The 144,179-nt window shown below is 38.5% G+C and overlaps 1 protein-coding gene across 5 annotated transcripts; it reads left to right on the forward strand.

Annotated features, from left to right (window-relative positions):
* Positions 1 to 3,675: 3,675 nt before the first annotated feature.
* On the forward strand, positions 3,676 to 97,193 carry DTWD2 (DTW domain containing 2). Of its 5 annotated transcripts, none has more exons than XM_030470958.1 (7): positions 24,305 to 25,431; positions 26,738 to 26,741; positions 30,459 to 30,549; positions 35,710 to 35,804; positions 54,438 to 54,627; positions 90,209 to 90,337; positions 94,203 to 97,193. In XM_030470958.1, exons 1-7 carry the CDS (start codon positions 25,314 to 25,316, stop codon positions 94,371 to 94,373), a joined length of 798 nt encoding a protein of 265 aa, XP_030326818.1. In that variant the 5' UTR covers positions 24,305 to 25,313; the 3' UTR covers positions 94,374 to 97,193. The 5 variants fall into 5 exon arrangements, with proteins under 5 accessions (XP_030326817.1, XP_030326819.1, XP_030326820.1 ...); XM_030470961.1 differs by lacking the exons at positions 24,305 to 25,431; positions 26,738 to 26,741 and adding exons at positions 28,249 to 28,598; positions 28,783 to 28,784; XM_030470957.1 differs by lacking the exons at positions 24,305 to 25,431; positions 26,738 to 26,741 and adding an exon at positions 3,676 to 3,873.
* Positions 97,194 to 144,179: the final 46,986 nt, after the last annotated feature.

The raw sequence follows: 144,179 nt of genomic DNA on the forward strand, positions 1-144,179 counted from the left end.
TTCCCTCTTATCTGCAATCCTTAGCTGCCCAGGCAAATAAGCAAGCTAGGATGTTTTACTCTCAGCTTTTGTGCTGTAAATCAATTATAGCATGGCATCTTCTAGAACAGAGACAGTCAAAGACAGTTTTTGCCCTTACAGCATCAATGTGCATGTGGAAAAATACAACACCTCTAGCAGGGTCTTGGTGGGAGGCTGGACCATTTGTATTATTTTGGCCAGATTCCCCAAACTCAGCATTCCTGGTTTTGAGTTCAGACACCCCCAAACTTGACCTCCACCGTGCTCTATTGCCACCCATAGTGGTACCAACATTACCCCCCTTATCTAACATACTGGCTACTATATGTGCACATAGGCTTCTGCTGACACACATCACCAGCTTAGAAGATGCTTTGTTAATACCATTTTTCCATACAAATAGCAAGTTGTCTGTCTTCTGTTTTGAGGAATTGAGGCAGAAATACAGGAAAACAAAGCAACCCATCATCTCTTCTTTTTTCACTGCAGCCTTTGTATGAGCATCTCCTAGCTCACCTGCCACCAACCTTGTTTCCCATCCGCTCACAGTCCTCAGTGCTAGTCAGCAATCCAGGCTCACTTGTGGTGTGCTGATACAGCAGCTCAGCCTCTTGTGACTTAGAAGCTTCCAGGTCTGATTCCACTTCCACAGCCTACACCTCACGATGACACCAGTGAGCCCATTCAGGCAGTTCATCCAGCTTAACTCCTGGCTTTTGGATCAACCCCCTGAATGTATGGCCAAGTATGTGGGTGAACAGGAAAGAATCACAACTGGCCTGAATTCAACATTTGTGAGCTGCCATGAAAGCACATTCTGTATGAGGACATCACCTTTGCAAAAAAAAAAAAAAAAAAATCATATATCCATCAGGATTTTTAATTACTTAGTTGGTATTTGAAATCATGAGTCAAGCCAAGGTCTAGAAACACGGCACTTTGAATTAAACTGGCTAAAGCTGCTGGGGAACTACAGCTGCCATTTGGGTATGCTTGTTTGAGAACTGCCATCCTGACAGCTTCCTCACATGTCTTAAAACAAACATATACTAAATTTGAATTTCTCAGAGTGGGGACACACGTGACTTTTCTGGATATACCACTCGTAACAGCAAGAAATGAAACTTGTTCTTACTTAACATGGGCTCACCTGAGAATAAAGGAGAAATAGTTTATGTGAAGATGCCGAAAAAAATGAATTTGCAGAGGAATGGTACTTTCCATAAAATTTTATGGACTTTCCATACTATAGTAGTCACTAAACATGTGATCATTCACGATCCCAAAAAAGGGAAGTGCAGTACGTCAAAGGATATTAAGTGCAAGTGAGAAGCTCCCAGTCACATCATCATTTAAGTCTGTAAATTTACAAACTGAAAACACTGGTCCAAAGAGATAGTGCAAGTGCCTATTAGCCAACAAAAGACTGATTATCAAGATCTGCCATAAAAACTATTTTATTTTTTGCCTCAATCTTCAATATTCAGGCTTTTCTTCTCTTATGCTTGTCCTGTTGTTCAAGGCTTCCTGGCCCAGAAATCAGGCTTCCAGATTTTTTTAAATGAATACTTAGTGCTAGATTTGTACTTTACTGGCCTGTAGTGAAAGAAGTTGCTGGTCTGCTAAGCTCTGAATCAACATGTACACAGCAAACACTACTTCTGCTCCGAGAAACTCCAGGGTTGAGCTGGCTTTTAATCCCTCTCTGCTTTTGTTGTTAGCAGTGTTCTGATAACAGGAACCCTCTATTTTCAAGCCTGCATTTTAGTTATGGGCAGTTTATCCTAAGCTGATGTCATGCTAACATTTTCCTTCAGCTTAACTGCTCACTTTACTCTTCAGGTGTGTTTAGAGAAGAGCTATAGTGTGCTCTCTTTGGGTAGCCTCTAGCTATTCCCTGCTACATTTGCCTATTCCCTGAAAACAAAATTACTTCATGTCATTACTACAATTATTTTAGACATCTATCTGCAGATCAGTCATCTTCTGTGTAGCCAGACCACAATGCTTTGCAATAGTTTACTTTTAAGCTTATGACTGAAGCTGATTATTTTTACCAGGCCAGGTAAAAACCTCACTTTTTGAGGACTCTCATGGGAAGCTGTGAAGGCACATCTGTGTTCCTGCCAGAGCATCCCCTGCCTGGGCACTCCTTTCAGTAAGGTGGAAGCAGGAAGGTGACCCTGGATTAAGTCATCAATACTCCTCCTGTCCACTACAACTGTGTTACTTCCAATAATCAGCCTAAATGAGCTCTTTGTCACTTATACCAATTTATCTCATGAAGGGATTTTCAGCTTAATAGAAAAGTCTTCCCACTCACTGTGCCCCCCATCCTAAGTTAGGTGACATACAATACTAGCAGTGAATAACTTTGTAATTTAAAATTTGCATAGCAGTATTTTCCTTTTCCTTATTTTTTGTTTTTGCACTTATACTGTGTAATTTTACCACCAGCTTCAGAATCATTGGTCTGTATTTTAATCTTGTGAGTAAAATGTATTCTAGTGGCTATATGAGAGAACAAATTCATTTGTAGCTTGAGCTACAAATACAAAACTACAGTGCAACAATACAAAACCTAAAACCAAGACCATCTTAATACTGTGCATGTAGCTAGTGCTGTTAGCAGGCCTAAACATCACCTGGCTCAGAAAATTTTAACTGTGTGAACACAATACATTTTATTTGGGATGCAGAACAAAAACCAGGAAATAACAGAACCGGCCAACTCATCTGCAGTTGCTAATTTCAGAAGAGAATCTCTTGTGCAGAGATTCCCTAGTTACTGTATTTCAGTACATTTCTAAAGTAAATTGCAACAAGCCTGGAGCTGCATTTCATTTTGCTGTGTAACAGACTCCAGTATATTGTTTATTACTGCATCCGGCCTAATGTATCTAAATCCTGGTGTGTATCTACAGTTCATTTCTTAAGAGCAGATTCTATTGAGGTTGAAGACGACCATCAGAGACGATGTTACCTTGCCGCCCTCCTGCCAGCATGGCTTGTGCTGCAGCCTCCCTCCTGGAACTGTGTGGACTCCAGTGTAAAGGATATCTATGAACATGGGAAGTTCCAAGCGTCTACTTAAACCCAAATAAGATAGCAATTAAAAGTCAGATATGTATGCAAAGACCAGCAGCGGGGTTTTTTTTGGGACCCTCTCTCTCCCGCACACACACGCCACGTAGCCGCCCGGAGCCCCCAGCACTCGGCTGGGTTTTCTCGCACCCTGTGGTCGGCCAAGCGGTTGACACCCACAGACCCGAACCAGGATCCAGCCGCTGCGGTGCAGCTCGCCCGCGGGCGGCGCGCGAGGCCGAGGCCTACTGTGAGGCGCTAGGCCCAGCCCCGCCGCTGTGACGGACGACGCGCTAGCACCGCTCCCGCCGTCTACAGCCGCCAGCACCCTTCCGGGTAAGGGCAGAGGCGGCCCCGCGCTCCCGGGGCCGGGGCGGCGGCCTGGGTCTGCGCCCAGGACGGCACCCCGGCGAAAGCGACGGTAGAGGCCCAAGAAGCAGAAGAACAATACACGGCAGAGACGTGAGCCAACAGCGCCCCCTATCGGCCACGCTGCTCCCCAACGGGCCGGATGTGCAGCTCCCCGCGCCCCGATTGGAGGAGCCCTGCGAAGGGGCGGGCTGCCTCACGTGAGCCGGGACGACGGGTTTTGATGCCTGCCCGCGCCCCCTGCTGGAGGCGGGCTGTTCCTGCCCCCAGCATGGAGTGGGGCAGCGCGGCGGTCCCGGCCACAGCCCCAGCCCCGGTCGATGAGGGAGAGGGCTGCGCGGGTCTGTGGGAGCTGCCGGTGGAGCGCTGCGAGAGGCGGCCGGAGTGCGGGCGCTGCAGGTGACAGGGGGAGAAGGGCCGCAGGGCTGCCAGGCCAGACAGCTCTCGCTCCGCCCCGGTGTGCGGGAGGCTGCGCTGAGGGCCCGGGGCGGTGCGTCGTGACGGCGGCGGGGCGGGGGGCGAACAGGGCTTGTTACTTAGCAACAGGCCAGGCAGGGGCCGGCGGCTAGTCAGGGAAGAAGCGGCCCTCATACACTGAGGTGGAGGGTCGAGTTTAGCCGGCATCTCGCATGCCTGTGTGTGAGGCAGGCTGTGATAGTGTGTGTCGTACATATGTCGAGATGTACACACACATCGGGATTTGTGTCCGTACTCGGGCGGCGGAGCTGGCGGGGGGTCAGAACTTCGGGCCCCCGTCGGCCGTTTCAGATCAGGAAGCCGCCGTCCCTGCGGCCGGGCGGGGAAACCGCTTCAGCGGGGCTCGGCCGCGAAGGTGTTGGGCAGCAGGAGAGTGGGGAGGGCTTGTGTGAGTGTGTGTGGCTTACAGAGGCTGGCAAGGAGCTGCTGTGAAGTCTGGGGGTTTTTATGTTGTTTTGGGTTTTGTGGTTTTGTTTTTTAAAGTCTGGGGTTGTCACTAGGAGTGTGAATGTGACCCCAGGCCTCCCTTTCCAAGCACAGCCTGCCGCTGTCATCCCTGTACAAGGTGGAAAATGTACCCGGGTGTCTGCGGGAGTGAGGTGGGGAGAGGAGGGTGTAGTGATAGTGACTTTTGATCTTACAGGAGTATCTTGTAACCTGATGATACCATATGCCCTATCCTGGTTGATGTAACCTGATTATATGCCCCATTCCTGGCAGTGCTCAAGGCCAGGCTGCACAGGGATTTGAGCAACCTGGTCTAGCGGAAGGTGTCCTTGCCCATGGCAGGGGGTCAGAACTAGATGATCTTTAAGACCCCTTCCAACCCAAACCATTCTATTATTCTGTGGTATGTCTGTGTATCTATGTCCTTTTCATGGAGTGAGTTGGCAGTATGTCAGTAGTTCCTGAACTGAAAAGTTTGTACAAAACTGCCAAAGATAAATTTCCAGTACCTATATTGTTTTCACCCATTTCTGTTAATTGTTAAAACAAGTAGAAGGCATGTGATTTTACTAACAATGTAGTTGTAGTCTCCGCAAAGGGTCAGAGTTCAGGAGCTTATTTTTGGTGAGGTCATCAAAAAACACATGTATCATGTCATAATGTCTGTGAATGTTACCTGTTGAAAAGAAATAGTCATGAGCAATAGTTGATGCCCAAAGATGAAAATCATGCAGATGCATGACGCCTCCCTTTTGCAGCTCTCTTTTTCTCTGGTGAGTTTTAGCTCAGGGGACTTCCTGAGTCAGATGTGGTTTTCTGTTAATTTAATATGCACCAGTAGATTTTTTTTTTTTTCTCCCCTTCTGGGAATTTCTCCACTCCCCCTTGATCCCATGTAAAGTTTAAGTATTTTGAACAAATGGCTGGCAAGATGACATGTCAGGCCTACAAACCCTGGGTAGAAAGCACTGCCTTTCATTTTACTTTGTTGTCATGGTTTAAGCCCAGCTGGTAACTCAGCACCACGCAGCCGCTCGCTCACTTCCCTCTTCCCCCCGCCACCAGTGGAATGGGGAGGAGAATTGAAGAATAAAACCCGCAGGTTAAGATAAAAACAGTTTAATAATTAAAGTGCAATATAGTGATAATAGAAAGAATACCAACAGTAAAGATAATGGTAGGAAACAACAAGAGAAGAAATGAAAGCTCAGAAGACAGCAGTGATGCGCAGTACAATTGTTCACTACCTGCTGACTGATACCGTGCCCGACTCGAGCAGCAATCAGTCCCTTCTGAGTTACTCCCCTCAGTTTATATACTGGGCACGATGTCCTGGGGTGTGGAATACCCCGTTGGCTAGTTTGGGTCAGGTGTCCTGCCTCTACTTCCTCCTGGCTTCTTGTGCCCCTTCTCACTGTCAGAGCATGAGACTGAAAAGTCCTTGATCAGGGTAAGCACTGCTCAACGACAGCTAAAACATTGGTGCGTTATCAGCACTGTTGTCAGACTAAAGCCAAAACACAGCCCTGTGCCAGCAACTAGGAAGAAAAATAACTGTTACAGCTGAAATAGGACATTTGGTTATGGCTTCTACCTTCCTCTTTCGCATATAGTATTCAAGTGACCAAGCCAGGGATTTATACCTTGGGTGGTGTGTTCCTGCTCATTCTCATAAGGACCCTTCCTCATGCCATGGTTGCTTAGTTTCCTAGTAATCTTTTGGTAAAGGAATTTTTTAAAAATCTTTTGGAAAATCCAAGTTGATTTTTGACAGCTACAGCACCTTCACTCCCATGTTTGTTGAATCTTTCAGAGATCTTAAATAGTTTTGAAAAGCAGGGTTTCCTCTTGCAAAAGCCATGCCAATTCTTCTCATGTAATTAATATATTTTTGTAAGTGTTCACTAACCATATTTTTCATTATAATTTCCGCTTACATTAACAGTTTTATTTGTTGCAGATTTTGATTTTTAAAAGTTGTTTCACGTTTGCCATTTGTAGTGCTCAGGTGCCAAGGAACTGCTGAATGAGAGCTAATCCACTGTCATTCCTTATTCAGCTATTACACCTTCAGTTCTTTTAAAATGCCCATAGGGTATTGCTGATTATTGTTGCTTATTTGTCAGTGTGTTTTGTAACCTCTGCTCTAGTTCCTTCAATTCTGGACAGATTCTCTGATGAGTCACTTACAAGAATGATTTCCAGATTAGGAAATCTGGAAATTTTTTCTTTCATATTAAAACCCAGTGGAAAGTATTTACTCAGCTTCTCATCACCATGTAGTATTAAAACGCCAGCTTCCTAAATGAATTACACTTGCTTTGAAGAGCACGAGTTCAATGAGCACAGACATGGGAAGAAATGTAGGGGCAGAGAAACCAAGGAGGATAAAAAGGCCACAGACCTGCTTACTTTTTAATAAACTAGGAAAGTGGCATTTTTTTAAAGCATTTGATGGAGATTATGATGCAAGACTGAATTGTGCACTTGGTCTATTTTTGCAGTATACCCTCTCTAACCTCTTCCTCAGGAATATAACTAAATTATGCTTGTCATTGAGCACAGCATTCTGTGGCATGACTTGGAGTAAAAATGAACAAGTCAGTGGTACTTAGAGGAATGTTATGTACTTAGGCAGGAATGTTATGAAACTTGATTATTACCCTGAACATTATTGTGATGGTGATGGTTTGGGGCAGTTATCTTTAACTGAATCCCTTGATTTTCTAAATTATGGAGTAGATTTTTATGGTAAGGCACCTTAATGAATGTGGAATCAATGTTTATAGTGGTGATGGCCTGGGTTCAGTACAGAAGCACAGAAAAATCGGTTCTCTTCAGCATCATCTGGTGATTCCTCATGGGGACCAACTTTAGGTTTCGGCTTTTTTTTTTTTAAAAAGGCAGGACAGCTGAATGACAGCATTGTGACAAGTACTCAATCAGTCAAGATGTAAACCAGAAATGTAGCAGCAAGGTAGATAAGTTTATTTTGGATAATGTGAATGACTTGAGTGTTCTGAAGGAACAGAATGTTCTGAGTATTACATGTTTGAGACTTTCTTTTGCCTGTGATGGTCATGAAGAAAATGCTACCATTTGCAATAGCTTATGGTGAAGTTTTTGAATGAAATGATTTACATTTTGAAGGTTTGTGTGTGTGTGTGCGTGTGTATGTATGGTTTAGTTTAAAAAGAAAGATTGTGGAAAACGATCCTAGTCATAGTTGGTGTTTGAGATGGCAAATGGCTGATGCAAATGAAGTATGTGCAGTTGACTTTATGCTATTTTATTCTTGAGGCTACAGTTTCATACATATTCTGTTTGTCTGCCAAAACCAAAAAGTCAGTGATGATAAACTTTGAGTCACCAGTGGTTGTTTGATCACTTCTTAAGGCTTTCTCAGATGACTTAAATGATGAACTTGCTTTCAGAAGTTAAAGCACCACACCCAAACATTTAAAATGGAGAGTAAGATCAATACAGTTTCCAAGTTGCTGTTAGCATGGAAAATAAAATAGGCAGGCCCCACAACTGAAGCCATGTAGGACAACAATTTAATTTTGTAGTGTGACACTCTGAAAGCAATGTAATATTTTTAAATTGTGTCCTTGTGTGAGTCAGAGTTCACTCTTTTCTAGATACTTGGTGTGCTGCTAGGGAAAAAGCTTTTTGGTACCACAAAAGCAATAAATGCACAATGACTTGTAACCACAGATCTTGACTGTGCATGTGCAGAATTTTACTGTAGTAGGAGAATTTCTGAGGAGTGTTTAAGAAGGAATAACTTTAATCCTTTAATACAAATACCTTTTTTGCCTGTATTTAAAATATTACAGATACTATACTTAATCTGGGTACTGTGTGAGTGCTCTTGATAACACTGATGGATTGATAGTGATGTGATGGCATAGTGCTGCATCATATTTTGAGGAGAAACACAGTGTTCTTACATAAGTGGCCCATACTTGTTAATAATCCTGTTAAGTCACGTAAAGGCTGAGTGTGAAGAAGCAGTGTGATCTGTCTTCAACACAGTAAATATATGCAGTTTCTTTATAGCACATTGATATGGTATTTAATTGTAAATGTGAGTTTTAAAGTTTAATTAACTATCAGAGAAAGTGAAATAAGCATGTATTAATTCCTTTAGCAAGGCTGGCTGCAAGAAAATAGCTTCATAGCCTTTGATTTCTTCGGTGTTCTTAAAAATGAACTCTAGGCATTTATTTTCACTAAATATATTGCAATTTTTCACTCGCTGAAAGTATTAAATCCTTATCACTGCTTGAATAAACTTCTTATGTAACTGAAACTCTAGATGTCCCCGTGGTTCATGACTTTTAAGAGGTGACTTACTATTCTGAAGGATATTTTTTGAGAAATTTCATGCATTTGCTATTACATTTGCATTTAAAAAAAGGAAAAAAAAAATGACACATGGTTAGGTGACAGGCTGGGACCTCTTGAGATCATCTAGTTTAAGGACCAAATCCAGACCCTGCTTCAGTCCAACCCCTCAAGCAGGATCAGCTAGAGTGGGTTGCCCAGGACCGTGACCAGTTGGGTTTTGAATATCTCCAATGATGGAGACTCCACAACCACTCTGGGAACATCTTCCAGTAAAAAAAGTGTTTTCCTGTTTTCAGATGGAGTTTCATGTGTTTTACTTGTGCCCATTGCCTCTTGCCGTGGTAGTTGACACTGCTGAGAAGAGTCCGGCTCCTGCATTTTCATTCCCTCTGATCAGGCATTATATACATGTGGACAAGATCCTCCTGAGCCTGCTTTTTTCAAGGCTGAAGAGGCCCAGGACTCAGGCTGTCCTCACGCAAAAAATCCTCCAATCCCTTAGTCATCTTTGGTTGTGTCCTGGACATGCTCCAATAAGTTTGGCTGGGAAGCCCAAAACCAGACCCAGTGCTCCAATGTGGCCTTGCCAGGGCTAAGCAGAGAGGAGCAATCACTTTCCTTGACCTCCAGGCAATGTTCTTAATGCAGCCCAGAATGCTATGGCTGCCTTTGTGGCAAGGACAAGGACACTTTACTGGTTCATGATTAGCTGCTTGTCTGCCAGGTCCTTCTCTACAGAGCTGCTTGCCAGCCATTTGATCCCAAAGCATGTACTGGTGCCTGGGATTATTCTTCCCATGTGCAGGACTTTGCATTTCCCTTTGTTGGTACTTCATGAGGTTCCTGTCAGCCCATTTCTCCAGCTTGTCAAGGTCCCTCTTGTCAGAGTCCAGTATTCCCTGGTGAGATTCTTCTAGATATTCCATATAGGGAAAGGTTGAAAGTTTAATAGCAAGTTTACTTATTTGAACATATCTGACATTACAATCAATCTGAATTTTGATTTAGGAGGATGGTACAGCAGTGTACTGAAATCGCAACAGAATCATGATATGGCAATTGTAATCTACTGTGAATATTGAATCACAATAGAAATGTGATTACTGGTAGTCACTAGCCATCACTATACTGCACCCTAATTTGCTGGGAAGGAATGCATGGGTTCAACCCAGCTCGAGCCCGTTGCTGGCTTCAAAGATCACTTGGTGTTTGTTCAGCCTTTATACTATGCTGAGTTGAGCCATGTAAATACTTCCTTCATGATGGCCTGGCTGGGTCAGGAAGATAATACTCTCTATTGGTTATCTCAGGGGAGGCCGTTTACACAAGCAGTTGACCCACTCAACTGATAGAGCAGTTTATCTAAAGCAAAGGCCATCTTCTAGTCCCCTTTGTGTTGAAATAAACCCAGCTTTTTTAATGATAGCTGAGATGACTTCTTACATTGTTTTCTGAGCCTTATTTTCTTGATAAGGTTCAGTTATCAGTTACACTTTTGGATGGCAGCACAGCTATGTACCTGCCACTCCCAGCGTATCACCTGTGAACTTGCTAAGGATGCACTCTGTCCCAGCATCTAGGTCACTAATGAAGAGGTTAAACAGTACTGGCCCCAGTATCAGCACCTGGAGTATTCTACTGGCGACTTGCCTCCAACTTGACGTTGTCCCACTGTTTGCAACCCTCTTCAGCTGCCTGTTCAGCCAGTTCTCACTTGGCCTCACTGTCAGCTTATCAGTTTATCTAGGGGGGATGTTATGGGAGGCTAAGACACTGTCAGAAGGCTTACTAAAGTTGAGATAAACAACACCCACCACTCTCCCCTCATCCACCAGGCTAGTTACATCACTGTAGAAGGCCATCAAGTTGGTCAAGCATGATTTCCCTTTTGTAGATTCATATGACTATTCCAAATCATCTTCGTATCCTTCATGTGTTTGGAAGTGGTTTTCATGAAGATTTTCTCTACTACCTTACCAGGGATTGAGGTGAAGTTGGCTGACCTGCAGTTTCCTGGATCTTGCCCTTCAGACAGGAGTAACATTGGCTTTCTTTTAGTCTTCAGCAACCTTTTTCACTATCCAAAGATAACAAAAATTGGCCTCACAAAGGCATCAGCCAGCAGATATCAGGATGGTTAATGCTGCCCATGAGGATCAAGGCCAGTATAGGCTTAAGAGCCTTCCCCATTAGATTGTTCTGCAGGCACCTCCTTCTTCACATGCCTGTCCTCACTTCACCTCTGTTTTTTTGGTTGCTATATCCTTTCTGTTTCCATCACTGTGAGGCTTGCCTACACAATTTCCTTGTTTGTTGAGGAATCACTACCCTTCCTGTAATTTCTACTTTAAAACTCTCCCTAACAATAGTTTAGCCAGCCTGTTTGCAAAGTTAGTTTTACCCCATTTAGGAAATGCATCCCATTTCTTTCAAGTAGCTTTTGAAGTCTTTGAGGGTCAACTCAGAGAGGATCCCATGGTTGTAAAAAACAAAACCTGCAGCTAACGCCAGCTGTACAACTAGTTGTTAACCTACATCAGGTCCTTCTGAGACCCTTGACCTCACCAGCAGTATGGAGAACATCACCCGTTTCCCAGACTGCCCCCGCTAGAGCTCTGTAGTCACACTTAATACTTCTCAGGTAACCCCAACAGAGTCATTACTGCCTACATGGAAGAGCAGCAGAGGGCATTAGTCAGAGTGCTGGATGTGCCTTGGTAGCTTTTCCACAATAACCCAAACATGAGACCCCAGCATGCAGCAAACTTCTCTAAAAGACATCATGGAGATCTTCATCCCCTGCAGCAGGGAGTCTTTTATCACTATCACTTCCTGCTTCCTTCTACTGGTCCTAAGTGGGTCATGCCAAGCCATCAGAGATGCTCCACAGGACGAGTGGGACAGCACTTGGGCTTCTCATGAGGTATGAAGACAGTGAACCTACTGTGCAACTGCAAGTCATTGGGTGGGGCAGGATCCTTCCTCCTGGTGTGAGCGCTCACCACCTTCCGGCCTTCATTATAATAGGAGTTCTGACTGATCAGCCTCATGGGCACAGGTTGTTTGTGCCCCTCTGCTGCAGCTTGAAGGTTCGGGGTCTCGGAAGAGGTCCAGCTGATCTCTTAAGTTTTTGGTGCTGTACAGGGTGACCTCCTCCCACAGCTCTTTCACAGTGTAGCATAGCTAGTGGACAACTGCACGCCTCCTGCAGGCCAGAAGACTAAACGCCCCAGTGATAGGCCCCAAGCACTCCCTGCAGCCTGAGACTTGCAGAGGTGTGTCCTCCTTGTGGGTCTTGGAGTCTAGTAGCAAAGGGATAGTTACTTCAGTGGTGGGTAAGAACTGGGCCCTGTGACCACCATCACTGAGAGCAATGTTCTATGCAACGCAGATTAATTATCATAGAATATCTCAAATTGAAAGGGAACCGTGAGGATCACTTGGTCTAACTCCCTGCTCCTCCCAGGACTACCTAAAACTAAACTATATGGCTGAGTGTTGTCTAGACACTCCTTGAACTGTGACAGGCTTGGTGCCATGACCACTTCCCTAGGGAGCCTGTTCTGGTGACCAACCACCCTCTCAATGAAGAAGCTTTTCCTGATATCCAGTCTGAACTTCTCCTGATGCAGCTCATTCCATTTCCTGTCACTGGTCACCAGAGAGAAGAGGAAATCAGCACCTTCTCCCTCCATGCCCCCCGTAAAGAAGTTGTAGACTGCCATAAGCCTTCACCCCTCAGCCTTCTCTTCTCCAAGCTGAACAAACAAATTGGCTGTTTTGCTGCGTGAGTGTTCTGCTGGACAGGCTGTTACCAGCTTCCTTCCTGCTGTGGGTGGGGTTATCAAACAAGGTAAAAGGTGGAACTTTGGAAGCTTGAGTTGAATAAGTTTAAACTGCTGTGAAAGATCATGGAGATAATTACTAAATCAAAAATATACCAAATCAGAATAAAATTAATTATATATGTCTTTCTTGGGAGATAGAGAAGATAGTAATGTAAGCACTGATAATGAGGTTATACTAATACTGTCATTCCTGGCTGTTTGACCAAAAGGTGGCAGAAAAAAGTAGTGGACAGAAGAACAGATGAGTTGGTCTTGGTGAAGTTATAGGATAATAATGAGACATTAGCAAATTGGAGATCTGCCAGAAGAGCACAAGTAGATGGTAATAAAATTTAACTCTGAGATGATATGAAAGCTTTTAGAAAGAACTGGAAAGTTCTTAGTTGCAGTCAAGGTTGCATTAGAAGATGCCACATATTGTAGTTTACATGACAATATCTCAAGACTCTTTGCAGCATCAGCATTTGCAATTTGCTGGTTGGTGGTAGTCAGTATTTTGCAGATATGTCTAACAGAGCATGTATGAAGAGTGATTATGTTGAAGAAATCAAATCTTAGGTCTGCAACTGGATTTGTGTGGAAGGGCTTTGTCAGTGACACAACTCCAGTTTGAGGCTGGGGAAGAGAGGAGTGCCTTGCAGGGAGACACTGGGGAGGGGAATTATGTTTTTAAAAGACTTGTGTTCAGCTGTTGCTGTTAATAGCAAAGTGACTGAATTGTTCTGTGTGTTGCCCTATAGCTGAAGGAATCAGAAATGATATATCTTTTCATGGATTTTTGCCCCATGGAACTGAGTTTTATTTCTTGTAGCTTTTAAAATTCATTTCTTTTCAAAAAACATGGTTCCTTTGAATTCTGTGTTCATTTGCAATTCTGTGTTCATTTGCAACACTGTGTTGGCCTAGTAACGGCATGCTTAGGTTTTTCAGACGTAGGGGCAGAGTTCCCTGAACTGGTGAATTTATGAGACTCTCATAAGCTGGTTTCAACACGGGTGAACCTGATAAAATTGTTAGAGGCCTTGTTACCTGTAAGTTTTATTTCTTTGCAAAAAATAAATAGAAGTACTGGCAGAGAGGTCTCATCTCCTTATTGTGAATGTAAAATAAGTGTTCATTCCTGATACTGACTGATTTTTATATAAATAATTTCACATATGCATGTAATTTAATACAGAAGGGTAGAGATGTAGATGTATTTCAGTTTCCATAAACATAGGAATATAGGCAGCTGTGAAGGTAAGAGAGACATTGGTGTCAACCAGATGTCTGACCCTGCTGTGGGACATTGTCAACTCCGTAGCAAGCACGAGTGGCATGAAGAAGAGCTCTGTTACGATGACTGTGTTCATTTTAATACTTTTGCATTCACAGCCAGCTTGGATATATTCACATAGAAGGATATATTCACTGAAGCAGTGATCTTAGAAACCTAGAAGATGAGTTAGGTTCTTAAGACAGGAGGTGCTATCAGTCTGCCTGCTCCCAGACTTGGAGTTAATTGTACTTCACTGGCCAGCAGAGAATCCAGCTGCAAGGCCACAGAAACATTACTGTTGTGAGTTTTACATTTAAACGCGTGAAATTATATACTTAATAGTAAAACAAATACAGAATTTACATACTACAGATGAAAGCTGTAACTTGTTTGACATTAATGAACTAAGATGTGTGTTATCTGTACCACATTTTATGAAGAGAAGCTAAAGGTAAGTGGAAAAATTACCAAGTGTTAGTTTTGAAGTTCACTGCCTCTTATTATATTAACACACTTTCGTTAATGTTGCGCTAAATAATTGTAGTCTACACACTAAAATCTGTGGTTTCTATTGCTTAGAATTATAAATATCAAGCTAAACATTGGTCAGTGGCTTTCAATTGATTTTTGCTGTGCATTTAGCAGTTACTATATCTGGAGTAGTTTCTCATGCTGTTGTTTCCTTGGCCTTTATTGGCAGTAATGAGTGGTGCCGGAACTGTTGATGAATTAAAATTGTTAGTGACTTGAATGTTACTTCTTTGTGCTGGGCTAAGTTTCAAAGGCATTTGTTCATTTTCTATTATATTGTGATCAGATTAATGAATAGTGACCTTTTTAGGCCACTTATTTTGTGCTTGGTTGACTTAGTTAGCATCTGGTTTGATCTGCTGGCATTAAAAAAAAAAAAAAGGTGTGTTTGTGTGTATGTCAAGCTGGCTACTTAACTGTGGGCTACTAGGAGCATGACCAGAGAAAAATAAGATAATCTTGTTAATTAAAGCAACTCTAGTACCTTAGGTCTGCTTCTTTTCTGTAATCACACCAAGTGCAACTTTGTGTTGGGGATTGTAGAGTATTGTAAGACAAGGCAAAGATGTTTCTACATTGGTCAAGCCTTCCCAACTTAATCAGAAGGAATACTAAAAATACTGATGTGGTTCCTTTACAAGATTTGCTGTTGATTTTTATAAACAAAAGGCAAATCAAAAACCTAAAAAAAAAAAAAAAATAAATTTTACATTTCATGCTGTGCAAAAGTAGGTGAGAACTGAAGACTGTTTTCCATATACCCAGAGAAGAATCACAGCCAAGTCCGTGATTTTTCTTACAATTTCTGAAGCTTGCATCTGAGGTTGGCATAAGTGAATTTCACCCGGAATGTGGGGCTATGGAACAGAACGGTATTTCCTTCTGAGGAAAGACAGCCCTGACATCTCCCAAAGTTATTTTTGACATAGAAGTACTGTAGAGCTTGTCTGAACATCCTGTGACTGATATGCTCTTACTTCACTCAGATTCTTCTTCAGTTACCCCATCTTCCCTCCCTGCCTTTTTTTGTTTTCCACACAGCCTAGTTTCATTTTTATAAAATCAATCTTTCCTGTCACTTTGCACCATTCCTGTCCGCTTCCTGTCAGATGCACCTCTCAAACCTCTTTCCCTTACAGAATCTGTATGCTTAGAATTTTTGGGGTTTTTTTTGTTTGTTTTTTAATAATTTCCCTAAAAGTGAATTATCGGAGTGATCTGACTTCTTCCACCCCTAGTTTTCTGGCTGCCTTTCATTTATGATCTCTTTGGTTTTTGGTTATTTGGTTTTTTGGGGTTTTTTTTTTTTGTCTTCCAATTAAGTTGTGGAAGGTGGTTGTTGAAGTCTTCTCTTCTCCTTTTAGTGACTGTATTTCATTCCACCATCTGATCTCCCATCCAGATTTATCCCTTGCAACGCACGTGTGCGTCACTTATTTAAGTCAAATCTGTCTTCTGAGCACTGGATTCAGTTTTCTCTTGGCTCTTTTATAGCTTTATGAAGATCATACTTTTGCTGTACAAGCTCTGCTGAAATGTTTTTTTTGTCAGTCTGTAATGCTTTCTTCTGCTTGGAACAAATAACCCAACTTCAAGCTCCTGGATATGTCAGCCTAGTAGTTAGTTGCATGCGTAGTTACTGGAAGCATAGCTCTCCTTTGGCTTCTAGGACACAGTCCTCAGCTATTTTATTTTTTTTTTTCTTCATCTTTCTACACACCATTTCTGAGTTACACCAATGATGCCTATCATTTCTTGTAAGAGTTTTGTTTTAAATTCTTTTCTCAGTTCCTAAAGCTATTAAACACCTATGTCTGTAAACAGGTGTTTTTTGTTTAATCTCAAGTTTGTCTTCATTTGAATGTCTAAGCTGTATCAGCTTAGTCATGTAAAGTAGAATATGTCCTTGCTGTACTTAATTTTTGTCTTGCTGGGCACTGTGTGAAGAAAACAGACAAAATGAGTCCTGGAGGCCTCATCCTATGGCTCTTCTGGCACAACAGTAGTAGATAGTACATGGTTAATGTTGTAAAGTGAACTGGAATTTTTCTTACCTAACGAGTATCTAAATAGATACTGTGGTTGATTAATTGTTTCTATATTAATGGGTTTTCTGAGTTGTTTTGTTTTGTTTTTTCCCTTTTTTAAGCAGTCAGTCAACTGTTATCCAAAAGGCTAGAGATCTTAAATAAAATTGAGAGTGCGTGCTCATTAAGTTTTGGAAGGAACACCTTGAAACGCCTTTTTTTTTTTTTTTTTTTTAAATTAATTGGTTATATCTGCTTATACAGCCTTACAGTGTTTATTATAAAATATTTTCATTTTCTTATGGTGCCATAGAGTAGGCGTTCTTCCCTATATTTCTGTTTAGTTCCAGCACTTCTATTTGTTTCAGAAGTCCGGTTAAATGAAATAGAAAATAGGTGAATCATGCACTAGGGAGGCAATAAATGGAGGAAATTGGAAGGAATGCAAAATGTTCAGGAATTATGTATTTTGGTGCTCACATCAGATAGTGGAAAGAAAATGTTCCTTACTTTAAATAAAGTACCTACAGTTTGTGGGTTTATTAAGGATGACAATGTGGAGAAATCCACTGCCAGAAAAGTTAATCAGAGGTAATGTCAGACTGTTATGAGGAGACAGTGACTAACCATGTCTAGTTTTGTTAATGCTGGTTTATATTCTTAACTGCTAGAAAACAGTAAACCAAGAGAGTTGTATTTTACAAAGAAGGATGCTCAAAAAGGGTGATTTGCAGGTTCCTATGATTTGTTACTTGTGTGAGACAACAGTAGTGTTTCATTCCAGTTTTATATGTGGAACTTGTTTTTCCAGTAGCTCTGAATTCAATATTACACTTATGAGAATAATCCCTTTAATTTTTCCTCAGTGCCTATTAGGATTTGATTCAGAAACATCATAATTTCTCTCTCATTTAATGCATCAGACTTCTAGCTTTCTTTTTTAATATGAAGGTATTACTGTGAGGTGTTTTTCCTAAGGAATGCTGCCTGCAAAGCATCTTGAGTGGTCATTAGGTTACAAATCAGTATGATTCTGGGGTTTGATGTGGTGACTGCTATACTGAGCATTTAAAAGCACTTGTGCTTAATTGGTTGTATACTTTAAATGCAGCAGCTTACAGTATCCCCCAAAACCTTTAGAATAACTTAATGAACTTGATGCCTGGTTAAATAAATAAAATATTCGGTATTCAGTAAAAATCAACACGCTTTAATAAAATAATAACTGTTTAATAACAGGTATACTATTTAAAAATACGTTATTTCTTTGCATTATACCATGAAACCGGCTGACTGCTTTTAATAAGATTGATGCTAGATCAAAATCAAAGTGTGTTCGTCAGAAGTGCCTGCTATTCAGTAAAAGGACGCTAGAGTGTAGTGTGGCATTTACAGTACTCTTGCAGCTGAGAGGAATCAGAAAGTCTGAACAGAAGATTGCTTGCATACTGCCTTTTTTCATATGGTGTTATAATGTTAAGTTATCCTGAAGTTCTCTGAATGCATAAACACAACTCCATTCTTGTACCATATAGAGCAGAAGAGCTGCATAGTAAACTAGAATACTTTAATTGAAGAGTCTGTTAAATCTTCAGCCATTTTCCTAACATTGATTATTCATCATATGAAGCTCTGTTAACTGTATTTTTTGCTTACAGTTAGTTGAAGATAAACAGCAGAGAATGGTAGATTCTCCTCTTAACGGGAGTATGTACTCTTTTCACTCTTTTCAAAAAAGTTTTGTCTGGTAAAAGGCATCCACTTTCATGTTAATGCTAAATATAGATTAGAATTGGCTTTGTATTACGTATTCATCTGTTTTACCAAAATATAGTAATACCTTCATTTCGTCGCATATTTCTTCCTTGTTGGGTTTTTTTTTTTTTTGTGTGTTTGGTTTTTTTTTGTTTTGTTTTGTTTTGTTTGTGTTATTTGTGAAAGGAAGAAAGTTTAAATTCATAGCTCTAAGTGAAAGGATGTATGTCATTGTTGCATGGATTGAGAGATACAAAAACCTAGCTCTACTTTTAACTTCTGAGAGATGTGTGGGTACTGAGCTTGCTTTCATTAAAAATCAGTGGCTGAATTTGGTTCTAACTTCATTTGGTGCAGAACTGAGCTTTTAATTTAAGTCCCCTTTCTTATCTGCTTGTTTCAAAGTAGCATTCAGACTTGTTTTTCTATTAGCAAATAAAGTATACATGCCAATAGGCTGTGTCTTTAAAATACTATATTAAATAAGGTAAAGTTGCATAGGTAGACCTAAATTTCAAATATTAAAAGACCTATTTACTTTTGTGGAGATAGAAAAGTCAGTTTTGTTGCTATTTGGTCTGTTTTTGGAACAAGAGAATGCTGTGAATGCAACTTTAACCTCAGAGCAAAACTGAAAAATATCATAAACATTTGACATGGAAAGTTAGTGTTACGAGTCTTTGTTCTTGCAAAGATTCTGGCAAGGTTACCCTTAATGACAAGTTGTAATTATCTTTTTTAATCAAGAAATCAACAATAACAAAATAACAATGCAGGAAGCTAGGTAGTTTAGCTTCAAATTTGTAGACTGCGTTTACACAGTCATAGTTGAACTAGTGGGTGCAGCTGAAATCTACTGTCACTAGCTCCAGCTAGCAGTGTCTTTATCCCTAGGCTTCTCAAGCTGCTTTTCCACTGGCTCACTGCAAAGTTCACTATGGCCCTTTATTCCGCGTGGGGTGCAAAAGAGCCTGTGTTCTGTCAAGCCAAGGTACCAGCTTGAGAAGGAGAGGGGGAGAAGGGCTAGTTAGCCACAATTTCTGAGAGCCCTCCACAGGGAGGCCCTTCGGGCAGGTATGCAGGGGGCTAGCAAGGCTACAGGACCTGAGGCTAGAGAGAGGGCCCTTGCAGATCGGAAGAGGTCATCTGCTGTACAGAAGTCCAGGTTCTATGTGTAATATATTTTTGGTCCTCTTCTGGATTATAATGAAAGCTTGGTGCCAGCAGAGAATCAGCACTGAACTCTATGTGTGGTGGCTTTTATTGCTTTGGAAGAACCCTATAATTCTGCTGAAAATAGGCTTAGTAGGAGGCAGAAGCAAACTTCCCTTAGGCTGTGCTAATGCGCTCTAAATTATCAGGTATGTATTTTCTTGTGTGTGGAGATAGAGATGTTACTAGTGCACTGGACTGATTTGACTTGCAAATACATATAAAAATGTAATAAGATTTGTGAGTAATGTGTACATACGCAGTTAAGACTTACATAATTTGTTGATAACCTAAACAGAAGATAGAATACTGTTAAAAATGCTAATTGCTGGTGAGTGTATTAAAGTTTGCTAAAATGCCATTCCACAATATTAAATAAAATGTAACATTGAATGGAATTTTTTATTTTGAAGCTTGCTGAAATCAGAGTGGCTGAGGAGCAGGTGCAGTGGTGGTGGACGGCTGGGTGCTGCCTGGTGAGGGCACCCACTGCCTGCAAAGAGCAGCCCTACTCCCATTTTGGCTTTGTGGCCCTTGCTAACACAACAGGTACCTTCTATCTAATGATCATTTTTGCTTCTCTAGACTGTTAGACTCTGCCCTGTTCCAGTCCATGCCTTAAGGTAGTTTTCAGCTTTTTATTTTTAGTTCTAGTCAAGAAAATAAGATAATGGAAATATTTGGGGCCAGGTTAGGACAGACCTTCCTAATACATGATATTGTTTCAGGTACATAAGCAACAACTCTAATTCTAGTCAAGTAACTGCTCACATATTTTCTCCTTCATAAGCCTTTATGAAAGGAGAATAGGTCAGATTGTATAACTGGAGTTCGTAAAATCCTGCCTACACAAAGTTCAGATTCTGTGTCTCTTCAATTAAAATTGATGGAGAGACATAAATTAAGGAAGGGTTAGAAATGAAAACTTTCTTTAAGAGAGTCTCTTTGACAGTCTTTATGTTGGAAATTATTTGGTGCAGCATTTTCAGATGTAGGCACTTCTTAACCATCTTTTAAACAAGCTGCATATCAACTTAAATAAACCATAGATGGACTGAACTTTATCATATAAAGCCAATGGCACAGTTTCTCATTCTGTAATTATTATTTCAAAGGCTAAAATAGTAACAAGCATTTGGGCAAACACAGCTCTGCAGTTTGAAGCAAACATTCAAAGAAATGTACTTCTGTAGCGTTGAAAAAAATTATCTTCAGCCAATGATGTCCACAGACCTCATCAAGTTAAAAAGCATTAATTTAGTAACTTCATATGCTCTTTAAAAAATATGCTTCTGTTTTTACTTTATGCTGTTAACTGGAGTGTTTTCTCCACATATACAAATGGATGAAAGAATCAAGATGCTGAGTCTGTATTATTGGATTCTTTTTTTTTAATTTATTTTTCTTTCTTGGATTGGGGGTGGGGGGAGTCTTCTGTTCCCTGGGAAATTCTGAGCTTTTCCACAATACTTGTTTTGTTACAGATTTTTCCTGGTTAGTCTTTTCTTGTGACAGCCTCAAAACTTCTGAGACACATGGGGTATTATAAAGCTGGCAATGTAAAACTTCATTTTAACTTCTTAATCTTAATGTCTCAATGGCCTGCTTTTTAAATGCCATTACCAATTCACCTTTTTCAACAAATTTAAAGCTTCGCTAACTGTCTGGCATCAAGCTTGTCAGAGTGCCAGCTACTTTGCCAGACTGTAGAGCCAAGATGCATGAAAACGTCAACAATTTCAGGCTTGTTAGTTTTTGGCTTTCCTGGCCCTCCTGTAATGACTGCAGTGCTGCATAAGCTAAATGATATGTATTTTTTTATTTACTTCTATTAGTTACAGTGGAAACCACAGCCAACTTTAATGTAAACAGTTGAAACAGTTGAAAGAATGTTCTCCTATTGATTTGTTAATTCAAGTTATTTGCAAGAAAAGTTGCTTGTGAAGGTCTGCTTCCAGATAAGAAATTAAGAAAATATACAGTGTGGATATTTTATTCTTCTTCATATCTTTTCTATAGCACTGAAAGATATTTGTTGTTTTTAATATGTTCAGGTTAGCCTTGTAAAGCTGCCATGAGTATTCCAGGCAAAAAAATCTCCTTACTTGTTTGTCCTTTATTTATGATTCAATTGGTAAGGCAAAAAGGTTATTTGCCTTGGAAAATGGTCACATGAGAACACTGGACAACTCAGAGCCTGTAATAAAGGCAGCATGGACCTTGTCTGCATTTCTGAATTATATTAATTTTTGTCTGTATACCTTCAGCGTGATAATATGTAAAAGAACACTGCTTGAGGACACTTACACTTAACATAAAGGATTCATACAGATTCTGTACTAATGAATCTACTAATTTTGTTGGGTAACCTGTTGCCATCTGTTGAAAGTTAAAGTTTAAAGAAAACGTCAAAATTAAATTAAAATACTTCTAACATAAGAGCCTGTTACTGTAGCATTAGAAACTTCTCCATAAAAGCCACCTTACCCTTAAGTGGTACTTCTCTAAATACAACTGTATCTTCAATAAATAATAATATCTCTTGTACTGTTTATTTAGCATTCAACACCACTGTGAAAAATGTGACAATGAATAGAAGGGAAGTTTGGAATCACATATAAACTCCCAAATACTTGAAGGGAAAGGTTTTTTCTTTACTAATTTTAGGTATTTTTACAGATACATGTTTTCCGGAGGGGGAAAAAAAAAAAAAAAGTATGTTTACTTATTTGCCTAAGTTTTTGAGGAACACACGAGCTGATGTAGTTTTCAAAATGACAAGAATATTGTCGTCAATGACAGCTCTGAGCTTGTCATGAAATACATGACTGCTTCCATCCCTTACCTCCAGAGAGTTGCATTTTGTCCAGTTTTAGTCTTAAATCTAGGAAGAATGACATCTTGTAATCTCTGTAAGGAAGGCTTTTCAGATGTTTTGCTGCAGTTGTTGAAATCCAGACCAGCTGAGCTTTGACGGAAAATCATTACAAACTGTTAGCTCTTTGGTGCTGAAAAAGAAATTAGTTGGTGATGAAAATGCCATTTCCAGTGGCTGGGTGTCAACAATAGAAAACTCCAGGCTTAAAATCAGGACTGACACAACAGCTTCTTTAAGACTTGCATTGAGGATAGTTTTCATGCTTTTTGAGTTACATTTTGTCACTTTTTTCAGTAAGAGCTCAGGCCATAGTTCCTGAAATGTTTTGGGTTATTTTGAAAGTAAGTGTTAAAATAGGGCGACATGTAGTCTGTGCTCGTTCCAAACACTTGTTTTGCTGAACTTTATTTTCTTTTTTTTTTTGAGATCTGTGGCTCAACATTTTATTTGTATTGTTCAGTAACAGTAAACCATGCACTCACGCTTAGTGTGCTAATGAAGACTGAAAGACCTGAGAGCTGCTTGTATATGGTCTTACAGCTGTATTCTTTTAGGTAGTGATTTGTGCCGGTAAACTCTACTCAGAACAAATGGGTCAGACCCGAGGTTTGTGTGGTAGAGATTGAGCGGTGGTGAACAATAGGTGCCTTGGGATCAGCATAAATAGAGGGTAACTCCTGAGTGATATTTTGTATTTTGTGGATTTCTGAACCAAAAAGCATACCTTCATTCTTTAGTAGTTCGTGATGATAGATAGTTTTTTTCCTGCTGTGAGTTTTTGTTCCCATGATAATAAGATGTACAATGTAGCTGTTCATGAAACAGATGCAAATATGTGTTTTCTTTTGAACTTAACTCTCTGCTGATATTGCTTAATGCCTTTATCAATTAACAGCCTTATTCTATGTTTGGATTTTCTGAAGTCTGTTGCTCTGGGCAGTGGCCCAGGATTGTTTCACATTTGCAGGAGAGCAGTAATTTTCAAATTGATGGAGAAGTCGTGATTATAGATGATGGAAAATGTAATTGGGGTGTTGATCAGGAGGGTTGTAAGCCATATTGTTGGCTTACAATATGAGTTGAGTGGAAAATGGAATGAATGGCAAGGGATGTATCTTCTCACCATAGCGCGCAGAAGCAGGAGAACTGCTGAGAGCTGGTGCCGAGGGAATCTAAATGCTAGGAAATAGTGCTGTGATCTCTTAGCTGCTCACTAGTAGTGCATGCCTTGTTGAGAGGCGGGGAGATGACTCTCTCCTTGTCCTCCTTTCTGAACCTCTTTCTGTACCTCTTTACACCTAAAGGCAGTTTGCAAAGTAGTTCATGCATGTTGATGGATAACATAGAAATTAGGTTTTCCTGTTGTGTGTGATCTTTTCTTTGGGCAGAATATCTTTTCTGTGTACGTTTTTACAGAGGAGGTTAGCAGAATCATTAGTCTTGTGCTCTTTAAATGCTTCTAGAGCTGATGAAGAGGTTGAGCAGCTGGTAATGAGAAGGAGTATTTGTGTGATTTGTCCAGGAATGCAGGTTCACTAATCAGTAGGTATCATCATCAGTTTTGGAAGTTGTGTTTTAATTAATATACATATATAATTAACCACCCTTTAGGTTATAAATTTGAAATGCAAAATGCACAAATAATTTTCACTATGATTTGTATTAGATACCTCTCCATTCAAATGTTATCATTATACTCTGGGAATGAAGGTATGTTCCATTAAATTCAGCAGCTGCACCATTTAAAACAAAACAAAACAAAACAAAATCATAAAATTGTATGCCTGTTTTATTTATTTTTAACTTCTTGTGGGAAGTAAAACTTCAGCAATATGCCTCTTTTTTTTTTTTTTAATTTATTTTTTTCTCTCTCTTTTCTTTTTTCTTGCCAGGAAGCTAGTGCTATACAGGTTACTGAGTAGAAAAGGAAGTGCTCTGTTCATTGTTCTTGCTACCTCTCCACATGTATTTCTGATACTGTGGTTTTAATTTATGTGGCTATTGACTCTTAATGAAGTTTGTAAGAATTTAAGTTTAATTTTTTATGCCTTGTGACCAGGAAGTTCCAAAGTCTTTTGAAAGAGGCTGGAGGAAAGAATGGGAGCTGGAACACAACGGAGTCAGAATAATCTTCTATGCATGACTTTTTCCAGGAAACACCATTGAACTAAGGCTTGGAAATTTTGTTTGACTAAAGAATGTTCAAAATAAGCCTAGAAGAAACTGGTGCTGGTGGCTCCTTGAGTTCCTCTGCATTTTGTGAGAGTTGTAGCACTTTTCCAGAAAGATGGCTTTCCAAAACTTACTTTAAAGAGAAATTGAAGAGTTGGTGGGCATGTAATTAGAGAACTGAGGCTAAAAAAGGAGATGAGCTTCTATCGCGTTTTCCTCCTGGGAAGTTTTTGTTTCTTGGTCTAATCTGTGGGAGTCGGTCTTCTGTAGGCTAGTTGATTCAGTGGTTCTGAGGATAGTAGTAGGCACCTTAAAAGTACAGTAGTGCAAGCATGAGAGTTGAAACAACAAAATACTATGACCATAAATTTCATAATTAAATCTGAAGGGTGGCAAAGATAATATTTTGTTATTTCTGTGTTACTGGGTAGCTGAGCATGAGACTAAAGGACTTCTAGCACTACAATGGTGACAAATACTTACATACTCATCTTGTAGTGCCTTAAAATTGCCCAGCCATATGGCTTACAAACTGCCTCCTACTGAGAAAATAAGGCCAGCTCATAATAATTGAAGCAATGCTAAGGGTTGAATTGGCTCATCCTGTCCAATTTTAAAACAAAAGATGTGGGAGAACTCCAAGTAATTTCTTCATTTGTTATTTCAGTATTATAGCTCACAGTTTGCCTCTCACTAGTTTAATAGAATGTGTGAGTTTCAGTTAAAGCAGATCAGCAAAGCTTGTATATGTGGGACAGCAGTGATGGTGTTCCTAGTTTAAATTTGATTCATAATTATTAGGATCGAAGCATGCGCAACTTTTTAGAAATCTAAAGTTTTCTGAGTAGACTTAGCTAGAGTGAACTTTAGGCCTGTCTTTAATGTACAGTTCGGCTGGTGACCATGGCAGTTTGGCTCTTCTTGCAGTATCTTTGCTCATCAGCAGAACTACAGGGAATACTAAATCCTCCTCATGGCTGCACCGGCCCTGGGTTTGTAGTCGACGAGGTAATCCATTATTTCACTTCTGTTCAGTGCAAGAGAGAGTGGTTTTCACTTAACAGGGCCGGCTTCATATCTTCCTTGAAAGTTGTGGCAATGGCATCAGGTCACATTATTTGTAGCCATAAACTGGGAGAAAGCTGAAACATAGTATACTCAGCAAATTCTTTTTAAGATGGCAGTAAAGCCTGTCAGTTACAGAAGGCTACCCCAAAGGAGCTGTAAGATTTTGCCCAGGGAAATGCAGAAGTACATACAGACAAATTTCAGAGCTAAAATACAAAAAAAGTAAAAAATTACAGCTAGGTAATCTCAAGGCAGTGCAACTGGCATTATACACATTCATTTTAAATTGTGCAGCATGACTGAGAGTAGAAAAATGGCTATACTAGAGCATATCAAAAGTTCATTTCCACAGCAAAGGGTAAGCACACGCTGATACTTCTCTGCCTTTAGCTCGGGGGACTTCACATGTTGACTGTGGCTTCGTACCTTCAGTAGTGGTGCTTCCCTATCTGATGGATTCTTATTTCACAAATTTTCCCAATTTCCCTTGAAACCATGTAAAGTTAGAAAGGTCTTTTATCCACAACACAGTCATCAAGCAGATCTGTGGGCCTTGGCATGAGGAATTACTCCCTGTGTTTTATTTTTTGACCTGGCTTCTCCAACCTTTTTTGCACTAAAAATGCAAACCAAAGGTTTATGTAGTGGCATAGTAATGTTCCCTTTTTAATTCTTTCATCCTTTCCTAGTAACACTTAATTTCTGATCTGCATTTTTGAGAACTGCCAGGCATTAAACTGCCATTTTCACAGAACTGCTTATCATAAGGTCTTACTCCTGAATGTCATGCCACATTAACCTCAGACTGTGGGGTTTTCTTGAGTCAGGATTGTTTCCTCCTAAGTGCATAATTTTATGTTTATCTATGTTAATCCATTCATTCTTTTAAGGTCCTTCTGCAGCTGTAGTGGCTAAGGTGGAGGATGCAAAATTTAATCTTAAAACCATTTTTAATTTGTGTTTGTCCTTAACATAAATAATGTTAGAGGACATTGTTAACATGTTAATAATGTTAGAGAACATATTTCGATAACATTTATCGAAAATAAAATTTATTCTTAAATTTTATAAACTATATAGGCTTATGCCTTTAAACTTCCAACACAGCTTTGTAAAACTCCTGAATGTTGTTTTAATGCATGTGTGTAATGGACCTGTGTTAGTATAAAACCTATATTAAAACATCAGTATAAAACAAACATATGGCAACTTTGTGGCTTTACTCCAGACTTCTCAGGTGGGTTTTGACCTTGAAACCCTTGGTGTTTTGACCTAAACAATAGAGGAATCTAATTTATTTGAAGCAGCCATTTCTGTTTGGGCAGGCATGTTTCTTTGAACATACAGTGTCTGGGGCCTGACCTTGGCAATATGTGTTGGAACATGAAAATGTTGCCACAAGTGATAGTAGTTTAAAAACATCAGCTTCCTCTTTATTTTAATATTCCAAACATTGTTTCTAGAACATCTGCTTGACACGCTTAACCTTTTTATACCTTTCCCTAGAAACATCTACAAATGCTGAGTATAAAATTGTGACATTGTTATTCTTTGCTTACTCTGTGTTTAAATCCTCAAATTACCTGCCTTTAGTTCTCCGAATATGGGTGAAAGAGTACACTCATTTGCATTCCCCAAATGGTGCCTGTTTTTGGAAACCCTTCGGACATGTCGTAACAAGGTAAAAGTCCTGAAACAAATGAGGATGTTTATATTTGCAGGAAAATCATACAGAGACTTGGAAAGAGTTTCAGAATTAGCTCACTACTTTCCAGGCTGCTGTATATTCATTTTCAGAGTATCTTTGCCCAGAAACTAGTAAATACACTGCACCTGACACCACAGTACAGCACAGTCCACTGTCCAATTTTGCTGGGAGAATAGACTAAATGTTATTCTGAATCTGAATATCATTAATTTAAGTGTGAATAACGGAAAGAAAACCATGAGAAGTCTGTGCATGGCTGTCTTTTGCATATGGAGCACTTTTTCATAAGTTTTTAAACTAGAAGTGCTGTATTGAGAAACAGGTAAGAACCCACTGGGTAGCTTTGAGCATTAGTGAAATTGCATAAAGGTGAATACTGCAAAAGTTATCCTCCTTCAAACCCTAATTCCCACTTGCAAACCTTTTCCTTAATATTCTGAATACTACTGTTGCTGCCTGGAGCAGATTGCTGCTTTTGTTCTAGAAATGGGAGAAAATGATGTTCATCATGAAATAAGTTTTCTGGTGCTGCCCCTACTCTTCTGTAACATCAGATGTGTATGTAGGGCAAGACTGTAGCAGAATCTTAAAAGAAAAACAAAAATCCTTTTGGGCCTGTGTAGTCTTTCTCAGAGTAAAGGTGGATTTTGTGGTGGTGAAACAGAACTTCTGTTGTTCTGCAGTGCTTCCTATCTGACTGATGTAGGCTGGTAATGTCAGTTTCATGTAGGAATATTTTTTTTGTTGGGGCACAGTAACTCCAAAGTGGAAGTACAGAAATAAGTTTTGTGCCCCCAGGATGGGGTGGTAAAAGTACGTGTTCAGCATAATTAGATACCTAATTGGGTGCTTAAAGTTAAGTTAATGTATGTACATGTGTAAGTAATTAAATTATATTGGAAAGTATTTTATTTGCCATAGTTTGTGCTCTGCTCCCCACAAATCAAATTATAGGTAGATTATTTGAAAATGCTTGCTTTCTGGGTAATTCCCTTGTTTGGTTTGGGCTTTGTGTTTTTTTTTTTTTGGGTGACTTTAACATAGCTTAAAAAACTACCCATGAAAAATCTAAGCTGGAAAATACACAAAGCATATGCAAAAGGGAGAGTTGAAAATAAGTAAGTTATGTCTAGCCAGCTTTGTTATAGTTAAACACCCTGAGGTCAGAAATCGCCAGAAACTGTTTCCGTCTGCTTATAAAAGCTAGTGAACAATGCAGCTCTTTGGATTTCAGTCACCAGCTAACTGTTTCGGAACAGCTTTGTGTAGTAGATTTTCATGCCTTAATCTCTCCTCGGTAGAAAATGCTGTAATGGGGAAAACTTCAACAACTTCTCTTGTTAGTGAAACCGGCCATTTAATAACAGGGGAATTTAAGGAATCACACTTAGTGCAAAATTGTGTTTCGACTAAATCTGATGATCAAAAAGAGTATGAACTTCTACTTAAAAATTGGGGCGTGGGCAACAAACAGTCTCTGGGGGTATTTGCTGCTTCCAGGTTGTTAACAAAACTGTTATCAGAAACTTCAGTTTAAATTGATTAAATGTGAGAAAATTTTGGAAAAAGGGCAGTGGTACTGCAGTGGAAAACCAGACCTGGAAGTGAGGTTGGTTTCTGTTTGTTCACGGTAAAGGTCCCCAGAATAGCCTGCCTGATAGTGAAATTAATGAATACCTAATTTTAGGCTAAAACCTGTCCATTAGACAGCAGAATGTGCCAAATTTCTGCAGGATTAGCAACAGGAAAATGCCAGCTCTAGAAGGGCAAAGGAAAGACAGACAGCAGGCTGTGGGAACAGCCTAGCAGAAGAGTTTGAGAGAAAAATTTCCATTTTGTCATTAGGCTAATTTCTTGGCCATGGGCCTTTTATTCTAAATATTTTAAAATACTTTTTCCAGTGCTTATTTTTGAACAGTACCAATTCCTGTCCTTGCATCAACACTGCTTTGGATTTAGACTGTTGTTGAGTAACCTTTAACTATACAACTTATGGAGAGGGGAATAGTCTTTGTGTCTCAGTAGCTGGGGCTAGAATTAGGGGGTTCAAATTAACACAACCTGTCAGCTGTTAAAGAGGAGCTTATCTGTTGTTATCGCCTTTTTATAATGCTGCCATTTACTGGTAAGTACTAATGTTTGATGACAGAACAGCTATGCTGGCTTGGATTACTGTAACATTATTTCATACATATGGGTGGATGAATGCTCTTGTGGACGAGCAAGTGCGGTGTCAGTTGAGCTCATCATGGACTTGATCTGGGCCTGTCTTCAGAATTCGCTTCTATAAATCACAATGATTGCTTACTGTCTGTCATGTGTGATCAACATATAAACTGTTAACGATAAAGATTATAAGGAGGATGCAGGTGAAGTTATGCTCTGAATCCCTAGCATTCTGCTGAAAATCCTAACTTTATTTTTTTTCAAAGTCAGAGAACTTTTCAGGAGCAGAATGATTTTAAGTGGTAATAGCTTTACTGTTAAGGAAATCCTTTGTTTTTCTGAGTTGCTGAATAAAATAGATGAGTAGCTATAGTGACTCAAATACGCCAAGCAATATTTTAGATAATTTTTTTAGGTACAGTTCTTCTGCTAGTAATTTTAACAGCTACATGCAGTATGCCAAAGAATTTTAAATATTTTTTTTTCAGATTCAAATTAGAAGTTTCTGATAACAATTTTTTTTTGTTTTCATGCTATATGTCTACTGCATATTTCAGACTAGATAGTATTATAAAAAATGAGCCCAATCATAAAGCATGATGGGGTTTCATGCTTTATATGAAGTATATATGTGTATACTTCTAAAATTATCTATTGTAATTAATCTATTATAAATATATTAATTATAAATATTATAAATTCTATTATATTTTTGTCAAATTGTTGAAACACTAACTTGATATAAAAAGCAGTAACACTTCTCTGATTGGGGTATGGATACTAGCAAGTTGCTCCTCTTGAAGATGATGAAAGGATTTTTGGAGTGCATTAATCCTAACCAGATCACAGGAGGGGTCTGGACACTTTTCTCAAAACTCCATTTCAATGAAAATCTTGCTTCTTTATTTTTAGAAATAGAGGAGTTTCAAACAGAAAATTACATTGGGTTTAATACACTGTGTCATAAGGGGAAGTTCTTAGTGTGTCTCCTGGGTTGCAGTGTGTGTTTATGCAATGTATTTATCCCATCTTTCATAAATTGCTGATTGCTTTTATTGTTCTCTCACTCCCCTTTGTAATGTAGCCGTCCTCAGAAGGTGTGTTTATGTCCATTCCTGCCAATACATCCGCTGAAGGTCTCCACCTGCTTGTATATAATTCAGCATCCAGCAGAGGTGAGTAAGGCTGTGGTAATTGTTGGAGTTCAGCTAGAATCTTAATGCAACAAAAAGTAGGCAAGAGGAAGCAGCTGTGCTGTTAGCATCGTGTAGTGAATTTTCTTTTTAAACTTGATGATTGAAATGCCAGTTCACCTATTGTATCTTTTATTAAGTTAATCTGAATTATTGTACTTTCTGAAATCATAACTTCTTTCTGCACCTTCATGCATGCAAGACATCTTTTCTTATATGAATAGTCCTGCTAGGATCTGAAGTCTGCCTGCCTTGGTACAAGTTGCAAGATTTAATCTTGATATGGTGTCTCATTCAGGTGCTCAGAGTTGATCCATGGAGGAATGTGTTTTGATTATAGCAGTGGTCTTTTATTGATATTACTGTTCTGTTAAAAATACGAATTAAGCAGTGCATCTTAGTGATGACCTTAGCTGTTTAGCCATTGAAAAATTACAGTTAAGCTTCAAAACTGTATATTTTGGTTTACCTAGTAGGAGAATTTATGTTGATGTTTCCTTGTTTGTTAATAATGGAGTATGGTAGTGGATCAAAAGGGCTTTAGAAGTTGGACTGCGGTTACACAGATCTGGATAATGGTGGGTCTACAAATTAGACTGTGAAGTTCAGAAACCTGTACTCTTTTGATCCAGCTGTTTACAGTAGCTCCATCAGCATGCAGAAGGGCTTTGCCTCAAGAAAATTCAGCAAAATGTAAAAGAGCAAGTTACAGTGTTCTTTTGCAGGGAAGCAGAACAGAAGCCATGACATATGTGGTCCCTGAATGGGAAAGCTGTGATTTTTAGTTGGCTACTTATAATAAGAATACTGTTTTGTGTTACTTTGTAATTCAAAAGTACTTGAGTATACGCCTAAATCACTTGCTGGAAAAAAGATTTAAGAGTATGCCAGGGAACTGGTATTTAAACTGGCATTTGAATTGTGTTGAATTTCTTGTTCATAATTGAAGGTATTAGAAAAGGTTTTCAGATTCTTTTTAGATTTCATACACCATTCCTGTGTCCTTCTGATATCTACACTTTTTATTAATCAGCAATCACAAAAGCTGTCTGTTATAATGGGATGCCACTTTTCCACAAGTGTTTGTCTTAGGTGGTCATAGGTGGTGCTTTCGACTCCAGAACAGCTGAGGCATACATGACAAAAGATAGGTTCCCTTTGCTGTAGCTGCTCATACTCAAAATACAATCAGTCTTGAAGGCAGATAAGCCTTCTGGACTGTATCTCATCCTTCAGTCTGCCATTTCATTATAGATAGACTCTAAGAGTCCATTTCAAAGGTATCTCATTAAACTAACCAGATAGTAAATATCTTTCCCTTACTGTACATCAGTACTGACTGTCATCCTACATGTGTTTTGTTATTTATTGTCTTTGGAAGTCCACAGTGCAGTGAAGTAAGCTACCAACTATGGTCAAATGGTGCTACTGAGACCTGTATTCAGCTGAGATAGTAATGTAGGAAGTCTCTGTGCTATGATTAATGTGACAGTTTCTCCACATTCTTACTATCCAGAGGCCATGCTGCCAGATAGACCTGTGCAGGTATCAGGTACTATGAAAGAGAGAGCAATCACTCATTGCAGAGCAGTGGATCCCAGGTGAGGAATCCTGCCATTTAGCTTCTATTTTACATCCCAAACCCAGTATCAGGAATAGTGGAAGGGTGAAGAAGTTATTTGCTGAGCCTAATCTCTTTTTCTTCTTTGCGTATAGTTATATGTATAAAATGACAAGATTATTTTACTTTTCTCCTTCTCATACATACTGTTATGAACCTCATGTCAGGTCAGTGGTATACCTAGATGTACAAACCCCTGTACACATTTGTCTTACCTTTGCCTTTTATGGTCCTTGGAGTTATTGCCAGCAGAGTGTAGGCCATTATGTGCTTTTAAAAACCTGAATGATAGCTATAACTGAGGCCTGAACCTTTAAAGCATATGAGAGAGTATCTGTTTAGGTTTTTCTGCTTCCCTGCCTTCTTTCTATAAATGTAAGAATTTTCAGTGTTAAGCATCTGAGAAGAAAACTTAGATTGTGTGTATTTAATGAATTTATATATTGATCTAATGCAAGTAATTAGCTTTGAATTGCTCATTATAGTATTTCTTCTGTATAGTATACCTTTTTGAACAGTAAGAATCAAATATAAGGGGAAAAGTTTTGCTAATTATCCTAACAATTCATAAATAAAAATGGAGAGAGTATATCTGCTGGATTTAATAAATATTTTTATTAATTAGAACTGTCTGGTTAATTGTAGGTGGATATTGCTATGGTAACAAAAAGTACCACTAATTCCCAGATAAGGAAAAAAAAAAAGCCAGAAGTTGTGTTGGGTCGGGCTGGGGTGGAGTTAACTTTCCCCACAGCAGCCCTCATAGTGCTGTGCTTTGTATTTGTAGCTAGAACAATGTTAATAACACACCAATATTTTGGCTACTGCGGAGTGGTGCTGTCAGGGCTTTCCCTCCAAACCCTTCCTCCAAAGTCCGATGTGCTGTGGGTGGCTGAGAGACTAGGAAGGGACATAGACAGAACAGCTGATCCAAGCTGACCAAAGGAATATTCTGTACTATATGATGCAATAAAAGCTGGAGGAAGAAGGGGGAAGAGAGGGCAGCTTTAATTATTATGGCATATGTTTTCTGGAGCAACTGCTACATGTGTTGAGGCCTTACTTCCCAGGAAGTGGCTGGACATTGCCTGCTGATGGAAAGTGGAGAATACGGTCTCTTTGTTTTCCTTTGCTTCGCATATGGCCTTTGCTTTTCTTTATTAAACTGCCTTTATCTTGACCTATGAGTTCATTTGCATGGTATTTCCACCCCCCACCTGCCCCCATCATGCTTAGGAGGGGCAGTGATAATGTGGCTTGGTGGGCACCTGGAGGCCAACCAAGGTGAGCCTACAACATAAATCCTCCAGTGCTATTTCTATTTATGTACTTCAATGGCCAAATAATAAATAAACAAAGAATTGCAGATCACTATTAGAACACTGAGAAGAACAAAGGAGAGAGAAAGTGCTCCAGTAAATGCAAAATAGCTGATATGGTAACAAACAGGTTATATGTAGTCTAGTTAAGTACAAATGGTTTTTGATGAAGAAAATTATAAAGACATGAAACCTTTTTTAATGTTAGTTTGACTTAGCTATTCCTAAGCTTCTGTTCTCAAGCAATTCCTTTCAGCTTTGAATTTTATGTTTTATCTTCCTATAAACATGGATTGTTTTTTAGGTTGGGAAACTCAATTTTCCCTGTTGGAAGAGAATGTATTTATTTGATATGAAAGGTAATTCTGAAGTAATGATATGACATTGGAGGGAACAGTTGAATGACTTTCCTTGACTGATGATAGCTCTTTTGGTTTTGCTTATCAGAGACAAGTAATTGGTTTTCTTCCAGTTCCTTTATTGCGACTTCTTATGCAGAAGGGAGTCTTCTGACTAGTGAATTGAAGTGTTATTTAATTAGGATAAAATAAAGACAAATAATGCTGTACCACCGTTGATGGCTTATTCCACTTTGCTGAGATAGAAGAAATTAATGGTAGTTTGAAGGATATTTCTCCCTTCCCGTTGCTAACACTTCACTCCCCAGGTACTTTGATCTTCATCTGTCCCTAGGAGACATCATGATGCTTCTGCCGTGCAAAGAGGTGGTGAATGTAGCAGGACAACTTACTCCTTCAACTCCATGATGTTTTATTTATAGAGGAGCAGTACTTGTATCAATATTTATGTGCATCAGAAAAAGCAATATTAGTAAAGCTTTAAGGCAACAGTGATAAAAGTCTTCACAGAACTAATTTAACAGCAGTTTGTTAGCAAGACAACATGAGAACCCCAAACAGCTGCACATTGTACTCGTGGAAGGTAACAGCCACCCATGGAGAAGTGTGAGAGCTAATTAAGGCCTTGTGTGTTCACAAATACTGAATTATTTATATATATGGCTCATAAATCCAAAGATGGACCTCTCTCCTCTCCCTCCCTCTGCCTTGGTTTTCATTAATTAATCCTGTGGTTTAGGAACTGATCTTTGGATTTTCATTGTCTGAATCATGAGACATTCATGTTGAGAATAATGGAAGAACTAATTTCTAACTGGGTTTAGGGCTTTCATAATCCTCGGCTGACCTCTAGTGTCCTTCCTCCTGCTGGATTCAGATAATAACTTTCCTTTATTCCTCTTGTGATAAGTAAATAAACAGAAGCTTTCACTCAGTTTTCTGTTTTGGCTTGCTGTCTTCATTAAATGCAAGATAAAACTGTCATCCCTCTTCCCTGACGGAAAAACAGAAATTGACATCCTAAATATTCAAGCTCAGTTTGCAATATTTCTTGTCTAGACAAAAACTAGTATGTTCCCAGCCATGTTAAACGAAGGACAGAAGCAAATTTCCTTTTGGTAAGTAGGTGGTTTGCTTTAGCTGGCAGTACTTCCCTCTTCCTCCACTTTCTGAAGCTCTGCTCCAACACAGCTCTTTTTAATGCTCTTTTTGATCTGAAGAGCCCCTGCTCCTCACCCAGGCCTTATAGTCACCTTCCTCATCAGTGGCACAAAGGTGTAGGCAGGTGTCTGGTGAACACAGCCTGTATAGCGCAAGATAGAGTACTCGTGGCAGTGTTGCTGCTGTTATCCTGGTTACTGTGAAGTGACAGCGGAGCAGATATATTTATATTTCATGCTGTCTTTTGTGATGCACCCAGAGCTTTTATTTTAGCACCTGTTCAAGGAAATTAAGCTGTCCCCTCATTTTCCAATATAGAGACATTAGGTCCTCAACCTATTACATTAATAGGTTAACGTAGTAATGCTAATGCTGTTTTTTGCCTACAATTTATTATTCTGTGAAGTTTCATTGTTGTTTTTGATACCGATAGCCCAGGTGAAATTTATGCTGATGATCATAGGCTGGTTAAGACCAAGTTCAATATTGTCAATCAAAACAATAGGATTTGAATGCATCAAAATTGGGTATTTTTTTCTTGTAGAATTTTTTTTTTTTTTGGTGTTATCTGGTAAGTTTTTTCTGCCTCCACGGTCAAAAGAACTTGAAAGTGGATGGAAACATTAACAATTCATAGAAGCCCTCCTTGATTTTATTCAAAAGTAACTTTTCTTTTTTACAGGAAAGTCGAGTGTTAAGGACAGTGCCTTTGCTAGCAGCTTGTCTCCCTCCAGACAAGTGTAAAATTTTGGTTGGTCGACGTTTTAGTGAAGACAGGTGAGTGAGATTGCTTAGGCATTTTCGTGTCTTCTGTAAATTATGGAGATATTTTTTCCAGTTTCTTTAGTAATAGACAACAGTGTTCTAAATTTTTATGTTAAGTGCGCACATTCGCTCGATACAAGCTTTTGGTTTCCAGCAAAGATAAATTAGATATAATAGTCAGAAACACTTCATATGTCTTCCTCTAAGTTGTAGCTTTTACTGTCTCAATTTTGCGTTCTTGGAAAGTTTAGTTGCTCTACATCTCTTAGCTTTTTGCAGTTCTGTTCTAACCTAGTATTAGGTTTGTCTTGGTGTCCTCTTGGTTCCTTTTGTATTCGCCTTATCTGGCAAACCATTTGGTATTACTGAAATACAAGTAATAGTTTTTACTTGAGTGTAGGAGATTGTCCTTGAGAAGGGAGTCCAGTGGTGAAAAACTCTTAGATAATGTGTAATTTTTAAATCCTTTCCTTTTAAAATTAATTATAAAAAAGCACAGCTTCCAGAATTTCTTTTCTTATTCTGAGGCCTTGTACAGTATTGGTCTCCCACATAGTATCTTTAGTCTTCATTAGATGAAGCTAAGTCTTAGAAATCAGTTCTTGGTAGAAATGCTAATGACATTACTACACAGATTTTCAATAAAAGCAAATAAAAATCATGAATACTGATGAAAGAAATTAATTCTAAAATTGAGTTTAATCTTTAGAGAAAACTTTTTGTAGAGCTCAGTGAACAAAAATGTCATAAGGTGATTCAGAACAGTGCTCCCACACCTTTGTGCTGCCTGTAATAGTAGCTAGAGCACATTAGAAATATATTGCTTTTCTATTAGTATTCTATGGTAATAACTGTAATAATTAAGAAGTTCCAGGCTACAGGGAAATTGTACTATCTTCCCATTAAACCTGAAAATGAAGCAACTTTTCACACTGATGTGCACAGGGTGGAACACTGTCAATACAAGAAGCAGAATACTATTCTGCTTCTAGTAAATTTCCTTAGAATTTTTTTTTTTTAGAAGTGATGATTACAGTATTAAAGCTTCTTTAAGTTTCAATCCAGAGGCATTTCTCTAACCTAAAGGGAGTCATTTCTCTAACATAAAGCATCCTCTTTAAGTCAAAACCAGTTGTGGAACATCTCTGCCTCAAAATAGTTTAAATAGAGTCATAATTACCTAGTTGCTGTGAGGTTTTTTTGCCATAAAACATATTGGAGATGGTGAAAGAAATGGTAGTTTTCCTTAGGTTAAGATGAATTTTGGTGATCTGACTTATCCAGATGCAGGGCCAAAAGTAGTTAGGTGGTAGTCATACATTACAAACTAACTGGGATGATTGGAAAGCTTAGCACTTAACCTCTGATGTTTATGACAGTGAGACTGAAAAAGGATTATTATTTTTTCTAAACCTGTGTTTGGATGACAGAGTGAACATAAAACACTTTTTTTTTTTTTTTTTTTTTTTAGCATTTCCTCCTCCCAGTTCTACCTTCTCAGGTCACCATTTCTTGTGATTGAAATCTGATAGAGAAATTATGTAGATTATCTTACTCTTAATTGGCCTATATTGCAGAACAGCTAAAGAACCAACTTCTGTAAGTCTTTCCAGAAGTAAACAGCTAATCAAAGCTTTCTGAAGTTGGTATCTTGAACATATAATTTTCACAGTAATAGTAAAGATGAGAAGTGATTAATCCAATTGTTTTGAAGTGCTAACTTCAGATTTTTCCCAATCATGTCCGTTCTTCCTGCAATCTGTCATTTTCATTCTACTGAAAGTATGTAATGCTTGCAAAGTGACTTAGCTCAACAGATGGCATTTCTGAATTAAAAGACCAGGTCTGAGGTTTGGTATTTTTTTTTTTTTTTTTTTCCCCTCCAACTACTCAAAGACTTTAACTTTTTTAGTATTGATTAGATTATTTTTGGATATTAGGGTTAATCTTTGATGTGCTAAAATGATTAAAAGTGAACAGCTTGGCATGAGTACTTGCTGAATGTTGGTGTTGTAAAAACAGCACTTTTGTGAGCTGTTAATATTTTGTGTTCAGTTCTTTTTATAGATTTACAATGAACCCAGTATCACAGTAGTATGGCAGGCAGGGGTATGGGAGAGTGGGGTTAGCATCACTGCCAGATTGAAGATTAAATTTTATGTAAAAGTGTAAAGTACTTTGTGTGTCTGACATATCTTACTCATATAGATGTTAAATATAGGTAAAATAGGTAAATATAGGTAAATATAGGTAGCTTTTAGACTTTGGCTAGAAGAACAGCATAAGCAAGCAGAGGACTCAAATCACTTGTACTAAAATTTTCAACACTTTTATGTGAAATAAGTTTCCTTACTTGCACAAGGTCAGGCTGATTCCGTGGTAACTGGAGTTTTCACTTCTGACTTCATGAAATGACCATGTATCATGCAATGAACACTGAAAAATTTATAGTGAGGATTAGCCAGACCTATCTAAACAGTGGTAGGATCTGGTTAATTTCTAAATTGGCAGTAGTTTCAGTTATTTCTGTTAATTTTATTTATAAAGCTGTTGGTTTTGTGGTGTTGATGCTGCAAAACACAGGAGTATATAGAATGATTACAACCTTGACAAAATACGTTCTACCAGTAAATTTGACTAGAGGTTCTTCTAACAGCCTGTGCTGTACGTTTTTGAACCTTCTAGAAAAGAAAATGTGAAAGTTGTTTTATATTGATATCTCAGAATATTTTTATCCTGTATTCATGAAACAGATGGATTTTGTAACTGGTTGTAATAATTGTAATGTGTGTAATAATTGTAATGTGTGTAACTTAATCACCTTCATTAGGAATGCTAGGAAAATGTTTATATACATTTTTTTACCATTGTAGTAATTTTATTTTGTTCCTCTCTCACTTAGAAACACTGCTTTTCTCATGGCTGCAGTTGCTGTTTGCTTCACGTCTTTTCTTTTTCTTAATTCTGTTTTTTGTACTGACAGCTCGTGCCATTCATATTGGTCCTTTTCTGCCTGTCAGCATTCAGATGTGCGTAATTTGTGCATAATTTTCTTTCCCTTTTCCCCTGACTTCTTTGGTACATTCACATTTTAGAAATTACAGATGTATTTTGTCTTTTTTCCATTCTTTAAGTCTTCAGCAGCACAAATCCAGATAGTATTTCCTAATTTTTTGCCTCTTACACTGTTACTTAATATGATTATTTTACAAATCCCTTACTGTTTGCATTGGCTACCACCTATCCAAGCCCTTTGTGTTTGACTTAAGACTTCTAGGTCTTCCTTAGTTGACGGTATCTCAAATTCTCAAATTGGGATAACTTCTGCTTAATAGTTCTTGATCAAGAGCTGTTTTTATTAAATCAGTATCTCTGATTCAGTGCTTCTGCTTATCAAAGACAAATATAATTCTTCAAATCTAGTGGTCTCTTAGATTTAGAGATTCTAAATACTCTCACCTCCTTTTGAGTAATTTCCAGCACCTTCATCCTTTCTGCTCTTACTCAGTCATCAGATGGCTTCCAGTTTGACAGTGTTCACTGCCAAGATTATCAGTCCCAAATAACGCTTCCTGATCTCCACTGGTATGTCAAAACTTATTTTCTGTGCCCACATTATTCTCTCCTTCATCAGTTCTGCTATCTTTGCAGCTAAACAATACTAAATTTTCATGTAAGTTAACCCAGTGTATTTTACAACCTACACTGCCACCCATCATGATTTAATTACTTGAAACATGCAGATCTTCATCCAACTGTTTTGCTGTCTTTCCTCAATATTGATGATTTTTCTAGGATAGTATTGTCAGAACATAGTAATGTGGTTTTTGTTCTTGTCTCATTGACTTTCCTTTATTCTGTTCTGCACTGGCAAAAAATTATATTTCTCTCATCCCTTTCTTTCTTCTATGTTATGTATTTCTTCTATTGACACTTTATCTTCTGATTTCTCTTGGCCTAGTTTCCTCTCCTCTATTACCCATCTTTCAAAACCTTATTTTAATGGTGGGATATCTTCTACATTTTTGCATTCTATTACTGTTTTGTTTCTGTCCCTTTATCACAATTTTGGCTTCAGAATGATGTTCTTTTCTGGTTCAGTTGTGTGTATTGATTTCATAGAGGTCTGCTTCTTTTCTCTGCGTTTGATTTTTGCTGATTATCTACAGACGTGGTCATATCTTGCCCAAATAATGAAAACTTGAATATTTATGCTCTTCTGGAGTAGAAGAGGTCCTAATTCTCTAACATGTTCTGGTAACTGTTAAGCTTGAGCTTACAGTTCTTGTCTTGACTCTCATCTGTTTCAAATAGTCTAGCATTCTTTTCTTTGGGCTTGGTAAGAGTCGTTTCCCATGGAGGTCTGTCCAAAATCCTGCCGAACAATTGTTTTCTCAGCTTTGTCTGAGATTTGAGCTGCTTTGTCCTGATTGTTTGACAAGTTAAGATGCTATTTCTTTTTGTCAGACTGCGAAGAAATATGTTGTTTTCAGAGCTTTTCTTTGCCTGGTGTCCCATCATACCACTCACTCTTGATATGTGTACTTTTACCTCCTATCACTCAAAGATGCCTGTTTGGTTTTGATTGTTGGTTGAACTTTTTCCTATGGATCTGTTGGGCCCTGGTTGGTTGGTTGTCCTGGAAACGGTTGTAGAGGTAGTTAGTCTCTGCTTTACCTGTCCAAACCCATCACTTTGCCATAGATTTTAATGTGCATGCAGAATCATAAGTCAGGCTTCCCATATACTGAAAATACTTGAGGTTTGTGCTTGCCATTATTTTTATTATAGGTTTCTTAGTCTTTTACTTCATCTGTTTTAGATTTAGTTTATTAATTAGTTTGATAGGGACTAGATATTTTTGGTTTTACAACTCCTCAGTGAACTGATGTCTGGTCTCACAAAGTAAGGGTCTTCAGTGCTTGAATAATGCAAATTAATTCATTAGAATTTCTACCTCCAATTTGCATATGCAGTTGTAATATTATGTATGCTAGTGTGGCAGGTAGTATTTTTGGTATATCACATGTTTGAGGCTTTCTAAGCACATTACTGTGTGATTACATATGCAAGAACAGACATAGCTTAAATCAAATTTGCTCGCGAACATACATGTTGGTGTTGGAACACTGAATGCCTGTTCTTTTCCTCCTCCTGCTATTCCACCAGATAAATTTGTGCTTTTTTTGAGAACTATTTAATAATGAATTGCATTCAAGTGATGACACTTAGAAAATACTTCACTGAACGTTTTGTTAAATATCCTACAAGGGTGGGCTGACTTCTACATTAAATGTTTGAAGTTCTGACTCTGGGCATTGTCACCAGTAAATTTAAGTGTATGCAACCCATTTTAGCAGAGCGTGTTTCCTGTGCATTACCTTTGCACTGAGACTACTCCAGGAAAAGAAGTTTGTTGAACTCCTATTGGATTATGAAGTTTGCACAGTAGCAATGATTAAGGTGATAAAGGGGAACCAAGATGCCCATTTGGCACACTGGAAAGGAAAATCAAATCCAAAAGTCTGCCCAGTGAATATGTTCAACAATAAGTTTGCTTTTTACGATCTAAATTTCAAGGCATACATGAAAATGGAATGTTATTGTTAGTACACATGACACAATGAGGAAGAGCAATTAAAAAGTGTGGAGGAGGACAGCAGGGTAGCTAGGGCATCTATTGTCTCGATTTGCCTAGGTAATTATTCTTTCCTGAATGTAGAGGTAAGGTGTATATAAGTTTGTATAGCTGAACATACAGTGTGCAGTATGGTTTTCTGAAACTGCAGTTACAGAAACATTTACATTTTAAGGACGTTTATTAAGATACTCTTTATAGAGAGATGATACTTTGAATACATTCTTTGAGCAGTAGATTTGATATTCACTGTGAACATATTAGGGGAAAAACAACTATAGTCTCATATTAATGAATAAAATATAACTTTGGGAATTTGTGTTCTTTTTAGGCTACTAATAAACTTTTTGCAGGCAATTGTTTCTGAATAATAATTCTGTTTGTTCTGCTCAGCAGGCATTTCTGGCATATATTGAACAGAGATAGCAACTATATCTGAAGTCTAACATGTCAAAAATTTGAATTATTTAAATTTGATCTCATAGTTATATATATGTAATATATATGTAATGAATTATCACTAACAGGAAAACGGATGCAAATTGCAAATTTATTTGCATTGCTGTCTGAAATCAAGCTATCCAAATCTCCAATACATTCTGAACAGTATAGTAGCTAGCTCTGCTCCAGTTAAGTAGTTTAAATCAGAAATTAATTGGGGTACTTGAGAAAATTTGTAACTTCAACCAGTTTTGAAATAATAAAATGCAACATTTCTTTTAATTTTAATAAAGCTGTTTGTGGTAATTACATACTGTAATTATGGTACTTTTCTACTGCTTGTTCATGAATAAAAATATTCTTACTGTATCAAATATCAACTAATTGAGTTTTACCACTTACCAAATAATTTAAAACTATTTGCAAGGAATGGCTCCGTATTCAGTCAACTTTCTTGTAAGTCTTTTTTGTGTGTGCTTTGGTGTCATTATGTTTATTAAACTAAATATGCACCTTTTTACTCATTGTCTCAATCCACAACAAGTAAATGCACCCAGAGATCAGCCTGTTACAGCAGCAGGGGATTGAAACTAGATGATCTTTAAGGTCCCCTCCAACCCAAACCATTCTATAATTCAATGAACTAGTGCCAAAATTTGTACTCATTTTTTTTCTGTTTTTCCCATTGAGTACAAAGTAGCAATTATCTGGTATTAGTAATTTCTTCTCTGTTTCACTTAGAAATAATTTGTTGTGGATACTTCATGTTAATAGTAAAATTAGTTGCATTAGCCCAAGTTACAGATGAGAAACAGATGTGTTACTTTCTTGAGGCAGAACTTGGACCTGTTTTAAATAAACACTAATGGATGTCATTTATTTTAAAGGAATGTGGCATTTTTAGATATACTAATTGCTGCTGCTATTTTGAATATGTGCTTTATTTCCTGTGCTTCAGTTTCTAATTTTCTTGAATATTTTTGCTGTATTTAGAGGTTTTGTTTTGAAGTTTTCTCTGTACAGTTCTCTGCTTTGTTTTCTTGATATACCTGGTGTAGAATTAAGGTATGGTATGATCTTTTCCTAGTATTCTGGGAATGTAGCTTTAGAAATTCCTTCCCCTCCCTTCCTGCTCCTGGCTGGGCTTAGGTTGCATTTTGAGGATTTTTTTCTCTACTAGATCAAGTGGAAGGTTACTTTTATCTCTGGTGATGACACTTCAAAAATTTTTTGTGGATGGAGTTGGAACTGGATGATCTTTAACGTCCCTTCGAGCTCTAACCATTTGTCATGGTTTAGGCCATGCCCGTAACTCAGCAGCACACAGTCACTCGCTCACACCCCATCTTTTGCTCCCCCGCTGGCAGGGTGGGGAGGAGAATTGAAAGAATGTAAACCCCATGGGTTGAGATAAGAACAGTTTAACAACTAAAGTATATCGTACTACTACTAATAATAATGATAAGGGAAATAACAAGGGGAGAGAATATAAATCTAAAGGAAAAAACCAATAAACACAAGTGATGCACAATACAATTGTTCACCACCCACTGACCGATACCCAGCCTGACCCGAGCAGCCCAGCTTATATACTGGGCATGACGTGCTGTGGTATGGAATATCCCATTGGCTAGTTTGGGTCAGGTGTCCTGTCCCTACTTCCTCCCGGCTTCTTGTGCCCCTCCTCACTGGCAACAACTGAAACACTGGTGTGTTATCAGCATTGTTCTCAGACTAAAGCTGAAAACACAGCACTGCACCAGCTACTCGGAAGAAAAGTAACTGTTTATGGCAGAAACCAGGGCACTATTCTATCATTCTATTCTGTCCCTATTTTATTCCCCTTCTCTCCAAAACAAGCACCTTGAAGAAGTACTGGCTTTTGGAATGTATGTGTGTTAACATCCGAAATTTTAGCAAACAAGTTGCAAGTAATGCAATACAGCTGTTTCGGAGAATGTTTAACTGAATTTTTACAGACTTAGAAAGGAATCTTATTACTGAAATTAAGGTTTTAGGATACTTAGAGATGTTAATAGGTGGCTAGCTTGTGTTACATAAAAGGCAACTTAAGATTCAGTAAAAGATCTATAAAAGTCTGTTAGAATTACTGCAGTTTCTCAGGCCACTTTTTTGTACAGGTCCTACATGCTGCTTGACAAATGATTAGGATTCTTAGTCACGGTGTATTTGTTATTTAGAAAAGTGGTTTTGCCTATGATTATGGCTTCTAGGTATTGCTAAATTGTGCTGTCTAGGGTTCTCTGCAGTTAATTACTTGAAGAAGCTGGGTATAACTTCATCAAATGATTGCTGCTGCTTTTTTGTAGAAAGAGTATTAATTTTCTTAATAAGAAAACTGTATACTGATTTTTATTACTTTTTTTCCATGATGCTAGATAAACCAGTGTTATGGTTATCAATGTTTTTGATAACTCTTGTATGAGCAGTACATGGAAAGAGTTTACTGAATGCAGTGTAAAGAAAAAATGCATCTACAGTAGAATGTGGAGACCTGTGTTTTAGTGCGTAACAATCTGTTGTCAGGTTGTGTTTTGTGGGTGTTTTGGGTTTGTTTTTTTTGAGGCAGAGGGGTGAGGAAAGGTTAGCAATAAAGTCTTCATTGAGGAAATCATTAAATATTTGAGGGAATTGGTATTGAGGTCCACTGAGAAAGGAAAAATTTGCCAAGATAATGGCTTGTGCTTTTCATTTCTTGACAGGACCGTACCTTGGGCTGCCATTTAATTCATTTTCAAAACTGATCTGCCCATGCTAACAAATACGGCTGTTGGCGTATTAGTTAGAAGAGTCAAGTTTTTAAATGTTGAGATTGGTTGAAAACTGTTTTTCTAGGGAAAAAAAAAAAATTAGTACTCTAATAGTACAGATGGGAAGTAGTTATCCTTTTATTACTAGCTTATGTTGTATTTTTATTTTAATTTAAGCACAGTACATAAGAGACGAGAAGTAAATTGAAATTGGTATAATAGAAGACACAATAAAACCAAGCCATTATTACTTATTATTCCTTTTCATTCTAGTTTATTAAGTGTTGCAGGCTAGCTCCACTTGTGTCAGTAATAAGAAACTTGGTGTCACATACTAGGGTGCTGGTAAAGACAAACTCACCTCTGTTTTATTTACGTTTTTATGCTGTAGAAGCTAATGGAGGCATTGGTAATGATGTTTTTCATTGGGGAACTTTTCAGAGTTTTTGCTAATATAGTGTTTTATATACAGGCTTTCATAGATCAAAAAGGATTATTTAATAAGCTGTATTTATGACCTTTCCCTAGAAGATGGTGAAATACTTACTTGTAAAATTACAGGTTTCCAAACCTTAAAAATATGTCTCATGATTTGATGTTTTGAGCAAAGTAATTTGTTTATAGAATTGTTCTGTTTAAAAGGAAAGAAAAGATTCAAATTGTGTTAGATGCTAAATGTCATTTATCTACAAAAAAGAAGAGTATCTAATATGAAAACTTTTTTTTTTTGTTTCCTCTTTCTGGGTATCTCTTGTGCTTCAGTTCTGATCCTAAGGGACTATTTGCAAGTGTGGAGATGATAGAGGGTTGTTGGTCTTATTTTTAATAATTTTATTACCTTATGGGAATTACTTGGATCAGTATACCTACAATCTTCAAGTGCCAGGAGTATTGAGAGTGGCAAAGACAGCTGCTTATGACCAAAGTGAAATAGTAAAAATGATGAGAAAGAGCTGAGAAATTCCCATTAACCTGATGATTTTCCACAGATAATAAATTAGCATCTGTTCTATAGTATTAGTACTGTTTGCTACTGAACAGCAATGTTGGATTTTTAAAGTTCGAGCACTTGCATTTCGCGCTGGCAAAGTTTAATAGATCCCCATTGAATTAAAACCATTTAGAGAGAAGCTGAATATGGATGTGTAATAAAAATGTTTATGATACAAAAACTGAATTATAATGAGATAAGATAGTGTTTAAATTACACATCTCAAGAGAATCCATCCCAGAAACAATGAAATGCCACTTGGCTGATGTACAATCATGAGAACGTATAAATCTGCTATGACAAAGTGGTTTGACACAATTCAGGCATGAATGAAAGATTATGAATAGTTCTGCGTACCAGAGATTGTTGTCAGACTAAATGATTATATAGGTCTGCAATGCCTCCTGCATGCTAAAATGAAGGCTGAACAGTGGTTTTGTATGAGATGCAAGTATTGCAAGTATTTTGCGTACACAGTTCAAGACCATAGTTGCACCTTAAAACGTACCTTTTAAATCACATCATCTTTTTGAGCTGTACATTAGCTGTCAGTCATGAAAAAATGGGTAACAGATAAGAAATTTTGTAATGATGTATTTATAGAACTAGAAAGTTATTACCTTCAGATTGATCTTAATTTTAATTGACGCAATACATTTTACCTTGTTTGAAGTGGAATACTGCAACTGTAAATGATACAAATTACTTTTCTTGTGAATTTCATCATTGTCTAAAGTCTACAAACTGCTAATGAAAACACACAGCTAGTAATACATAAAAATACAGCAGGTACAGCGCCAGGAATGAATTTCCATATGAAAATAGTATGTTATTTAGTACATCTTTAAGAACACTGGAAACATTATCATGTGTATAGAGGATATTCCTTCATTGTAGTTCCGTTACTTTATTACTTCATTACATTAAGATCAACTAAAGACCAGTGTTGGCATTCAATATTCATAACAGACCTATGTATCACAGCATAGCTGGAGAAGTAGGGATAGAAAGATCCTCAAGATGCCACTGTTACTCCCCTATGAAAGTGAGATCAGCTGCATGCAGGCATGGTGTTAATCCCATGTACACAAGAGGCTGCAGAATTCTCAGTGGTTCTGTTTTAACATGTAAACTTAACTTATTACCATCAGAAGGCTTGTGAGGTTTTGTCCTGGTTTGGTTTGAATCTTCATTGCTGCAGTTGTACTCATTATTTCTTTTCTTGCCCTCTGTGGACATGGAGAATAGGTAATTTCCTTCCTCTTGTGGCTTTGGAGACTATTAACTAGGTTTCCCTTTGGTCGTCTTCTCTACAACCTCAGTTTATTAATTTTCTCTATGTCTTGCTGTTCTTTTCAGTAGACATTCTCCATCTTGTTAACACCTATATGTTTGTGGTTTTGCATTTTTTATTTTCATTTTGTAAGAAAGGACACTTTTAACTGCAGTAGAGTACTTTTTTGAGGTGACCTATATTTTGCCATAAGAGCTGACTTGTTTATTGATGCTGGTTGTGTTGCCCAGATGATTCCATTGAACAGGTCAACTGTGAAATTCAATTTTTTGAGGTTTTACTTATTCCTGATTTTATTTATAACTATTTTTTCCTCTGGATTGCACATCCCTGTGGTGGTTTGTGTTGGTTTTTTTTCCCCTCTGATATTAGTTAATGTACTTATTTTTCACCTAGTTTTCATGGTACTCGCTTAGACTTGTGCTACACTTTTATAACCATCCTTAGCATCTTAGTGAGTCTCTGCTGTATCTATATTCATATTTGCTTATAGTTCTTAAATTTCATAGGGTTTATGACATCAGTGAAGTGTCAGGATTTGGCAAAAGTTCTTGTTGCATTTCTTTTTCATCCTTTGCATTTTGTTACCATAATTTGCACTTCTTTCGTCTGTGGAAATAGTAACTTTTTTTGTCCTTTCATATCTATTCTTAGAATTGCCCACCAATTCTGTGAACATCTGTGAACAACTTTTGTTTTTAGAATTCTGTTGTCTTTTTGCTATGATTCTGTGTTTGGAAAGCTTGTTGGAGGGTCTCTGCTAGATTTTAGCAACCTAGAAATGGTTAGAAAAGAAAATTCGAAGCTATGGGATCCTTCATATGCCTCCACTTTATTCTTTTCCTCCTTAGTTATTAGCTAGAGATCCACAGAGAAAAGAATAGATCTTGCTCTGACTTGCAGGCTTCAGAGAAAGTAACACCTCTTTTTACCTGAGTGTATTTTTCAAGCAACCTCTTCTTCTATTAATGTCTAACACAGGTGAATTTAAAATCCCTTTAGTTCCCATCAAGTGTCACTTACATCATTTGGATCATATTTTTATAATTATGTTGCTGAATACTCATTTTACAGTAATTCACAAATGTAAGTCATGCCTTACAGGCAACAAAGCCATTTTTGTTATCAGGCCTTTTCAGGTAACATCAACTGAAAACTGGTATAAGCTGTTACAGTTGTAATATTTCCAAAAGGAAAAATTAAGCTGTTTTCTTTTACCCTGCTCTGACAGTAGATAACTCAGTTAAAGGGTCGCCTTGGCTAGGGGGGAACCTTACTGAGCTGCACATCTTTTTTTTCTTGTTACGCATGCATGAGTGAATTGTGTATATATGTAACTTCTTCAGATATTTACAGAATCATAGAACGGTTTGGGTTAGAAGGGACCTTAAAGATCACCTGATTCCAACCTCCCTGCCATGGGCAGGCACATCTTAAAGGGACTGAGAAGCAGAATTTCTAAACAACAAATACTTTTCTTCTACAGATCAGAAGACTGTTGACTTTTAAAGAATTCACAACTTGTGTCAGTCAGGGCAAAAAAAGAAAGATAATATTGCCACATATGAAAAATATCTCTTAAACTGTCTGTTCCTCTTCAGCCTTTCCTAAAGACAGTGCAAAGAATGGTATAAACTCGAGTGACAATGAGAACTTACTTCTTAATTTAGGTGCTGTACTTTAGCATATTGCGAGACTTAGTAGGGTTTAGAATTACTTTCTTTGCTTGCTACTTCATGAACAACTTTTCTCGTTAAAGAAGTGGACCAGGTGAAGAATTTCAAATGCAAAGTTGTTCTATGTTAATTTAATAGCCATGAAGACAATTAAGCAAATCATTTATTATATGTCACATGTACTAATGCACTATTAACAGCAGTTATCAAAAGCTTTCTGTAAATTAGTTATTATTAGCACTTCAAGGCCATGAATCTCAATACTTGAGTAAAAATCTCAGAAGAACACATTACACAAATTCTGCTTCTCAGTCTTCTCTTGAAATTTGGTGTCTTGAAAGAACCTGCCATCAACATGTCCATTCTGGCTGGAATGGAAGGTAAAATTCAAGTCTCCATTAACTCTATAGTTAGTCGTGCTTCACACTAAGAAGGAATTCTACAAAAGTGCTATATAAAGATCTAGGACTGTGATGTGGAATAAGATGTAACTTCAAGTAGTCTCCAACACTGACCAGTAACCATACTACTCTTCACGCTCTTTTCCTCCCAAGTTTAGCCACTTGAGCTTACTGTTATACCCCTTTACCATGCCCAGCCTTGACATACATGCTGGTACTGGCTCACAGTCACATTCAAGCATTTGCAGTTAAGGTTAAGGTTTCCAACATGGCAGGAAATATTGATGGTCTGGACGCTGGGGAGAAGAGATACAATTAAAGGAGGAACTTTTTTCACTTAATTGTCTGAATCCTGGTTGTCATAAACTAGCAAACTCATTTGCAGAGATGTTTCATAACCAAAGCTTTGTTGTGAGGCATGCAGTCCAGCTATCTTGTCTACAGCAACCAGTGTCCCCAGCACAAACATCCCCCTTCATTCTGTATCTGCACTTCCAAAGTTATGTGTCTTGATGACAGGCATGTTCTATTTTTGCCATGTTTGAAGTCACAAATACTGTGAAACTGTGTAATACTGTGAAAATGTGTATTGCTGTATGCTACAACATGGCAAGAAAAGCTAGGTGACAATTTTTTTACTGTGGGCAGCTGTGCGTGAAATTCTTCCATCATCATGATCAACTGTTTCTTTGGTAGCTTGGACTAACTTATTCTGGTGTGACTGCTCTTGCTTGTGCTCTCAGCTTGTCCTTGCGCTTATCCTAACTCGGCCTTCTACTCCTAACTTACCTCTGTGTTTCTGTTGGGTTTAATTTCCTCACATATACAAGTACAGTTGGAATATAGAATTGTGTTCCTGAATTTAAATAAAAGCAGCTTGAACTTAAAAGAAACTAACAAACAAAAATCACCCCAGATGATAAAGAGCTCACAGAAGAGTGGCTACAAACCTGGTGAGACTTAGGCAATTCCTCTCTCCTTTTGCAATTTGGAGGACTTCTCATCAGAGATGGGGCTTGCTACGAAGTTGCATATCTACCTCCCAGGGCAGTGATCTAGTGTGTGGTCTGATTTCTGCCTAGGCATTCTAAACAAGACAGTCTGGACTGCCAGCTGACCTGGTGCTGAGTTTTTGACCACACCCTTGTTTTGCAGGGCAAATTTAGGTAGGCTTGAAAAGCAAAAATACATTTTCCTGGACAGCACAGGACTGAGCAAGGAGCTTCTGCTGCTGCTTTGAGCAGCATATATTGAACTGGCATATATGCTTTAATATTTCATGAATAGTCATGAATACAAACATCAGCTTTAATGAAATTGTCTCCTGTATTTTTAATAAGACATACTATTTATCTCAAATCACTCTCGTACTTAAACAGTGGAATACATTATTGGTATTAACAAAAATGTAAGTATTAACATTGTTTGAATGTGGATTTATGGTGGGATTATATGCACTTACTTCTAGAAGTAAAACTCTGAAGATGAAATCTAATTCCTAGTCCTTTTACTTACATGCAGTAGTAAGCTTAAGCATACATGTGAAAGCTTATATGGGGTGTGATCCACGTAGGGTGTGGATCAGGTTTTCAAAATAGCTCAGCAGGCAGCTGCCCTATTTCAGCATTATGGTGAAATGGCTAATTTTTCACAATTGTTTTGCATAAGTTTCCTTTAAAAACATGTGACTCTTGTGGAGAAAATCCTGCCCTATAGCAGTATTTCAGAAGCAGTGTGTGATTAAATATACTGTATTACAGTGTTTACCAAAAGCAAGCATGTCAGAAGCATATTCTTGGTAACTGCTGTGAAAAGTGATATTGTTGATACGTAGTTGCCTTTTGAATGCCATAACAATTTGTTCAGTTACAGATTCATTCTTATTTACCAGATAAAAAAGTCAGTCTTCTACTGAGACCTCTAGTTTCTTTCACAGATCTAATTAAATGCAGTCGAAGGTTGTACATAAAACTGTTTTTGGGGACAAATTCTTAATGGTGGTAGTATGTGAGTAGAAAAAGTGTAATTGCACTATATATCAGCAATGAACTAACAGGAAGCAAAGCCTTAAACCTTAACAAATACAAAAACTGCAGTGGAATTAACAGGATGTACCTGTATAGAAATACATACAGAAATTTTTTTGAATTTCTTTTATACAAGCTATATCCCTTTTTAAGCAAATCATTGGGTATTTATGTTTAGCTCATTCCTTCTTTGCTGTTATAATAAGGAAGGAAGAACAAGCATGTTTTATACATGTTTTTAATAAAGCTACTAACAACGAATGTCAGTGTGAACCATAACCTAAAAGGGGTTGTGCAGCACGTATTTCTGAGAACCCATTCCTGTGAAAGGGAGGAGTGTTAAATAACTTTCTGCATGTGCTTGGTGTCACTCTAGGATGGAGTTTGTGGATAGTAAAAAATTTGAACATAGCAGCAACTCCTACTAGTCTGTTAAGTGTTATGAGTTCTTATAGCAGTATATGTATAATCAGCCCTCAGATCCTAGATTAAATTTGTGGGACAAATTTACAAAATTTGTTTGAATCAACCCCCTGTCTTTGCTGTTGCAAACCAAAATGACTGGAATTTTAGGATGAATATGCATTGAAAATAATTGTTTTCAACTGAATAGCATTTTGAAGACAAAGACTTGAGTTGTAGTATTCATGATGTGAAGTTGTAGTGCTTCATAATCGTTATGGTTTTGGATTAGTTTTAAGAATTCATTATTTAATTTTTTTAAATCATCTGAGAGATGTTAATGATTTGAAAGCTCTGCTATCCCATAATTAGGATACTTTACTCTTCAAGGAGTTGTGTTCTCAAGACAAATATCTGAAAATAATGACCAATTTTCTAGATTTAAACGTTGAGTGCTAAGTAGCCTGTAGTGAGATAGGTTAAACTAAAATGATATAAAATTACCATAATGTAAATAAGGTTTAAAAAAATAGTGGACAGAGAATTTCCATGTTCTATTTGCCACAGATTTATCTTACAGATCTCCTGTCTCTCTTTATACTTCTTTGACATTTCCTGTCTCTATTTTCACTGTGCATTTTGAAAGATCATTGCTTTTTTTTTTTTTTTAGTAAATGATGTTGACAGTAGTTGTAGAATCATAGAATAGTTTGGCTTGGAAAGGACCTTAAGATCATCTAGTTCCCACCCCCCTGCCGTGGGCAGGGACACCTTCCACTAGACCAGGTTACTCAAAGCCCCATCCAACCTGGCCTTGAACACTGTTGTGGATGAGGCATGAATGATGTAGTGTTGAATCAGCCTGGACTGTTTGCCTGGGGGAGCAAGGATGGTCAAATACTGGAATATCAACTCTGGTACACTAGTTGCAGCTCCCTTTTAATTTCAGATATTTCCTGTATGGTCCTATATGAGTCTTAAGATCAGGACCTGTATGTCTCAGGCTCTGCAGTTCTGCCTCAACACTGGTAAAATTGTGTTTTCACATATATCACCAGACAGTGATAATTGAGTGCACAGATTTATATACACCTACTGTATATAAACTCAAACCCTATTATTAACCATTTCTTTCTTCTCTTACCCTCCTCCACCCATCCCTCCAACCCCCTGTAAGAAAGGAGATTCCTCCTTGATTTTTGTAGGAGTGGTGCAGGTGCCCAACTCCTGGGGCTTAAAAATTGGGAATTTCTCTTTGTGAACTTACATACTGACATCCTGCTTGTGTCTGTGTCTATGCTCTTGCACCTACTGGTTCTTGATAGGTAGCATGGAGAGCCCATTTTGTGTGGTGGCTCTTGTTAACCTCCTTCTGATACACCTTATTTTCTCTGATTAGCTGTACTGGCTTCCCTTTCCACTTCTGAGCACAAAAAGTCACATGCTATTTCACCTACATATTGCTCTTTTCCTCCTACCACATAATTTACTTTTTATAACCATTTTATAACCTCTGAGGTACTATGCAGAATTAATTTCTTATTCATTGTCATATGCTTCAGACAGCCCTCGCTTTGTATTTCTTCCTGCTTTCTAATGGAGATGATTCTGAAGATTACATGATGGTACTGCTGAAGTTGATTCAAGACAAGTAATGCAGTCTTTGTTACAAGGCCAGCTTTTTCTCAGATTCTCCCTTACCAGCCTTACTTGAATAAGTAGTTTTTGAGGCTTCCAATACTACTTAAATGACAATACCTTTCTTAGATTTTTGTAAACTAGCTTACAGTGGTGTCCTGCGAAAACTTCAGGAATTTCTGTGTACATTCACTGAAGGCTTTAAGGCATTACTTGTTACTCTGGTACCATTGCCAAATGTAGAAGGCAACAGGAAGGAAGAAGAGAGTGTACAAGTTAGAGGACCGTAACTGTAAAAGTAGTAAGTAAAAAAAAAAAAAAAAATTGAGATGGTAAAATTTTCAAAAATATCCTGTATATGAGCACAACGAATTGTTGATGTTCTCTGTATATACAAGGTTCAAATTGGGATGACTGTAGTATTTTTGTGCAAGTGCTTGAAGAAATTTTGCTAGAGTACATATGTTAAATTTTGGTAAACAATTCAAGACATCTTTGTTTCTAATAGACATCAAGCTTTTAGAAAACTAGCCTTATGCTGGGCTGCATCAAAAGGAGCGTGACCAGCACGTCGAAGGAGGTGATCCTGCCCCTCTACTCTGCCCCTCTACTCTGCTCTTCTGAGACCCCACTTGAAGTACTGTGTGCACTTCTGGTGTCCTCAGCATAAGAAGGACATGGAGCTGTTGGAGGATGATAATGGGGCTGGAGCACCTCTCATATGAAGACAGGCTGAGAAAGTTGGGGCTGTTCAACCTGCAGAAGAAAAGGCTGTGTGGAGACGTCATAGCAGCCTTCCAGTATCTGAAGGGGCCCTACAAGGATGCATCAGGGACTGCAGCGATAGGACAAGGGCTAATGGGTTTAAACTTAAACAGAGGAGATTTATATTAGGAATGAAGAAGAAATTCTTTACTGTGAGAGTGGTGAGGCACTGACACAGGCTGCCCAACGAATCTGTGGCTGCCCCATCCCTGGCAGTGTTCAAGGCCAGGGTGGATGGGGCTTGAGCAACTTGGTCTAATGGAAGGTGTCCCTGCCTGTGGCAGGGAGGTTGGAACTAGATGATCTTAAGGTCCTTTCTAACCCTAAGCATTTTATGATTAGAGACTTAATGATTAAAGCATTAGAAGATATTCTTCATTGATTACTTTTGTGGGTGGCTTTTTTCTCCTCCCTTAGGAGCTGAAGGAGAGCCAACAGCTTTAAAGGTGTTGGAAAGTGGTAACTGAGCAATGGACCTTTTTTGAATTTTGTGTAAATTTTGGAGATGAGTGGGAGTTAGTAACTTGAAATATCTGGAAATACGTATTTGTTGTGAAAAATTTTAATAATTATTGTAATTTTGTGTTTCTGTGGATTGAAGGTATCCTGAATTAGCAGCTGTGTGCAGAAATCCCAATACTCTAATTTTGTATCCTGGAGCTGAAGCAACCAATTTGGAAGAAATTGCTGTGATGTCTTCTAGTCCATCTGTGATGATCATCATTGATGGAACATGGAGTCAGGCTAAAGATATATTTTACAAAAATTCTCTCTTCCGGCTTCCCAAGCAGGTGAGTTATAATGTATATTACAAAAATTTTAAGTTTGTCTAACAGAAGCTTACTTTCTGATCAGCCAGAAGGACGTGGTTTTGTGAGGATGAAAATAATGGAAATCTTTTTTGCTTTCTCAGCTCTAACCAGCTGACAAGAAAAACTTGAACAATTAAATAAAACAACCTTTAGGACTGTGAGAAAAATGACTGCAATTATTAGGGGGGTTCACTTTGTTATTTGAAATTTGATTTTGTTTCTTTTGAGGTAATGCATCTAACTTTTTAGTGAATCATTGGTTTGCAAAATTGAAAACTGGTTTCTGTAGAAAATTTTTGCCTGTTGCCTAAGACATTAGAACATATGCAATCAAATAAGCATTTCCCGTTCCACCGCCCCTCTATATAACTATTTTGCATTGCAGTAATAAGAAAGCTGAAAGTAGAATTTTGTAGCCTCTTACGAAAGTGTCACATTCTTTCCCACGTTTGGTCTCCACCATACTAAAAGCTTCATGACTTTCGGCAAGTGTTCCTTAGAATTTAAGCAAAATAAATACTGGCCATGTGTGGGTTGGGTGTTTTGTTGGATTGTTTTTCATTTGTCCTCCTGCCTTAGGAATATCAACACCTGAAGTACTTAAGGTGTGGCTGTACAATTATTACAGCTATCCTTGCTGTAACAAAAATACCCTAGATTGTAATACAATGTTGAAAACATTAGTGGACGGAGGTTCCTGTTGCTGCATTGTCAATGGTATGACACTACTTTTCAAGGAATTTTTTAGTGGACAATTGTATGGCTTTGGCTCAGGAGTCTTGAATGTAAGTTTTGAAGGTAAAACTTAATCTTGTGGGACTCAGTTGCTGTTAGTGAGCAAGATTTTTTTTTCCTGTTATTATGTCAAACTCACTTATATTTATGTCCTGTAAACCCACAAGACGACATTTCATTATGTACTGCAATGGTGCGTCTGAGTTAAGTGCTTAATTGCAGGTTTTCTAGCAAAGGCTCTAATTTTGCACATTGCAGTTTTCACACACAGTGCTGTAGCTGCATTGTGCATCATTCATAATCAACTTCTAAATCCAGAAGTTGGAAAATGTTACCGGTTGGGTTCTTTGAGTCTTCAAAAGGAAATGTAACTTTTTGTTTTTCTAATTTTGTCATATGCTTGTCAATGGAGCATGGAAAAACTGGTTGAACCTTTACATTTCTTCTGTGACTGGAACTTGTGTGTAATACCATAAGCTTGAATTTGTTTGGAAGTCACATGCTGTCTAAATTTTAGTGCTGCCATTGCTTTAGGTTTCCTTTTGTGTTGATTGTTGTAATGAAATTCTTGATTTTGTTCCTGACCGGTTCCCCTGTGGTCAGACTGGAAGGGAGCTGGGGTGTGAAGCTCATGGAGGGGTGAAGAGCCTCTGGCCATTTTGGAAAAAAAGATGTGCACCTCTTTGAATTGTCAAATGCAGTGAAAACAGCTCTTGCATAAGTTGCTGTCTTAACTCCAATCTTTGTTCTAGTTTATAACTAGTTTGCAGTTCCTCATTTATTGTGCTTTTTAAACTTCTGGGGACTGCAGGCTCTTGGTGTGGATTCAGAAATTTGTAAGTGTTCTGGAATATTTGTTTCCATCAGCTAGCTTGATTTGACTGTCCAAAATCATATATAGGAGCAGTTTTGCTACAGATCGAAATGGGGCAGAAATTTGATGTGATCACTTCTGTTCCTGTAGATGATGTGATGCCTGTGAGGTATTTCTACCCAAGTATTGTTATAATAGTTTGTCTTAGAGGGAAGTTTTTCAAAATGTGTGCAAAATACTGCCCACTGGGTGGTATAAACAAGGGTTTAGTTTCTTATTTCTTAAGTATTTCTATAAGACTAAGTGTAGTTTATTGACAAAGCTGCCATTTTCATTCAGAGGCATTATTGAGAGTCTGTTTTAGAAGATGTATTAATACCAGCAGTTTTACTAACAAAAAATTCTGTTCATCATTGGATCAACTTTTGGTCAGTGAAAAGATGACTACCTCTTCAGGAGGGGAGAGGAGGTGCCAATTTGCAAACTTAAAAACTGAAGCCTTATGACTGTGATATCAGAATAGTTTAAATGGAGTACTGTTGGTCAACACGCTGCTAATTCAAAAAAAGAGCTACTGTAAGTCTTATAAGTATTTTGCTTTAGGGGATCCAATCTGTTTTATGTCAAATGTGGGAGTTGCTTTTAGGCTTTTACTATTGTGTAGCAATTAGGTTATGTTGGTGTAAGTGAAATGGAAGAGTAGATTCTGTTTTAGTCAAATTATTTTGGTCTTCAGAGGAAGATGGTGAAACAGATGGAATTTACATCAAGGAACTTATGGGATTAATTTCAATGTATTTCAATTTAACTGCAACTTTATGAATAGACTTTATAGAATTTCTTTCATTGCAATCCACTTCAAATTCTACAGAACATTTGTTATATGCTGAGGCACTGACCACAGATGCATGACTTGCCTTTCTGAGTGAGAAAGTGTTTACGTTCATAATCTCTTTAGTGGAGCTCTATCAAATTTCCCAGCAGAAGTAAAAAAATCACAAATTCTGTAAAATGGTTGTTCTCAATTGCAATGTTAGTAAAAGCAGAAGAAATCACTTTTTTCTGATCTATTCACTTGGAGAGAAGGGTAGATAAAGTAAACAAATTGGTCATCATTCTTGTCTGTTCCTTTTTAAACTTGCAAAAATAGTTTTAGCTTTATTAGCCAAAGCCCCTAATTATTTAAGAATTCCTGGTGTGGTTTTTTTTTTGTTTTGTTTTTGTTTTTGTGGGTTTTTTTTTTGTTTTTTGTTTTTTGGTTTTTTTTTTTCCCTCCTCCCTGAGAGAAACAGATTAATATCTTCAAAGATAAGAATGGTTGCAGCTAAAATCCAGCCCACTATCCACAACAGCCATTTTCTATTAAGTTGTACTGTGATTATTGTTCCTCTCTTGGAAATTAACTTGGGGAGTAGCTTAGGTGTTCTAGATGGCCTTTTCTTGTCATTTCCCTTCTCTTGTGTTCTTGCTGCCAACAGAGCTTCCTCTCAGTGGGTTCACGTAAAGTAATCTATGCAAAACCTATGCCCACAGAAGTGTATTGCTTGTTTTCTAAAGGTGGGGTTTTATTCCGAGTCATTTTAAAACTGACTTAAGTTATTTAATTCTGTCATGTCTAATTCAACTTTGTTTGATGTTCATGACACCTTCCTCTGTAAAGCTGAAACCTGATAATTTGTTTTAGTTATTGGGGTTTTTTTTTGTTTTTTTTTTTTTTTTTTTTTTTTTTTATTTATTTTTCTGCTGACAGTCTTCAGTGGTTGGATTTTGATTTTTGGAAGGTCAGTTATTTGAGTATATTCCAGGTGACTAGTGCTTTATGGCATTTAACTGCTACCTGTGCCTGCCCACAGTCAGTGATTTTGGCAGATCAGATTGGTAGGAGCATTATGATATGAGAGAGGACTGTGTGTAGATAGATAAACCATTTTGTTATCTGTCTTCTTCTGCTTAGCATCATCTTCAATTTATGGGCTGCTGCTCAGATTACTGTTATTTCCTAGTACTATGGTAGGACCTGTTTCTTATCCTGTATTATAAACTATAAAATTAGATTTTTCTCTAATCAATTCTAAACATGTAAACTAAATATAGATTTTAATGACCTGTTGAAATAAAAATAGCTGAACCTGAAAGAAATAGATGCTATTTCTTTTCTCTCTCTTTTTAAATGAAGAAACCCTTTACTGGTTTTTTTTGTTGGATTTTTTTTGTTGACAAGTAAAAGAATGGAGAGAGAGATAGTTGATCCAGTTTCATCCAATAGGTGAGAAGTTCTTTCAGGTGAAAACTGCAGTGTTCCAAAGAGCAAAATGTTATATATTCATATGTAAATTCAGGGACATAAAACGAATTTGTATTTTGCGTAGAACTAAAATATTTGTTGTACTCTGCCAAGCATAGCACTGAGTAAATAGCATGCAGAAAATGAATGCTACTTCAGGATAAGTTCCTCTCTTCAACTTCCGTATTACAAATTACTTAATTTGGTCACAGTGATGTAACTAGAACATCACCTGAGGTGCTTGTCAGAAACAGCTGGCAAGAAACATATCTATGAAAAAAATACACCCTGCTGACCTACTATTCATCCAAATTCTGCCTCACTGATTTCTGATTACAGCAAGTGTCTGAAAGGCCAGAATCTGGTCTGTACATTATCATTATGAAAGAGGTCAATGTTAAAAATAAACTCCTTAAAGTTCTTTTAATTTCAAAATCCAGATGGTTTCAACATTTGGTTTTTTGGTTTGTTTTTTCTTTTCCCCGTTGTTATAAGTACGTAATGACATGTTAGGCCTTTTGGGTTATATAAGTGATTTGATGTTAAGGCAAGAATTAAAGAATCCATGGGCGAAATTTTAAGATTCATAAAAAATAATTGCTGAGAGCGGAGGTTCACAGAGGCGCTGAAAACTCTGAAAAAACCCCTCTAATACTCAGCCTCACCATACAATTGAAAATTTACTGTGATCCTTTCAGACTTTTCCTTATATTTTATAATTAACTTCTTTAGTGCGTCATGTGGGATTGATTCTTCTTTTGTTCTTCATTCACATGGGACTCCATGCAAAAGTCTGCTGAACCAGAATCATAGAATCATAGAACGGCCCAGGTTGGAAGGGACCTCGAAAAACCATCTGGTCCAGCTGTTTGTGGGAAAGGAAGCCTAGATGAGATCATCTATCACTTTGTCCAGTCACATATTGAAAACCTTAAGTGATGGGGACTCCACCACTTCCCTTGGGAGATTGTTCCAGTGATTGATTGTTCTCACTGTAAAAAACCTTATGTTGAGGTGAAACCCTTCCCAGTGCAACTTGTACCTGTTGTCCCTTGTCCTTTCCATGTGATTCCTTGTGAAGAGAGAGAGCCTCCATCCTCCTTGTATCTGCACTTTAATACAGTACTGGAATACTGCGATGAGGTCCCACTGAACATTCTCTTTTCCAGGGAGAAAAGACATGAAACATTGAAGAGCTGGATGAGATAATAGTCAAATATTAAAGATGATGCACCCTTGAAGTCTGAAGAGACTCCAGCATTTAATTCCATTTTCAAGTGTTGACGCTTTGAGTCTTAAAATTGTATCTGCATGACACTTGAGAGGGTTGTTTTCCTGATTATGTGTATGTCCTTGAGACAGTTTTGAAGCACTCAGTTTAAACTAGTCTGACTTACATAAATAACAATAGTAATCTTACCACAGCAGTGTGTGGTCACAGCATGTGCTGTGTAAGTAAGTGTGGCTATGATCCTAATAAACAGTGGCGTAAGCCAATGCTGTTAATTACTAACTGAATTGAACCTAGCTGTATAAATACTCATTTGGTCTGATCATTTACTGAAAGTTAAAGGGATATGGACTAACTACCTCTGTGTTTTGCCATTTTTACCTGCCTAAATTTTCTTGGGCCTTGTAGTGGAGTATAGAATGCAATTAGTATGCCTGAGGCTGTTACAATGTTTGCTTTATTAAAATAATGGACAGAAAAAAATAAGGATAATTTAATATACAAATGATTCTTTTAAAATTCTGAAATCCTGCCTAATGCAAAATGGAACTGGAAAAGACTTTGAAGTGGTAGGATGAGTAAAAATAATGTAGTGAAAGTAAAGTAAGATAATATGCTAAGAAACTCTTGTAAAGGAGAGCAGTAGTATTGACTATGCTGCACAAAACATTCTTTGCTTTTTGAGATAGTACTACTAAATGGTCATAGAAATGAGCTTCAGTATGCAAAACTGAAATATTAATCGTGCTGGATATTCTCATCATTCGCACTGTGCTTAATAATATACTTGTCTCTACACATCTGTCTGGATACTTTTTTTTTTTTTTTTAAATAATGATAGAACATAATAGCATTTCTTTGTTAAAGACTAGAAATTGCTTTTTAAGGGTGGAATGATACTAATGAGAAAATGGTAGGCAGAGAGGGAATGTTAGTTTTACATGCTTAAAATTGGTATTCTGAAAAAGTCCTGTGAGAATTAATGTTCTTCAGATTTCTTCTTTCATTTGTGATTTTGTGTGAAATGTTTTTTTCCAAAGCATTCATAATTTCATAAGAAGTGTCGATATTTAATAAGTATTAAAAAGATCCAGTAAGCCCCAGTTTATTACTTTACATTTACTTTACTAGTATTTTAGATTTCACTAGGATATTAAAATATATTTGTGCACTACCGGAAATGGAAAAACATTTGCTGTTTACAAACAAGTCTGCTTTTACTGCAGGCAGTTATTAGAATCATAGAACCATAGAATGATTTGGGTTGTATTACACCAGAAAGACTAGGTATAAATCACATCTACATATGATTTTGTAGAAGCCTAACAGTTTTCTGGATTTCAAAGTGTTTTGTTTTGTACAAACTTTTTTAGATGTAGGAGCAAAGGTAAGTGTGGTGATGTTAATCTGGAGCCCTTTGTACATGAACATGGATAAAAACGTGGTTTGTCACTGGGGTGGGTCACAGACTTTCTTTCTGAGAAACTTCTGAGTCACTGATTTATGAAGCAGTAATGCAGAGGATCGTACCCTACGCTCTTGGGGAAAAAAATATGAGCAGACAGCAGGAATATCAAAAACGCTCCTAGAAGATTTGTTTCTTTGTGCATACTTCAATTCTGTATTGCATGGATCACAGCCGCAGCTACAGCCTGCTGAATTAACATTCTGTACTTGTATATGATCTTTTTTTTTAAGAAAGGAAAAGAATATTCTACTATCCTACCCTTCTTTTATTGGAATTGCATTGCAACTCTTTCTTGGAAGGGTGTAAATTCTTAGTAAAAATGAAAAATACAGTGATTCCTGAAGTATTAAGTTGATAAGTGTATTAGAATACTTTTAAAAACTGTGACGCATAGTTGGTTGTTACTAAATATACCAGAGCTAAAATCAATATTTGGTCTGATTTTTATTTTATGTGCTGGTTGGTACTTGCTATAATTAAATCACATGGAGCTGTTTTAATTACATTGTTGGAGTTCTCAAATGCAGAAATAGCTTCCTGCAGGACAATAAAAAAAAGTTTTCCCATGTTAAAGTGGGACCTTCTGGCTTTAGTCTCTTAGATTAAGTCCAAAGGTTATATTTGGTGATTTGAGTGTTGTTTGAGCTTTGCTTGTGCCATTCTGGTGGTCCAGCGCTAAGACAGAACTTTTGCTGTTACTGCAGGCAGTCATCTACACAACGGGTAGCGCTCCCTGAAGGCACCAGTTGAGCATGGAGCAGTGCAAAGGCTATGCTAAAGCGCTCTGTACACAACTGTGTATTAAACTAAGTTTGGTGTTTTTGTGCTGAAATGAACTAGAGATACTTGTGCAATCTATGGTAACTTCTAAATAATTAAAATTAGCGGTCAGGTGATAAAAGATTATAATAAAACTTTATGTAAGCAAACATCAGCACTCTTACAGGTTGAATTTTGTTTACCCTGTGACTGTGTTCTGTTTCATCTTTCTCATTGAGCTAGACACCAGGACCAACATCGTAGGGTTTTTCTGGCTTTTTCCTCTTGCTTTATTATTTCCTGTTTTCCTATGTTATAATGCATATTTAAATACTCTGTAAATGGTTTTCTATCTGAATAGAGGTTTTGTTTTATGTTTTGAAACTTTGGGTTGATAATGCAGTCTTGCAAGATTAAAATGAAAAGAATGCATTATATTTGAAATTTAAGAAGGCAGATTTTTGTCCCAGAATGAGATGGATATGACAATATCTGAAGAAAGGGGATATTAAAGTAAAAGAGGATGTGATTGCTGCAGGCATTATCTGTAAATGAAAAAGAAATTGTTACAACTAAAATTCTTCAACAAATGGTGGTTTGAGCTTTTAATCAGTGTTCTGCTGGTAGAAAAGAGCTATTTTTGTAATTAAAAGGTTAGCAATTCTTAATTGCAAGATAGACTGCGAAGACACAATAGATTGGAGGCAATAGATGATCACATTTAATTGTGTTGCTTCACAGCTTCACTGATTTTGGGTATTACAAATTGCTATATTGAATGATTTTAAAGATACTATAGGATATTTTAAAACAACTTTGTTGTTTTAAATTAGTATTAAAATCTAAAGATCTTCAATAAAAAGCTCTTTTAATCAACAGCTCAGTCAGCAGAGCTTTTTTGTTTGAAAAGAATCTTTTAAGAAATTTCAATTGAGCTCTTCCAGAAAGTCCCAGAGGAAGTATATTTATGAATCTAACATATTTAATTTGATCAGAAAGATTTAAATTTATGTCTTGATCGAGAATCATTGCCTGGAATTTTTACAAAGCATGAACTTTGACAAACTTTATATCATAAACCTATGAGATGCATGGCTTAAGGTGACTTTTATAGTTTTTGATATGATTACATTGATTATGTCTTGTGCTCCGTGAGCTGGCACCCTCTAGAGAAGCGCATTATCCCAGGATGTTTTGCATAGCCACAACTGAGGAGTAGGCCACAAGCATTAGCATGTACGCTGCAGGCTTTCTTGCAGTAGCTGTTGCGGTTTGCAGAGGTGATACAGAAAAAGTATTCCAGTAACTTGGAGCAGTGGATGCAATTAGTTCAGAGGGAAGAACGAGCTGGTTTGTGCAGCAAGCATGCTTGGCACAGTTAGGCTGGTGGTATATTGCATGAAGCAATCACAGAGTGCTGTGGGTGAAGCTGCTTCTGTTTATGTGGAGATAAGCGTAGCATAGTGGGAACAGATGGCTAAAAAAAACCATTGACCTTCTACTTCTTCCGCGCCAGAAAAAGGTTGAAAAAAAATTAACTTAGTGACAAGCACACACAATCCCAGGTACTTACTGTCTTACTGGAAGTAGGTAATACCTGAATCGGTGTTATTTATGTGTGTTTCTGGGCTACTGTTGTAAATCCAAGCATCTGCCATCTAAATCCTGAATAAGTACTTCTATCACCAGATGCCTTGTTTTCATTTTTGAAACAGCCACTGAAAATCTCCTTGGAGAAATTATGCTGTATAGTTGTAGAAAAAAAATTAATTATCTGTCTCCTAAAAATGTTGAAAAGTGCTACACACTTGATTTTGAGAATTGGAATGGGATAGGAATTAATATATTGGTATTCAGGTATTAAAAATAATTTGAAGTGTATATACAATTATATATTGGATATATATCTGTGAAAACTGTGAGTGTTTCTCTGATTTTAAGCTGACATCAATCTAGCCAACAGTGAAGAGAAATAATTTCAGACAGGAAAGAGGTGTAAAGTGTAGTTCACTTTTAAGTATTTTGCTTTTTCTTCCTGTGTTGTTATGCATAGCATTTGTACCTAATAACCTATAATTCTTTGATACTTTGTAGTCACAAAGTACTTTCGAAATGTCTCAGAAAAGTGCAGTAAGTTTTCATAGAGTTAGAGTATTTCAGTTGTAATGTTACTGTTTACACAGTATGTATAACTTTTGCTTCTAGCTTAATTCACTGCAAGTCTGAATGGTGTGCCTGCTTATGCATGAGTGGGCATGGTTTGAGGCTGGAGTAGCTTCATATTTGCTTTGACTCTGTAATTCTTTGTTGATGCACTCCTCTGCTGCTTAATGGGCATAATAATGTCAGTAGAATAATGCCAACAAATCATCTCATCTATTTGTACATTCATCACAGCACTGCTGTTATTCAAATAGTCAACTCAATTTCTTTTCCCATCATGCCTTCACAATTTCTGACACATCTATTTTGTTTTCTTTATACTTCCCTTGTTATATGCAAATTGGTATAATCAGCTAAAATCTGGTTTCTTACAGAAAAGTTTTAACCCTTGAGGTTTAGCATTCAATTCAGCTTGCACTGTATGCTTAAATCTGCATGACTAGTGTGAGCATTTGCTCATTGTTTAAACAGTTGAAAATTATTTGTGTATTTCTTCACCTGCAAGAGAAGTGAGAGTACCAAACACTGACTTGAGAATATATGGCTCCCAGAAATGACAAGAATGTACGTGTACAGACTTCGATTGTTATTCAGATGTTTAGCAAATGCTGTTCACAGTATTTTTAGTGAATATTTAGAGATTTTGAAGGCTAGCATTTTTGATCAGTCTTGAGAGCATCTGTTTGCAGTAACCCTTGGGGAAGAGCAACCTTTAATAGAAGTTATTTCAACCGATGCAAAGCAGGTTCTCTATATGAGCATTAGTAATGAGGGCCATGTAATTCAAAATCATACTTATTATTTTGTTGATCTATACACCTATTAATTCTTAGCAGACAAATAAAATATCTGTATCAGAAAAGGTGCTAATGTCCTATGTACGCGACATCATGATGTGTATATAAGGACATGCAGCCCTTTCTAAGGAAGCAAGTTTATTCCTACCTATGCTTTAAACTTCCAGGGCACTTGATTCAAAGGAAGTTCTTGAAAGATGCCCACAAAATTTATGTTCAGCTCTAGAATTGTCCGTTTTCTGAGCACAGTCATGCCTCATTGCCATCTCACCCAGTCAACAGCAAAGACTTGGAGAATGTGGGCATCAGGAAGTCTGAACATCTCCACAGGCCAAGATTATCACAGTCCCAGAATGTTATTGGCTGTGTTTCTGCTTATCCTTGCACATACCTAGGGATGCCGCAGTAATAACTGTACCAAATAAATTAATGGAAAAGATGCTAAAGAATAGAATCAGAAGATCCATGGATAAATATGTTAGCCCAGTACTGCTGTTGAAAACAGATGTCATCTCTCACAAGTAAACTGGAGCTCTTTACTCACCTGCTTCATGGCTCCTTCAGAAGCAATCCGACTGAAGCAGCATGTAGAGGCCTCTTTTGGCAGGTGCCTTCGTCAAATACCCTCAATAGAACTATGTGTTGTTAGAACAAAAACTGTCTCATGTAAAAAAAAATTAAATAGAGCGGCAGTAACTGTTTAGTTTTCATAGTGAATGTAATTTTGTTTTACAGTTTGTAGAGAGGCCCCAGTGCATCCATGCTGTTCAGCATATTCTGAATTAATACTAGTCAAGTGGTAACTTAATGTCCTAATGAAATTTTATTTACAGTGATAATGAGAAGGGCCAGCTGTGAAGAGTTTTAGAAAGACTATGAAGCTCAGTAACTGGACATTAACATAGTACAGGAAACTGACTGTAGATAAATGTTAAGAAAAGCATATACCAAAAAATATCTTGATTTGACTTCTAAAAAAAAGCTTTTAACTGGGCACTTTACTCATCAACAATGAGATTTTGGATTGTAATAACAAATTCCATGAAAATCTCACTTCAGTGCCCAAAACATTAAATAATTAAGTTTAATGTTAGATGCCCATCTGCTTGCTTGCATGCATGCTGTCTCTTTCATAGCCCACAGCCCTCATATTTAAAAAAACCCAAAACAACCCAACAACTAGAAGAGGTTCAAAGAAAGCCAACAAATGACCAAAATTTGGGATGGGTTGCATATAAGAAACAGCAAAGTGGACTATTTAGTTGGAAAGACAACTGGTTCAGCATAATGAAGATTTATAAAGGCATGAGTGACACACAGAGAGTAAATATGGACCAATCATTGACTGTCCTTTGTAACACATAAAATAAAAGGCATCCAAAAAAATAAGTAGTGAGAAATTCCGATGAGAAAATGGTAGTTCTTCACACATGTATCAAAGCAGTTGGAATTCTTTACAGTTGGAATTTGTATATATTTTTAAGTTTGGAAAGTAACTGAACAAAATAAGGGAAGGAAAATCCATCAAGGATTAAACTATTGTTAAATGCCAAGGGATCACTTCCAGCCTGTGAGATCCCTGAGTTGTTGGAGGCTAGAAAAACATTCAGAGGAAGTATTTATATATATTTTTTATTATAGGCTTCTGCTGTTTATATTGGTTTTTTCCCATTAGCAACAGATGTAAACCCATACTTTGCAAATTAAATAGTCTGTTGTGACATCCCTCCCTCAAAAGAGGAAGTAGAAAATAGAAATAGAATAAAAAGATGCAATAATGTGGGGAACAGTGAGCCAGGAGGAGATTGACACTGAGGCCCTGAAACTTGCTGGGGCCTTAACTGCGTGGTGTCAGTGTACATGAGAAGTAGCAATTGATGGTGAGAACAAGACACCTTTCAAGAGAGGGGAGGATAAGAAGTAATTTTTCCAAAAGCCTCTAATCACGTCATTTTGCCATGCTAATACAACTACTGTTGGCTCCTTCAGTACTAAAACTTGTTAAAACTGACTGTTGTCTTTTTTTTTGTTTTCTGGGGTTATTTTCTGCACAGTAGGGCTGACTTCAGCAGATTCACTACCTACAACTTCTGTCTTCCTTCTGTTTTATCGTTGTCTTTATATGTGTTTGGTGTAAACTAGTTCTAAGAAGAGAGAAAACAGACAATAGTTTGCTCTTTGTTTCCGTTCTGTACAGCTACTTCTGACTTTTCTTAACCAGGTTTTCTTTTTGTTTAACCTTCTCAATGATCTTTTGTGTTACTTGTTCTCCTGTCTTTTTTTCATTTTAACTACTGGACTGTTTGACTTAAAAAGTCAGTTCTGTGGTTTCCCAGATCTGTACTTGATCACACCCCTCTTTTTAGTTTAGATTTCCACTCCAGTGCAAGCTATGTTTCTCCAGCTCTCCTCATATCAGTTTATTTTTAGAATAACTGTTTCTTTTGTTAAGGTCTTTTATCTTCAGCTTATGAGAAAGCTGGAGCAAACTTTTTTGACCTCACCACCTGAAAATTCATAAGGCCAAAATCTTTTATAGAAACAATTTTGTTGCGGAGTTTTTTGTGAAAGTTCCTGCTAGTGATAAGGGTGCTTTGCAGCCATTCTGGTGGAGTGGTGGTTCTGCAGGGTTTGTTATGAATCAAGGGGTTGACTATGTGTGCTTTATTTTTAGAAGTAGAATTTTAAAGTTAACTCTCAGAATTTAAGAAGAAAAATTAGGGCCAGGATTTGCTTCTCTTACTCGTATGACAAATCACTTGCATTTATTTAAAAGTTCAGTTTACTTAGCATTTTACTGTGCAAATAAAGGATGACAGAATTGGTCCTTAGTTGAAAAATTTCATTCCATAGTTTTTCTCATATCACTGAGCAGATACTAAATATTCATGTAAGAAGCTGCTCAATAGTGTAGGTAGTGGCTTTCTTGCAGTCCTTCAGCCTGGGAACTTGGAGGTTTGATAGTAATTTTTCCATTTACTTAAAAAGATATTCTCAATTAAGGGCACAACACAAGTATCCAACTACATTATCTCTGTACAGTTTGGACTTTATGTACACACAGGACAGTATTTCAAATTCAGGACCAGGTTTGGAAGTGTTAAATCAGCATGTCCCTGAGCAATACCATTGTGGGTCACATACTGTCTGCTTTAAAATTGCTTAACCAAAGACACCTGGAATGCTTCTTTACTACAAATAAAAAAATAAAAAAAAAAAAAAAATATTTGGAGGTCCAGGGCAGAAATCCTACATTTGTACCCCTTTTGAAGTTAATTAGAAGTGGGATTTCAATTAGCTGACATTCTGTTAAGTAATAGGAGTCATGTGATTATAGATGAACTTCATACAAGACTCTCAACATGCAGTCTTTGTAGACTTACTTCCATGACATGAAGTGTAACACCCTGTCCAGTATTTATTTGAATTTGAGTCCATTCCTGCTCAGCGATAAATCCCACCTGTTTGTATTTTATTGCCCTGGCAACTAGTTTGAAGTCTTCCACAATATATACAAAAATTTCTCTTGCAAATCCTGAATTTTTTTTTTTTTTTTCTGATGAGTCATGAATTCAGAGGCAGTAAGAGCTCCTACTGTGTTGTGCCAAAGGCAGTGGGAGAAGATGTGATTAACTCCTGAATCCCAAGACAAAATTCTTGTTACCTAAAACCAGGGGATCAGTTCTTTCTTTGCCCATGAACTTCCAGAGATTGCTTTCTGTCCAAACAGCACATTGTTTCAAAGTGAGAGAGACACAGTGTCACTTCATAGACTGGGAAAAAGAATTATACAGAATATAAGGGACTTCAGCAAGGTCAAATGTAGCAGGGGAGTTGATAAAATGGATTCAAGAACTTTGTAAATCTCATGCTTAGTCCATCTGACAGTTCATACATGTGTCAGTTTAGTTGTTTGCAATTAGTTAAGCATTTGTATTTTTATAGTAGCAATTATTATAGTTAGATGTACACATAACTGTGAGTGAAACGGCTAAATATGGAGTTGAAATGCTGAACTCCCTTGGACAAGAAGTACTTATAGCTCTGAAAAAAGGAGCAGGTATCTTATAGTATCTTCTTTCTTTAGTTAATATTGGGAAGTATGGGGAATTTTATTTTTATTACAGCACATTTTCATAAGTCCTAATAGGTGCATATGGGAGCAAAAGCAAAACACTTTCTATTCCATAGTTTGTGGTTGTCTAGAAGGTTTTGTTGTCTTGGAAAAGTAATTTCAGCTTTTCTTAATACAGATTTATTCATTAGAATGCAGAACCATCCTACAAATAAAAGGAATTTCTGATAATTTAATCTCAGAAAAATACAATGGATTTTAAAATAGTTTCCAACTTAATTTCAGTGACCCTTATATGAACTGCAGGTGGATTGCCATGGGTTTATTTTTAGGTAACTGTTCTACATCTATATAGAAGTTTAAATTTTTTTTTTTTTTTTTTTAATTATACCATCTAAATAACTAGCATACGACTGAAGAGGAATAAAATCTTCACAATTGTAGATTCTAGTAAAACAGAGCCATGTGTGCTTTAGCTTTTGCAAAATTGTTTAGCTGAGAATTAGGTAGGAGACAGTGGTTCTTACAAGTATTGTGGGGAATATTGTGTAGTCATACTTTCTAATGCAAAGCTGGACTTTCTGTGGCATGCTTGATGGTCCACAGATGGCAGAATTGCTCTCATTCTTTTGGTACTGTGTTCTGTGGCTAACTTAAAAGGGAAGTTAAGACAAATTTTCTTTAAAATAGCCATTAAGAGTGAGCTGGAGCCACACTGTTAGCTAATGCCATTAAACAAGTTTTGAGAAAAACAGCTGCAGGAAGCTGAAGCCTGCTGTGCTGTTTCATTACTGCTGGGAATGTATGGGCGGACTTCTCTTACTTGCAGCATTATTTATTAGCTTTTCAGGTTTAATACCATCCTGCTATGCCAGAGGTATTCCTCTTTTACACAGGTCTGAATTCCTTCTTTCTCTGTAGTCATGGAATCACAGAATGGTTTGGGTTTTAAGGAAGGGACCTTAGAATCATAGAATCATAGAATCGTAAGGGTTGGAAAGGACCTTAAGATCATCTAGTTCCAACCCCCCTGCCATGGGCAGGGACACCTCGCCCTAAACCATGTGGCGCAAGGCTCTGTCCAGCCTGGCCCTGAACACTGCCAGGGATGGAGCATCCACAACCTCCCTGGGCAATCCATTCCAGTGCTTCACCACCCTCACTGTAAAGAACTTCTTCCTTTTATCTAATCTAAACTTCCCCTGTGTAAGTTTGAACCCATTACCCCTTGTCCTACCACTACAGTCCCTAAGGAAGAGTCCCTCCCCAGCACCCTTGTAGATCCCCTTCAGATACTGGAAGGCTGCTATGAGGTATCCACACAGCCTTCTCTTCTCCAGGCTGAACAGCCCCAACTCTCTCAGCCTGTCTTCATATGGGAGGTGCTCCAGCCCTCTTATCATCCTCGTGGCCCTCCTCTGGACTCGCTCCAACAGCTCCATGTCCTTTTTATGTTGAGGACACCAGAACTGTACACAATACTCCAAGTGAGGTCTCACGAGAGCAGAGTAGAGGGGCAGGATCACCTCCTTTGACCTGCTGGTCACGCTTCTTTTGATGCAGCCCAGGATACGGTTGGCTTTCTGGGCTGGAAGCGCACACTGCTGGCTCATGTTAAGCTTCTCATCAACCAACACTCACAAGCCCTTCTCTGCAGGGCTGCTCTGAATCTCTTCTCTGCCCAGCCTGTAGCAGTGCCTGGGATTGCCCCAACCCAGGTGTAGGACCTTACACTTGGCTTGGTTAAACTTCATAAGGTTGGCATCGGCCCACCTCACAAGCGTGTCCAGGTCCCTCTGGATGGCATCCCTTCCCTCCAGCGTATCAACCGAACCACACAGCTTGGTGTCGTCGGCAAACTTGCTGAGGGCGCACTCAATCCCACTGTCCATGTCACCGACAAAGATGTTGAACAGGATCGGTCCCAACACCGATCCCTGAGGGACACCACTCATTACAGGTTTCCAACTGGACATTGAGCCATTTACCACAACTCTTTGCGTGCAGCCATCGAGCCAGTTTTTGATCCACTGAGTGCTCCATCTATCAAATTGATGTCTCTCCAATTTAGAGACAAGGATGTCGTGCGGGACAGTGTTGAACGCTTTGCACAAGTCCAGGTAGATGACGTCAACTGCTCTGCCGCTGTCCATCAGTTCTGTGGCTCCATCATAGAAGGCCACCAAATTGGCCAGGCAGGATTTCCCCTTAGTGAAGCCATGTTGGCTGTCACCAACCACCTCGTTGTTTTTCATGTGCCTTAGCATGTTTTCCAGGAGAAACTGCTCCAAGATTTTGCCAGGCACGGAGGTGAGGCTGACTGGTCTGTAGTTTCCCGGGTCTTCCACCTTCCCCTTCTTGAAAATGGGGGTTATATTACACTTCTTCCAGTCATTGGGAACTTCACCTGACTGCCAGGATTTTTCAAATATGATGGACAGTGGCTTAGCAACTTCATTCGCCAGCTCCTCAGGACCCATGGATGGATTTCATCAGGTCCCATGGACTTGTGCACGTTCAGGTTCTTAAGATGGTCTCGAACCTGATCCTCTCCTACAGTGGGCCTAAGGTGTTCGTTCTCACAGTCCCTGCATTTGCTTTCCAAGACTTTCGTGGTGTGGTCAGAGCATTTGCTGGTGAAGACTGAGGCAAAGAAATCATTAAGAACCTCAGCCTTCTCCAAATCCATGGTAGCCAGTACTCTCGATAGCTTCCGGAGAGGGCCCACGTTGTCCCTAGTCTGTCTTTTATTTGCTACGTATCTATAGAATCCTTTCCTGTTATCTTTCACATCCCTCACCAAACTTAATTCTAGCTGGGCCTTAGCTTTCCTAACCTGGTCCTAGCTTCCCGTGCAATGCTCCTATATTCTTCCCAGGCCACCTGTCCTTGCTTCCACCTTCTATAAGCTTCTTTTTTCCCTCTAAGTTTCCTCAGCAGTTCCTTGTCCATCCGTGGAGGTCTTCTGGCCCTCCTGCTGCACTTTCTTCTAGTCGGGATGCAACACTCCTGAGCACGTAGCAGGTGATCCTTGAATATCGACCAGCAGTCTTGGGCCCCCCTGCCCTCTAGGACTTGAAACTCATCTAGTTCCAACCCCCTGCCACAGGCAGGGGCACCTTCCACTAGACCAGGTTGCTCAAAGCCCCATCCAACCTGGCCTTGAACACTGCCAGTGATGGGGCATCCACAGCTTCTGTGGGCAACCTGTGCCAGTGCCTCACTACCCTCATAGTGAAGAAGTTTTTCCTCCTATCTAATCTAAACCTACCTTCTTTCAGTTTTAAGCCACCGTCCATTTTCCTATCCCTACATGCATTTCACTACATAGTCATAGAATCATAGAATCATAGAATCGTAAGGGTTGGAAAGGACCTTAAGATCATCTAGTTCCAACCCCCCTGCCATGGGCAGGGACACCTTGCCCTAAACCACGTGGCGCAAGGCTCTGTCCAACCTGGCCTTGAACACCGCCAGGGATGGAGCATCCACAACCTCCCTGGGCAACCCATTCCAGTGCTTCACCACCCTCACTGTAAAGAACTTCTTCCTTATATCTAGTCTAAACTTCCTCTGTTTAAGTTTGAACCCATTACCCCTTGTCCTACCACTACAGTCCCTAAGGAAGAGTCCCTCCCCAGCATCCTTGTAGACCCCCTTCAGATACTGGAAGGCTGCTATGAGGTCACCACGCAGCCTTCTCTTCTCCAGGCTGAACAGCCCCAACTTTCTCAGCCTGTCTTCATATGGGAGGTGCTCCAGCCCTCTTATCATCCTCGTGGCCCTCCTCTGGACTTGCTCCAACAGCTCCATGTCCTTTTTATGTTGAGGACACCAGAACTGTATGCAGTACTCCAAGTGAGGTCTCACAAGAGCAGAGTAGAGGGGCAGGATCACCTCCTTCGACCTGCTGGTCACGCTTCTTTTGATGCAGCCCAGGATACGGTTGGCTTTCTGGGCTGGAAGCGCACACTGCCGGCTCATGTTAAGCTTCTCGTCAACCAACACCCCCAAGTCCTTTTCTGCAGGGCTGCTCTGAATCTCTTCTCTGCCCAGTCTGTAGCAGTGCCTGGGGTTGCCCCGACCCAGATGTAGGACCTTGCACTTGCCTTGGTTAAACTTCATAAGGTTGGCATCGGCCCACCTCACAAGCGTGTCCAGGTCCCTCTGGATGGCATCCCTTCCCTTCAGCGTATCAACCAAACCACACAGCTTGGTGTCATCGGCAAACTTGCTGAGGGCGCACTCAATCCCACTGTCCATGTCACCGACAAAGATGTTGAACAGGACCGGTCCCAACACCGATCCCTGAGGGACACCACTCGTTACAGGTTTCCAACTGGACATCGAGCCATTTACCACAACTCTTTGTGTGCGGCCATCGAGCCAATTTTTTATCCACCGAGTGGTCCATCTATCAAATTGATGTCTCTCCAATTTAGAGACAAGGATGTCATGTGGGACAGTGTCGAATGCTTTGCACAAGTCCAGGTAGATGACATCAACTGCTCTGCCGCTGTCCATCAGTTCCGTGGCTCCATCATAGAAGGCCACCAAATTGGTCAGGCAGGATTTCCCCTTAGTGAAGCCATGTTGGCTGTCACCAACCACCTCGTTGTTTTTCATGTGCCTTAGCATGTTTTCCAGGAGAAACTGTTCCAAGATTTTGCCAGGCACAGAGGTGAGGCTGACTGGTCTGTAGTTCCCCGGGTCTTCCACCTTCCCCTTCTTGAAAATGGGGGTTATATTACCCTTCTTCCAGTCATCGGGAACTTCACCTGACTGCCAGGATTTTTCGAATATGATGGACAGTGGCTTAGCAACTTCATTCGCCAGCTCCTTCAGGACCCGTGGATGGATTTCATCAGGTCCCATGGACTTGTGCACGTTCAGGTTCTTAAGATGGTCTCGAACCTGATCCTCTCCTACAGTGGGCCTAAGGTGTTCGTTCTCACAGTCCCTGCATTTGCTTTCCAAGACTTTCGTGGTGTGGTCAGAGCATTTGCTGGTGAAGACTGAGGCAAAGAAGTCATTAAGAACCTCAGCCTTCTCCAAATCCATGGTAGCCAGTTCTCCTGATAGCTTCTGGAGAGGGCCTACATTGTCCCTAGTCTGTCTTTTATTTGCTACGTATCTATAGAATCCTTTCCTGTTATCTTTCACATCCCTCACCAAACTTAATTCTAGCTGGGCCTTAGCTTTCCTAACCTGGTCCCTAGCTTCTCGGGCAATGTTCCTGTATTCTTCCCAGGCCGCCTGTCCTTGCTTCCACCTTCTATAAGCTTCTTTTTTCCCTCTAAGTTTCCTCAGCAGCTCCTTGTCCATCCATGGAGGTCTCCTGGCCCTCCTGCTGCACTTTCTTCTAGTCGGGATGCAACACTCTTGAGCACGGAGCAGGTGATCCTTGAATACCGACCAGCAGTCTTGGGCCCCCCTGCCCTCTAGGACTGTATCCCATGAAACCTTAGTAAGGAGGCTCCTGAAGAGGCCAAAGTCTGCTTTCTTGAAGTCCAGGGCAGTGAGCTTGCTGCACGCTCTTCTCACCGTCCTGAGGATCTCAAACTCAACCATCTCGTGATCACTAGAGCCAAGGCTGCCCTGGAGTGTTACATTTCCAACCAGTCCCTCCCTGTTGGTGAGCACAAGGTCCAGCATGGCACCTCTCCTCGTCGGCTCCTCTACTGCTTGAAAGAGGAAGTTGTCTTCCACACAATCGAGGAACCTCCTGGATTGCTTGTACCGGGCCGTACCATCCCTCCAACAGATGTCAGGATGGTTGAAGTCCCCCATGAGGACCAGGGCGTGCGAGCGTGAGGCTGCTCCTATCTGTCTGTAGAGCGCTTCATCCACAGAGTCCTCTTGATCAGGCGGCCTGTAACAGATCCCCACCGTAATGTCCCCCGTTGCTGTTTTCCCTTTGATCCTGACCCACAAACACTGTTACCTCATCACCCATCCCCAGACAGAGTTCCATACTCTCTAGCCTATCACTGACATAGATAGCAACGCCCCCTCCCCGTTGCCTGGCCTGTCTTTTCTAAACAGCCTGTAACCTTCCATTCCAACATTCCAGTCATAGGAGCCATCCCACCATGTTTCTGTGATACCAATGACATCATATTCCCGTAGCCTTGCACACATCTCTAATTCCTCTTGCTTGTTCCCCATACTACGGGCGTTTGTATAGAGGCACCTTAGCCGAGCTCCAAATGAAGCCGACTCAATGGCTGGGGCAGCTGGAACATCTCTACATCGCTCCAAGCACTTATTACAGGTGCTCGCAACTGACCAGGAATGTTGGGATGGATCAATGCTCCCCTCCCCCAACGCATCTAGTTTAAAGCTTTCCTGACCAGCCTGGCAAGCCTCCTACCAAAACAGCTCTTCCCCTTCTTTGTCAGACCAGCTCCACCAGCCTCCAGTAGATCTGGCCTCCCAAATGGAGCCCCATGTTCTAAATAGCCAAACCCCTGACTATGGCACCAGCCATAGTCCCAGCCATAGTCCCAGCATTTCATCCTGTTTTGTCTTACCATCTCTTTTGTCACTCCTCATTTGCTTATGATATGATTTTACTGCCAGGTTTGTTATGGGCAAAACGGTTTTACTGATTTTGATGGGATTTCAAAAAATTTAATTTATTATCAGTAATTAAGCTTCTAATTTCTGATTCTAGTAATATAAAGAAAAAGGCAAACACACACTTCAGAAAAGCGCCCTTTTTCTCTATGAAACCTATCCTCCCACCTTTCTTCAGTCTCCTCACTGCATGCTACACTTGGCTCCTTCAGCAGAGAAGGAAGAGATGGTGCAGGAGGTTGGGACAGTGTGTGGTGAATCCTCTGCATGTGGCTGTCCCTTCAGCATCCCACTGCTCCACCACTGCTCGTGTGGCCACAGACTTGACTTGGAGATATTAATTTAATTTATTGCCAGTTAGAGAGAGCAGGATAATCAGAAACATGGACAGACCTAGAAAACAATTTCCACTACCCTTTTCTTCTTTCAGGGACAGCCTGCCTCACCATAATCTGCACCATGGGCTGCAGGGGAACTTCTGCTCCTGTGCCTGGAGCATCTCCTCCTCTCCTTCTGTACTGGCCTTGGTGTTTGCAGGGCTGCTTTTCTCACAGATTCTCACTCCTTTCTCACAGCTAGTGTTGCACAGGGTTTTTTTAACACTTCTAAATGTGTTATCCTGGAATCACTGACAGACTCAGCTTTGGCCAGCTGTGGATCCATCTTTGAGCTGGCTAAAACTGGCTCTGTCCAACATGGGGACAGCTCCTGCTGTCTTCTCAGAGAAGCCACCCCTGCAGCTTTCCCCTGCTCCACCCAACCTTGGCACGTAAATCCAAAGCACCATTGCAGAGGTGTTTCCCTGGTGCAATGGCTGTGGGCCTCCCTCATTTGGGTAGTTTCTCTCTTCTGAGTTAAGTACTGTAACTGAAGTGGTCTGATCTGTCTCTGTTGTTTTACCCAGCATCAGGCTCCTCTGTTTTCCTGTCCCAGCTGTTGGGGTGCCCATTTGGGACAGTAGCTTCCCAACATTCTGGCAGTGTTCTCCCTTCTTCCGCAGCCTGGGCAGGAGCTTCAGACACAGGCACCTCAGAACTGCTGGCTGCTGGTTCCCTTCGAGCTGAGCACTTGCTAGTGCCTTGCTATTCCAACACACAGTGCTAGTTGGACTCCCCAGTTCTGCTGAGCGGTCCTGATCTTCCTGTGGTGATGGTCCAAGATGCAGACCTACCAGGGCTTGGTCTTGAAGCAGGTCTATTGTGGTGCTGTCTGAAATTGTGTGTGACAGGGCCAGGGGCAGCAAGGCACATCCTCCCATCAAGGTCTGCCCTGCCACCCTCTGTTATCAAAACACTGGCAATTAAGGATAAATGCACAAGTTCTAGGTAGGTCTTGATCTCTGTGCTGAGACCTCACCTTGTAAAGATTCCCAGACAAGCTCAGAAAGGCTCAGGGAGCAGCACGGCGGTGTCCCTCTGTCCTGTGGGTGAAGTGGGAAGGTGCTCCAAGCTGCCGGTGTGGGAATGACTGAGAAGACACATGTAATAGGTGGTGAGCTGTTGGGGCATAAGGCTTTCCCTTTCAGATAGGTTGTTCCAGATGGCTGGGCCTGACTGCATGGAGTAGTCTACAGGTGGCTCTAAAATGATACCACGTTTTTAGTCCCATGCAGGTATTCTCTCCTCTGTACCAAGTAAGATAAGTTTAGGGACCCCCTGTTGCTGGAAATGCTCTTTTGCTGAAGCTCTTTCAACTCATTTAAACAAAACAAAAAACAAAACCCTGAGGTTTTTATGATATCTTCCCCTGAATGATGGGCTGTTACCTCAGGCATCCTAGCCAAATTCTTCCCAGAGTAGTTAAACATTCTCTTAAATTCAATTTTCCCCATTTTTCCAATTGAAGTAAGTGTTCTTTGTTATACAGTTTTATGGGCTTGAAATGAACTGTTAAATGAACTAGGAAAAAATGTGACCTACAAGTAGGTGAGGTAATTGCTACCATGTGCTTCTTTTTTTAAAAAACCTTTTTTTTACAGCAAGTTATCCCTATTTATATGAGATCTTAGAAATTCTGCAGTAAAATGCACTATTATAAAGCTATTAAAAGAGGTTGCACATTTGCAGGCAAACATAATGGTTTTGAGCTAAGACCTTCAGGGCTATTTGCGTATGAACTTTCTTGTGACAGTAAGCTTCAGAGTTACAAGGTACCACACAAATATTCAGCACTGTATTTATAAAAGGATCGTTCCTGCTAGATGTATTTACTCCCTTCTGACTGACCATTTTGTAACGTTCTCACTCCATGCATAAAATGGGCTAAACATTCTTCAATTTGCAGACAATATAACCAGGTTGTTAAGAACACTTCTTGGTAATTTGTAATAATGTAGTACTCAAAAATATTGTCTTCAGTGGAATGGGAAGGTTTACAAAAAATGTTGCCAATGACAGGAAGCTATGCTTTTTGACCTCATAAACTGGTTAATTAAATGTGTTACTACCAGTTTATAGTTGATGTGCTGTCTGCTAAAAAGGCCCTAGAACTCTGCAATGTCAAGGTTATATGCTTTCTTGAACTCCAGTCAATGAAAGAGAATTTTGGCGATGTCAGGGGCAACTTTTCCTTACTCTTAGCTTCTGAGAAATGTGTCCCAAATCTGTATGTTACAATTTGAAAGATGGCATAATGATACATTTATGAAACGCTTGCGCGTTTCTGTTTCTTTCCCATTGTTCACTGACCATCTAGTAATATGCCTGGGCAGTTGTCAACACAAACTGCTCTCTGAGTCTCCAGAGTTCTGATCTTTCACCAACGTCAGTCACATCAACCTCTGCTTTAAGAATTCTTTGCCAATTTACCTTGTTGTTCACATCAAAACTTAAAGCTGTGCAAACTGAGTAGCACTTAATGGATTGACTTAATGGTTTCTTTGCTGCCTCTGCTGGGTGAGCATAGGTTCATAGATACTTAGAGGTGCCTGAGAGAAAGTCTTATTAAGCAGCTTGCTTGAAATGCTCATCCTAGGGACTCTTAGAAGAGCATTGTCATGTTTCTTCTGTATGAGTCAGTGAAGGGGTGCTCAAACTATTGGCAAGATCTCACTGAGCACTGCATCAGTGGTAAGAAATGAAAGCTCTGCACTCGGAGCATGGAAAGCAAGGTACGGGATCTTTGTTCAAACAAGCTGGCTCAAAACACTCTTGCCACTCTTTTTGTTTAAAATAAAAGAAAAACAAAGTTAAAACCCTGTTCCTTTAGGGATCTACCTGCTTTTTTATTCTAGTTGTGCCACTGGAGTTATTAGGTAGAAGTCCATGTGGAAAAATGATTAATTGCTAGACAAGAAGTAATAAAATGCTATCTGGTTTAAGGCAAAGTGTATGGCAGATAGGATAAAATGTGAAAGTGTCAACGGGAGTAGGACATTGAATTGTATTTGGCAGTAGGGTCTTCTGCCAGCAATTCCACTTGCAGCAGTGCCAGAATTACCGATACAAAATTGTCAGCATGCATGGTTTAGCAGAAGCTGAAAGTAATTCTGTTACTTTTCCAGTTGATACACAAACTGTAATGGTTAGAGGTGTGTGAAAAGTTATATTGATGTGCTTTTTAACTAAAGTGGGTTTTGTTGTCTAGTCCTCTGATATGTTTAGATAATAAAACTTTATTTGGAGATTTGCTGTTTTCAAGCCTAGAGGATTAAAGAAGGTGTAGTAGTCTGTTTCTGAAAGCATGTCCAAAAATTAGAAGAATTTCTTTGCTGGGGCAGACAGCTATTCTAAAATGCAATCTGCCATTTAGTTAAATTCCTTCTAGAGGAAGTAAAAAACTTTTTCTAGTATAGTTTGTGCTCACAGACATGAGTGTAATACAGTTTAAGATATACAGGCAGCTATCTGAACAAGTTGGATTACATTTAATATAAAAACAGAAATAGAAAAATATCTGCATACAGAAAACACCCAGAACAAAAGTGCAAACAAAATAGCAAGTCACTGTTGTCATATGGCTGTATCTTAGTTTATTCCTTTTCTGATGTTTGCTCTCTGAAGTATTTTTATAAAATCTCCTATTCAGTGAGCTGAGAAGATGCAGAGAAAAATTATGTTCTTTCACCCTCACAGTTATGGGACTTAGGCAAATGAATATATAAGGACCAAATAATAAATAGTGGCAGGTAGTAAATACATTTTGTTACAGTTCCAGTTATACTCCCATTTAACTTTCTGTTTTCCTATCTCTGTTTTCATTTGTCACAATTTCAATTTTCACAAGAGCAAGAGAACCTAAGTAAATGGACAATGTCCAGTTTGATTCTGCAAAGGAAGGAGGGAAGCTGGTATATAAAAGGTGCAAGTTGGCAGGAGGCAAATCAGAACCCAGGGTGACAAAGGCCAGCCAGCAGCAGTTGCAGTGGGAAAAACTGTAGTAATGTACAACCCGGGAAGTGGTATGCATTCAACCATGCATCCTCATACTAAAGGAAGAAAAATACCTTGTTTTCACTGACTTGTTCTGCAAATGGTCTTTATCTGTATGTGTGTGACACTGATGATTTTACAAGTAATGCCACAGGAGAGCCTGGTTACCTGTAGGCTGTAGAAGTCTTTGTGAGTTATGTTGGTGTTTTTAAATTGTGTAATTTTTGATATAGTAAGACAAATTGTGTTCATTAAGTAGCTCATATCTTCTGCTGTATGATGACCTGAAGGATAAAGATTCTCATTAAAATCTATTACATATTCTGAAATGTTTTATAAGTTCATGTTTTAGCTGCTGTCTCATTACAACTAAAACATTAAAAATGTAATAATATTATGAACCCTGAAAACCAAAGTTTTTTTTTTATGCTAGGACTGGTAGAAATTGCTGTTTGGGAAGACTGAGAGGGAGAGAACTGGGAATTACTTTGGGTCAAGACTTCATGCACAGTTGAGATATGATGCTGAGCCATCAACAGTCGTCTTTCCTTCTGACATTTACATTAATTTGAATGACATTGGTCCGCTTTGACATTTTTCTGGTCATAAGTATGTATTTATTACCTCTCAATACAGTGACATTTTCATTGTGACTGAAAGGTCTCAGGTAATTTGCCAGATGTCTGAAGTGTATGCAGTTTTCACTCTTCGGTGGAAACTTTGCTTTGAAGTTATTTCTTTGCCATTTCTTTCATAATTGTTGTCAAACTCTTTACCAAATATCTGAATATGCTGCTTCTAGAACAATTAAGGAGCAATCAGTACAAAGGTTTTGTACTATTATACCTGTGCTGAAGTACTCATGGGATATGAACACTTTGTAAAAAGGCAGCTAGAAATATTTTTCATTTTGACTGACCTTGCTTTCAAATACCTAGATTAATTGAAAGCTTTTTTCTTCTTTTACTCTTTCTTTACATGTTCCCTTGTGCCCTTGCCAAAGTTCTTCTGAGGAGCTTCTTGCACTTCTTTTTCCATGTCCAAGGAAGTGCTTACTAATATTCATATATAACAAGTTTAAAAAAAATTGGAGAAAGACGAAGTAATGAGTAGATTCCAAAGAACAATGTCATTCTGTTGATGCTACTTTTTGACAGTGAGGTATTTAATTTTCCTTTTCAATTTTCTGATATTTGCAGGTAATTAAAGTTAAATGTCTGTGACAATACATGTAATTAAATTTTCTTCCTTCACTTCATGACCCCATTCTCTAGATCCATATTCTGCTCACTGTCTGAATTTATTTGCAGCACTTTCCTGTTGTATTAATTATTAAAAGAATAGTGCTGCATAAAATATTGATCTGTTGCCTGACATTCGTTTTTTAAATGCAAGCAGAGTAAGAGAGATATTACCAGAAATAATTTCTGGATTTTTCTTTCTCTAAATAGAAAGACGACAATGCATGGAAATTGACTAAAAATGTATAGTCCTTTTACGAAGTGTCAGCCATGCCCTCTGCAACTTGCACTTAAATATAATTATTTTCATATAACATAATGGCAGTATTAAGGTATTTTATTCCTCAGTTATAGGTAAAATCGTGCAGTTTCAGAACCTGAGACCTTAACCAGATAGTATTTCAATTATTTGTGAAAAATATGTAGTCCAAATATGACTAGGTCAGTCCTATCTTCTGTTATATCTTAGCTTTTTTCCCCTTACAATTTCACTGTTAGCGCTTAATTTTTGTGTCGTTTGGGTCAGCCTCAGGCTGCCTTCTTTTACAGGAACTTGAACTATTATATTTAAATTAGAACTACAGCTTGTCTGCACTTGGACTTTATTTCAGTTATCTATTTTAACTAAAGACCATACTATTTTTCTTTCTTTAAGGATATCAAGGGCTTCTGGGTTTTGTGTTTTGTGTTTTGGTTTGTTGTTGGGTTTTTTTTTTTTTTTTTTTTTTTGGTTTGGGTTTTTTTTTTGATAGTTCTTCTTGTGCTTGTAAATGTTCATACAGGAAACATAGGGGAAATAGTGAAGGGAACGTTGATTCTCTTTTATCCCTATATGTAAGAGAGATTGACGTAATTCTTGTTTGCTTTTTTCTACTTGCCATATCCATAGCTTTTTTAGAAATACATCGCACAAAAATATCAGAAGGAAGATTCACTTCTTATCTTCAGTAGCAGCACTTACTGTTTCTGATATGTCTCCGGCTTCTCCAGCATCCCTTCTCCACCTTTCAAAGTGCTTGGCAGTACTGGCTAAATATCATCCTACTGATAGAGACCTTCGAGCTCAAAGAAGGAAGGTAGGCAGCTTGCCTAAAGCTACACTCTGATATAGTGAGCTCAGTTTACTTCCTGACACCAAGTCCAATGTCTTGTCTTCCAGGGAAGCAGAAGATGTGCATAAAAACTTTCTTCAATCTCCTTCTATCACTGGAGGCTGATACTTATCGGTCACTGTCAGCAGCCTGGTCTTGACATCTTAGGAAATGCCATTTTAGATAACTTCTACGGATGAAGATTTTCATTAATGTAAAAGTTCATGTTACTTATGTAGTAAGTTACTTAGTTTCTGCAGAAACTAAGCAACAAAGCAATACTGAAGGGATCAATTACTGAAGTGTAGGCCAGAATATTCTGTTTTGTGTTTTGAAAACAAAAAAGGAGATTCTCAGGTTTATTTTCTAAACTTCTTTTGGGGCAGATACTTACTGCATATTATACATTTTCCATGCATGGTGTAAGTGATGACAAACATAGGGGGAAATTATTTGAAATTTGGTAATTCCATAATTTGACCTCTTCCGTATTATATGTATCATTAAGGATTTAGAGTATGCATATGGACATAAGCATCTGAAATAGCTTTCAAAAACACTGCTTACTTTGGTGATACTTCTAAACTACTAAGTTGCAGAAGTATCTAAAGTGTGCAGGTGTTGCTGATACTGTATTTGACAATCTAAAGAGTTGGCAATTTTATTTGGTTTTGCAAGATGTGACAAGTGCTAAACTGTTGAATTTTCTTAGCATCTTTGAGAAGATGCTAAAAAGTTGAGTTCTTACAAAACTGTAAAGACAGATTCCTAGTAAAAACACTTCAGAAATGATTGCATAGGCAGAAGGGCCTGATGTAAATAGTTTATAAAACAAATGAAGTGCTAAGGAGGCCACTGCAAAATATTCTATGTTTTTGTGTAGATCTTTGATTTCATAGTGCATCAAAGAAATGTGTAGTCTAAAGAATAATTATGTAGTTGTTGGACTTTCTCAAAACAATCTGCATATGTGGTACTAAATATTTTGAATTACCAGGTTCTCCTGCAAGAGAAACTGTACTTTGGAAACCGAATTTAACCTTAACTTCATATAGTGTTGTATGTAAAGATGATTAATGTAAACATATAGATTAGATTACAGATACATTAAGAAAAGTGAGGTATCTGTTTTGGTTGCTATTTTTTAACTTCAGTAGGTATTTAGCTTGCAATTTTTTCAACTAGTTAATAAATGCAAGTTTCACGGTTATGTATCAAATTCTCCAGTCTTTACACAAGTGAAATTACTACATGAGAAAGTTGTCTTCTGCAGGTAATTTATAGTGTCAGTAATGTTTTTTGTTTACAGTGGTTTTTTTTGCCCTGGTTCATTTACCACAATTTTTGCATGTGAAAAATAGTATGTTATCTTGTACAACCATAAGAGCTTTGTGTTGATTCTGATTTACTTTTTAAAGGCAGTATTTCCTTCTTATATTCATTGCTTTCTTGCCCAGCTCTTGGGAAAGAATCTCTATTGAATGAATTTAGCTGAAGTACTATAGGAGCACTCTAAAAACTTAGTTTGGCAGGGGTGAGGCAGATAAGGTACCTATACTTATGGGGATTTCTTTTGCCAAATGTCTTCTTCCTCTTCTCCCTCCCAAAAAAATAATCCTGTAGGAATGTGATATAAGAAGTTCTGTCTGTGAAGGACATAGTCCTTTTGTGATTTAATTTCTTTTCCTGTCAATATCAACTATGTCTAAAAGTGCATGTAAAAAACACAGTAGAGAAGTACTGTATACAATCTGAGTTATCCTCATTAAAAACATATCTTAAAAGACAGGTCAGAATATTGTGAAACACTAAAAATATTTTTTCCCAGAATATACTTGTGGCATTCTCAAATATTTTTATATATATCAAATTACAGGATATTTATTTTCTTCCAAACCTGTTTATATAGTAACAGGAAAGAGACATAATGAAATACAGAGGTGATGTTTTTAAAAGAAGTGTCATTTGACATAGTCATGGAACAAAGAGACATTGTGTAGGATTATATGCAGATGATGAGCATTAAGGCATTCAGTGAGTAGTTCTTCTGATTTCTTTTGGGACATTTATCCTTAGCATGTAGTACCCCATAGCATTAAAATCTGGTTCTTATATTGTTTCAGTTAATACAAAGAAAGGGCATTCTCAATAGTGCATAAAAGTTTAATATATTTTCATACATTAATGGCATACTTGATGAAAGAAATTCTGGACACTGCAGTTACACGCGTGTATTTTATACGGGTGTAAGAAGGTTTCTGTGTTTGAACTGCGAAAGACCTAATTTGCATTGCAGCTCTGAATTCAGGTTCTTCTGCACAGGCTGAGGGGAGCCTAAGTATGTAGAACATACACAGAGTCACTGCTCAGCAGCAGCAGTTATGCTTCTCTTGCCATGGCGGAATATTACATGTTTACAGCAGTTCCCGTCATAGCAGCAGTGAGATACCCTGAGGCTTGTAGTGATAAGACTCTGGAGTCTCACCTGGTGCCATAATTTGCCTGAGAGGAATGGTTTGTGAGATAGCCAAAGAGAAAAGTTTTGGGGTTCATTGGAAATTGTCGAAGAGAATGGGCAAAATATGTTGCGTTTTGTAGAAACTGAACAAATTTCTTGAAGTTTACCTGAAAGTCACAGTATAATTTATGAGTTTCGCCATTTTGCATGGAACATATACAGGAGTGTCATGGATATGCCTAAATATTCAGTCAAAACACATGCATGTCTCTGGACAGATGTTTTTGTGATATTTATGTACTTTTTCAGGCTATCCATTTGTCACAGTTGCATTTCAGTTATTCCCTCCAGTATTTAGAAACAGAGTGCTCTTAAGATGTCACTTTACATTAAAGCCAAGATTTTGAACAAAATAACTTATTTATAGTCTTGATTTAAATTTCAGTATCATGCTGAGATTAAATTTACTCATACAATCCTCTCTGTCACAAAGGTAATTATGTTTAACTGAATGAAGTCTCTATAACATTTGGAAAATAGTTTGATTTGGCTTACAGGTAAAAAGTCCTTGTGCCAACTGTATACTTGAGTGAAAGATCTTTCCCATGCCTGGCTCCTTTTTTGTCTGATGTTGTGTGTGCAGTAGCACACAGAGAATGCTCTTCTCCTTCAATACCTTAAAGACAAGTTTTTCTTAGTTTCTAGAATGATGAGCAAGATGGCAGGATGTAGTTGTACTCTTTCTGGGGTTTTTGTGCATTTTGAGTTCCTTCAAAAAATGGCTAATGGCATTTTTTCTGGAAGATATTTATCAAAATAGCAGTACATATGAACAGTAACTTCTGCCTATGTTAAGCAGGATGATGGATGTTACTTGCTTACTTAGTTCTCTGAGGGTTGATCAAATTAATTCCCAAACAGAAATTCAGATTTTATAAGGACGCTATCAACATATATAAAAGAGGAGTGGATCTTAAACTAAGTGCTGTTTTTTTCATAGAAGCCACAGAAGGGTATGCTGTTCCTCTGCCTGTTTTGAGGTGCCTGTAGTCTGATTGCAGTAAACAGGACAAACAAAACAAAGAATTGTTGAGTGTGTTCCTGTGAGACAGGTGTACTGACTTCATATCCTTTCTGTGCACTATTTTCCAAATACAATTTTGCAAAATGCTGGATACTGTTTGGAGAGTAAAGCTAGTATGAGTGATGATGAAGAAATCAGCACAGAGATGGTAAAAAGATAAAGATACTGACATTAAGGAGAAGACTGAGGGTAGCACTAAGAGCATTCTGCAAGAGCTCTAGTCCTGATACTTAAGAGCATAAATCAGTTGCCTGTCTTTACTGACTTAAATTTTTTAAATTTCAAACAGCAGGTCTTTGACCTCATCAAGGCAACATTTTTGCTTCCATCAGTTCTGAACAGCTGAACAAGATCAGCTGGGTCGCCCCTTGCCTGGAGCATCTCCAGAGAGGGCCCTGGGAGAGGAAATCTGAAGCCCTGAGAAATAATGAAGGGTCACTATTTTTACTGTGGTTCAAATCCTCTGTAAATGCTCAAAGGCTGTAGTATTTGCTAAGAGGGTGTCTGTTGGTAGAGGAGCCAGTGTTTATTAAGTTAATGTAACAGTTATGGAGAATTGCTGACATTTGGGCTTTTGGAAACCGTGAGTTACACATAAAAATGAAACTTTATAGTATGTGTTGCTTTATGCTTCTGATGGCTTGGAAACTAAACCCTTGCACTTATAAAGAGAATAGATACACTAATTTCAGTGGCTTGGCTAAATTCCAGTGAGTAATTGCATTCAGCTTATCTAAATTCTGCTCTCTAGTTTGAATTAGTTGTGGTAGTTTCCATCTTCTGTCTTATACTATTGTTTATTTCGCTGAGTGGTGTTAAATAGGCTGCTGTTCTTTCAACTTGACATTGCTGTATTTTGTTAGTAACTGATTCCAAAGTGTGCATATAATTTTCAAATAACTCTGACAGTTAAAAAAAAAAAGAAAATTATTATATCATGGTATCCCTATATACTTATCATTTTATGGAGAAGTGACTATAAAACATCATGATTGTTGTTTTGAAATACACTCAAATAGGGTATTTGTATGTACTCATTCTGAGTTTTTGAAGTGTAAAGAGTAAATGATCTGATTTTTTTACATGAGCTGTGGAGGAACATTTCTGTGACTTCAAATTAAGCTTGTTCAGCAGGATTTGAGATATGCAGGTAAGAGACAGAATTTATTCATCTAGGTAGTGCAGCAGTTTTCATGAGGCTGATGCAGTTCCTGAAACTGTTGACTCCACAAAGGCAAGGCAAGTTTTAGATCCACTGTCTGAAAATGAGAGAAGTCATCTTCCTACCCAGTGATGTTTGAGAACAGTAAATATTTCATATATCTAGTTTTTTTTTTTTTTTTCCCAAGGAGATATTCTTCCCATGTCTGAAATACATATTAACTATATTAATGAATTTAGGTTTCTATATTGTTTTGGCTTTATCTTACCATTCAGTATATGCTCTAAGTTGTTGGAGCTCCTCATTTTGTGTTTTATTCATTCAGTGAGTGTATTAGTTTCCGATAGACAATCAGTCATTTTTGTGAGTCTTATTTTGTGATATACAGAGGCTACCCTGACTGTGTTTCAGGTGACTAAAGATCACTATTTACATACTATGCCACTCTGGAGTCAAGAATAGGGTAAATGCATGTTTTTTGAAAGAAGCCAAAGAGACAAATTGGCAAGGGGTTGACCTGGTCAGGTGTTCGTCCTCTGATCATCACTACTGTGCTGCCTATGGTATTTCATCTAACTCCAGTGAATATGAAATTTTTCAGAAAAATGGATGGGGACCACTTGTTTCCATCCTCTCTCACTCTTCCCAGGAAATCAGAAATCTGGTTGCTGCTGCTGTTGTTAGAAATAGAATTGTTGTTTTGTACATTGTCAGCTGTTTGAGAGCTGTACTTACAGACTTTTTGACTCCACAGTGCAAGGTGGTGTGCAGGCAGCTTCTCTTCCATAGAAACAGTCTTGAAATCATGAGTAATTTCGCTTTTTTGGAGCGCTGATGATCTTAAAAGTTTTTCAGGATAAGACCCTATAAATGAAGTATAGAAACTGGCAGGTAGACCTATTCCCAGCTCCTTAAGACACTGTTGTCCGTGTCCAAAAAGGGGGAAGCCAGTGTGCCTGCAGGTAGTCCAGGAGGTGTTTTCAATTTCTGTAAAGACTATGAAGAATGTGGCTGTCAGCTGCTGAGGAAAATTGTGGATATGTGCTTACTCTGCTGCTCAGGATACATGTTGGAGAAAAAATGGACAGAGTTTACCCTGTATTTTAATACCTCTACAGGAATTTCTAAGTAGGGACTAAAATCATAGATCTCTGTATGCTCGAAATAACTAGCCTTCCTACTCTATCGTGATGGAGATCCATATGTGGTACCAGTAAAAGGAGCATAAAAACAAAGCAAACCTTGAGGAACAACAAATACAAATATTTATTTAATTTTTATTTTCTTTTGCATTTCATTACATGCACGGATGTCCAAATTCTACATTTTCTTTCCTAAATAAATTTATTCTCTTTTGATTTTTCAATACCAAATTGAAGAAGGTAGTTGATAAATGATCGTATGTATCCAGTAGCTTCATTCTTAAATCTGCCCTGGATCTATTCCATAGAAGGTGGACTAAATTTGCTGTTGAATATCCAGTAACTATTAATATCTTTCATACAATAGGTGAAGATTTTACAGTATTCCTATAAATTAAAGATTGTACGATAGTCTTCCAGTAGAGTGTAATAGCAAGTATAATCTGCTAATGAGACGCTAGGTATAAATTCTTTTCTTTAGACAGTCAGAGTACAGAGCTAGAGACTAAAGACCCTGAGTTTGCAGACATGGAATAATCAACTACTTCAACTGCCTTGGCTTTCAATATTAAATATCAGATTTGACTTTATAGTAAGTAATAGGCGTTCAGTGAGTAATTTGTCATACATTGTGCCAATTCATTTGCAGAAATATGCTGAGTAGATGCAGAAAATAAAAATGAGTTTTAAGTGGAGATGGCCATTGAATTTGCAGTAATATTAATACCTGTAACCATTACTTGCAAATATCTAAGAATAGTAAGTATGCTCAAGAAAGATACATTTATATGTTCTTTGAGACCACTGGTTCATTTTCAGTTCAATTAACAGTTGGTAGTCATATAACCTTATTAAAAATACAATGCATTGCAGTTAATTATTGTGGTAAGCAGCCTTAAAATAACAAAAGCATCAATCTTCACTCAAGGGGGCAAAATGGATTTTGGAAGATGTGATAAGATACCTTGAACCTTTAAGAATGAGTGATTGCATATAAAAGAGATGAAGAAAAATGAAGCATTACAAATAAAAGCAAAAATGGAAAAAGTGAAGAGGGAAAATACTGAATGAAGTGAGGAATGTGAACAACCTCTGGCAAGCAGAATGGGAGCAATATTAGGATGCCATGGGAAACAGTCATTCATTTTTTTGAGAAGAAGGAAAAATAAGAGATTGTGGTATGAGATTAAAAGAAGAGAAAACGGACTTGCTCTTTTATAATAATTCCTTAGGGTTTTTGTACTGTACTGTAATTTTTTGGAGAAGGAACTGATAATTTTTGGTTAAGAATAGTCACAATGTTGCTAAAACATTAACTTGTTTGGCAGATTATATTGAAACATATGTGGAGATGCAAATTTTAGGAATAAATGAATAATACCTAAATTTTCACACAAAGTCTAATAATGTAAATTCTTTGATGTTTCAACTGCTGTTTAGAAACTTAGTAAAAGCTTTTGGAGCTGATAAAACAGGCAGTGTAGTGGGTGTACTCAATGTCTTTTCCCTAAAAGCCTTTAACTTGTGAAATAGTACAGAGTGGTTATCACTTGAGGCAAAGCCTATAAATAATATTCAAACATGATTTAGGTAAGCAAATAATTCTAATCAATGAGGCAGTACATTATATGAATAAATGTAGTTTCTAAAAGTCTTTCATTCAGAACTTGACCAATATTTAACCAAGGTAAATAGCGTCAGTGACTGTACAATCATTGTGCATTGTACTTGGATCATGTGTATGATCCAAGAGTGCAATAAAACAAGCATAGGTGAATAATTTTATTTTTGCTATATGATATCTGTGGCAACTGAAATTGGTTGCTAAAAGTTCACTCAGTCTTTCTCTAACAAACAATTGTATTTTATTTACATGTTTGTACAGTAACAAATGCACAAGTCTTTTCTCTGAGGGCAACTCACAGGTATTACAGTATTATACTAAGTAGCATAAAGTCATTGGCTACTGGGAGACAAAGCAGCAAACAGGAGCTTCTCAGGCAACTGAACACAGAGTGGAAGGGGTTGTGTTTTGCTTAGTGTAGGGAAGAAGTATCTTGTTTGCTATGCTGACCTGTTTGTTTTAGTAGAGTTTGCTATTTTTCAGGTGCAGATAAAAACCAACATTTCAAGTCAATACGTAATTCGTACACAGCCAACAAACACGTGTCTGTCTACACTTGAATGTGCAGCTGTTGCTTTTACTATCATGGAAAAAAATAAGAGTATACAAGAGGTACGTAATTGTAAGCTCCTGGGTTTTTCTTTGTTGAATAGCAGAGGGGCAGTGAAGGTACTTAGCTATTAATGTCACATTTGACAATTAAAATCCTAACAGCATTGTAATGGTTTTGTTGCATAGCAACTCAAACGAGAATGTACCAATAGAGACTGGTTTTCTTATGTTACTTATTAACTCTAGTATGTTCAGATTAATTGTGTGATTTTTCTTGTTATATTCCAAAAGTCCCTATAGTTTTCCTATTCTTTATTCAACATCGCTGTCAGACTGAAGGCAGATGAAGTGGCTAAGCCACTAATCATCATATCTGAGAAGCTGTGTCAGTCCGGTGAAGTTTCTGCTGACTGGAAAAGGGGAAACATAATGCACATTTTTAAAACAGGGAAAAGGAGAACTGCAGGCCTGTCAGTCTCACCTTGATGTCTGGCAGATCACAGAGCAGATCCTCCTGGAAACTATGCTAAGGCACGTGGATAATAGGGCATGTTTGGTGACAGCCAGCATGGCTTCACTAAGGGCAAATCATGCCTGAGAAATTTGGTGGCCTTCTACAATGGGGCCACTTCGTTGCTGGATAAGAGCAACTAGCATAATCTACTTGGACTTGTGCAAGGCATTTGACACTGTCCTGCATGACATGCTTGTCTGTAAATTGGAGAGACATGGATTTGACAGATGGAACATGCGGTGGATAAGGAATTGGCTGGATGGTCACACTCAAAGAGTTGTGGTCAATGGCTTGATGTCCAAATGACATCGAGCCTTTGACCACATCAACAGCTTGATGTCACTTGACATATGTGACAAGTGGTGTTCCTCAGGGGTTGCTATTGGGACTGGTGCTGTTCAACATTTTCCTTGTCAACATGGGCAGTGGGATTGATGCACCCTCAGCAAGGTTTTCAGCAACACCAAGCTGTGTGGTGTGGTCAACATGCTGGAGGGAAGGGATGTCCTCCAGACGAACCTCAGCAGGCTTGAGAAGTGGGCCAGTGCAAACCTCATGAAGTTCAAGGCTAAGTGCAAGCTCCTGCACCTGGGTTGGGGCAATCCCAAGCACAAGTGCAGGCTGGGCAGAGAACAGATGAAGAGCTCTGAGGAGAAGCACTTGGGGGTGTTGGTTGATGAGAAGCAAAACATGGGCTGTCAGTGTGTTCTTGGAGCTTAGAAAGCCAACCATATGCTGGGCTGCATCAAAAGCAGGGAAAGCTGATTCTCCCCCTCTACTCCGCTCTAATGAGACACCACCTGGAGTACCACGTCCAGCTCTGGGGCCCCAACATAAGAAGAACATGAACCTGTTGGAGCAAGTCCAGAGGAGGGCCACAAAGATGCTCAGAAGGCTGGAACACCTCTCGTATGAAGACAGGCTGAGAGAGCTGGGGTTGTTCAGCCTGGAGAAGAGGTGGTTCTGGGAGACAATATAGCAGCCTTCCAGTCTCTGCAGGGGGCCTACAGAAAATCTGGACTGGAAGTTTTTATACACGTGCGTGCAGTGATAGGACAAGAAGGAATGGATTTAAGATGAAAGAAGGTGGGGTTTAGATTAGATATAAGGAAGGCATTCTTTACTATGTGAGTGGTGAGACACTGGCACAGATTGCCCAGAGAAGCTGTTGCTGCCCCGTCCCTATCAGTGTTCAAGGCCAGGTTGGATGGGGCTTTGAGCAACCTGGTCTAGTGGAAGGTGTCCCTGCCTGTGGCAGGGGGTTGGAACTAGATGATCTTTAAGGTCCTTTCCAACTCAAACCATTCCATGGTTCTATGATAACTGCATTTGTGACATGTGTTGGTGTCAGAATATTTACTTATTTTTTCAGTGATGCTCTGAAGTCAAAACACACCCAAAATCTGATTGACTTTGAGACAGGGAATTGAGTATATTAATGCATGGAAAGTGGTAAGTTGTTTTCTGCAAAAACTAGACAGCAGAGATGATCTGAATGCCCCCTCACAGCTAGCTCAAAGATAAAATGCTTTTGTAAACCTGTCCTGCTGACCTCCTGCACTCCTGTGGCTGTGAAATGCAACCCACTTGGTTATGTCTTCCTACCAGCCAGCTTACAACTCTTACATGTCACTGAAGGAATTTGTGACTGAACAGTTCTGGAGTTTAGGTTTATCCCAGGTCAAAGAATACTAATTGGACATTAGCCTTTTCTGTGCAAGTTGTGATCCTACTAGTGTGTAATGGAAGAGGTTATAAAGATAATGTCCTTCTTAATCTTTTGTTGATGACACAAGTAATGTCAATTTAATAAGCCTTTTGAAAAAGACCTACTTGTAGTTTCACACTATAGACCCAGGTCTGCAATCTGATTGTATGCCCAGTATGTAGTATAGAAGGGTCTGTGAAAAGAGATTTAAAGCTCATCCATGGATTCACTACATTCTGGTGTCCACCCTGGGGTGCTCCTGTCCCTCTTCATCAGACAATGAATATTTTGGTACTTGACCTCCATCTATTAAAAAATGTTCCCAGGTCAAAAATTGCTTCTACAATTGGCGTAGTGGAGAGTATGCCACCCCTGGCATACTCTGTGGCACTAGAGAGTCACCTTAACATTAAATCAATTGCATTTAGAACCAGTCTGGGACAAAGTGTGTGATCACACAAGAAACTATGGCTCAGAAGTTGGAACTCTGCATAAAGAAACTTCTCTAGAAGCTTGTGTCTCTTTTATAACAGTGCAGCTATCATATGCTTTTATGCTAAAAGAAGGTAATTATTTATTGTAATAAAGTTATGAAAAATTAGAAATAATGAAATTAAAATGGGTTTTATATATCATTTTTTCTTTTTGTGTGCTAGAATGATGTTGGCATATTTTTCCTTCATTAGGACATCTGTCACTCAGATCCAGGGTAAATGTTTCATTAGTGTCTGCAATTCCCAGTCCTGTATTCTGTTTTATCCCTATCCCTTAGAATTGGTTCAGCCTCTTTTTCAAAGACAAAATTATCGATTGCTGAAGGGTGCTTTTATAAATGTTGCAATAGCTAAGAGCTTCATAAACATTTGTGCAATTTTTAATACCCTCTCTGAATTAAGTGAGTGCTATTCCCAGCATATAAGATGGTGAATTGAAGTTGAGAGCCATGCAAGTTAAAAATGGGAACATAGTTTCATGCCAAATATAAGTCACTTGATTTTCCTGTATGCTTGGAAGAGTCACATTTTACTTGGTAGAAACTCAGCTCCTGCTGACTGCATTTACATTTGTGATTGCTTTACACATCTGCATATGAGACCTTGTGATACTGAGTCAGGCAACCAGAAAATGAAGAAATTGCAATTAGGAACCATTTGAGATAAATTTGGGTTGTGTGGCTTCATTAGTCCTACATAATATCGCTGTGCAGAAGCAGGGATATAGTCCAGTCTCCAGGACAGCAGGACCTTAATCATGAGGCCCTCCTCTTTTTCTAAAACCTTGCTTCAAGGTATTTTCATGCAAACACATACAGCTTAGTTACTATTACTTATTATGGCTTGTTGGCTGAGCCACAGTAATTGATTCTAGTCCCTCACTAAGGTCAGGTTAAAGCCATAACTTAAAGTAATGCAGCTGGGGCTGAAGTCAGGATTGAGTGGGTCCAAGGAAAGGAGTAAGGGATGACAGCAGGTAGGTGGATGTGTGTCTGATATATGGCTTCCTTTTAGTACATCTCATATTCAGCTCTGCCCTCTATGTCTCCAAAGGTTATACTTTACCAGTATTTTTAATCCAAATTATATTTTATCAGCATTTTTCAGTAGTCCTTGAATACAAAAACCTGGAATAATTGATGTATCTAGAAGAGCTTACTAAAAAGTTGGTTTTTTTTTGTCTCCCCCAACCCCTTCATCTTTCTGCAGACTATACTCCGTCCACTTCAAGCTTTATGCTCTTTTCAGCTTCAGCATGGTGCCCAGATCCATCACAGCAAGGAGCATCTTCTCAAAAATGGCTTATATGACAAGCCAATGCCAAAGAATAAGCGCAAACTCAGAAGAATGGAGCTTTTGGTGAATAATGTTAAAATATAAGAAAACTGTACTGACAGTACAGTGAGATTTATTTGTGGCTAGCAAATGAATATGAATCTGGATTTGATCCAAATAGTTGACTGTACTGTAATAAAAAAAACTTTTAGGTCCTTCATAGGCAAAAGTTTATCTACCAATTTGACAAACAGTAATGGACAAGCTTTTTCATGTTCACAGTAGGCCAGGTGCCTTTGTTCAGGTAATAGAAGATCATTCTCATTTCCTATAGAAAAGAAGAAAACTGTGAGCATAATTTAGAGTTATGTTATCTCTTGGGTGACAAGTATGATCCTCAATATGGCTGGATAAATTTACTTTGGAGAAGCTTTATCAGGACAAAAAAGCCAAGAAATATGAATGTTATGGAATGGTAAGGCTTCAGCATTTAGAAATATATTGAATTTCTGCTGAGATTTTTAATGTCAGTATCTAATTACAGTAGGTTTTCAAACTATAATTCCTTATATTACTTAGTTCAGATGAACATAAGGCATGGTATTTGGTTAGTTCTTTTTAACTTTGAGACTTTTATTTCTTACATTATTAGAATTGCTTTTTGTAATTTTATATACATTTTACAATGCAGCTGGGTTTAGTTTGTCTCTCAGACTAAACTTTTAAATTAAGCCTGCATATGTTCTTACCAGAGCCTGAACACTTCTAACTTAGAAAAAAAAAAAGAAAGTGAATGTAGAGAAATGATTTTTTTGAATTATAACTCAGGTACTTCACTTTTACTTGAGCAAAAACTGCTCTTCCACAAAACAGGACATTTTATGGATATGGATACCTCATACCCATACCCTAAAGGAATTAAGCCAGCACAGTGTAAGGAGCTATGTAAGAACTATGATGCAATAAGAAATTATTATGGCTGGATGCAACCTACTAACATGATTACAGATCCTTTAGATTTCATGTGTTCTTTAATTAGTTCTTCTCTTTTAACAGTGGTATAACTGTACCTCTTTCTAATGGGTATCACTAGAAGCAGAAGAATAGGGTATTTTTACAAGCTTTGTAAAGTAATATTTTATGATCTGGAGGAAAAAATAAAGTGAAATAAAGATTTTGATGTTCCTTTGTTCATGTTCATAAAAGCATCCTTCATGAAACAGATTAAAATGCTTAATGTTTGTCTTTACTGTTTGTCCACTCTAGGTAACAACATGGAGCTGATTGGGCACTAATTAGTCTTAGAAAAAGATAGTTTGTTTTTAATTTATGAGCTGCAAGGCAAGGAACTACAGAAGTGGAGGATGTAAACACAGCTAACCAACATATTAACTGAAAGCATTTCTGCAATTAACAAGAGAGGTCAAAATTAGGTTGGAGATTAGCTAAGAAGTTTTAGTTAACCCTGAGCTAATAATGGCCTTTTGTTTAGGCATGGATTAACAATGTAATTTGATTATGTTAGCAAAGTTTATATAACCTTTTTCTCTTCTCCCCGTCTAGATAAATCCTGTGTCTGTTGCTAAATTCAGCAAACCTGAATTAGTTTTGGCAAATCTGAAGCAAAACAGTCTCATATGATTAATGACAGTGTAGATGCACTTTTGCTCATGTTGGAAGAGAGAAAGGGCATGTTTATTCCTGTAGCAAAGCACAGCACAGCAATCTCTGGGATGGCTGCGAGTTTGAAGTTACAGTCTTGTGCCACTTGTGTGCACAGCCTTGTGTGTGACACTGCCTCCAGTTCTGGGCTTGGCATGACTCATGCTGGACTGGAAATCTGTTTCCCCTGTGCTCTGGGACATGGTCCAAGCATTCCTTAAAGAAACAAGGGTATGAGTTAGGCTTTATTGTTGATGCGATATTTACATATATAGACTATATTCACATTTAATGTTGTATACGTTAGTTTACCTTATTTTAGATTCATCTGGAACAGTAATGTATCTTTCAATCTACATTGTGAAGATTACTTTTCTGGACAGAATACTAACTATGTCTTTTCATAAAATGTGAGTTTATATTATGGAGAACAGAAAGAAATTTGTATTACAGCCTGGGATTCACAGACATCTGCAAAATGCCTTAGAATTACCAGATCAGAGAAATAGTTGTCTTAATTGAGTTATAATCCTACATTAAATACTCTTTTGCATGCAGTGCACAGTTTTCATGTTTTCCACCAAAGAGCAAATTCCATATGGCTTACAGTAAGTACTTTTTAGTTTTGTTGATTCCTCTTGTTCTTCTAATTTTGCTCCTGTGGCTAACAGGATTTGTAGGATGTAATGCTGGATGCATGGAAGACTTCAACTGCTCATTTCCTGTGTTGTACAATACTAGATCAATCACTATGCAGCAGTTGCTGAAGAAATGAAAAACAATTCATTGCAAACCTCCAGGCATTTAATTTTTTAAGTTTTTTGTCTCATCTGAGCTATAACATAGTGATCATGTAGCTGCAACACAGCAGTCACATGAAGTTCAATTTCAGGTTTGTTCAAAGCTATTAAACACAAAAATTGTTTACATTTTTGGTGGAACTTGCGTGGCTTTAAAAATATACACAGTGTGGGAGGAAGCATTTAGAAAGTTTGTTTTCAGGTCTTTTGTATTCAGAATTTACCTCTAAATACACTACCTCAAATACATGTATACTTCAAAGTCCAAACTCTTGACGAAAGTTGTGCATAATGAAGTAGCACTCTTTGTAAGCAATAGCATTAGAATGAGTTTAATTTGCAATTTTATTTTTTGCTGTAATGGTCAATCTGTTGTATTTTTCACTTACTAAAAGATTGATGTTTGAAACTCACCAGTCTAACAAGATATTGATTAAAAAGAAAGGAATTTGTTTGCTTCTAATGTTTGGTCCTTTGTCCTTATTCACTTTGTTCTTCCAAATATTGCTACTAAAATGAAATCTCCCTTCCTCATGGCAGTGTGTCATGCTTTGGGGAACTGGTGACATGGATAAATCAGGCTTTTGAATGCTTGAACACATGTAAAAATTTCATAAAGGTTAGGTGGTGTTAAGTCTTCCTATATTCATAATCTGCAAGGCAAAGTTTAAGAAAAATAAAAAGATCTAATTTACTGTGAACCTTGTGCTACTGTGTCTCTACAAAAGTGAATTTGTTTGCATGTGCTGGTATCACAAAGAGGTAAGCCTCATCCTTTTCTGTGCCTTTTTAACACCATTCAGTCAGTTAATGAGAAGATGTGGCTTTTCTTATGCCATTTGAGGAAAAAGATTCCTTTGTTATCCGGTGCAACCTGCATGAAGACTAAATTGCTATGGCAATTTCTTGGGCATTTCAGTCTCCTCTGCAGCAGTGGCTCACTCCTGTTTGCCACCCCACAAACATGCACACCTTCCCACACCTTCCCCCAAGTGCTGCCTCTCCAGCTCAGTAACATAATAGGACTAATGATTTGAACATCCTGTATCTCACATGCACTTTTTCCTTACCTACATCGTTGTTCTCATCTTAAAGAAAAAGCGATCTCTGTTCCCGTGCAGCCATTCCTCATCTCCTTGCCATAAAACCTATGCTTTAGGGACTTCCATAACACTCTTAGTTACCAGGCTTGTTCCTTGTGTTCCTTTTCACAATCCCTCCAAAGCCTCAGCACTGCATGTGCTGAAATCTGCTGCTTTTGTGGTGGGAGACAGATGACTGGGGAAACTAAAGAGTGGAGGAGAGAAAGGTTTGTGTTTCAAGAAGCTGAATAAGAGTCCTGACTAAAAGTTGCTTCTGTTACTAGGGTACAGTTGCTATAAAGCTTGATACTCATCACCATGGTTTGGTGTTTGCTTAATGCCTTAGGATTAGGATTAATGCCAAGGTTAGGATTGTCCTAACCTTTTGACTTGCCTGTGGAGTATATCCTAGGGCAGCTGCTTTGTTTAGCTGGTTAAAGATTCACGAAATACTTATTTGGTTCCCTTTGTATTTCGTAAAAGATGCTAACTAGTTTTCTGTGTGAGAAGGTGCTTTAATCACTATGCAACAGAAAAATTTGCAATACCTATGGGGCAGCAATGCTTGCAGCACAGTTATGGCTTAAGTTGATGTGTATACACCACTTGATCTGTTTGGACCATGCATTTTGCACATCTTCTGTCATAGATGTAAGAGGCAGCAGATGCTCAGCTGGAAGTAGCTTTGAACTGTTTGCCCTTCTAAGTAATAATTAAAAACCTCAGTAGCTGTAACAGACCATATGCTGTGCTGTGGCCTGCTGTGTCTGTAAGGATAGGTAACATATTTTAGCTTTTATAGCTGAACTGAAACTGGGACTTTATTTGCCATATGAAAGATTCTTTTGGGATTGAATACTGGGATTTATTCTCAATAAAGAAGTGTATCAAAGAGTACATACAGAAGATTTAAAGTACCTTAAGACATATCTACTCCTCTATGTGTTAGTGGAACAGCAACAGAGAATATTTGTCAAATTAATAATATATAAACCATTTGCATATGTACATGCATGTAAATATAGATATGTTTACAAAATACATAATTATTATAAGTTATCACCATTTTTAATAGGTTTTAAAAGCAAAATAAAATTTCTGTTTTTCTGGTTCCTTGTTTTCATTTTCTTAATGAAAGAGTGGTGTATATATATACTGGATGTGTAGAAAAAAGTAAATTTTTAGTGTTTTTTTATTTTTATATGCTTTTATAATACAGTTTTTAATGGATGTGTAGAGCAATTGGTCACATACTGGTTGTGATTAAGCATTTGAAGAATTGAGGTAATTTACATTACATTTGAATCTTTTACATAATTACTAGCAGAAAGTAATGAGGAAAAAGTGCTACTGTAGTATATTAATTTATTAACTTAAGATACTTTGTTATACTTAAAGTAGTACTCTAAGAAATTATAACGTTACACAAAAAAAAAAATCAAGTTCCCTATTCTTTTCAGGGATTAGACAGGGTGTCTTGAATCAGTGCTAGACATACCGGTGTTTGCCAAATGTGGAATCAGTAACTGTAAGGGCTGCGAAGTTTAGATGAAAAGATAATTTGTATAATTTTCCATAGAAAGATTGTGTGGATTTTTTTTCCACTGAGAGTGTCTGTGGAGTAGTTTCTGTGCTTTTTCCATTTGAGTGCAATAGAGAGTTATGCAGAACTGGAATCTTACTGATTATTCTGTTTCATTCTGGACTGTATCAGTAATGCTGATAGTCAGGTATTAGCCAATAAAGATTGAACACTTGTGATTTGTGACTTGTCTCTTTTTCTTTGAGCAGGCATTCGTAGTAGACAAAATGTGTTCTTCAGTTGACCTTGAAACAGTTGTGAGATTCTTGTTCTGCTTGGCTTTGTTCACCTGTCTCCCCTCACTCAGGCAGCAGTTCTCCCCTCTGGGATTCCTGCTCCTGGTCTCCCTGTGGTCAGCGAGAGTTTCACATTTTTTAGCTGTGCAGCCTGAACTTATGTGCCTACCTTCAAAATTAAATCATCCCTACCTCTCTCTTCAGACAGCAGTCATGGTTCCTTTTTGACCCCATTGTTACTGTGGAGTCACAGGTGATATTTTGCTGAGCTGTCTGGCACTGTTGGGGCATTATGTGCTTTTGATATGAGGAATGAGAACACGGTGTGAACATCAATTTCTGTTGCAGTTACTGTTTACTAGGGGTTTATCTGAAACAGAAAAAACAAACTCAAGTCAGTATTTGTCCCATGATAAAGGGCAAAAAAACGATACCAAACTTTTAAGGACCAGTTTTTAGACACTGCCTGGGAGCAGGTAATGGGAGGTCTTCACTTACGTGCCCTTCGCAAGATGCAAGGAAAATTGCAGTCCTTCTGTTCAAGGGAAGAACAGTTCCTTCTTTCTATCTCTAGAGGCATGTGTCACTTCAAAGACAGAGGGAAAGGGTCATGAGTATTGTGTAGCTCAAAATTCTTGTAACACTCTGCATTACTGCTGTAAAGGTGAATCTGGATAGATTCAGCCTTGCCTTTAGGCTATGTCCTCTTTTCAGTTTTTAAGGACTTTACCTCAAGAGGATGTTAACTGTATTTAAAAACCAAGCAAGCAGCATTCACTTACCTGGCAGCATTGTTGACCTCAGACATAAATTGATCTGAATTCGTTGTTGGTTTCACTGTGTTTATGAGAAAATGATACCTAATTCAAAGTGATAAATTTGCAGATGGGGAATTGGGTGTTTCTGGTTTTGATTCATTTTTTAAGGTAGCTCTAAAGTTCAGGAGGATGGGAGAAATTGTTGGAGGATTTGGTTGGATGTGGAGAGATGTATGAGTTTAGACCCTGTAATGTGCATCTGCTCTGAGTTCTTAGCACTTTCAATTCAGAAAATTTCTAATGTGAATGTTATAACCTTTCAGAGAACTTTACATTCTGAGTCTTTACATTCTGTTGAAATAATAAGAGGTCCTGTGCTGCGCTTTGCAGAGGTGTGAACGTTGTGAAGCTTTAGATTAAATTTTGGAATGAATTTGCTGCAAGTTTTATAGTTAGATTTTTTGCCTGTAAATTACTAAGTATATTCAGCCTCCAAAATTGCTGAAGCAGCCATAGAAGATGGAACCTAGTTGCACCTTGTATATATCTTCAGCTTTCATGACGAAACATCATTCTGAATTATATGAGTTGTGTCTATTCAATGGCAACAGCTTATTTTTATCCCTTTCAGAAGTTCTTCTAAAGTTACAATCATACTAGTTCTTTTATTTTGAGAAAAATACTATTTCTTAGAGGTTTGGCAAGTAGTTACTTATATCAAATTGTATTTATATCAAAATGTTACTTCTATCTACCTATTTGTGTTTATTCCATAATTTTTAGAAACTTTGTCATCTGCACAACAGATTTTCCACCTCTTAGTCCAAGTGATGTTTTTGATGTCTGGCAGGTAATAGACATTCATGAATAAATGCTTTATACACTATTTCTTTCTTGGGAAAAGAAAATTGCAATGCTTTTGATTAACATTGGAACTTAATAAAGGGGAAAAAATATAACATGACAGGAGCGTTCTGTTGAGTGATTCTTCCAGTGAAGTTGATTCCTACAGGGGAATGGCTCATGAATAATTCAGGTAAGATGGAAACAAGTACCTTACTGACCAATGAAGTAATCATGTCGGAACAAAAGCATCCTATGTAAAATGCATGATAGTCTTAATGCTGATGTTTAAGTATTAATAAGTTTTGTCCTGTCGGATAGCTAGAGGTGAATAGAGTTGAACCCCAAACAGAATTTGTGTGTATCACTTCTGAAGCTGTCACAAATGCTCTGTTTTAAAATGGAATCAAGTGGATGGTCACTGTAGCCTAAAGTAGCACCAGGATCCAGTTCTCAGGTAAGTGGAACTGTCTTTTAAAAGAGCATGGTGACAGAATGTTACACATAGGTATGGAAGGGAAGAAGCAGATAGTCTGCTCAATGTTGCTCTGCTTCCTGAAGAGTTAAATTTCTTTGCGTAATTAATCTAAGCAGGAACACAAGCAAGCTTTAATAGAAGTATCTTTTAAAAATGAACTCTGGTAGCTCATGGAAGAAATGCATAGTAAATACCAACTGTTGTGTTTTAATTTCCATATTTATTAAACAAATATATTTGTTGTGCAAATAACGCCCTAGTTGTGAATGCAGCCTGTAGATGCTTGAGTTATACAGAGGATAAATGACTGTTATCTGAGAATCTTTGAGGAGCTTAAAAAGGTTGCTTAATTTGTGCATTTTCATCGTGGTGCCAACACATACATAGGTCCTTGATTCTTAAGGTTGCAGGGAATAGTATCGCATGATTTCAGGAAAGGAGATGTGATCCCACTGAAATTTAATGACAGTTTTGGAAAGAGTACCAGTAATTCAAGCTCCTGGGAAGAATATAGGAGCATTGCCGGAGAAGCTAGGGACCAGGTTAGGAAAGCTAAGGCCCAGCTAGAATTAAGTTTGGCAAGGGATGTAAAAGATAACAGGAAAGGATTCTATAGATATGTAGCAAATAAAAGACAGACTAGGGACAATGTAGGCCCTCTCCAGAAGCTATCAGGAGAACTGGCTACCATGGATTTGGAGAAGGCTGAGGTTCTTAATGACTTCTTTGCCTCAGTCTTCACCAGCAAATGCTCTGACCACACCACGAAAGTCTTGGAAAGCAAATGCAGGGACTGTGAGAACGAACACCTTAGGCCCACTGTAGGAGAGGATCAGGTTCGAGACCATCTTAAGAACCTGAACGTGCACAAGTCCATGGGACCTGATGAAATCCATCCACGGGTCCTGAAGGAGCTGGCGAATAAAGTTGCTAAGCCACTGTCCATCATATTTGAAAAATCCTGGCAGTCAGGTGAAGTTCCCAATGACTGGAAGAAGGGCAATATAACCCCCATTTTCAAGAAGGGGAAGGTGGAAGACCCGGGGAACTACAGACCAGTCAGTCTCACCTCTGTGCCTGGCAAAATCTTGGCGCAGTTTCTCCTGGAAAACATGCTAAGGCACATGAAAAACAACGAGGTGGTTAGTGACAGCCAACATGGCTTCACTAAGGGGAAATCCTGCCTGACCAATTTGGTGGCCTTCTATGATGGAGCCACAGAACTGATGGACAGCGGCAGAGCAGTTGACGTCATCTACCTGGACTTGTGCAAAGCGTTCGACACTGTCCCGCACGACATCCTTGTCTCTAAATTGGAGAGACATCAATTTGATAGATGGAGCACTCAGTGGATCAAAAACTGGCTCGATGGCTGCACACAAAGAGTTGTGGTAAATGGCTCGATGTCCAGTTGGAAACCTGTAACGAGTGGTGTCCCTCAGGGATCGGTGTTGGGACCGATCCTGTTCAACATCTTTGTCGGTGACATGGACAGTGGGATTGAGTGCGCCCTCAGCAAGTTTGCCGACGACACCAAGCTGTGTGGTTCGGTTGATACGCTGGAGGGAAGGGATGCCATCCAGGGGGACCTGGACACGCTTGTGAGGTGGGCTGATGCCAACCTTATGAAGTTTAACCAAGCCAAGTGTAAGGTCCTACACCTGGGTTGGGGCAATCCCAGGCACTGCTACAGGCTGGGCAGAGAAGAGATTCAGAGCAGCCCTGCAGAAAAGGACTTGGGGGTGTTGGTTGACGAGAAGCTTAACATGAGCCGGCAGTGTGCGCTTCCAGCCCAGAAAGCCAACCGTATCCTGGGCTGCATCAAAAGAAGCGTGACCAGCAGGTCAAAGGAGGTGATCCTGCCCCTCTACTCTGCTCTCGTGAGACCTCACTTGGAGTATTGTGTACAGTTCTGGTGTCCTCAACATAAAAAGGACATGGAGCTGTTGGAGCGAGTCCAGAGGAGGGCCACGAGGATGATAAGAGGGCTGGAGCACCTCCCATATGAAGACAGGCTGAGAGAGTTGGGGCTGTTCAGCCTGGAGAAGAGAAGGCTGTGTGGATACCTCATAGCAGCCTTCCAGTATCTGAAGGGGATCTACAAGGGTGCTGGGGAGGGACTCTTCCTTAGGGACTGTAGTGGTAGGACAAGGGGTAATGGGTTCAAACTTAAACAGGGGAAGTTTAGACTAGATATAAGGAAGAAGTTCTTTACAGTGAGGGTGGTGAAGCACTGGAATGGATTGCCCAGGGAGGTTGTGGATGCTCCAACCCTCGTGGTGTTCAAGGCCAGGTTGGACAGAGCCTTGGACCACGTGGTTTAGTGCGAGGTGTCCCTGCCCATGGCAGGGGGGTTGGAACTAGATGATCTTAAGGTCCTTTCCAACCCTTATGATTCTATGATTCTATGATTCTATGATTCTATTTCTTGATGGGTGAGATGTGGTAACTGGTCATGTATGTCCTTCATACAATCTGCAATGTAAAGTAATTAATGTCAAACAGTTACAATGGTAGCATCATGTGTTCATATTTTTCAAGTTGGTGAGCTATCCAGTGAGCCAGAAATGCTCAGCAGAGCAGTGTAGGTCATATTTGTCTTTAAACTTGTTCCTGCAAAAGTATTCAGGGAAGAAAAAACCGCCAACGAACTAATTTCAGCATTAGAAAATGTAACTTTTACTGGTGCCTTTTCCTCTTCTCTTAATAGACTTTTGTCTCTCTGTGAAACAGAAATCAGGTCTGTAGTCTTGCTAAAGGTTTCTGAAGCCACAGTTTATCCATAACAAAATTGTAATTCTCATAAATTGCAAACATAGTTTATGCTTTACAGAAGCATGAGATACTGCAGATACCCCTTCAGGACTGCTTGGGTTACCTGAGCCTTTCAAGTTGCTCTGTTGTCGTCCTAGATTTTCAACATCTCCTTTATGCTAGGAATCACATTCTAACCTCCTTGATGTCTCTTTTGACATGCCTTCTTCCCAAAGAAGAGAATATGCTGACCCACCTCCCTGAAAGGCTGCATTTAAATATCTTTCCTTTGGCTTTTGTCTGACATGTTGCTAAAAAAAACAGAGCACTAATTTTCTCAACTAATGAATTATCAGATTCTTTCTCTTGTTTTTATATGCTTAGATTTTGATTGGACAGACTTGAGAATTACTTCTCCAAGTCCCTGGAGTTTAATTGCATGTAAATTAGTTTTTTCATTTGCCTTGCTGTGCTAACCATTTTCTATTAACATTGCTTTCAAAGATCCATTTTCTTTGCTCCAAAGACCTCATATCTCAATATGAGTTTATGACATTTTATGGTTCATAAGGCTGTATCTTAAACTAAAACTGCAACATACAATTGTGTGCTGCCATGGCATCTCTTTTCGATAAACTGTTATATTTTAAATTTGCTGTTCAGGAAGATTTCACTAATTATCCCATTTGGGATCTCTTTGGCCTTCACGTATGCTGACATTTTATCAGATCATAACTTCTATAGAGCATTAACTGTGCTATAAAATACAACAGCCAGTTCAAGATTTGTTAACTGTATTATAGTAGATGTGTGTGGGTGAGTTCGTAAGGTGATGTTGGTGCTCTTTTGTCTTCTCACGTAAACCCCGTACCTTGGTCATCTGTATATTGGTACACATCAGGCCTTGGTTTATACCTACTTCCCTTTGTGAGGAAGCTCTAGTGCTGAACACAAACCCTAGAAACAAGCCTTCCCTTTTCCAGACGGACATAATTGGTGCCCTCTAGAGGGGCCCAAGTATACTGCGATGGAGATGCAACTGGCATGCACAGTACTCAGTGAATTTAGGCATAGAGGTGTAGATATTTACCAGAGTCTTCCAGAGGGCAGTTTTTGTGTCAGTTCAGTGTGGTCAGTGAAGGTTCAAGCTTTCCTAGTGCTACCTTCTGGACTTAGCTCCATGTGCATTGCACACCCAGTGCAGTAGGAAATACTTGATCCTACCAATGTGAACACCAGTAACCAGCAGTGATGCACAATACAACTGCTCACCATTTGCTGACCGATACCCAGCCTGATCCAAGCAGCGATCTGGGCCTTCTGGGTGACTCCCCCCGGTTTATATACTGGGCATGATGTGCTGTGGTATGGAATACCCCTTTGGCCAGTTTGGGTCAGGTGTTCTGTCTCTGCTTCCTCCTGGCTTCCTGTGCCCCTCCTCACTGACAGAGCATGAGACTGAAAAGTCCTTGATCAGGGTAAGTGCTAGTGAGCAATAACTAAAACATCAGTGTATTATCAATCAGCATTGTTCTCAGACTGAAGCTGAAGCACAGCACTGCACCAGCTAGTAAGAAGGAGAAAAATAACTGTTACAACTGAACCCAGGACAGTATGTGTGACAATGCTAATGTTGTCAGATTAGTGCCCATTGTGAACTTCCTTAAACTATGTGAGAGTCAGTTCAAGAGAAGCTTTAAAGTTTGTTAAAGATTTCTAAGTCCTGTCAGTGGAACTGGCTGGAACTGAATAGACCTGTACAATGTACTAAATCTGATCAACAGATGTGAAGTCGACTTATTTTCCCTTTTTCTCTGCTTCTGAAATGTTTCTATCTGCCACAGTTCATGAATGTAACAGTCTCATGTCAGTGACTAAAGGTTTTCTATATTTCCTGGCCTTTTATTGTGGATCTAGATAGCCTTATGTGACAACATGAAGTATTGTTTTAATACTTTCTGGAAGCATTGGATGCTGACTTCTGAATGTATGTGAGCACTGAAGCTGTCGTTTTAAAACCATGAGTTTCATGGTGTGCATTTTAAGTGTGCTGTTTTAAAGAATGTTGAAAACAAATTTTCATTTTTCAGCGAAGTAGCCCCTTGGTAAAAGAAATGAGAAATAGCAAATAAATTGATTTGCTGTGTAGGGGATGACTCTTGTGTCATGATAGAATGCATTGTTTAGTCTAGAAATAGCAGGATGACACTGGGGAACATAGAGATAGTTGAGAAGCAATATCACTTCAAGGGAAATGTGTTAGTGAGGCATTGGTAACTGCGCAGCTGGGAGAGAAGGAAAATAACAAGGAAACTTCCAGCCAAAAGTGAGGGACTGTTGAAAACTGTGATAGTGGCTTAGTGGTGCAGAGAAAGTACTAATCTAACAGTGGGAAATAGAATTGATTTGGAAGTTGATTTTCCAAGTTGTATATTTATGTATGTAAAAATGTGTAAACATGCACATTAAATATTATGTGTGATTGGAGACAGAGAGTATGTACACTTTGACAGAAAACCATGTGTAAATAAAGGCTACAATTTTGCTTTGGGTTTTCTAGAATGTGCTTTTCAACCCCTTGGTCTGTATTTTCTGGTGTTAGAAGAATCCCTTTGTGGGGGCTATGCTTTGTGATGCTCTGTTGGAAGAACTTTATAACGTATTTTCAAACAGAATTTACTAGCCATAACCCTAGGCAATTGTTTTGTCCAAAGCAGAAACTATGTGATATTGTTATGAATGCACAGGGAATTATACGCAAAAAGTACGTTTTTGGAGTTTGTATAAATTTTTATTATTTTTTTTAATTTTATTTTATTTTGTTAAAACGATGTCTGTCTTCTCATACTGCAAATGATATAGTAGTGGAGTTTTACAGCTACTTTCCAATTTCTAACTTCAATGAGTATAGCTTGAGGGGAAGAGCATCACAAAGCCTCACAAAGCCTTGAGTAAAAGTAAATCTTGTGGGCCTTCCATGTCCAACTACTTTTTTACTCTGAGACATGGCAAAAAAATAGTAAGATATGTTCTAGGTTGGGTTGGGATTTTGTTAGGCACCAACCCTTGCAATGGAATTTTGCTTTCCTTGGGTTCCTTTGAAAAACCCAAGTGTCAAATATTACTTGAGACCAGTGTCCAACTTTATTTCAATTAAAGCTCAGCAGTGATATTTAAGCTCAAATACACACATAAAGTTTTGGCTAAAGGAGCAGCCATGAAGCAACAACAGCAGCTGAATAAAAATATTACTTATCACCAGAAAACAAGCTTTGAGACATCCATAGGAAGGCTGTTTTAAGTTAAGCTCAAAACGTGGAGGAAATGTGTGGAAAAATCACCTTGCCAATCTTGAAGCTGTATATAGCTTTTTAAAAGGCTCAAATAGTTATATAGGTGACCCTCAGAACTAAGAGGGAAACAGATCTGTAGAGCTATTTAGTGTTTGAAACAACTTAGTCTGGAGAATAAATCAGGAAATTATTACACCTTGCTATTTCAAGAAAACTAACCTCATGATTTTCTTAGTCTCTCTGCCAGAAAGAACACATCTCAACTGAAGAAAGTGTTGGGTTTTGGGGTTTTTTTCGGTTTTGTTTTTAATTCGATCCTTGTTCTTCACACAAGAACTGTTTTGTTATAGCAGCTTTACTAGCACCCGATAGAGTTCATATATAGCTTGTAAACAATTTTTTTGTTTTTGTAAACACCTTCAAAGCAAAGCTTTTGTCATGGTTGGATGGAAGTGCTCATTGCAGAAGCAGTCATTAGACCTGAAGACGGACTAATTAGATGTCTGCCTTTTGCTACATGATATTAAGACTTAAATTCTAGCACACCTAAAGTTCATGCAATTCCATCAGTCAATTAGAAAAAGGAAAAACAGGTCAATTTTGTTAGACTCCATGACTCGGGCAGTTGATTATCCTGAGAAAACACAGGAATTGGTGCTTTAGCAAAGGGTTTGGTTTTATAATTGACTAACTACTGTCTCCTGCTCTATTGACCTTCACTAATTTGTAGTATTGTTTATCATTCTCTATCTGCAGCTGAGTGGGGAGGTTCATATGTAAACATCAACATTGCTAAGGTTGGGGGGACTGCATCTATCTCTGTAGCTTGTTCATCTTAATTGTGTGTAAAGCTAAGCTGAGGGGCTTTCTGCCATTTCGTTCCACAGATCTATCTGGAAATCTGCAGTCTTTGTCACACTGTCAGTGTTTTAATACTAATGAAATGAATAATGAAAATAGCTATGGATCATTTAGAAACCTGGAGTTTCCTTCTGGTATGGTCCCTGTGCTGCCACAGGGGTGGAGTGGGTCAGTGTCACCTGGGAAGCGGCTCTGTTTCCATGTATAGAGTATGCTGGTTTGCTCTGTGTGGTATGGTGGAGTATCAGAAAGGGTATATATCCTGTTGTTGTGGTTGCTGTGGGACTCTTTACCTTTGGCATATCACTGGGGAAACTGAAACAGAGAAAACTGCCTGAAACTTTTACTCTGAAAGGTTGCATAAATACCTTTGAATTGTATTTTTCAATGTTTTGGATATGTCTACATGAAGTGGAAAAGCACGTCAACGACTGCAAGGGTCTGCCAAGATTCCAACTTTTTGATAAAATAGCTATATAGTGTTATTACCAATGCAGCATTTAAACATTTGCAGTTTTTTAACACTTTGGCAGTCCTACAGTTACAAACATTGTGACAGAAGTGCTGTAGTATCACTGTTGTTTGGTAGTTTCTCTATCATCTTATTTCTGCTGCAGAATGATTGTATATAAAAATATTGCTTTTTATTTCCTCTAAATACTTCTGAAGTTTCAGTTCTCTTTGTGACATTTCCCATAGTCTTATGTATTTTAGCACAAACTGGTTTTGATAATAGCCATATTAAATGTCCTTATTTTAGTTTAATCTCTGTTGAACATAGCAAGCTTTCTATTTCAGCAAATGATCCTTCTTGCTTTGCTGTTTCTTCCTTTCGGATATTCACATCCATTTACTTTATTTTGCCCTTATTTTACCTTGGCTAAGCTGGCCTATATGCCAGTCTTTTAAGACCTTATCCAAAATTTGTCCTCAAGCTTCTTTTGCTGATATTGCTTAGTCTGAAGCTTTTCAGTAAGTTGCCTAGATAAATACACAGAAGTCTTGGTGCTATCGCTTTGCTAGAAAATGACTGCTCCATCTCTCTGAGATGGAGGACCCCAAAATAGTTTTTTCCTTCCCTGCTCTATATCCTAGTAAGCGGTAATGATTAATAATCAGAGTAATTTATATATCAGTATTCTGAATTATTTTGCATGCAGAGGCTCTGATTTGACTCTTTTCAGGTTGATTTGCAACTTTTTTTTTTTTTTTTTTTTGCATTCCTAAGTTGCCTTGATTTTGAAACGATACATTTTTGCATTCATAAAACCTATTGACATGGTATCAATCAGGAGTAAAAGTGACACATTTTTTTCCAACTAAAGTATGAGAAAGAGAATACTAAATAAGTGTGTTTTCTCTTACTCTAAGTTGATTAAGAAGCACAAAACCAAGGGGAATAGATTCCTCAAGGTCTGGTTGTGAGGCAGTCTTGAATGTGTGGAAAGCTGGTGAGTACATTAATGGGCAATCAGCAGTTTCACTTTGGCAAAAGTTGGTGAAAGTGTTTTTAATGACAGTGACCTACTTGATCCTCCCTCCAGCCTTGCTACTTCAAAATGGCCTTCAGAAACCAGTGCTGACCTGTACAGAATGCTGAGAAGTGCTAAAACCCATTCTGCATGTTGTGATGACTAATTGAAAGAAACAGCTTGATGAATTTTCTAGTTTAGTAGCCTGGCTTTTGCAGAGAAACCACATTTCTGAAACACGGCAAGCTGAGACCAAAAAATTATTGCCCCTAGCAGTGGATCTTTGATCTGGCTCTGACTGATGTTGCCTAGCTGTGAATTCCTCAAGGTGACGCAACACCAGTTCTGAGCTGAATTACTTGCAGATCTGGATGATGAAGCAGAAAAATAATATGTGTACATATTTAATCCTGCAGCTGTGTTACGCTGCATTTCCTTAAGCTCATGCTCATGTTTATTACTTGCACTGCACTCTTCAGAACAGTGCTGTTTGTGTATTTGAGAGCCCTAATGGTGGTATCTCTTTTTCAGTGTGACCAAGTGTCACTCCTGCCTAACAAGAAAGTGTAGATGAAAGAATGTAAACTAACTGATGCCCTTCGGAAACTGCAGTAAAATACCGTCATCCTGTGTTAAATTTGCACATTATAAGAGTGCTAAGAGAATGCAAACTTCCCACAGCTCCCTGCAAGCTGGGGAGATGGGGCTAAGATCAGCCATGAAGGATGTTGTAAATTCCTCATACAGCTAGTGGGAAGAAGGAAAATTCTCAAAAATTTGTGTCCTAAGAGTTGCATATAAATTGCATGTACTTTCTTGGATGTTGTTCCTTACAACAGCCAGATAATACCTATCTCCCTGCCTTTGCTACATTGGTGTTGTGATGTGCAGATGAAGCATGAAAAGAACTGAAGGCAAGGTCAACCGCAAAATGAAAAAGCATTCTGTTTCAACAAGCCCTTTATTCCCAGATAGAAGGGAAAGCTTTTTTCCTGCTTTGTCTTAGTGACAAGTGACTGAAACAGAGAGTAAAGCAGAGAGAGAGAGGGGGGTAATTGGATTAATTCAATTTGGCCTATATTTCCAAGATTTGATCAAAGACGGGCTATATAATTTGAGGGGAGCTGGTTTGTTGTTTTGTTTTGTTTTGCTTTAAAAAATATTAATTACAGTAAGAGAATTGTCACAACCCCCTAATCTTATGAAATATTGTGTGAGGTCTGAGTACATCACTGATACAGATTGTAAATAAATACAATTTTTTTTTAATGCAGTGCATTTCATCAAGAATAACTAAAAAGTGGTTTGCAAATGATTGTGGTTTTGGCAGAGGCCAAAAGAGTGTAATTCCCATCTTAGAAAGTTACTTAGAACTTGCTGATAAGCAAAATTGCTTTTATTAGATTGTGGGGCAAAGGTGGCAGTGGCCAGAGGAAGAGCTCAGCTGAAGCAGGGAGCCAGGAGGTTCTTGAGGGACTGACAACAGGACTGGGAGGAAGGAGTCTACGAATGCGGACTAGTGGGGAAGAAATATCAGATGGGAATGAATGGCTGGTACTTAGTATTAGAAACCTCCGACGATGTGATGTTAATGTGAGTAAGTGAATGTGCTTTTCTCAGGTGAATAGGGCTGTTTTGTACTAGGAGAAAATTTGCTGCTCTGCATTATGGGATAAATAATGCCCTGCAGAGAAAGACTTGAGGGTGTTGGTTGACGAGAAGCTTAACATGAGCCAGCAGTGTACGCTTCCAGCCCAGAAAGCCAATCGTATCCTGGGCTGCATCAAAAGAAGCGTGACCAATAGGTCGAAGGAGGTGGTCCTGCCCCTCTACTCTGCTCTCGTGAGACCTCACTTGGAGTATTGTGTACAGTTCTGGTGTCCTCAACATAAAAACGTCATGGATCTGTTGGAGCAAGCCCAGAGGAGGGCCACGAGGACAATAAGAGGGCTGGAGCACCTCCCGTATGAAGACAGGCTGAGGAAGTTGTGGCTGGTTCAGCCTGGAGAAGAGAAGGCTGTGTGGATACCGCATAGCAGCCTTCCAGTATCTGAAGGCGGCCTATAAGGATGCTGGGGAGGGACTCTTCCTTAGGGACTGTAGTGATAGGACAAGGAGTAATGGGTTCGAACTTGAACAAGGGAAGTTTAGATTAGATATAAGGAGGAAGTTCTTTACAGTGAGGGTGGTGAGGCACTGGAATGGGTTGCCTGAGGAAGTTGTGAATACTCCATCCCTGGTGGTGTTCAAGGCCAGGTTGGACAGAGCCTTGGGCGGCATGGTTTAGTGCGAGGTGTCCCTGCCCATGGGAGGGGGGTTGGAACTAGATGATCTTAAGGTCGTTTCCAACCGTAACTATTCTAAGATTCTATAAAAAAGTGGGAAATTGTGCTTTCAGGTTCATGGAGAACCACTCTGAGATTTAGAGGTAAAAAGGGCAAAAACTGGCTTATTCAGAGAACCTGATAATTAGGCCACTACATCCCATTAGAGAGGAATCAAAACAGATGAACCTCCTAAGCCTGCTTTTCAGATTCTCATTATGTTGATTTGTTGAGTATGCTAATTTTCTTATTATCTTTTCTTATTGTCTAAGTTATTACGAATTTCAGAAGAGAATGTTAGTATTTTAATAATCTTTATGCTCCTGTGCCAGAGATCCCCAGCCTTTTTCGCATAGAGACAAACACTGATACAGAGTACTGGAGAAGTCAATACCATACTTTGGAAAAGAAAAAAACCCCAACAACTGGAAATGCGCAGGGATATTATGAGAGTAAAATACAAACTTCAAATGTACAAGCAATTTTTGTTGTAGTGTGCTTTTTTATGTAAGTGTTGTCTTGCTTGGCTGGAAGTAAATGTGGTATGTTATGGTACAATGAAATAGTGCTGCTTCTTTATAAACCCAGGGATTAAGTCTACTGCCCTGCTTCTCTGGTCTTCTCATCCATGAACAGAGGTTTTGAATAAAGCATGCAGCCATGGCCTTGCCTAAAAACCTCACATTTCCTGAGAATGTGATATACTTGTTTCATGTTGTCAGAACACCCTGAACTGCTGAAGACTTGTACAAAGGAGATAAAGCCAACTGGAAGCAAGTTAGTCTGTGATGAGAGAAAATGGATGCTGCTGATGGCTGTGGTTATAGTGGTTTTTGTACCTGTGACTTTCCACTTTCTATGGGACTGCTTTTAACTAATTGTGATGCTTTGTTTAGGTCAAATGTTCAACTATGACCCTTGGCTTGTCCAACAGAGTCAAATGGGGTTGATGACTAGGGAGATATGTTGTCATGTTCTCAACAAGTTTCTGTTGACTTGTAGTACAAGAGTGCCCTGAGACATAATCTCTAAGACATTCATGATGTTTCAGGGTTTTTTGGTTTGGTTTTTTTGGTGTAGGCTTTTTCCCCCCCCTCTTTATTTCAGTTTTCTAAGTAGAATCCTACAATTGTTATTTTTAGCCTGAGTCACCAGCATGAAATCCCTGTATTTATTATGCACATTTTCTCTGTAGTTCAGTTTGGGCATTGCAGCAAATAGATAGGCAGATATGTTGACCTTAAACATTCCTGTTCAAAGAGGTCCAAAATCCACTGTTCACCCACGGACATTCACTTCATTCTTACCACTGCTCAAATATCACCCATGACCAACCTACACTGGCTTATGTAGCAGGTGATGTCATGATAGTAATCAAATGAAGAAATACATGCATATTTCTCATCTTTCTCTTCCTCACCACAGACCTGTATTTGACCTGTGTTATCTAATGACCAGTTGTACCCAATCATGTTACTAACACCTCTGATGTGTTGTTACTGATCACCAAGGATTTCTCTTTTTAGCTTCTTGATCTTCTCCATGAAGCTAGACTTAACAGGACTTGGCAGATCTGGGCAGAACAGAGAAACCCTAGTTCAGTACTGCCATCGTATTGAGTAGGTGGGTTTCTGGTACCTGCCCCACCCTCCACTTGACCCATCACTTTCCTTCTGCGTTGCATTGAAGTTCCTAGTCCTTTCTGATCTGCTGAATGCCGAGTTGGGATCAAGGCTGAAAATACAGCTTTGTTTGTCCCTCTTTACTATTGGTGAAAAATACAGTTGGTAAAGGATCTGTTTGGATTGGGGTAAAAATACACTTAACACTGTTTTGTCTGTATTTACAGGATTTAGGAAGGGAGATAGGAAACAATCCTGGTGCAGTGCAGTAGGGTTGTTTATCCAGGAGGTGGCAGCTGAAGTATTTCGTTGCAGTAAGAGTGAAAACCAGCCTGTGACTAATTGGGCTTCTGCCTCTTTGCAAGGGAAAAGACAGTGATCCGTTAATACTGTGATAAAAACAAAAGTCGTAATGGATACATGCTTTTATCCTACCACCTCAAGCATTCATGCCAGCCTTTGAATTAATTCTGGATACTGTTGTGCAAGGGTATTCAGAATTAATTCGAAGCTAGGGAAAAAACTGCTTGTTTGCCATTTTATGCCCATGCTTTTTCTTTTTGACTGACTTGAAAATTGCCAGATAAATTCTGGGCTTTTAGCAGGGAGGGGCCATGTTTTTGATTTCTTTGGTATGTTTTGTTTTGTGTTCTTCCCAAAGGCCGATGTCCAAACTTGTTGCACTTGGGGTGCCATAGGTGGTCAGAATATTATTTTCATCATGGCAATGATTTTAATCTTGCCAGTTGGGGTTAAGTGCCGGCTTCCACCTGACTGACAATATAGTCTATATATAAATAAATAGACCCAAAATTCCTATTAAGTCTACAAGCTAACATGAGTAAGAAGAAATCAAAGCAAAAATCCATGGGTATTTTTAGTCCCCTGACTATATTATCACTTATTGAGCAAAAGCTTTAAAACAGAGGGCATTGCTGACTGGCCTGTTAATGATATGGAGAAGATGACTCAGTCACTTGGGTTAAGTGGTTAGAAAACAACTAGCTACTGCTGGCCTGACTTCTTTTCATGAAACAAAATTATACAGACAGCTGGAATCATAGGTGTTTGAAACATTTTCACCCTTAATAAGCTGGAACAGCTATCTAGGGTTTTCTAGCTTTTGATTAAATGTTTGGAGCAGCGAGCCCATCTACTGTACAGACTCAAAAATGGCAGGTGTTGATTTTTCTTCCCCAGGCAGCAAGTGAAAATACAGTTGTATTCCCTATTAAATTCAAACTGTCAAAAAACACCCAAAACCCCAAACAACCCTCCCTCCCCAAAAAAAAAACCCAAACCCAAACGAATCCCAAACCCAAACCAACCCAAATCCTGCTGTCTGAAGAATCTGTACTTCTTCACCAGTCAGAAAGATATCACACAGATTCTAGGGAGGACTTCAACCCTGTAAGGCCCTGAGCACTTGAAGCTTCAAGGGTTGCCCTGAAACACAGGCCTAAAGATGTGTTTAAATATCTTCTGGGGAGGGGGGTAAGATCTCTTCCTGGTCTACTTGAAAACCAGGGATATATCTGTGCTGCCTTGTTGGACAGGATGATAACTCCACTGCAAAGGATGCAACAACAGCAGTGCAGGCTTGGAAAGCTGTATTACTCAATCAGGCATCTCTCAATAGGAAAGTCTCGGTGGATGAATAGCAAATATGTTACTCAGTCCATGCCAAGTTTCTCAGTCAGTTATAAGCAGCGTATGCCTGTCTTGACCTCATTTATTTGCAAGTGTTCTTAGAGAAACCTGTATGAATTAACTGGGAATGATCTGTGGTCCAGAAGTGATGGTTTGACAGACAAAGTTCTATCGAAGTTTCAGAGTCTTTTATAGCTATTTTTTAAAGAAAAATATCTACATTTGGGAGAATAGCAGTCATTAAATCATCGTGGTTTCCATTTGTCTTACAGTGAAAGATACATGCTGGTTACACTGGGACCTTCAGCAATGTAAAAGGGCTTTAAGTGAGACTCCTGAGACCAGTTCAGGAGAGACAGCATGGATGCAAGGCATGCATGCTCACCTTCCCATGCTTTAGGTATGCAGTTAAGTCAGATTTTGGAGACCACTGGCAGATAGAGAACAGAAATGGGTGGAGTGTACTCCTACATGCTATGTGAATTCAAAGCCTATGCTTCAAGGGTAGATTAATAAGGGTGCTGAGGGATTGTATCTTCTGCCCTCCATTCTTGTTAGCGTTGCCTGAGACTGGACATGTTTGGCTGTAAGTGATGGAGTTAGAAACATCATGTATACTTCCAGCCCTAAATTAAACCTTTCTTTGAACCAAAAAGGAGGTCTAGCTCTTTTCCAGGAAATCCAAGAGCTCAGAATAAAGCTTGACAGAGAAATACCTGTTCAATCACTGGACATTTTTTCAACCTAATGGCCTGGCTTGTCTTGGTCACCAATGGTAAAACAGACAAACAAGCTTCCTCCAAAATCACCATACTTGTCCCTTAGCCTAGCTGTTGAGACTGTCCTGATGTCCCAGCTGGATGAAGATTCACTGCAGCATCCATCAGCTGTGCTTTGTGTAGAAGCTGTTTTTTTTCCTGTCAAGGCCATTGGACTGGGTAAGAGTCAGACCTGGGCTAATCCTCACGGCTCTTTTCTGGTGCTGAAGTGGAATTTATATATGTGTCACAGACTTTCCAGGGGATGAGCTGTAGCTCTAAAGCACTGGAAATACAGGTCCTAAACAGCTTGATAGGAATCCCTTTCAGTGCTGTTACAGCATTAGTGCACAGGAAAAACTGATGGAAACAAGCATCTCACCTGGGGGCACTATTGTAGCCAGATACTCAGATTCTGTGTCATTTGCATTTGAAAGTTTACAGGACCAGAACATATTTCTGGTAAAGTTCCCTGCCCTCTAAAGCTGCTCTTTATCAGGAGATTTCTTTTAGCTTGACTACTGGTTATCATTTTAAATTATCTCTGTTACTGAGTGGAAAAACAACAGCAAAAAAGACTAATAAAGAAACATTGTTTCCTGGGTTGCCTCCTGTTGAAGTTTAGTTTACTTTTTTGATGAATCAAGCCTTATTTTATCTTTAAAAATTTCCTACAAAACAGTAACCATTTCCCTGTGAGTTCTGCCAAAACAAATATTCCCATTATTTTATCTTGTGAGGTGACCTGATGTTCCATATACTTTGTTTCTAAATACACTTTCTATTGTAAAAAGACAGTCTATCCAAGATGAGTTTCCAGTATCCATGCCTTGCTGCAAGAGACAACAAATGCTTTGAGAGTGTTTATTGCACTCATTTCTGGAGTTAACCCTTACACCACACAGGTGTTTGGTTTTATTTTGTAGTGGTTAAGGGAAAAAATAAAAAAGAAAAACAGTTTCAGTTGTGTTTATGACATTACATGTGCTGTGATAGGTCACAATGAAATAGTAAATGCATGGATTAAAGCTGTTGACAAAACAAAAGCCATGTGCAAATTCTCATCTTTTTTTTTTTTTCTGTCTTTATGAAAGCCGCAACTTAACAATATAAGCATACCAAACAGTAAGTCTCAGTAGGAGACTTTGAACAGGCACGTACAGAAAGTGTTAGTTATACAGGGGCATCCTCTGCTCTGTCAAGCAATTTTTCCCTTCTGCAAAGAAGGACAGTAAGACTGTTAAGTGTAGTGAGTAAATTTTTCCTGCATGACTTATTACTTGTGGCCTTTTGTAGTATCCCTTTAGCAACTGCTACATGACATGACCTTTTCAGCATATTTATCAGTCTCAGCTTTATGGATGATGCAGTTATAAATGTGGTTGCTGGTAGGAATGACTATTTCTAGGAGACTGTTCCAAAACCAGGGTACTTTGAAATGCTCATGTCCTGGTGTCTGTCTGCCTGACTTCTGCTCTGAAGCTCTGACATACAAGCGTGAGGCACAACTGTAATTCCGTAGCAAGAACTATGAAAAGGAACTTAAAATAAAACTAAAGAGCAAGCAGGCTGCATCTAATGAAGCATGAGTGTTAGTTTCAGTAAAAGATGCAGAATTACAGATTCCTACTATGCGTTTTAGCAGTATACATAGATATGTATTTATGAGTCTTGTTCCCAGGGCAAAATTAGTGCAAAAGTAGTAAAGAAAATTATCTAGAAAGTGTTTCTTAATGGTGACATGAATTTACTGTTTTAGAGGCTAAAGTAGGCAGTTATGATGCAACACATTATTGTCCAGCAAAATGGCTTTTGATTTTGTTGAAAGGTCTTTCTTTTTGCCTTTTTTTTGTCCACAGAGATCTTTCTGTGGTTCCTGTTTTAGGGAGTCTTATCTTTGAAAGGCAGAGCATGTTATATTTGAGCAGTATATTATACTTGAGGGATATGCTGGTTTATTAAATTTGTTTCCTGATACTGCACTGTGGCATTTCATGCATGCATCTATGAAGCTTTAGATATTACCAGAGTATACCTTTGTACCGTTGAAGTCAGTAACAAAACTTCTGTTAATTTCAAAGGTGTGGGGTCAAGACCTGGGTGAAGTGCTGCACTGATTCAGCAGTTCTGCCTTTTACTGTTGAAAGGTCATGCACTGTGCCTCATTTGCACAAAAAGAATAATTCTGTCTTCCCACATTAATCCATTTACAGAAAAAAAACTAATAATGTGTCTATGTGAGTTCATGTGTTACATTCCTAGCACTGTTTGGCAGATTTTATACTTCCTCCCAAACCCTTCAGGTCTTTCACTGGCAAATACGAGTAAGCAAAGAGAGATTGTAAGCTAAAGGCAGATGGGAGTGAGACAGAAGAATGCTGCAAGCTGCTGTTAGGGATACTGGAAGAAGGAAAAATATGATACTTAATCAATCGCCTCATTTTAACCTGTAATTTGTAATGGAATAAGATTTGTGTATAGTGTCGTGACTTAAACCTTGCTATTTAAACTTATTTTAAGCAGTTATTTCTGATAAAGTTGATCAATTTCTCAGTACATTTTGTGTTTCTTAGTATATTTTATTTTTTTCGTCATCTTTTCTTTTATGACCATTGTGCAGGGCTTGAGATTTCCACTGTGACTCAATTACTGGCATTAGCATCTGTTTTAGAGCCTGGAGACTTTCCAGGGCAGGAACTTATTTCATAGCAGGTGCTGCATCACATGGCTGTGAAATCTGGGATGTGAACAGTGAAGAAATTCTCATTGTGTGTCTTCCTGAAGCTTTAATTTTTCCATTTGTATTGATAAATAATACTCTTTGCCCAGTGTCTTCTGAGCTTGTCTCAGAAGTCTGTTGCAGCTCCTGTGTACCTATGCTGAGGCTTGTCCCTGTTTGCTGCTGGGACTTGCTGTTTGGGACTTGCATGAAGTGGGGTGCATTTTAGATGCACAGGTTAGAAAATCCAGTGACTTTCGGTTCTATCCTAACTCTAGCATTTGCTCATGTTGATCATTGCTGATTCAGATGTCGTCTGTAGAAACTCCTTGTTAAAGAAAGAAATTCCCAGTTATTGTTAGTCCCTTCTACATCGTCATACGTAAATGAATTTAAAAATAGCAAACATCCTTTTTTTTATGTTTCATTTTTCAGTTTATGTACTCTGCCAGCGATGTGAAAAGCAGACCTCCAATGAGTTTATGTTCTGCTGTCCAAAATACCCAGCATTCCACAGTCCCAGTTTACAAGAGGAGATCAAGTGGAAAAAAAACCATGAAGAACTGACAAATTTCTGGCTGCATGAGGAGAGGCCCATAAAGAGGGAGTTGTGCATTAGTGAAAATGTACAAAATGATCAAGTACAGCATAGAATATGTTTAAAGAATGACCTCTTGTAAACTTTGCAGACGATACCTCTACTTGTCCAGAACTGCTCCTTGAGGTATCATTCAAAAGACTTGCCAGAAGTAACAGATTTGAACAGCAGACATCTGATTAAAAACTTTTTGCAGCTCATAAACCAGGCTACCACTATAAGAAGCAAATCACTTCCATAAAGACCTGACATAGCTTGTGACATTATTTGGATTGTGGCAATGCTGATGTTCTTCATAGCTTGTGGTTCCCTTCTGTTTAAGCCATGCATATAAAGCAATTCATTCTACAGAAATCATCAATACTTTCAACATCACATGAAGAGGCAGTGACAGACACATACCAGGTGCCTAGGAGGCTACATCCAATTGGAATTCCCGAATTACAAACTTTTTGAGAACCCGCACTCTAGTTTATCTTATGGCATGGTTGTTTCCTGACCCTTTTCCCCACCTTTTGTTATACTGAAATGAGTTCTTGCAGTTTTGGTATACATGCTGATTTGTACTGGAGACAGAGACACTGCCACAGTATGGCAAAGAGAGGTGGCAATACTGGGATGGACTAAAGGAAAAGTGGGAGCAGGTTGTATGGTCTTGTGCTACAGTACAGATATGAATTCAAGGAGAAAGACCGCATACCAAGGTTCAAGATAAAAAAAACCAGCTAAAGCAAGTTGATCTTTTAACTTCCAACGTGGTAGCAAGACCAGATTCAAACAGTCCTGTTTTTAAAAAAATAAAGATTAAAAAACTCTTCTATTTTTATTTTTTTTTTTTCAAGAATTTGTTCTTCCTTTTTTGTTGAGTTCTGTTCAGAACTATGTGGATGTATCCTCAAGATTTGGATTTCAAGATTTTAATCCTGCAAATTTATGTATCAACAAATCTTTAAGTACACGTGTTGGGCACAATAAGTAATGTTTAAGGAAGCCTGCAAAGGTATGCAACACCAGGAAAAAATATCTCTAGAAGGAGAAGATTGCAATGAGATAAAATGTTCTACTCTCTATATCATATTACATAGGAAAGAAAATGAACTGCTTGGATAAAATTCAGAATTTATATTGAATTTATGTATTTTCAAACAGTGTGAGTAGTTTGTTATGAGTTTGTTTTCATTTTTGTTCTTATATGTCTTACAGCTTCAATTCCTTTAAACTAAAAGAGTGGCATTGCTTAAAGGAATGTGAAAAGTAACATTACACTTGTTCACTAACCAGAAAAAATTGTATTCCTTATTAGATGGGAAAACCGTTTTGAGAGCAGCTGTCGGAGTGGTCAGATGTAGATTCTCAATTAGCTTTTTTTCCCCTCCCATACAACTGAGAAAGGGGAAGAGAAATGTATATAAATTGTAACATGGTCAACTGAAAACAAATGGCCCAACTGTGGAGAGACCTCCAGTCAAAAAATTCTCATGCTTTCTCCATACCCTAAACCTTCAAAGAAAAATGGATACCTAGTATCTTTGATGATGTGGATGAAGCTGAAAATGTGGTAAGAGGAAGTAATCATAGAATCATAGAATTGTAAGGGTTGGAAAGGACCTTAAGATCATCTAGTTCCAACCCCCCTGCCATGGGCAGGGACACCTCGCACTAAACCACGTGGTCCAAGGCTCTGTCCAACCTGGCCTTGAACACCACGAGGGTTGGAGCATCCACAACCTCCCTGGGCAACCCATTCCAGTGCTTCACCACCCTCACTGTAAAGAACTTCTTCCTTATATCGAATCTAAACTTCCCCTGTTTAAGTTTGAACCCATTACCCCTTGTCCTACCACTACAGTCCCTAAGGAAGAGTCCCTCCCCAGCACCCTTGTAGATCCCCTTCAGATACTGGAAGGCTGCTATGAGGTATCCACACAGCCTTCTCTTCTCCAGGCTGAACAGCCCCAACTCTCTCAGCCTGTCTTCATATGGGAGGTGCTCCAGCCCTCTTATCACCCTCGTGGCCCTCCTCTGGACTCGCTCCAACAGCTCCATGTCCTTTTTATGTTGAGGACACCAGAACTGTACACAATACTCCAAGTGAGGTCTCACGAGAGCAGAGTAGAGGGGCAGGATCACCTCCTTCGACCTGCTGGTCACGCTTCTTTTGATGCAGCCCAGGATACGGTTGGCTTTCTGGGCTGCAAGCGCACACTGCCGGCTCATGTTAAGCTTCTCATCAACCAACACCCACAAGCCCTTCTCTGCAGGGCTGCTCTGAATCTCTTCTCTGCCCAGCCTGTAGCAGTGCCTGGGATTGCCCCAACCCAGGTGTAGGACCTTACACTTGGCTTGGTTAAACTTCATAAGATTGGCATCGGCCCACCTCACAAGCGTGTCCAGGTCCCCCTGGATGGCATCCCTTCCCTCCAGCGTATCAACCGAACCACACAGCTTGGTGTCGTCGGCAAACTTGCTGAGGGCGCACTCAATCCCACTGTCCATGTCACCGACAAAGATGTTGAACAGGATCGGTCCCAACACCGATCCCTGAGGGACACCACTCGTTACAGGTTTCCAACTGGACATTGAGCCATTTACCACAACTCTTTGCGTGCAGCCATCGAGCCAGTTTTTGATCCACTGAGTGCTCCATCTATCAAATTGATGTCTCTCCAATTTAGAGACAAGGATGTCGTGCGGGACAGTGTTGAACGCTTTGCACAAGTCCAGGTAGATGACGTCAACTGCTCTGCCGCTGTCCATCAGTTCTGTGGCTCCATCATAGAAGGCCACCAAATTGGTCAGGCAGGATTTCCCCTTAGTGAAACCATGTTGGCTGTCACCAACCACCTCATCAAATTAGTCTATCATAACCTAATACGTCTAGTACCTGTATGACCATTGGAAGTAATACTTCTTATTTAAATGTTTCTGTCTTTTCCTGATTTGAGTCCATCTAATGTTTAAAATACATTTTATGATCTATGTTTTTAAAGACAGTACAAAAGATAGATAGAAAAGAGGAGAAATGTCAACTGAGTTCGAGATCGTTGTTGATATTGCTTCTGGATGCTTCTGATGGTCAGAGAAGATTACATACCCTTCTTTTCTTTAAAAAGATGAAGAAGCCACAGCTTAAAGACTTCAGTGATTTAATGCAAGTATTTTGGGGAGCATAAGAAAATGAATAGCTTTCAGGGCTTATTTTGAAAAAAGGTTTTTCCAGCATCAGTCCCTAAGGTCTAAGGCAACATGCAATCCAAACAGCCTCCAAATACCTGAGAATTACATTTTATGTAATAGGAGTACCAATAGCTGTACTTCTAGGTATCTCTGGCTGCTTGCTGGTAATATTTTTACCTAAATTACAGGAACTTTGAGCAGCTCAGTGTACTTCACAGGCAAATACTGTGGGAATGAGTTCCCTGTACACTGGTAGAAAGAAGCCATGCTTTTCTCACAGGGGAAGCAAAATGAGACAGATATGAAGGATTCTGGCCAAAGTCTGTGGTGCCATATCTGTGGCACAATATTCTAAATTTTGTGTCTCCCTGTTGCTACTCAGAATTTGCACCGTGGTAGTGCAGGGGATGCCACCTGTGAGCTCTGAAAGACTGATGTTCAGTGTTACCTATGCCTGTAGTCAGTGTGCTGCAGAAAGCCTTCAGATTTCTGAAAGAAGTTGTAACTGAGTACAGACAGCAAAGCTTAGCTCAAACCAGTGAATTCTGCTTTCTCATGCAGATACTTGAGAGCATCTGGATGTAGGAGAAGTAATTGAGAGAATGATTTGCTGATCCTGATACAAGCTCTCTCCTGTGTGTAACTTTGCTTTTTTAGTAGTAGTGTCTGAAATTGGTATAAAAATTTTCACAGTGGCTTGCCTTTAGAGTGGTAATATTTAAAATGGTGTATCAGAGGAGTGTATCAGAGCAAAATATTGTTTTTTGCATTTCCTGACAACTACCTGAGGGAATTACTATGAATACAACTCATTATACTAATTTTTCCTGCCAGTCTGCTAAAGCTTGTTGGTAGGTTGTGTTGAATTTGCATGGCAAATTCTGCTTCTACCCATATCTTTTTTCAGGTTTCCCCCTAACACCACATCTTTTCTTTATTGTCTTGTTAGTATTGCTAACCTTTTTCATTCTTACAGCAAGCTGGATAGAAAGAATGATTTATGGCTCTGAGTCTCCTAGAAAACAATTTCTGATCTTTTCAGCTTGAATGTGAGGAAGTAGAACAGCAGCATATGAAACCCTTTATGGGATAGATCTTGACAGATAGTATTGTCTTTCAGAAAGAAATGAGTGTGCTCGCTGCCAGAATGTACTGCTGTCTGTGCCCCAAATTCTATTTTTATTTCTGTTCTCCTTAGCAGAACAGAACAATAATAAAGCATTCATTTTACTCTCTCTTTTTTATTATTTTTTTGAATTATTTTCTAGCCTAACTCCAAAGAGCAGTCTGCAAGTAGAGATGAGGTCTTTTTAGAATGGCATCCCCTGATCCTCCATGAGGCAGTGTTATATGACCTAAGCCTGCTAGATCTCTTGGCAGTGCTGCATTATTCCTGCCAGGTGAGAAGTGGACTGTTTGCAATCACACTTGATGTGTTGGCTGGACTAAGTTTGCATTTTGTATTCTTCAGTTTTCTTGGTCAAACTTGAGTCACAGTTTAATTTTATTGAAATCGAATGAGATTTGAACTTTACAGCCTAAAGCTTTGAAGGGGTTGCACCTGGTCAGGCAATGGCCACAGAGGAGAGGAACAGAGATGGGAGCAGAGTGCCTGTGAAAACTTTTGCTGCTTCCAGACAGGGAGTGGGAAACAGCAGTAGATGCCAATCCACACACACTGAGCACTCATTGTGTTGGTGCCCTTCAACCAGTCTACTGCAGCTGGCCACTTCGCTTGTGCAGGCTCTATGCTGAATACGCCAAATAGCAATTACTGTTAACTCTGTGTTCTTTCCACAGGAATGAAAATGTTTGGAGTTATAAAAAGATGTCTCCCTGTAGGAGTGGCCATGCACACATCTACACGTACATTCTTGAACTGTTTGATAAGGTTCTGAGCACAGATGTGCCAAATTCCATGAAGCTCCTGCTCAGTTAAGCAAAGTCTTCATCCTCACACAAATGGTTTAAGCTTCTTGGCCTACCTATGTTACAGAAACCATAATAATGTTGAAAACTATTATGCAAGAGGAAAAACTTGAGGACAATAGGTGGGAAAAGGAGATGCTTCTGTGCAAAAGCAGACATGTAGTGACAATTTTGAGGTGGAGGTTGTTCCACTTTTTACCTACAGGAGAATGGATAGGATAAATTTGATCTAAAACTTTTTTTCCTCGAAAGGGTAGTAATTGAATTTTACCATCAGATAACATTATATTATATGCACTAATGAAAACTTTTATTCCAGTACTAAAGTAACGACTTCATTAGAATTTCATTCTAATTGAGAATGCAGTAGTTAATTAATGGTACTTTGATTCCTGGTTAGCGTATCCTGAATGCACTGTTGCTCGAGAGTTTCTTTGCAGATTCAGGCAAGCTTTTCAGAAAGCTTTGTGCTAAAGATTCTTTCTTGTACCACTTTAATCTGTCCCCGCTTGTGTCATCTAGCTAGCAGTTTTTACTGAGGAAGCCACAGTCCGAAAGGCAACTCTTATATTCAGATGTCTGGAGTCCAGTATTCCTAAATGTAGAAAAGGAATAGAATTATTATGTATTAGCAATGACAATGAAAAAGAGCACTCATCTACAGATCCTATGAGTTTCAAGACAGAACCTCTGATGGGGGGACGTAAATCCTTTCTTTGGAGACAGACACACACCTTGGACACTGATTTTGCTGTTCTGCACAAGAATCATAGAATCATTAGGGTTGGAAAGGACCTTAAGATCTTAAGAGATCCCGCTGTCCATGTCACTGACAAAGATGTTGAACAGGATCAGTCCCAATGCTGACTCCAGAGGGACATCACTCATTATCCGTCTCCAGTTGGACATTGAGCTGTTGACCACAACTTTTTGCATGCAGTCATCCATCCAGTTCTTTATCCACTGAGTGGTCTGTCCATCAAATTGATGTCTCTCCAGTTTAGAGACAAGGATGTCATGTCAAACGCTTTGCAAAAGTAGATGATGTCAACAGCTTTACCCCTGTCCAGCATAGAAAGCAACCAAATTGGTCAGGCAGGATTTGCCCTTAGTGAAGCCACGTTGGCTGTCACCAACCACCTCATTGGATCAGTGAAATGGGTCATTGAAAACACAGACTACATGGAGACGCATCTGTTAATCTGATGTGATGCATGAGTGTTCCGAGTACAAAATTACATAAAATGGTTTTATGAGAAAAGAAAATGAAAACTATAATATTAGCTTTACTGAATTGTTTAAATGGGTTGTGTGGCACTGTTTCTCCTATTGCTTGCAGAGGAAGAGAGGGTCGTGGTGTCTGGAGAGCTGTGCTGTTCACCTCTGAAGCATCTGATCTCATGATCTGAAGGATGACAATCCTGTGGTATGCTTGGCCCTTAAGACTCTTGCTTCCTGCCTCAGATTTTCTGGCAGCTGAAGGTAGAGCAGAGTAAAGCTTTCTGAAGAAGGCTGTTCTCTTCAAGAGAGAAACTTCTAATTGTGTCTAATGAAAGGAACTTAAAATTTTGTTTCATCATGGGACTGCAGAGTGGTTCTGAGTTTTAAGACAGATGTTGTTCTCTGGTGTTTTTCTTTTCCCAGTTTTTTTTCTGATGTCAAGCTATTGAAAGGCTGTTCCTTTATAATATTTCGATTCTTTTTTGTTTGTATATGGCTTATTTGGGAAAATCCAAATAGTGTGGTCTCTCTGAGAATGAAGGGGGAAGGGGAAGTATTTATTCTGTTTGACCACAGGCCAGTGCTTGCTTTTGAAATAGTATTGTTGTGTATAAATACAAGAGAAGGACTTCAAGAACTTCTGCCTACAGAGATGGGTGAGGGCAGAGGAGTGATCTTTCTTGAGACAAAGATTGCTAAGGAGTAATTACTGGCAGCATGCCCATAAAGCTGAAACTAATGCTAGGCTTTCATGTTTAGTATAAAACGTCTATTGCTGTCTAGGTAGTATAGGCCAGGTACATCTAATGAAATGTTGGTAAGAAAATAAATACAATGTTTGTAAGAAAACTTTCCAACCAGGTATGTTCTCTTTGAGCAGAAGACAAGATATAATCTACTGAGCAGATAAAAGCTTTCATGTCTTCTAAAAGAAAATATTTTTATCTATATCAAGAATAGAAGATCCCTTTTCCTTTCCTATTGTGAAATGCCTGTAGAGGAAGCAGCAACAAGTCTAACCTAGATCAGATTGCACACAGAGGGGAAGTAGGCTGTGAGGACTTTAAAATAAATACCAACATGCTTTTGGGAAAGAAATATTTCCCAGTGCAAAGGTTCATCACTAGCCACAACTGATTTGCATATAAACATCTTTCAAATGAGTCACAAAAAAATTTTCATCACTTTCCCACCTCACCTTTGCAGTATAAGGTTATTTGCTGGGAGTGACCACCTGTTTGCATAGCTATAATCAAAATATCATCCACTATTTGGAGTCAGTATGGGTTAATAGAATATCTTGACCTGAACAGTTTTAGAAGCAAGTGGCAGATTCAGGTTAGACATAAGGAAGAAGTTCTTTACTGTGAGAGTGGTGAGGCACTGGAACAGGTTGCCCAAAGAAGTGGTAAATGCTCCATCCCTGGCAGTGTTAAAGGCCAGGTTGGACAGAGCCTTGAGCGACATGGTCTAGTGTGAGGCATCCCTGCCCATGGGAGAGGGGTTGGAACTAGGTGATCTTAAAGTCCTTTCCAACCCTAACTATTCTATGATTCTATGATTCTACGATTCTATGATTCTATGATTCTATACCCATGAAGCTTATTATGTGTCAGAAGACTGGGATTTTATTTTTTTTCCATTACTGCACCTATGAGACAAAATGTCATAGAATCAAGGGAATGGCAATAAGATCATATACTCACGCAATGCAACAGTGATGCTTGGATGTGGGCCACTGTAGTATAACAGTGTTTGTGATTAGAGCTTACCCTTATTTACCTCTGGCATGTGTAATTCTCTGTGGCTTTGAAACTGGAAAAACCTGCTTTTGGCAGGTGCTAGCCTAGTCACTTCACACCTACGATGTGGTGTTAATAAAGAACTAACAATTCTTTTTAAAACTTTATGCAAATCATTCAAATTAGATTTATTAAAAATTATGAAGGAGAGCAGGGAAGTTTTAATGAGTAGCTATGCTATGCATTATCTGTGCACAAAGCAGATGTAATGATGCATTATAAATGCTGAGAAAATTTAATCAGTGTAGAAAAAATGTAATGAAATGGTTGTTTAAGCACTGCAAAGCTAATGTTATAGTAATTACTTCCCATTGAGCAAGACATGGTGCACATTATCTAGGCTGTGTTTGATTAGTGATCGTGCCTATGACATCTTGCCTTTTCTTAACTTTACTTCAATATCATTTAAAAAAGCTTCAATTCAAACCCCACTTAAAGAAACAAAAGCAAGCATGACATCAAATCTAGTTCTCCTCCTTTTTCCTTTCTAACCCAGTCTACATAAAAGTCTACTTTGATTTACTATGCCTTATGCTAGGAGGTAGAACGCTTGTGCTTACAGAAAACATGGTTCTATGAAGTTCACTTTTTCCCCCTCCAAAGTGATACTGGCAGTGCTTCTTGTAATGATACTCATATTTTTCAAAGCGTCCTTCTAGAATGTGGGTTGGAATATATTGAAATTTTGTTGTGCATTTTTTCTAAGATTTCTTTTAAATGAATAAGATGTGGATTTCACCACTGATCTTTCTCAGTTCTTCAGAGCCTGTAGGGATACTTTTTTTTTACTAATGGCCTTACGCCAGTCCCAAAAAATGAAGCATGTGGAAAATTCTACTCATAGGTCTTCTTACAACTATGAAGCTTAGATATGAATAAACAAGGAATTCTTATTCGTCTCGTCTACTGATAACTATTTCTATGAGCTGATCAGGGCTTTTGCTTTGGGAGCTGTCTTAAAGTCAGAGATTCTGAGTTGTGGCTGATGGTCTTTTAGTCCTGTCGGATCATAAATGATAGATGGAAATTGAATTCTTTTAGTAACCTCCATTTAATGAGACTTGTTACACATTTTAAGATGTGTTTGGCTCTCACTGAACACAGTAAGTGAGAGCTTTGCACTGCTTTTTGAGAGCTGAATTAGAAATGTTTACTAGAAGGTTTAGAAAACACCATCTTGCATTCCTAAGGATCAGATCAGGAGGGAATTTTTTGCAAATGTAGAGTAATAATCTTTTATAAAAAACTCCAGATCTTGAGAAGAAACAATAGGCATTTAAAAAAAGAAATTATACTCCCAGTAAATATAATTGAAAATATAAAGATGTAGCTGGACTAAGTACAAATTCTACATGCTCTTGTCTTCACAAATATTGGAAGAGTAAATGTATGGAAGATTGATTTTCTCGCTTTCAGTTTAAAGCATGCAACCCATGCATGCTTCTGCATTCTTTCTTTCATTGAACAAAATAACTTTATTGTTATAAACATGAACCTTAATTGTAATTTTAAATAATAATTTGTGTATAAATCCTAAGTTGATATTGTCAAGGTAAAGCTTCTTGATTGTTTTAGAGTCAGTAGGAGCTTAACATGATAAAAAATATTAGAGAAGATCTGCAGTGAAATATTCCGATTTTGATTTGTATGTGGACTTGAAAACTGCAACAAGTTTGTAACAGTCTGAAGATTTTGGAGTCAGACTGAGGATTTTGGAGTCAGACCATTTCTAATTAATGTAATCACAGGCTACTTAACAAAAACATTTTTCTGTGTTTTTGGTTCATTGCTCAGTTTCTTGAAGATGACATTGTATAATTTTTTGCTCCTGAGATAAGCAATAGTATCTGTTTGTACATTGCATCTACATTGCTCAGGAATAGTTCCCATTTCTTTTTAATCTTTGGGCTAATTTAGTAAACCTTTGATTCTATTCAAAGAAATTAAGGACATATTTTTTCAGAAATGAATGGCCCACTGATCTCAGGCCTAGGTACTAGTTGGCACAGTTATTACCATTGGCATAAGCCTAGAAATGAAGAACAATTTTGGGCTAATTTGAGAAAGAAACTGGTGACGCTCAAATAATTTAGATGCAAGAAGAAAAAAAAACTAGTGACAGCTGCTCCAGAAACATTAGCTTCTATCAGTGCAGCATATGTAAGGGCAGATCATAAGCACATGATTTCATCATCCCTGTGATGAAGGCTTTGCCTTTAGATCAATAGTATACAATTTTTTTGGGGTTTTTTTGTTAATAAAGAAGGCTGGGTTATGGTTCCTCCAGAAGAATCCTTCAGAGTCACAAAAGAAGCCAAGATGTGGCTTCCCTCCAGAAGCAGTTTTTGCATCTTGAAGAGACACTTAAATCAATAGCCTCGATGCTAAACTGAGCTGACAGTGCATCTAATTGGTATTCACTTAAATAGAAAAAAAAAAACAAAATACAGGAAAAAAAAAAGCGTATACACTTACCTAGTTAGTATGTTTGGTTTTCCTTAATTAAGTCTCATACTCTGTTTAAATCTCTAAAACCTTCAAGTTGCATGATGCCTGCAATCTTTACGAAAGTAAATAGTGTGTCACTGTGATGCATCCTACTTTGTTCAAACACTGCACTTTGAGCTCATATCTGTAATTGCAGTCATGACATAGAGATACAGGGCAAAACTTACAGCCTGATTTATCTTTGTCGGAGGGGAAGCAATGCTCAGCAGTGAAATCTAGGATATACGTGACTCTAAATAGAGCAATTTGTCAAGTATTTCTTTGACACAAATTGAAATGAAACAAGTTCTCAGACTCTAGAGGTCACTTTGCAACAGGAAGAATTCATTATCTAAGTATACACAGAGGAAAACTATTTCACAATTGAAGCTGATTTGTGAGAGATGGATGTACACACATAAAACTAAAAACTCATAGGTCATACTTGCAAAGTAAACCATAAGAACCTACAGGCTCCACTATTCTCTGGCTAATAGCCCACTAGTTCCTCCGAAAAACCAGAGCAGCCATTGTCATATGGAAGTCTATCAAATGTTTCAGGCTCTTTTTGCGTAAGGAAACAATCGAATTACCTGCTTCAAATATTATATGAGGCAAATGTCTTTTTCATCATGTATGTATATTAGAATACTGGAGACATACCTATGTGGCATCCCATCCTAAGAAGAAAGATCGTTATTAAAGTTCATGTATTTTATTTCACCTATGGCCTATTTTCAAAATGTATTAGAGAAATGCTTCTCTCTTGAAAGTGTGTTCACTTTCAACCCCATTGCTTCAGAAGCCCGATTAGAAACTTTCTTGCGTTAAGACTCAATTCTGTCATGGAAGATGCAGAAGTCTGCTAAGCAGAAACAAACTCCACTTCTCTCATTTGCTCAGAGATTGCTGGGATATGAAAAAGAAATGAGAAAAGACAAAGAGAAAGAAGAAGTAATGATAACGGTACCAGGAGTGAATAAAGCTGCAGTGAACTTTATTCTAGGTGTGGCAGGGGACCATAACCACTGCTGGCAGGGTCAAGTCATCAGGAGTATTGCTGATTAGCAGTGACATCAACATGGTCCTGGTGGTATAGATCTTCCAGAGGAGAGGAATAATGCTTTCCATTGCAGAGCTCTGGTGATACCTAAGCTGTCCTTTTCAAAGGCTGCAAGCTTGTCTCCAGTTTCACTTGTGTGGCCACTCTGTTTGGTTGAGAATGGCAGCACTTCATAATCACTTTGCACACGCGTGAAAGATCCCAGGTTGCAACAAAGGAGGCCCAGTATGCAGGATTTTATTTCATGCGACATCTCTTGAGGGCATATTTCGCAGCTGAAATGAATGTCAAGGTTTGAATCTTTCTTATGGAGTGAAAAAGAAGCAGACTAACAACAAGTGATTTGAAAACAATGAAAATAAACTTCAAAATTCACCCTGAGAGTTGGAAATATACTTACTATGTTGTCCATTTAGAAAATGTCTGGTTTGGACATCCAGTGGAGAGACAGATACAGATATGTGGTCCTCAGATATTTTAGATCAATTGAAAAACCCCGAAATATGGGTACTTCGATGTGCCCTTTTCCATATTTCTATTTATAAGCATCAGAGATGGTAATAACTTTAGGTTGGTTTTGGTTTTTTTTTTTCCTCCAGATCTTACTTTGAGAAATACTAAATTAATCTATTTGGGAAACAGATAATCATTTCGGTATAACAATTCACTGCTTTAGATAGGAGTATTTTCGAAAGAAATAGCCAAATTATCTGATCTAGTACATCTTTAGCCATGAGAACGTCACTGGAATCAGAGACACTACTCTTCCAACTCCACTGTCTGTCCAGATGAAAGGTGCCATGCTCTGGATGATGTATTCCCCTGGAAAACAAAGGCAGGCCTGATTTATTGATAGCTTTTCTTTCTTACAAGTATTCACAGTAGTTTTGGTGACATAGTAAATAACAGCTATAGGTTGGGACTATTTCTTTATGTTTGGTATCCATATGGTATACAACTTGGTTATATACTTGCTATCTTATAATTTATCTCAAAATTATTTTCCTGCTAATTCTGGATTTCAGAGAACCTGTTTAACTGAAGCCATTTATAGCAGAAACACGCTTTCTGACTGATGTTTGTTACTGGGAAGAAAACGTCCTTTTGAATCATCTTGTCCTGTTCTGATTCTGTAGATGTCTGTTAATATGCTCGTGCTAACTCTTCTAAGGTTTATGTGGTGTTCTTGTTCTGAAACACAGACAGACCAGAGCTCTGGTCTTGTAAAGAACAAGTTGTGACATGTACTGTAGGAGAAAATGTAATATTTGAAAATGTGAATTCCAGTGCTATGCAGTATTGAAGAAAACGAAGGCTAAAAAAAACCAGTGCTCTGAGTGACTTGGAAAAAAAACATTTGTACCAAGGTGACTGTAAATAGTTAAGATTAAATGAATAGACTAGAGATTTCTGACTAGTGAAAAATGACAGCCATGAGTTACTCAGCTTTGCTAGAAATACTTATAGTAAATGCACACGTCTCAGCCTCTGAGGAAAATAAATACCTGAAGAAAGACAAAGAGGGCAAAGAAAAGTTATCAATATTGTGATACCTGATGATTTGTCATTGAAAATCCTGAAAATTCAGGAAAGAATTCAATGCAGTAGGAATATGACTTTCTCTTCAGGACAGATGTTTTAATTGTACTTGCACAATTAGGCCAGATTATGGAGCATTCAGAAAATTTCATCAAATTGATTATATAAGTGGGAGCTAATTAGATGACAGTTGCACAATGTAGTCTGTAGAAAGCTTGGAAATTATGAAGGGTAGCAGAAAAGTGGTTAACTTTCTTCTCTGAAAAAGAGAGAAGGTAGGAAATAGTGAGAGTTCATACGTTCAGTCTGACAAGCATGTTTTAAGATTTGGGATTTTGGTCTGCATCTTCTGAACAGAGAAGCGTTTTGTAAGTGTAGATTTGGAGGATTCTCGATGGTCTAGTGGGAATGAAGAGTGCTAGGGAGGCAAGTTTGACACAGACTGGAAGACAAACCAATGTGTTAAATGAAAAATTTTCAATTAGTTGAAAAAATCTTGTCCATTAGTTTTTAATCAATTTTGACTAACTGTAATTCATGAAAAAATATGAGTAGCAAAAGTACAAATAAAAATAAAATAAGTATTATCAATAAGCCAGGAGAAGTTGTACACCTGCCTAGTGACAATTTTTGTTTGGTAACACGTATTTCTAATACCAGATTGGATTGAATCTATTTGTCAGTACTGAAATATTACAAGCCAGTTAAGTTCTTTGGCTAAATTTTACCTAGAACATTTGTAGTAGTTTGGAGATACAGTTAGGAAAAAATGGTGTTATGATGAAATACTATAGCTTGATTTCAAGTAATCAATAATAAAAATGCAATCATCTGAAGCTGTAACAATTTTTGTGGAATATTATAGTCTAAATTCTGGAATGCTGAAAATGTTTAATGATTGTTGAATCAGAACAAAGAACAAGGAAATTTACTTTTTGAGCACTCTCTTGAATACATAAAAATGAGACCTTTTGTTACTGTGGAATTCCAATTTGGAAGAGAAGTGCAAGCAGTCGTAAAAGGAAAGTCATTGAAGTCTATCAATTACTGATGATGCTTTTCTTTCTCTGATGCTACTACATGAATATGTTTGTCATCGTTAGAGCCTTAAATTGATGGATTAAGGTAGGGTTATGACCAAATTGGAAGCAGGTTGGTGCCTTCCAATAAATCAGTAGTTATGATCCATTTACTTTTAATATAAAGAAAAGGGAAGACACTAAACAGTCAAAAATTTATTTTAAGTAATAAAAAACCCCTTCTTTAGCAAAGATAATGACACCTATAAGTAAAACTCCGGTAGAAAAACATGAATAAAAATTTGGATCTTACATCTTATGTGGAAGTGAAAAGCTGCAATGATGTAGTTGAGGAAGAGGACAATTTTAAATAAGACCTTCTGTTTCAGTGGAGAAATAGTTTTCAATTAAAACAATAAAAGCAATATCTAAATAAATGGGGAAATATGAATTATTATAAAAGTTAGGTATGTATAAAACACTCAAGTGCATTTAGAATCTTGCTAAGAAGGGCAAGAGAGGCAAAATATTTGAAATAATCTTGTATGTAGGAGACAAAGAATGGCAAAGTCCATTTACAGATGGAGGTGGTAAAATGATGATGAAGGGAAGAGACAAATATTTATAACCATTACTCATCTGCATCTGAAAATTAATTGGATGATGTGCCAGTATCACCGGAGGATGATATACAGCCTCCTTATCCACCAAGGAGAATAATAATTAACAATGTTTAAAGATAAACACTTTAGACAGGAGGCTTGGACAATTTGTACACAGTCTAATACCACTGGGTAAGATGTCTTTCTTGCAAGCATTAATATTTAATGAATGTGTAAGATTATAACACTTCAGAGAGCTATTTGAAGTAGACAAGCATAGCAAGGGTAATTTCTTAAACCGAGTTCAGCCTTAGGCACTGTAATAGAAAGGCTTAGTATTGGATTTGATTAAACAAAACAGTAATGCAGCAATTCCTCATTTTTCTATGGAAAATGGGTCTAATTCAATCAGATCACAACTTTGGCTGCTCAAGGTAACTGCATAATAAATATCTGAATGCATTTATCCAATGATATCCCAATTTTGAAAGGATACTAAAATAATATCAGTAAATTGAGTGTGTGTTAAATAAATTCAAAGCTGGATAATGGATGTATATCTTGGAGAAAAATCACCTTGAAAAGTGGTATTTCTAGTAGATTTGTTGGAGTACATACTAGGTTGATGGAAGCATTGAGTAAGGTTTTATTACCTGGAAATAAAGAAAGTTATGGTTGTTAAAAATTTGTTGACTGTAAGTTTATAAAGATTATAACAAGAGTAAATAAGAGCAAGAACTAGATTTAATGACCTTGTTTTGTAAACATATTTCAGCATATTTTATGTAAATGCAGATAATTTCTACATTCCAAATGAAAAAAAAAACCCCAAACCATGAGAAGAACATGCTGAACTTGTTTTGGAAAAAATCAGGATGTCACAGCTGACAAAAACTCAGAAGAGACTTTCAGTGAGTGATTCCATGCTTAAAACAGCTGTAGATGCTTTTCTGGAATGAATAAACACAAGTAGTGAGTAGGAGAAAATGGGAAGTGTATGCCTAGTTGTAGAGTACTGTGTATTGTACACAGTTCTGTGGTTGTGTTTTGAAAAAGGAATTTGGGAATAAGGAACGATGGAACAAATACCTTCCAGAATGTGGTGAAGTGTGCAATGTAAATGTGTGTTTGTGTGAGAGGCCTTTACCTCAATACATTTAGATCGTCAAGGAAAGTAATTCAATTAGGGAGAATGACAGCTTCCTGAGAGGGAAAGGCAGAGTACTTGATACAGCTGACATGGACCAGAAGGAAGAAACAATGTCTGGAACCTAAAATCAGATAAGTTCAGGTAGGGAGTAAGGGGACTTTGAGGGAGGGTGATGAGTCATTGGGGGAAGCTATGAAAGGAAGTGGTGGTTTTTTTTCCCGTATTTCCTGTGCTGCTGTTCTTGGCATAAGACAGAAAGACTGTTTAGAAAATATGCTTTAGTCAGATGCAGTTTAGATTTTAGTACACTTAATTATTAGATTCCATACAGGGTCAGCAAGGTTACATTTAGCAGTCTGTCATATAAAGGGAGTGAGCTGTTTGTTGAAGTGCTCTTTACCTACATTGATATATGAAACAGAAAGAACACCTTATGCTATTAGCTAAGGACACTATATTAATATTTGAAAAATGAGAAGTGAGTGTAACAAGTTTTTTTGGGTTCTCATGAAATATAATCCTCTTTCACTGTTACCTAGTTGTTTGAAATTTTCTTGTCTAAAGTCAGGAGCACACGGGTTACAAACCAGCCTGAGGGATCATATTCACCTCTGAGTGTCCCTGTCAATTCATTCTGCTTGATTGTAGTTTAATGTCTTGTATATAATAAGTGCTAAAAGTATTTTGGGCAATTTCTTCTTTCTATTTTACTTGAACTAAAACATAAGCACAAAAATTTCTATAGTGGTGACTCATCCAATAGTTAACTTAACCAGCAACGTCTAAATAGTGAAGAAACTGCACATCGATTTCAGCAAAAGCAGAGCTTTCAGAATTACCTTTCCCTTCCCTATTAAAAAAGGAGTAAAGGAAATTGCTTTCCTGCTTTGACTAAAATGGTCAAATGCTAAGCAAGAATTTAGTGCAGATTTGCATTTATTGTATTTGTTATCTTGAAATGTAAGAAAAAGCAGTTGTAACTTTCCTGAATGATCTCACTTATTCCAATAGCTAGCTACAGCTTATTCGATGCTACTAGGAGCAGGTGAGAAGATGAAATGCTTCTGTGGATTTTAAATCAGAAATTCAAGGTTCAGAGTGTCGATGATAGAATTTGACATATTTTAAAGCCATAAACATAGCTAATCAGCTAATGCAAATTTCTTTGTTAACATTAAATATATTCTTTCTTCGTGCAGTCTTACTGTTTTGCAAATACCTTTTCAAAATTGCTTCAAGGATGAAAGTAACTTTTCGTAAGCTATAGGAGGTGTGTGTTGAGAAGGAAATAGTAGGGGGCCCATGTTACCAGTTTAACTGCAGACATTTTGGTGTTGATTTTTTTGCTTGCCTGCTTGGCAAGTTAGGAGTAATTTAGCAAGCGTATTAAGTGACACTGTATCAAGTGGTACTATGTGCTTATTCATGGTGTTCAGTATGTCAGCACTTAGTGTGGTACTCTTCAGAGTGTCTAAAATATGTGCTTGCGTAATTAAAGTGGTAGAAACCAAAACATGGCAATGAGATTTGGACAGCTGGAAAGCAAATGACCTAGGTAATGTGAATAGGGCTTCACACTGGCTAGTGTCTTGCTAATTCTACTTCTATGATTTGATTATATTCCTGCAGATCTTGAGGAAGGATTGAAATTATGTAGGTGAGTGGTAGAAGAGACAGATTCATTGTGACTGAGGTACTGGTGGGAAAGAAGGTATACATCTCTCTCTTTCTAAATTGAATCCTAGTTGTATAATCACAGATTCACCAGGACAAGAAAAGCAAAATTAGTTTGCAAAGAGCTCTGAATACCATAGAGCTCAGAAAGCAAATTCCTTTCTGTTTGGTAACTGGTTTGTATCACAGGCTTTCAAATTTGGAGTGTTCCTGAGGCATCTCTTTTGCGTCACAGTCCTAAACTGATCCCATCTGAGAATCTAGATTTTTATCTTTTGACACAGTTACTCCACAGATGTTGAGTGGCTACTACTGAGCTTTCATCTATGTTCTGTATCACTGTGCGGTATATTACTTGCCACAAAAGTCATGAAGCAATGCTTTCTTTTATTAATAAATGGCTAATTGCCCTGGAGTGCAATAGGAGAATTGTTTGAAATCAAACAGGAAAAGCTGTATGTTCTCAAAAGAAAGACCACTGAGATGGGAAATCACTTTGTGATACAGATGAAGATACTGCTTCAATAACCCTAATGAGGCTTCAATGCAAAATCTGGTGCAGTCTTGTAGGGATGCAAAGACTTGCTAAATAAATTAGAGACCAGTTTTATCTGCAATATATTGGAAGTGACAATTTTACACAGCTCTGCTTCCAGCATCCGTTGACAATCTGTGGAGTGATTGATTTGTCATTGTTCCAGTCTCAACAAGATCGTTCATGTTAGAAGCATATTTCCCAGTAGTAAACACAGCTATAGGCATATATGAAATGAAGCAGCTATCCCTGAAGAAAGTAAGAGAAAAGAGCTCCCATCCATACTGTAACCTAAAAAGAGAAAAATTGGCCCAAATAAAAAGCCTGTGTTACAAATCTACATAAAAACAGTGAGCATTCCTATTTTAGTACCACTGAAGTGTCCTACCATACCATACGAATGAGGGCAAAATAAGTAAAATGGCAGCATGGGCAGTAGATGCCATTTGTAAAAGAAATTCCTGTAGGAATATCAAATGCTTCTTTGAAACACTATTGAGCCAAGAGCTGATTACAAGTGTACTTGTAACTTTGGGTATTGCAGAGCTGTGACTCACCAAAGTGGCCCACTGCTTGCTGACATTTTGCATGCTGCTTCTTTCAGATGCTCTGTTATCTTGCAGTAACATAAAGCACAATAACTGCATTCACACTCTGTGTTGAATATGGGAAAAATAAAAGATGTCCCTTCTTTTTCTGGTCTTTTCCTGTAATGTCTGGCATGAATATTTGTACTTTCCTTTTTGTGGGTGAAGAGAAGTTGTACTAAGGATGTGTAGATTTATTCCTCATACCTAGTTCATTGCAAATGCTTTAAGAATTTGGAAAAATATATGTCGTCTTGCTGTTAACACATGGTAGTGGATATGAAAAGGTCAGGATAATGGATGAAGTGGAAACTCACAGTTCTTCTGAAGTCTCCAGGATAGGGAGGTGGTCTAGCTGCACTGTGAAGCTGAGTGGTACCATGATAGGAGAAGGGAGGACAGCCGCTCAAAACAGGAGAGGGGAGTCATGTGGAACATTGCCTGTTGCTACAATTGCTAATGTGTGTCTGTTAAAGTGATGTTTTCCTCAAGTGTGTGCTTCTGATACTTCAATAAATACCTAGGGTTAGAATTAGGCTGTCAGGATACATAACAGTGAGCACTGGCATGTGACATGAAAACCAGATGTTTAGGCTGCACCCTTGTTCAAGACTGCATCAGAAGTTGAAAAGTTGAAAAATTATGAGCTGTGAGTAGGACTATAGATGGCTGCTTTAATTAAGAAAAGCCCATGTACAGGGGGTAAGTAGCTAAAACATTCATTCCATACAGCAGCCATATGTACTTTGTCCTTTGCTGTGGAGGCTGAATAAACCATACACACTATGAGGTGAGCTTAGGGAGGGAAAAGGAGCCTTTCGCAGGAAGCACTGCAGCAGAGATTTGGCTATTTCTGCTTTTGCCACAGGGACCTAGATTCTGTTTTTCACACATGATTGGCACCTGTTCCCTGTGCTTGACAGAGACCTTTAAATTTCAGGAGGATCCCTGAGCTGTGCTTTCAACATGGAGCTTTATAGAACACTAAGTACTTTCAGAAATAAGGTTTCAGTTGTCTTATATTGAGCATCCACATAAAATGGAACATTTGACCTTGTTATTTCAGTGAAAGGGGAAATGCAGTATCAGTCACCTCACAGTACTAAGGTGTTTCAAAGATGTGCTGGGTACTGTTTGCAAAGCATTTGGTAACCTAAAAAATGAGGACAATAATTGCAAACATGTTGCACTGTGTTTTGTTATATGTCTATAATTATTACGTAGTGAGTCTGTGGCTGTACTTGAGTATTCAGGATGCCCACACAGAATCCTCTAAAAGTAATCCTCTCTTTCAAAGTACTTGTTTTATAAACAGATAGATCAAGAATTGGCTGTAAAAGACTTTGCTCTTAATAGACTATAAAGTCAGCTATTCTCAGAGACTGCTGACTCTTCTCATTACCTTGTTTAAATCAAACATTCTTTTGCAACTGGAATCTTTATTTTTCTGAAGCGAAGATTCACAGAGGTGGTAGTAACAAGAGCTAGGTCTACTAAGAATATACAATACAGCTTAATTAATGTGTAAAGCTCACAGAGATAATCACTCCTGAGTGCTGTATCATTAAGATTAGAGACTGAAAAATCTTCCCTTCTGAAGGTTCTCAAGACAAAAATAAATCTGTGAGCTTTACATCTTTAATTTTTCATTTTTATTTCCATTCAATTTTACTGATTGAGCACAAACTGTAGGAACCCCAAGTGTGTGCACGCAAATGAAAAAATGGAGTACCTTTTTTTTAAGCCTCAGAAGCTTCTGAGGGAGGGACTGTATTACTTTCACTCAGCAAAAACTACTCAAAAAAAAAAAAAAGATAAACTCATATTTGATAGCTGCTGAAAGAGGGAACAATCCAGATACAGATATTATGGCACAACATGCCATGCAGTTTCAATCTGCTACGCTCTAGTAGCACATCACTTACAATGAGCCCATTGTGAAAGGTTTTCTCTGCTCTGTATATTTTTCCAGAGACCAGTGGAGGCAGTGGCAAATATGTATATTTTTGCGTGAGGGAACATGAACAAACTGTCTTTGGGATAATCTGAACAGTTGTTTATTGATAATTCTGATATGGATCCTAAAATGGAGATTTCCCAGCTGTGCTTGATGAAACTCATCATCCCTTCTAATGCTGATAACTCCCAAAAGACTGTTCCAGATCTCATATAGTCCTGAAACACAAGATGGGTGGAGCAAACCATAGCAAGTACCACTTCACAGAGACCCCATTCAGGCATTGGGTGTCAGCATCTGTCAGCAAACAGCAGTTGGAGTCAAGTCAGAGACAGACAATGACAGATTTAGCATCTTGCTCCAGTTGTAAAGGCAGCCCAATGCACATGCACAGCCTTTTAGTATGAGGAGCATTCCAAGGAGCTGCCAGCACCTCCCTGCTATAAACAGCACCTGTGCTGCCAAATGGTGGTGCTGCTCCATGGCCAGCTCCTTCCACAGTGCCTCCAATTCTTGAAGCCTATTCCCAGGGCCTGGCCCTGCTTTCTTTGGGGGAAAGGGAGTGGTAAAACTAAAAATCCAGGTCCCTGTTCCCCTTTCATTTAATTTGCCTGACCATGTGATGCTGAATGCTTTCTCAAGCTCTCCACTCAGTAAATAAAAGCCATTTGATTCAAGTGGTCTGACTAAGAGCACACTCTGTTGTGTGGATCAGCCTCCAGAGGCTCGCTTACCTAAAGATTCAGGTTAAATTGCCCTCAATCAAACCTTGCAAGTGATGCAGGACTGAAAAGCTGCTCATATCCCTCAAGTGTAAAGACCTGCATTTTTCCAATGTGGCTTTTTTTCTGAGATAAGTCCAACTCATCTGCAAACAACAGATTCTTTATTCCCATCTTGCCAAAACTCACTTTTTTCCAATATTCTACAGAAACATCAGATAATTTCCAGGACTTGCAGTTGAGTGAGATGTTCTGTGCTATGTCCCATATCCTTAACGATAATGAACAAGAAACAGCAACGGGAGTTTCTGTCACTCTTCCCACACTGCTGTAGGAACAAATGCCCATCAGAAAAAAAACCTGCCAAAGTTGTTTTTGTGCCAGCTGAAGCTGTTGATACAGCCTGCCCAAGACACCATATACATTGCTTTCCCAGGACAAAGTGTGCTTATGAATTTCAATTGACCTTTGCATGTGGATTTACAGTGCACTAGAAGTCTATTAAGACTTCAAATCCTGATATAGGCCTTCAGCAGTGAGTTAACCAAGCCCCCAAATCTGCAATCAGTTAGAAATAAACTATTCCTTCAAGAAAACTGTAAGAAGAAATACTCTACACTGAAAGCAGTGTATGTGTTTTGTACTTTACAGTCTTATAGTGGTATTAAGGGAAAAGTAAGTTGGAAACTGGATTAGAAAATGCCAAAGTGGTGGTTGCTTGGGGAACTTGAATCCAGCTCCTTCTGCAGTACATTTTTAAGACAGTTTTTATGCACACTATTGGATATATTGTGGGTTAGTTTTTTGGGGTTTTTTTCTTTCAGCATGGGCGAAACAATTCATCTTTTATTATTCTCTACTCAGAAAAATGTCTGTGGTTATTCTGGAACTGAAACTGAAGCCTAGAAATTACATAGGAAATTATAGTCTAAGCAGGTAAAGACAAAGTGCTAAGCAAGCAAGAAAGAGTGAAATATGGAATGTAAAGTGCTGGGTAACCTTAATGAATAGGAATACTGTGAATTATTTTACTGAAATATTGAGAAAATTACACAGCTTTTTAGATTTCATTTGCTTTTTTTCTTTAGTGACTTATATGCTTATTTTGTTCTTGATCATAATACAGAAAAAAAGTGTTAAGATTGAAAAACAAAGGATCATTTTTATGTTATTTTATGGTTTAAAAGAGCCAGCATCTGAAACAGTTATCACAATGTTATCTGAAATGTTATAATATTCCTCTGAAGTCTCAGGGAAGATGCTCCTGGAGTCTCTCCTGAACTCAGTAATAACTTCATCTGCAGGAAGGCTACTGCTTATGACAAACCCAACCACCTTCTCTAGCCCAGGGACTTCTCATGAGGGTATATATCAGTAGTGAGAAAAGCTGACTATTCATCCTATAATAGTGACTCTTGTGAGCCTGCAACAGAGTTTTTGCAGGAGCCGTACTCTCACACTTTGACCTTTACTTTCCTTGCTATATCCTATATTTACACCCCAAGTGCCAGGTCTGTTTGCCTATCAGATTTCCCAGACAGACTGGTCAGAACACCACAGAGCTCACTCATTTCTTCAGTTTCAAAAACAGTCCCCCAGGCAAGCAGGAGATTAAAAAAAAATGAGGCAACCAATATAGGTGCATTTTCAAGTAAATAAACGATAAACAATATTGCCTCATCTCATTTTATATTAAATTTGACCTTTAAGCCATGTCTTTATATTAATGAACTACATTAGACTGGTGAAATAAATTGCTGAATTTTGGGAGAATTCAAGCATGGGGATTTATTCTGAGATCACCCCATCCTGCCTGTCTACATTTGTACAAGCCAGATGTACGTGATACAGTGTTTTCAAAACCACCTAATTTTGGCTTTTTAGTGTTACATGTTCTTCGAGATATTGCTTGTGGCTGAATATGAATTTAAATTAAAGGTACTGTTGATGAATCAGTGACAATTTTCCTAAGCCTTTTGGTTTTTCCCCCCCTCTACCTGTCTTTTCACAGAGGCTGTTGAACCCCATTATTCTGTTTTCAACACCAAGCAGAAATAGCTGTGTAGCAATGTGTAACGTCTTTCCCAGAACAATCTCTGAGAGAGCCTGTGTGGGCAGGTGAAATATTTTTGAGATATTCTTAAGCTCCTGATGGTTGTGTACTGCCAACTGTCTTCTCTCTAAAAATATTTTCAGTATATTTTTCAATTCAAGGTTCATTACTTTTAAGTGTCAAAAAAGGTCATGCGTGTCGCATGACAGGGTAGTATTTAGTGGTGTGAAAGAGGAAAAGAAGTGGTCTTTTTATTAAGAATCCCAGTAAAGGACTTGTTAGACGTATTTTTTTTTTAAAGGAAATAAAACCAACATTTTATAAAGAGTGGTACTTCTGTTTGCCATCCAGAACACATCTGTGATGAGCTGCCTACAGATTGCCTCTCCAAGTAGACAGGTCCTTGCTTATGGTATTTCCTGTTCAAACATCTGGTGTTTTCAGATATTTCTGGAGGTGAGTAGCTCTCTTTTTCTGTGACCAGAAACTATGAGGACTTTCTCTCCCAGTTGTTCTGGGTTGTTCTGGGAAAATGGAAGATGAAGGGAAACAACTTTTGCCTGTGTAGCAGGAAGCCAAGTGCAGCAAAATATGGTTCTGTGACCTGTGGAGGAACCACAGAATTGCTCCTGCCCTGGCTCTGGAGCTCTGCTATAGGCTTTGGAAGGAATTTCTGTATAAACTCTTACTAATTCCTCTGCCTTTATCATTTGTAATAATCCTCCAGCAGAGCTTCATGTTTAAAAAACCCCTGTGATTACTGCTTTATGGGAGGCCATTTCACAGGTGCAGGTGTTTAGTGTCCCTTGTGTGGCACCTGTTTGCCCTTTATTAACTAAAATCATGTCTTAATGCATTATCTAACAGGTAGCAAATAACATTTGCTCTCAAGGGGCTGTTAC

The sequence above is a fragment of the Strigops habroptila genome, chromosome Z (genome assembly GCF_004027225.2).
Source record: "Strigops habroptila isolate Jane chromosome Z, bStrHab1.2.pri, whole genome shotgun sequence".
Classification (NCBI taxonomy): Eukaryota; Metazoa; Chordata; class Aves; order Psittaciformes; family Psittacidae; genus Strigops; species Strigops habroptila.

Excerpts from the sequence above, each read along its gene's own strand:
- DTWD2 (XM_030470961.1), top strand. The coding sequence starts at position 28,422 with ATGCAGCTCTTTGGATTTCAGTCACCAGCTAACTGTTTCGGAACAGCT. Across the intron at positions 30,550-35,709 it reads TAATTCAGCATCCAGCAGAG|GAAAGTCGAGTGTTAAGGAC; the intron begins GTGAGTAAGGCT and ends TCTTTTTTACAG. Across the intron at positions 90,338-94,202 it reads AAAATAAGAGTATACAAGAG|ACTATACTCCGTCCACTTCA; the intron begins GTACGTAATTGT and ends ATCTTTCTGCAG.